Genomic DNA, 124,125 nt, shown 5'->3' with positions numbered 1-124,125 from the left:
AAACTTTATTGTTCTAGCAGGACACTTTGTCACTGACATCAACGCTCAATTTAAAGCCAAGCCAGTCTGGGAATGGCCAAAAGACAAAGCCATAAAATACAAGAAACACTCATTTGTGCCTCATGCGGTCTGCTCATTAACGGAGAGCAGTGAAAAATGGCTTGTTTTTGTCGGACCTGCAGTCCAAATTCCAAAGACAATCACTTAACTGTCACGTTAGTCAATAAACAACAACTCCTCACATTTAAGAAGCTAGAACCATTCAATTATATTTGCAGAATCATTTTCTGCTGATCTGATTCTTGCAGCTCTTGGGTGAACTGTCTTCATGTCTTAATATCTTCATATTCAGTAATGTTTGCAGAGGATGTTTGGTCCAAAGATCTGTGAAATCATTCTGTAAAGGTGAGGTTTTTCAATAAGATCACGAGACTGATGATGCAAAGAAAAAGCTTTCAGGCAGATAATCTGGAATGAATATGTGAGATATTGGATAGCAGCATTAAAATATGTAAATTATTATTTATATGTAATGAAGTACCAAACTCATTATCTCATTACCTGAGGCCATACCGCCTCCCGGTGGCTCTAGGTAATGTTTAATGTGTTTACAGGTAAAACAAACAATTGAAGCAAAATCACAACGGCACCTTGATTGTCTGATTCATGACCGATTCCTTTCATTGCTAGTTTTGAAGCAGGAAGAAATGGGCTTCTAATCCTGGGAAGACGGCTCATTTCCCCGCTTTGTTGAACACTAACGACTTGCAATTACTCGAAAGCAGTCGCTGTGAGTGAAATTGGATGACATGATTTCTTTTGTTTGTTATAGAAGCATTGGTGTGTATTATCCCTACGGAGCCGTGCCACATGAGCAATGTGAGCAAGCTATCACACCGGTTATATGAGAGATGTTGTCAAGCTTTACTGTAAACAGGCTATCGTTAACTCCCCGTTTTATTTGCTATTACATCCATTAATGTGATCCTGACTGTTTCATGTCTCCAGAGAGGCGGGAAGACCTGTCGTGCCTTTCATCCCCAAAGCTTTCTTAATTCTTGTATTTTATTTGTGGCATGACTGACATCAGGTTAAGCTACAGTTGCTGAATACTACTTATACAATTCCTACTACTACCACACCACTTCACATCTGTCCTAGGGGTTTTTTCTTCTTCTTTCCACCTACTGAACAAATCTAGTCTGACACTCCAATGTTCCCAATTCAAATGTGCCACTCAGAGTTCGGTCTACTACCTCCAACAACTAGCAGAGCGAAGACAAAACCAACAGCACCCTCCTCTGTGTTTAGTCAGTCATTGCATCAATTTATTAAAGACATTGTTTATTGAATGCAATTTAAGGAGTGGATACAAACCCTTGAATAATATTTGGGCATTTAAAAGTTGTATAGGTGCAGAAGATCAAAATTAAAATATATTTTCTACGATTACAGTATTTTGCTGTAGGCCTAGTAGGAACCGTAATACTGTGAAACGTGTACCGTACACAGTATGCTACTGGAAATATTTGACTGTAAATGCATTTGAAGTAATAATTATTTACTAATGCAAATGCAGTAAAATGACATGTCATTTTAGATAATATGACAGGCGATCAGTATCAACTGCTGCAATCAGTATTCTCAGAAGAGACTGAAGACATTGCAGATCAATAAATGATGAGGTCAAGAGAAGAGAGAGATCCTTCCAGCCCAGACGTCACAAATACAAGGACCAGAACCCGAAGAGAAGTACCAAAATAAAGACCTTTTTTAAATGTGTTTATCTCTTTGCTATAATTATAATTCTGTGAAAGTTCAGCATACACCCCAAGTGATGACTAGATAACTAAAAGTAGCTCCACTGATCAAAACATCTGGCCTCCTCAGAGAACGACGAGCTGCTCAGAGGCCTGACATTTTGTAAGCAGCCCGGTACTAACGTGTCATTTTCATGGGCAAAGGCTTCTTTTTTTCCTTCTTGTTGCGGGTAGAACCATCAAAGCGTGGCATTCAAGTGTCCTGAGGGATCAGCTCTGCTCCGCTGACTTCTCCATGCCAGGCTGCAGGGACACCGGTTGGTTCACTTCACTTGATGTGTTCCACCCGGCCCAGAGGCACTTACTCAGGCTTCACTTGTAAAGTACACAGGAGCCCTCTTTGACTACCAGTCAGGTCTGGAAGCTGCCCCAGAGGTTGAGGAATGGAGGGAGATCCATTCTGATTGGAACTGTGTGAAAGGTCTCAATGCTAGTGTGTTAGCACCAAGCATGCTCTATTTGAACCCTCAAACCTTTCCTTCTCTTTAAGGTCAGTTAATCCGCATATACTTGCATCAAATGCCCCCAAAATACAGTTTTCAGTCATTGTATTTCCTGCTAATGCAGGACAGGGAACATTATCAAAATCAACTGCTGGAATCAGCCCGAAAACACAAGATTGCATTGCTTGGACAGTCATTCTAACAACTAGCCATGCTAACAACCAGCCAAGCTAACAACCAGCCAAGCTAACAACTAGCCAAGCTAACAACCAGCCAAGCTAACAACCAGCCAAGCTAACAACCAGCCAAGCTAACAACTAGCCAAGCTAACAACTAGCCAAGATAACAACCAGCCAAGCTAACAACCAGCCAAGATAACAACTAGCCAAGCTAACAACCAGCCAAGATAACAACCAGCCAAGCTAACTGGATGCAGAAGTCAATACTCGTGTAAAAATGTATTGGCTGTCTGAATGATGCTGATAATAAAATGGTTTAGCACGACATGTTACTAATCACATCTGTGGAGACATTTATATAAATCTATTGGGCTTTTGTATGAAATTCATTCAATGCTATGTTTTGTATTTTATCTGGAACCTGACTGATAAGAAAACCAAGCAAACAAAGCAGTCTGAATAGAAGTTGACATACAGATATTGTGTTAACGTTGACTGATTAATAGTAATACTATAATTGATGTTATTTTAAAAGTTTATTGTGGCACACATTATAACATCTTATATGCTATAGATGTTGTTAATGATAACCAAATTATTTGCATTACATATATAAAGATTACAGAGATAGATGGACCAGATAATTGTTATATTTTGTCAAAGGATGATAATTGGTTTGTAAATCATGTATTACATCCAAACATTATTTGGAAGGCTAAATTGCAACTGATGATTATAATTCCTCAAATGGTTAATAAAGCATCTATATTTTTGTCCATACATCAATGTTTTACAAACGGTTTATTCATTAAAGAAAGATTTATTTTTATTTTTTAAGAAATACTTCATGTCGTATAACATTATGTGTTGAACAATACATTATTATTAATAGTTTCTTCATGTATTGTTATCGTCTCTTATTACCTGTGCTACAATATATAATGTATAAACAAATAATTTCCTAATAAACAAACTGATAATAAAATGACAAATAATAGCATTATTAATAATTAGTAATAACTATGAGTTATAATTAATGTTTTAGTTCATAGTCAAATAAGGATTTACTAAAGTTTAAGGAACTAGCAATTTATGATGTATTAATGATGGTTATCGTAAAGTCTTTCACTTCATAAGAACACCACCATTTATATATTATATAAACCACCAGACTCAAGCCCATTACAATGTTTAGAATTTTATGAGGTTTTTATAGTGAATAGAGGAATGGACACCAGGCCTAACTGAGCCTCAGTCCCATGATTCCTTGCAGCGACATCGCCTTGCCCGTCATCAATCCTCATTCGATCTCATCCCATCATGCTTGGGACCTGGGAATAGAACAAACATAATTTTTGTTGCTTGTTTGTTTGTTGTCACTGTGTCTCCACATCTCTGCTTCGGTGAGTACAATGTTACCATAACCGATAGCAATGATAGCCCAAAACTGGGAAAACAAGATGTTGTAAACCAGACTCCTCCTTAAAGCTAGAGGTCTGTACCAGATTTCATCTGTTTCTGAATTCTATAAAACTCTGAATATTTTTTTAATTGCACAGGGCGGACTAAAATTAACCAAAACATTTTTTTTTAAAAGGACTCTAACCCACCAGCACCAATAATTGATACCATATGGAGCCGCTTTCAGCAGCTTTTGCTTCTGATCTTTTCTATTCTGCTCACGCTCATCATTTCTCCACCGACAAACAAAAGCAACTTATAAACTACGTCTGAGGGAACTGACTGAAATACCACATCCTTGCAACCCGCGGCAGACTCCTTTGATCATTCAGAACCTTTCTTGCGCAGTGACACCACCGATCCACCAACAGAAAACAGACACACATTTTAATTTGTCTTTTAAAGAGATACAGGAAAGAACAGTCTCTCATCATAGGAAAATAAGAAAAAGAGAGAGAGTGTAATTGCTGTACACAGACGCACTTTCTTGAAGTCGCAAACAGATACCGAACAGAGTTGTTATCAGGAAACGATGATCATCTGTCCATCATCGTGACCTTGTAGCTTCGACTTATCAGTTACAATATTAACCTGTACAGAAAAGTGTTAGTGATTAAAAACAGCAAAGGTAGAGTGAACATTTAGAGGATATCTCATCAGAGGTGCGCAGAGTTGGGGTAAAACGAGGTGGGTGAACACAAAGGGATCGTCTTTTATCAGTTGGAGCTGACTGAATGTCTTTTCTGGTCATGCTCTCGAAATTAAGCCCTGATCACATCAGCCACTTGTCCTTCTCCTTGTTGAAGTTCTCGGCCCACTGGCGCGTGAGCTCCAAGTAGTGGTCCGCCAGGTTAGGTTGGTAGTCTAGGTACAAACGGGTCACGGTTTTCTTGGGCACGGCCTTCTCTATCTGCGTGCCTTCGTGCCATTGGTTAAAGGAAGTGATGGTGACGATTTCCGGCCTGACAGACAACGCCGCCTGCAGGGACGTGTCGTAGTAGCGTCCGTTAACCCGGTTCCTGGTGTTGTGGTTGTTCCACGGCCGGACCGCTGTGTCCACGTACCCCGGACCAACGCTGGGAATAAACAGCAGATTGCTGGCGTCGCAGAACTCCTTGATGGTCTTCCAGTTCTGGTGGGACGAGCCGAAGGAGAAGCCGTTGGAGGCAAAGTAGGTGTATATGCCGTCGAAGCCGCTGGCCAGGATGTCGTGCTTGTGGCGCTCTTCCACAATGAGGGCGACGAAGACGCCGTCGTAAGGCGTGCCCCTGACGCTGTGGGAGCCTTGGGTCGTCAGGAGCTCCGCCCAGGACTCTGGTGGCATCAGGTAGGAGTCATAGACGTAAAACAGAGGCAGGACTCGCCCCGTGCTGGATTTGAATCTGTAGAAGGCGCCGTGCTTTCCGTACCTGAGAAACAAGCGAGATGGAGAATTTCAAGCTGTGACAATAAGCATGGGAAAGCAATTTTGAAAAGGTGCTATCAGCATGTTTTTGTGATTATACGGTTGCACTATGCATTGCTGGGCACCAAAATTGGAAATGTTCAAATCCTGCTAATAATGGCAGATAGGCTGGCATATTTACTTTGAAATTAAAATTGATAATTGGTGGCTTGATTTGCTGTGTCATGTGCCTCTACGGAGTCTTTATATTTTTTACTAGGAGTCGCCAAAGTCAGAAAGACAATTAGGTAGGTAGGCAACGCAATTAGGGGAGGGAACCACAATAACTACTGAACTGAACATTTGTTCATTTATTTCGAAATCAGACTACTACTGAATGTATTATTGGATGAAACACTATCTGATTAGCTTTGCAGCCTTTCCTCATGTCTCCGCCTTAAAGCTAACATATTTCACACGTTGCTGGAGTTCTGGGAAAAGCTGAATATCATCAAAAGGTATGAGTCAGGTTCCCTTTTGACACACATTCCTGGTCGAAGTCGGAGCAAAAGCTACCTTCTGATCCATTACAGCAGGCTCACAGGGGAGACATCTATATTTAACAACCTGTTCTTCATCTTCCCGTCTCAGGCTTCAGGTTTCACCACATGACTAGACTTCCTACGTCAGATATGGAAATCAGAGCTCGTTCGGTCAGTGAAAGGAAACACAACCAACACAGTAGGAGAGTGGAAGCACAGACAATCAACTTGCCTGTCAATAATGTACTTGATGTTGTCATGCATGCTCTGGTCCGTCCGCCCTTTGTATGGCTGTATGTGAAAGGCCACCTGTGCAAACCACATTTGAACACAGATGTTAACAGAAAGATCATGAAAGCACAACATGAAAACACAAACACCTGCAAAATAAAGGGGTTATGCAGTGAATGTCAAACTGACCACTCAGTTGTTCTTTACTATTATTTGTTTTCATGGACAGACGATATGAATGCAACATTTTAATTAGTTTGACCTATTGGCCTGTAGTCCCCGTTACTGGTGGAACAATGTTCGGCCACTGAGAGGCGAAGTCTGTTCCCGATGGAGTCAACGCCGAGAGACAAATAACGTCTTAATCTCCATTGAACCGTGCCATGAATTATATATTATATGATGTTATAAGATCCTTTTTCAAGTGAAGTTTTTTATTTTACAGTTAATTTTTTGCCTTTTCACCACAGACAGAACACATATATACAGAAATGAAAAATAAATAATAATAACAAAAAAAGGGTCTGGTTGGCTCTGTCCTCTGAAAAGCATGATGAATCCTGAGAAACAGCAGAATTCTTAGCAGATACCTGTCTTCCCTTAACACAGTATCTGCTGTCATATTACCAAAGTAGAGAAACATACAGGACTTAGGTGTGTCACAGCCCAGAATTTTGACAACAACCATATGAACATTTCCCCAAAACTGTACAATTTCCGGACATAGTCAAAATGAAGTGAAGAAAGTTTGTCGTAGTACCGTTTAGTTTTATGTGACGTGGCTGAAAAAAAGTATTAAAAGAGGTGGAACGAGTCTGGCCATGTTGAGAGTGACTGCAGCGACACAAAAGTAGAGTCAGTCGGCTCCATAAGAGGGAGCAACTGTGACCTTCTTGACTTTTATTGAATTGTCTTTTTAATTGACAAACATCTCATGTGTAATTCATGGCAGAATCCAAACTGAATAAAATAAAATGTTGTGTCTCGCCTTTGACCATTTCTGAAGTAGGAAAGAGAGGGACTCCGCCTCTCGATACACAGATTACATGAATTGCCCGCTGCTCCGTACAGCAGCAGAGCAACAGGAGTCACTCGTCACATGACGACAGTAAAGAAGAGTCCACCAACATCCTGGTAGTTTGTTTAGAAGCCATTGCTTGTTCACAAATGTTCACGTTGTAAAAGCAATGTCACATTGCTCTCTCGTTCCTGATTCTTGGGGATGATCGACAACATTTTGACTAGAAACGATGCTGGAGAAGACACATGATTGACAACTGTTTGACTACAAAGTAATGAATTAATGGTTGAAATGTTGTCAATCATGTCATTTTAAGGAATACATGAAGAAGTGGGAACAAGATAGACGGCAGTGTTCTGGTGCTTTTGTATTCTTTTGTGCTGATAATTATTGCCCAGCACCTACAAAGACTTTACGGATGAGTGTGTGCTTCTGGATGATTGACAGAGGAAATGTCTGACACGCATATAATCGCCTTTAAACAGAGTTTACCTGCAGAATAAATAAAACAGTCTTTTCCTGCAGCTCAGTGTGTGTCAGTATTTTAGGACTGACTCATTTGACATCTTAATAGGAACTGCTGGTTCTTTAGATTAGTATTATTCAAGGATTAAGGCTTCGTTCCAGCCCTGAAATCCAGTTTAAAACAACAAAACAATAAATACAACATTCTTTCAAGTTGTTTCACTTTATTAATTGTTCAACTATCTGTTGCAATGTTCCAAAAATACGTCCCAAAAAAAGTCCATAGCAAAAACTATACTGAAATAATCTTCCACTGTCAAAACCTGTTGCCCATATGACCCACAATGCAAAGGTTGATTGCATAAATTAATGGGTTTGCCTCAAAATGACCTTTCCATAAAACTAAACTGAACCATCAGCAATGTTTTGAGGGTAACTTATTTTATCCCATGTTTACGGTTGCAATTTTAAACAGATTTAAACTTGTGGTTTACATTGTAAATAGCAAAAGATGCTACAAAATTACTTCGTTAGGTTTTTAAAAAAAAACAATGGTTTTGCTTTCAATGACTACAACATGTTAACAAACAAAACCAAAATTCATCAAAATTACTTTGACAAGCTCTTGGTTCACATAGGACACAAAACAGCTGACTTCTGGGTGAAATGCCTCTTTTTTTCAGGGGGGGTTTCAGTTTGCATGTTTCCCTCTCAACATAATTCACAATGCAGTCTTGTTGTATGGCGTCATTTTTGGGAGCCAGGGCTGCAGAAATATTCTCCCTTTGAGAAGGCACGTTGCTTTTAAGAGTCATCAGTCATTAAAGAGGAAACAGGCGGTCAAACAGTGTCCTTTTGCTCTTTTATAAAGATAGAAGGAGCCAGAGCTAAGTTTAGCCGGCAGGATGCTGAGGATCTCTTGAAAAGGGATCCGAGGAGAGGAGGGAACAAGAGGAGCAGATGCTCCTCATCCCCACAGGCGTGTCCCGGATTGTCGTCTCATCTGCTCTCACATTCAGGTGAAACAGGACGACATCTACTTCACTGACCCAAGAGTCTCAGAAATCCTTTTTTTAGCTACTTCTCAGTAATAATTCAAGCTTCAAGCAAGATTTTTTGATTCAAGTCATCCAGAGGGAATATTGATTAATTTACAGCTGAGATTTTTTTTAAACTGGATGCCTGACGTGATTTGACAGGCAACACAGTGCCGTGTTCTTCGAGCTGAAAGCCGGGTGACTGATGCCCGCTTGTCATCCAGGAACAACTATGGCGCGCCTGTTTGCCTCAGTCACAAAAGGGAAGAAAAGGCTCTGCCGCAGCTCGGCGAACACTAAAGCATTGACAAGAGCCACAAACGCCGAGCGCACGACGCCCACTCCATCTTTCAAAAGAGGCTGCAAGGTCCTCCTAAACAGTTTCCATGGAAACGCGACGGCGCGTTGGCGAACAGGCTCGGGTTTGTCAGCTGTCTCGACTGGTTGGAAATCATGAAAGGCCGGCGAGGTAAGACGCCGCTCAATCTGTTCCCGGCTCGGCTGAATAAACCACGGATGGATGCGGATGAAAAGCGCTTTGTTTTGCTCGGATCCCCTCGAGTTGTGCGACGCCGACAGGCTCGCATATTTACATTCCGGGCCTCAGGTGTGTGTGTCGGCGCCGCCGCCGCAACACACAACCCTCCCCGGAAAGTGTTCACCAATGTTTGGCTTTTCTTCAGATGAGGACAAACACTAACCCGAGGCGACGATGTTACATCACCATGTGCCACATTATGTCGGCTAGTTATGCAAACCGAGAGGATGGATTCAAAAGTGCGGACGCAAAATACTGTTTCGAGATACGACTTTTTCGTCTTGAGATCTGAAAATGAGTGGGCCCAGAGTGACCTGAAATCATCTGCAATGTCTACATAACACATCCATATTTACCTTCCATCTAATATGTGACGCCAAAAAAGCTCAATATGATTTTCTCTGGGCAATTTTAAGACAATATCATTTGCAATCTCTCTTTTGATGGGAACGTGTTCTCATTATAACTATATATATTTTTTCATTACAGCTAAACGCCAGGGGAGTGGAGCAAGATGGTAGTTGTGTGAGATTGTTATGAGGTGAATGGAGACAGGAACTGGTTATTACAGTATGTTTGATATTTGGTCAGACTTCCTCTTAATTATTGGGATGAATTTATATCTTCAACTCTTTTAGTTTAGTTTATTATCTGCATTGCTGACAACATTCATAGTATTATTGATATAAATACTCACACATAAAAGGTGGAAAAAACATTATTTTGTTGTTGAAAGCTGGCAGCTTTGGCAACAAGTTTTACATATCGGCTAATATGCGAACCAATAAGGAGCAATCGAGTCATGTTTCTGGCAAGTCCAACTCTTTTAGCTCCGTTTTGGTGTCCGATCTTGAGAAAAATATCAGCCTCTTTAGCTGCTAAATGCTCCATTATGTTCACCAGCAACCCGCTAACTTCATCTTTCTGCCATGTGACGCCAGCCAGGTAGCGTACAGTGAGTTCATGAGCTTTTGTTTGCTAAAAAAAACAGCTGCCCATTGCTGCTGGAAACGAACCAGACTGAACCCAAACAGTAAAGTTGTGGTCCATAAAAAACAAGAACAATGAGCCCACGGACGATAAAAAGCTCTGTAGAGCGGAGAGGAGCCGGGGCGATAATTCTCTTTTCACATTGCACATAATCATTTGGCCAAACATGTTGATTGGTGCAGCTTTAATGTTTTTACTACAAGACTTGATGGTGATGAAAATTGCATATATTCCTCAGCAAGAGCACATTGTGTGTTGACAATAAAAATAAAAGCTTGATTAGTTTCATCAAATCTCATCTACGTTCTGCCGAAACTGCAATTATCCTTCAAAAGTGAAGGATGCTCTGGTTTTAATCTCTATCTACTTGTTTGTTGCTAGCATCCTGACATTTCACTGGGTGAACAGGGTCAATCTATGCTTAATTAGTGAGGCTGGAGCGCTGGAGGGGATTATGGATCAGCCTGTGTCCTCCTGTCTGTCATATGTGTCGGTCTCTGCGGATATCTGTGACACCAGAGGTCTGGTTGGGATGGTATTAGGAGCAACGGTGCCTCATCACACCCCATTTTTCATTTGGATATTCACAGAGGAGCTCCTCCGGTGTCAGAGGAAGTGTCGAAAACGACATGCGAGGCGCACACATGTGACACGGGCAGAGAAAACACACACATGACTGCTCACCAACACCGGGACTTCAGTCTGTATTTTGTCAGCTCTGGTGCACTGAAACACTGGAGAATTAGCCCTCGGGTCAGCTGTGAGACACACACTGTTGTGTAAGTGCGACTGAGACACAGAGGGACCCAGTTCTCCGTCTAAGACTTCCATATAAGGAGCATGAAAGTAGACTGAGTGAAAGCTACTCTGTGCCATTAATGCTGAATCTACAGTCTGTGCTCAGCTTGTTTTGCCACTGCTGTCTCAAGCACCTTCAGCATCTTAAGGCGTTATGCTATCAGACCCACTAAGTGCTAAAGCAGATATGAATGTGTTGGATGCAGGGGTGCTTTGAAAAAGACAATCTCCCCTAAAGCCCTTTAAGTTTCTAATCAAATAGAAAGGCGTCTGAAAGCAGAAAATGTTCATCTCTTTCCAGCCTCACTGTAAATGTCAAAAGGTTTGGAGGTCAGAGCATCACAACCGGAGATGCCACTGGGCCCCACTAGGAACCCATTTCTTCACTGTCAGGAGCCTCAGCGGACCAGAATGCAATGCAGCTGCAAGACATGCTACATTTTGAATAAAGGGCATGACACACTTTTTCTTGAGTGGAAAAAAAAATCACTTTTTAGGACCCGCCACACCAACTTTGACGATGAACGCTAATATTTCAATCTGCATTATTGACTATTTGCACATGTCTGACCTGTGCTGACTTTTGAGGCAACAAAGACTCCAAAACAGGGTCATATACCAGCTGTGTTGCACCATGCACTTTAACACGACCTTACTCTGCTGAAGAATCAACTGCTTAAAACAAAAAAACAAAAAAACAGTAACAGACAGTAATGAAACAAGAGTAAATTGATGAAGCCCTGACAAGTTTGTGTTTGTGCATGCATGCACGTGTACTTGTCACACTAAAAAAACTAAAACTCAGCTTTAACGTTTAACTGTCACTGGCAAGTCATTCATTCAGTAAATCACCAGAAAGGGAAAACATACCGGTTGTCTCACCAGTTACCTTGATGCTGTGCCTGTGGGCGGCGTCCATGACAGCGGGAACCAGGTCCTCGGTCGGCTCCCCGTGGTCGTCGGCCACGCCGGGAGGATACCAGGACAACACCAGCACCCCTACAACACCACAGCACGCGGAGGAAAGTCTGCTCTGAGTACCAGGGAGGTAAAAGCAGACACCTGCTGGACATTCAGCCATGTTCCTCATTGAAATTAAATCACTATACTAGCAACGTACAGTATGTAATCATTGAAGAATTTCTGGTTCTGCTTTTGCTTGACAACTTTGGGGCATCTATGCAATAAACTAATCAACAATAAAAGCTATGGCAACTTTATTTAGACTGTTGATGTGTGAGTTAGGTGGACTGGTAACGGCCCTGGAGCCGTGCAGTGTTGCCATAATTACCTGCTGCAGCCGCCTCTATCTGGGCCATGTGTGACTCCAGCACCGTTGGGTCCCTGGAGCTGTAGGGCCCCAGCTCGGGGTAAAAACTTGAGGCAATATCGTCCGGAGGCGTGTGCCTTCCTTGGGCATGACTGGCTGCGATCTTGGGGTCCCAGTGTGGCACCAGCACGTGATCCCAGTGGATGTACTTGTTGTCCATGCTGGGAGAGCCGTACCACAGGTAGTAGAAGATGTGCACGTCGTAGAAAATGCTGTAATCTCGGTCCGACTTGGTGAACACCACCTTAGTGTCACTGCTGCCCATGTGGAACTGGCCCGGCGACACCACCAACGCAGCAGAGTCCTTCACGTCCAGCCGCCTACGGTCGGATCTCTCCCCGACGAAGTCCATGCCGGGGGCCAGGTCCGAGAAGCCGTCGGTGGGCTTCAGCGTCCTGAGCCCCATCATGGCCCCGAAAATGAAGAGCGTGAAGAGGAAAAGAGCCACGAGGGCTTTCCTGCGGAGCCGAGTCATCGCCGCTGTCCGTGGTGCTGAAGGCTTTGATGGAGCCAAGCGACGCGGGGGTTCCTTCCTCTCGACGCCCGGCTACAGCTCGCCGACGCGGTCCTCGTGTCTCAGCATGGCACTGGTATGGGAAAATAAAAATAAAAATGTAATGAAAAGCGTTCAGTCACTGCGGAGGCTGGCGCGTAATCGAGCCTGTTAAACGCGCGACAAGAAGAAGAAGAAGAAGAGGAGGAAGAAAAAGCAATCTCATTTCACTTCCATCATCACGACCTGGAGGCATCTCGCGCTATAATGCTCCAATAAATCGCGATGAGCGCATCGGGTTTTATTCGTTTCCATCAATTTCTCTTCGAGAGAAAAGTGGGGAATCGATTTAAAATAAACGCATAATGTTTTACCATCTAAAGAAAACAAACAGAAGCCAGTTAGACTCGAGGTGTCTGTAAAGCTCTAATAAAGAGAGTACCTTTGTGTTCCGTCCGTTGCGCGTCTGTTCCTCGTCTCTCCAAATCGTCCCGTCTTCATGACGAGGCTTTGTTGTTCTGTTGTGAGAAGCAACACAATGTTTTGTATGACTGAATGTTCATGTCAGATGAGAGAGTGAAACATTTGTTTCTGTGGTCTGAGCAAGGAGAGGGAGGGGTGGGATTAACCCCGACCGGAAATACGGGTACGAGGGGTGATTAATGCCACAGGGGAAGCAGGAGGCGGAGCTCGAGCCTATCTGTTGGGATTCATCTCTTACATGCATCCTCTGTGTGGGTCACAATTAGACACATGGCAGTTTTTAGTACAGCAACTGAAACAACTGAAGTGTAGCTATTTAATACATGTATTACAAGCAAATTCCTTTGTACTTATTGTTAGTACAAAGGAATTTGCTTGTAATACATGTATTAAATAGCTACTTCCTTTGTACTAACTATAAGTGAAACCCTTTGTTTAACTGGTCCGCGTGTTGAATTATTTCCGCCCCAAAAAATTGGCAGTGCAGCCTCCTCTTTAATTCACTGCACAGCAGGGCATGGCTTAAAAATGCAAAATATGCCCGCAGGGAAGTATACAAATCAGCATATGTCTTAGAATTTTAGGTCTCTTTCCCTTTAATTAGCACCCAAAATAACATAATTAATTCAGGACACTTCTGAAGAAAGTAAAAGGAGATAGCAGTGTGTTTTTATTTTCATATGATGATGAGACACTGAATTAGACGTGACACTACAATGAGTAAAACACCTGTGCCTTTGTGGTTAATGCAGTTTTTCTTTTAATCTCCACCACTGTGGCTCTAAGGACTTCTCTCACGTGCTCCTGTGACTTTGAGTCTATACAATTTCTTATAACCTCAAGGACTTCAAATCCATTTTCTTCTTTGAGGCCTATGTTTCATTATCTCACAGAAAGAAACACATCAAGCACTTTTCTGTCATATAACAAAGGAACGGTGTGCTATTAAGATAATGACACCCTATTGTACCAATAGTCACTATTAATAGTAACATGGAGCTCAATCTCTGTTGATGCTGCAAAACATATCTTTAATTATTAATGTGCGTGTGGTGATCTAACGGCAGTATTGACATTTGATATTGTCTTTACAATATGTATATGTCTGTTTTGGGATTATGTTTGAACCAGTATGTTATTTAATAAAATAGGTGGTCTCAGAGAATACATGCTTGAGGCGACATCTAGTGGCAAAGAGAAAGTAGTGCTTTTAACTATATTCATGATTGTTGGTGTATTGGTCCCTGTGCACTACGGAGGGTCATTATCTCCTAACAGTCTTTGAGAGTAGACTATGATCCACGTCCATATGCCACCCATTTATCAAGAATATAATATATTACACAGGAGAGACCCTGTGTCTCTCTGACATGCATGTTTTTTTGCATAAAGAAATATCACTGTGTGTGTGTGTGTGTGTGTGTGTGTGTGTGTGTGTGTGTGTGTGTGTGTGTGTGTGTGTGTGTGTGCTCTCTCCCTGGTTCATGGGTCCCTGCTCATCCTGCAGGGCTGCCATCAGTCTGCTCGTCAGCTCTTTGCTCGCTTGCCTGCAATCGACACATCACCTCTGACAGATGTGCCCCGGCAGATGTATCCGGGTCCACAGTGTTGCCTCAGCACCACTGTGGCATAGTCACCTGCTTCTGGCTTCTCTAGTCTCTCTGAGTAACTGTCTGTCCTTTCCCCTTGTGCCTCAGGATCACCTGTCTGCTCGTTCGCCTGCCGCCCTCGTTTAACCTCAGCCCACGTCACTCTCCCTCCTCCAGCTGGTCTGCACTCCATCACCGTCCCCGTTGATTAGCTAAATAAAACCAACCTGGAGTCTGTGGGTCGACCGGTTCCTCACCACTACGCTGTCTGTGCTGTGTGAGGGTTTCCATCGTGGGATAAACGTGTTCTTAGCTGCAGCCAAGCCGGGAAACAAAGTGTTTATTTACCGAGACAGATTAAGGAGCGAGTCCTCGTTCATCAGCACAATGCTTTGAAGACAAGTGTGTATCCCAATGACATCTGATAATATCATTTTATTTATTACTGCAATAATTGATGGTTATTACCAGGAAGTTAATACATTAGTTTAACATAATATCTCTATTTCAACAAAATAAAAGCCAAAAAATGTTTTCACTAAATTATAAAATGCTCTGGTTGAAATTATGATCTTTGTGTTGTTAGGGTCAGTTTTGACCAAGTTATAAAAATAAGATTTGACCTTTCAAATCTATATGTTGTGTTATGACTGGTTGTGCTTTTCTATTTGTGTTTGTATTCAAGTTCTATTGCTGAAACAAATATTTTAGCCTTTTTCTTGAAGTAAATATATATGGGTCGAAATTGACCTGTACCACCATAGATGTTACTGCAGTTAATAATATTAAAAATGAAAAAAATAAATAAAACAAACCTATTTAAGAGATGTGTTGTAATACCCCTCAGTAAAAGTCAGGTAACACAACAACCTTTTATATATTTACATGATTCTCTTGAGGTTCATTTTACCATTTTTCTAATTGAAACCGAGGGGTATACTGACAAAGAAAAGGCCCAGAGGCCCACACCAAAAATATTAAAACATACAACAATATTTTCATGGATAAGGAAGCCTAACAAGGTAACCAAGAGATGAGAAACAAATTGGATGATAGATAATTGTTTTTAGTGTATTTTACAGCTATAACAGAAAGCTAACACAAGAAATGCTAATAGAAAGCTAACACAAGAGGAAGGTTAAATAACATTTATACATGTCTCTCCATAACTACAGTATATGAAATTTATTTTTACATATCTTTCATCTTTTTATAGAAATAAGAGGATACAGTGATTCAGTGATTCACTCCAAGGTATCCTATAGATTTGGATGGCTAATTGGCGGTTATCAATAATCAGCTTCATGCCAAATCTTTCTAAGGAACTTCAACGGCTTCATTTATCAACAACGGTTCTTTCCTAAAATTTGAATAATGTAAAAGGAAGCGATTCTTTTGTTAGTAGAGCCTCCTCCCGGTGCTGAAACTGACCTGTGGCGTAGGTTATTCATGAGGACAGCGTAACAGTTACATGGACAGCGTCATCATATGTCACCATACGCTTTTATGAACAATATCTTTTGCATCAAACACCAAGAATGGATTATATTAGCTTGCTCCCCCCCCCTAAAATATTCACCCTCCTTGAAACTTCCTGCTGGAGATATTCTATACTTTTCTTACTGTCACAATAAAAACAAAACGACTTGTGTGTGTATCCCAATCCTGATGTAACTTATTCCTTAGTGCTCCATTATTGTCCCACAACTATAAAAACACATTGGTGAGCCACACTGTTGCACTGAACCTGTCCCTTCATCCCCATGAACACACACACTGTAGTTTATTTTGAGTCAATCCCGCACACACCGTCCTGCTGCACCAAATGTGTATTAATCCGCCGCTTAAAATAGTCCACAACAAATGCAGAATTTCCTCAAACTTGGCCATAGAAGTCAGACATTTTCTTTGAATTTGTTGCCAATAAGAAAGATTCAAAATAACAACAGCCTCATCCTTTAAATTTTGTATATATATATATATATATATATATATATATATATATATATATATATATATATATATATATATATATATATATGTATATTGATTAATAAACAAATGTCACATTGGTGCCACCTGGTGGTAGAGTCAGAAACGACACTTTGGGAGACAATGCTCGTTCCCTCAGACCTGAGATGAATGAGCTAAAAGCAACACAGACCGCACCAACTTCCATCAGAATTGTTTAATTTTATGCCATCGGCCATTGCAAACATCCTGTAAACAAATAAAAAAATCTCACATTGCAGCTTTAAAAATGTTCTCCACATTGACCTGATGAAAATTAATCGGTTTTCTGTTATACTTGTTCGTACAACCAAGGTAACAATCCCCCCGAAATAAATCTGTTCATACTCCTTTAACGGACAGGCTCCTTTGTTAAAGGAGGCTCCGGCCTGTCATTGTGGCCCCGAGGTGGCCCCCGGCAGCCTCTCCTATAGAGGCTTGTTGTGGGAGGGATATCTGTCACAACATGGCAGCGCGCTATAGATTTGTTATCGATCAGGTTTATTGATTGATTTCCCCCTGGAGGAGGGGTGAAAGGTGAGCTGACGTGCTTCCCGTGGGGCCCCTGCTTATTCCCCCCCCCCTGCAACACACGAGGGCCCACGCCGTCATCCACGTGTGTTTTTAAACCGCGCAGCGTTAAAGTCACAACATAAATACTGCAGAGCCTGAACGGTATACTGTCATATGAACATATTCTCACGTATACTCTCAACTTTTCAATCACGGTGACATAGCAGCCTGTTTGTGTGTGTGTGTGTGTGTGGATTCAGCGATGGCTGTTGAACAAGCGCGTGCCAAGGCTTTGTTCCCCCAAGCCCCTCAGGGTGACCCCGGTCACCTTAGGGTGGGCCTGTTGTGTTTTGCAGCAGCCGCTGGGCCTTTCCATTTCCATGGCGACTTTCAGAGCGCCTTCGGCTGGACTATTAGACCGGTGCATGATGGGAGGTGGTCATTTGTTTTTCATCAGGAAACACCTTGCACACACAGAGACACGTAGAGACATTGAGCTGCTTTTGTTAGTCAGAAAAACTGACGGCTTTAGCTTATTATCTCTGGTGTGTGTGTGTGTGTGTCATTACAGGAAGTTCCATGACTCAGCGGTGATGAGAGGAGGTTTGTGGTTCTATACAGCAGCTTGAGAGTGACCAATTATGTATTAATGAGTGTGGTTGAATGACTCCAACGGGCCACCGTATGTCTTTTTAAAAACCTTAACAGGTGGCTGTGAATCACCTCAGCAGAGACAATGCAAGAAGCTTCATTTCATGAGCAACAAATACTTCCTGACAGAATAAGGAAGGCGGAGGTACCATCTGGTGTCTATATTTCAACTGGTCTGTTTGATTATCAAGGACAACATGAATGAATCACCAATCCCAACTAAAGTAATGACCATCGAGAGAACATTCAGGTGTTTCCCACATGAGATGACAGCTCATGTGTCTGTTTATTTTAAAAAGACTTTAAAACTCCTATAATCAAACGATGACTCCTTAATTTAAACATGAATTTGAAACATAAATATTTCACTAATTGATTCATTATCAATTTAAAGTGTTATTGGGGCATATGAGGGGTTCTCATAAAGGCCCAAACGTAAAGCCTTAGAGCACATTAACTTAAAAAGTCCTTAAATACCAAATTTAGCTGACTTTAATGAATACAAAATGTCCTCCTCCATTTACTTAGTATTTAATAAGTCCACTCAGATCATATACCAAGAACAAAAATAGCATTAGAAAAACCTAAATATACCATTCCTGAAAAGAACAAAGGTTAATAGATTATCTCTATGGGTTAAGGGTGTTTCAACTGGTAAAAACACCTTAAAATTGATCATTTAGCACACAAGTTGCCTCTGAATTTTCACCGGGTGTAAATAAACGCATGGCTTTCATTTTATTCTCTCAGTTAAAAAAAAAACTTTTAAACTTAAAATATTACAATCAATGAATCAAGCCATTCGTCACAGTATATTATTATAAAAATGTATATAAGCAAGGTGGGTTGTGCAGGAATCAGAAGGGTAGTCCATCCTAAAATCTATTCTAACTTATTTTTCTGTCCTCATATTTCCTGTGCTTATATTGTCACGTTTTAAATATGTCTTCAAAGCATCCACATTTTGGATTAGATTCATGAAAATGGAAACATCACCTTTAATTTCAGCAGTAGCTGCAAACTGCTTCGCAGATGGGTTTTATTATGTGTGTGTGTGTGTGTGTGTGTGTGTGTGTGTGTGTGTGTGTGTGTGTGTGTGTGTGTGTGTGTGTAAGAGTGCAGTGGAGGGTGGCAGTGGGCGGGGTGATATCTTTTCAGGCCCTTGGGTGAAACACTAAGCTGAATCGTCCGAAGCCCTGATTGGTCATTTGGTCAATTGTTTTGCCTCCCTATCTTATTGGACATGTGTGATTTATCTGCGACTGGAAATCACGTGGACTTGGCCGAAAAGGTGTGTGTGTGTGTGTGTGTGTGTGTGTGTGTGTGTGTGTGGTGGGGGTTACTAGAGGTAGGAGGGTCAAGGGGCTTCTGCATATTGTGTAAGAAGGGAGCAGGGAGAAGGCATTGGTTCTCCTGGAGGATTACACACTTTCTCTCTCTCTCACACACACACACACACACACACACGAGCAACACGGAGAGAACGTGCACAGACTTCAAGCATGCATTTAACTCATTACATCTGATATTTTGTGGGCCGGAGCTGTTTTCTGCAGGAGGCCGAGGAAACCTCCCACCATGGCAGAAGGTATGGATGCTGTGAAAGAAGGAAGGAGGCTGAATGGGGAAAGAGATGAAAGGGGAGGCTTTTCTTCCTTGTGCATTGTCTTCTTCTTCCCTTTCTAAAGAGGTTGTCTATTCAGAAACATCTCTCCAGAAGTGCTGCCAAGCCTCGGAGACTAAGGGGGAGGTTTGCATGTTGTATTGTGGAGGTGGAATGGAGGTATAAGAAGTGGACAGCAGCTCAGTGCGCGTTAAAGCAGCGGAGAGCGGCGGGATGGGCTCTGCTTCCAATCAGAGCTTCACAGGTATAGAAACTAACTAACATTAATGGAGAAATCCAGATTGTATTGTTGTTAGGAAATCTCTCTTTGTTTGAGAAGCTTTGGATGAATAGAAACGGGGCTTTTATTGATCCGCTTCCATAAAGAATTGGCTTTTAATGCGTTTTAATGTTGTCAGAGAAGAAGGAAGATACATTTTATTTTGAAGGCCTGCTAATAAGTATAGATACTTGCACTTGCATGAAGGCCTATTTAGAAAAAGATTACAATATTCCATTTTTCTTCTTCTGTTATTGTAAAACGAGTGAGATTATGTATTATATGTAATATAATATAAATATTGTTTGAGATCATACAGCTATCAAAATGCTACACTGCTACAATCAGCATCGTTATTTGTTTGACTGAAACAATTACTTGATTAATGATTATTGGATGGACAGTTTTTTCTCTCTTATTTTTAAAGGCTACTTTGGTTAATTTGGTTCCTTAATTATGTCAGTGGGTTATTCACCCCCTCCGTTGTGTCTGTATAGTAGGAACAAGAAAAGTAAAATAAAGGCGAAATATATATTCTCTTTTATGCATAATGGGGAAAACGTTTTAAAACTATTTTATAATAGTACATTCAATGTTTTGGGACTTTTACTCGGTCAAAACCTGACATTTGAATATGGCATATGGGCTTTGAGAATCTGTATTGCGCCTTTCCATTTGTTTTTTTCTGAAGTTTTATGGACTTGCAATTGATAATCGGGTAAATAACAAGCAGATTAATTGATGTGAAAATGAAAATGAACCGTGTTACACTTCGCATCTTCCAGTGTGATCCTCTGAGAGCATCGCTGCTGTGTTGTCTTCTTCTCGGGCCATTGCGCAACACGTCAGACGCACGCGGCCCCTTCTGGGTTTGTACTGCGCTGCATGCCGGTAACCATGCCTTTCTGACTGTCTCTGCAGCAGCGGGCTGTCCGCAGCGCGAGGAGGAGGAAGCGGGTCTGTCCCGGGGCAGCGGCGCGTGCAAGTGGTTCAACCTGCGGATGGGCTTCGGCTTCCTGTCCATGAGCAACAGGGACGGGACTCCTCTGGAGGAACCGCTGGACGTGTTCGTCCACCAGGTGAGCCGCTGCTGCTGCTGCTCTCATCTCACCTGTCACACTGTTCAGGTTTCTTTCTTCATTATTGATTAACACACCTTCTATTCAGATTCTCCTGAGAATAACCAAACACAAAGTGCTGCCCAGTCCTTCACAATGACAATACACATTCACATAATAACGAGATATTTTCACATAATAACGAGAATCTTCACATAATAACATTATATTTTCACGTTATACCAAGATTTTCACGTAATATTCACTTTCTAACAAGATATTTTCACGTAATAACAATATATTGTCATGTAATAACAAGATTTTCATGTTATAACAAGATATTTCCGTGTTATAATAAGATACGTTCATGTTATAACAAGGTATTTTCACGGTAACAAGATATTGTAAAGTAAAAACAATATTTGAATGTTAAAACAAGAATATTTGAATGTTATAATAGGGTATTTTCATGGTATAACAAGATATTTTTCACATTATAACAGGATTTTGTTTGTTATTACGACATTCAAACGTATCAAGTTCAAACAAGAGACTTTTCTTGTTTTAACAATATTAACAATATAGCCTACTATTCATCTCATGTGATTAATTAGCCAATATTGTTATAACGTGAAACTCATGTTTGAACGAGGCAACAGATGAATGGAGGAAAATTGCTCATTTCAACAATTTGATAAAGTTCTAATAATGCTTGGGTTGAGATATGGAACAGTTCTGCTGTCATTAGGCACGGTGGATGATATTGTGTATGTGAGTATGCGTCCACTAAAGGATTTAAAAAAGCTGATCTCATCTATATCCAAGCTTAAAGTGTATATCAAAATATCCTCCATGCTCTGACAGTGTCACCAGTCCTTAACCCAAGCATTAGGTAGAACTATCAAGTTCCCTTTTATAACGTAAACATTTTAAGAACATTATATAACTTTGTTCTAGTAGCTCTATGTCCCGTTTTAAGCAAAAATGACAAACATTTTCTGGTGGCAGCTTCTTAAATTGCTTTTCTGTTTTTTTGGGAAACTGCACTTCAGTTTACAGATGATGAAGCAACATCTTTCTGGACTTAAATCCGTGATTATCACACAAAATCAGCTCGTAAAAAGAATGTAAGGCACGTGATGTGTTTTTGTGTAAAATTACCTGGAGATTAACACATCTTAAAGTCGCCCGTGCCCGAGTAAGTGCCGCCACTCCCCCGCTCCCTCCACCTCCCAGAGAGATATTTGCTGTGGAACCTGAAAGGTGTTGAGCTCAAACATTTCTATTTAAAAGGGGTTAGAGGCTAAAGCAGAGATAACAAGGCTCATTCTTCTCCCCATCCAGCCCTGCTTCCTGTTATAAAGTCATTAAAGCATCAGGGAGCCCACCCAACCCTGAGTTCCAGTCCCACCTCCCATGTGGAGCCTTTTGGTCGGGACCTCTTCTCGGGTTACCTGCCCCTGTGTTGCTGTAAATCATGTGATGAAAGAGAGCGGATAAGGGCCCTACACATGCTTGTTTTGGGCCTCAGAGAATCCTTGGTGTCCCGAGGTTTGAGCCAATGGGAGACTGTTGTCTGGTTTTCTTGTAATGAGAAATGAATCTGCAGTCAGCAGAGTGTTTCACAGCTGTGGTCGTCGTACTGGTCAGCAACTTTATATTATATATTTCCTTCAGCTCCTTCAGCAGCAGCTTTAATGTGTATTAAGCAACACATGACCATTAAGGCTCGTTGCTGGTTGGCTTGTGGTTGCATGCAGCCGGGCTGAACCCAGACAGACTACTTTCGTTGTTTGGCGGTGGATGGATAGTCCGCCAAAGCATGTTTTCTTCATTTAAGTGTGTTTTCTTCAGCTCTAATGTTTTGAGCCTTCTCTGCCACCACCACACTGCTTACAATGATCTCCATTGGATTTCTGGTAAAGTGCAGTGCATGAATACCACAGCAGTGAGTGCTTTGCACCAAGTTGGATCCAGAAGGGGAAATAATCTCATAACGAGCACGAAACTGTTCAGGAAAATTGAGTCTTCCAGTTGAAAATATCGCTGTGAGCTTGAAATTGATGGAGCAACACAGCAGCACATCATACTGCGGCAACAAAGGAAGTGCTGTTTACATTAAAACTGTATTTACTTCGAGTCTAGCATTGTTTTATGGATTTTAAATGTACATTAAATTCCAGAAAAGAAGGTGACATGACTGGTGTTTGGTACGTTCACCGTGTGGTAGTTCATCCTTCTTTATATTTACCGCTACAATTGGAAAGCTAGTCAGTAAAACATCAATAATGCGGCACACTATGCTCTGGTGATTTACTCTTCCTCTCAGGATACATGCATTCTCGCCTCCTCTCCTGGTAGCTAGGAATGCACTCCTCCCCTGTGTTTCCCAGCATCCTCCAGTGTAGTGGTCCTCTGGAGACTTGTCCAGATGGACTCATTTTGGAGAGTCTTTGACTGCATGTAGGTGGTGTGTGTGTGTGTGTGTGTGTGTGTGTGTGTGTGTGTGTGTGTGTGTGTGTGTGTGTGTGAGGAATGCTTTGGAGGTTGGGTTGGAGACGTGCGAGAGGAGGAGGGGCGTTTAAAAGCATTGATGTTTAAACAGAGCCGTCAACAGGATTGGATTTTTATGAGAGAGCTGAGGATTCCCTGACAGCGGCTACACTCGTTTCTATTAATGCAACATTTGTGTGTGTCGTCAGTTTCAGTAAGCTGCTTTTTTGTCTTGTAAGGACCAAAACTTTCATTTGAATGAAGGCCAAACAGAACCTTTATCAAACAGTTTTCCTGAGGAAAATGTCCAGCTCTTCCACTGTTAAATGCTCCACTGCGTCCCCCCGGCTACTGGCTAAATTTGTGCCGCTGAGCAGATTGTGTACAGGGAGCTTTTAGGGCTTTTTCACTGGAAACAGCTGCCAGCTGTGGCGGACAAAGACGCCATGAGAGCGGTGGTAGTAAACCAGAACAGTAAAGCTGCTTAACAATTATGTGAAACTTACTATAAAGCTGAGACGAGGGTAATAATCAGGTGATCACCATATAGGTTACAGCCACTTTTAATGTGTCAGAAAACTGCGAAATGGCTAGGAAAAAGCTGCAGTGAATGCACTTCAGTAAATAATGACAAAATAAAAGTACGAGCCTGCTTGTATCCTTGCAATGCCTGCTGTCATATACTGTAGAAGGGAGAGGCCCAGTTAATCATAAAAATGGATGGACAATGGTGCACACTTTGGGACAGTCCCTCCACAAAGGCTTGTTGCACTTGTTTTTACATGCAAAACATTAGGAGAAGTTAAACGATGCCTACGTTCTCATCTCCGCACATGTGTGCTCCCAATTCGGAGATCAGAAAGTTGTGTGTTGGTGTTTTTAGAGGCGGTTCAACCATCTGACATGCGTTCGCTGTGAAGGATACTGATGAAGTAAAGAAAAGCATTGACACTTTTGGGAAGGCCGGACAAGAAATAGTCCCGCACATAACCCTCAATAAAACCACAACTTCGATTCTAGTTTTTCATAGTTGTTCTTGAGGTTCAGGAGTTGACATCCTTATATATTCTTCCACCCTATAGGCTCAATAGGCCGTTTAATTCTGACCCTCTCTCTCGGTGACAGAGCAAACTGCACATGGAGGGCTTCCGCAGCCTCAGAGAAGGCGAGGCCGTTGAGTTCACCTTTAAGAAATCGTCTAAAGGGCTGGAGTCTGTACGGATCACCGGGCCCAACGGAGCACCGTGTCTGGGCAGCGAGAGGAGACCGAAGAGCGCCCAGAAGCGACGCTCCAAGGGTGACAGGTAAGTCCAGTCTAAGGACATCCGCATTTAAACACTGTGCACAGCTCACGAATGAACACGTTATATCTTGTTTGTTTAATCCGTACACACAACACATTACAATGCCGTATAGCTTTTAGAGCTTTACAAGTGTTCCAGTTTTCTCTTGTTTTTTTCCCCAGGCTAGCTGTTTTCTCCCTGCGTTCAATCTTTATGCTAAATAAGGTTAACCAGGTCTTGACTCGAGTGCCCAGATAGAGGCATCAATCTTCCATCACACACTCAGAAAGAGAGCAAATATTAAGAATGTCTCAAAAATGTTCACACTGCTTCTTTAAACCTTTTGAGCACCATGGCACCTATATAGGGTGAGGCGGACTTGAAACTTCTATTTTTGCTGTGTTTCAATCTTTATTTAACCAGTAACATATATACTAATATGTACACATCTGAACAAAAGCTCACATGGGTTTCCTTTATTATAACACCAAAATTATTCAAATAGCCCTTGTGGTTGGACCATTATTAGTTTGGGTATGTTATTTTGAGCAGAATCCTAAAAAATACCTCGTTTTTTAAAAGGCTAATGACACTGGATGTTCAGCAAAGACGTATATTGCTTGAAAATACTTCCACGTTTGTCACCTTGAGCTGAAAGTTCTGCTACATACAAAACAAAACGAAAGTATTTTGCTGGCTAATCGTCGGCTCTGTGAGCGGCAGCAGGCTGAGCTGGATCAATAGATCGTTTAACCTCCATCTTTTGGCCTCTGTGCCGGCCACAGTTCAAAGTTTATTCCTTTATTACAAAGCACAAATTCAAAGGCTATTAATAAACCTATCAATGAACTGTACTGCAGGAAACTGTCATTTATTTGCAATTGCTTCTGTTTGTCTTTGAAGGTTGTTTGGATAAGTAGGATCCAGCGAGGCTATTCATTTGATAGCATCTTTTAGATTAGAGCATATTAATTATGGCTGGCAGTGATAAAATGAATCCCATATCCTCCCATCTTTAAATACCTGCTGGATTTGATTGCATTCAGATGTTCCTACTTTCTTCTTTTCACTTGTTCCAAAACATGAATGTTGCAGGCTTTAAGATCCAAAAAGGTTATTAATGTGATAGCATCTTATATAGTTGAGCTTCATTATAGGCAGTGATAAAAAATAATCCCAACAACTTCCTGTCCTTAAATACCCGCTATAGGTTTGATTGCATTCACATGTTTCCTCTTTTCTCACAAACATAAATGTCGTATTCAGCAGAAGAAAGAATCCTATCCATTTAATTGATAACAGATGTAGGTGCCTGGGAGAGGTCAGAGGTCACCATTGCCATAGCAACAATGGGATGTGGTGTGCAAATGAGGTGGAGGGGACGGTGGGAGGAGGGGTGTTGAGCGAGCGGGGGGTCAGGGTTCAGAGGTCACGGTTGTATTGAAACAAAGGAGCTCCCTCTCCCACCCTCGTGGCCACGCTGATCAATACTGAGCTCTGATGGGGGGCTGGGAGGAGGGAGGAGGAGATGAGGGAGGAGAGGAGGGGAAGAGGAGAGGAAGGAAGTGGTGGTTAGCTGTGAGATGATGCAGGGCTCGGTCTGGGTTTGTTCACTCTGACTTTGTTGCATTAAAAGACATAAATTCCATTTTTTCCCCAATAATTTAAAATATGATATATCTTCTTCCTCCGTGCAATATAGCTTTTCCACAATTGGATGAGTGTAAATTCTGTTTGATGTTTGGTCCGAATGATGTCCAGATCTCTTCTGAGCAGCACTGCATGAGTGGAAATGGCTGCAGTTAGCTGATGAACATAGTGGAGCATTTAGCAGCGAAACAAAGACCCCAGTTATCTGTCATATTGGTGGAACAGCCAATAGTTTGCTACGCTTGTTGCAGAGTGGGCAAAAGAAAAGGAATGCATCGTTAAATATTCATGTATTGTTAGTCGTGGTCTAAATGGGCTTTGTTCAACAAAGAGAAGAAGAAGAAACAAGAGAAGCGGATATCAGAGTATTATAAGTACACTCGGAGGTGATATTTTTATTTGCTTGTATAGCACATCAGATATCAGATATCTGTATTAACAGTTTCCACAGTTTCAGAATGTACCCTTTTCTCAATAAACAGCTGACTAAAGCTTGTTGTGTTGGATTAAATGTGCTCAGTTTCCATGCATTTCTGCACACTATTAAAGCAATATGAAGAGACATCATTTGTCACAGTGCAGTGCCCTTTACTCTGTCTGCTTTTAATTACTTGTACAACTGCAGATGGAGTGCAAAAGGGGAAAAGCCAGGGCCTGTAGAAAAGCTGATTGTCCACAAAAGAAATCAATGGGTTTTGCTCCTTTATTTAAGTGGCCAGTGTCTCTTTGTGTCACACTACCCGGTGCTGGAGCCTCACTTGCCTTATTTATCCCGCCCTAATGAATTCACCAACAGGATTTCACTTAGCTACTGATCATTAGCTTTCTCAGCATTGATTTACTGATAACAATACACATCAAGATGGTACCAGGAGTAGATGTGTTTGTGTTTAATCATAGCAGCTGGTCGTGTGTGGAGATTCATACATGCTTTGACCTGCAGAATAATGGCTGGATGGTAATTTTACATTATTATCTACTGACTTTCAGTGGCATCCTATTGTGTAAATAGGTTCACATCTTGTTTTTGTTTGACAAATGTCTCTTTAAATGACAGATTCAGAGTAAACTGCAATTAGAACTGAGTGAGTGCCTTTTACACACCATGACAAGACTTGCCTCAGCAGAAAAAGCACGACGCAATTAATCACGTTAATGATGGCTCTGTTAGACGAGGAGCCTCAGTAAAGATGAGCAGACACTGTGCAGATTTTAGCCCCAAATTTGGCGCACCCGACTAATTTTAGAATTTTAGATTTTTTTTGTTGCCTGATCAGCATTTTTTGATGCAGATTGAGGGCTGCGGCGCCTGATTAAGTTGTTTGAGTTCCACGCTGCGGCCGAACAATTGGTCCGCACAGTGTGAGCACTACAGCTGCAGATTCTTGTTTACCTTCAAGTCATTAGCCTCGATGCAAAACATCTGTTTTGACATTAGATCGCACCCATTGGTGTTGTAGTCACATGGCACGCATGGATTACAAAGATGGAGGACAGGGGGTACAACATATAAAGCAAAGAGGCATGAAAACAGTATATCAGCATCGTTTAAAAGAGAGGCGGCATCTCAAATCAGAGCATATCACTCAAATTAAAGTCCTCATTTGAGCACATGAATATAATTGTCTTACATTTACATGATCAATACTTTGGTCCAGATCTCCTCCTTTCTGCTCTGATTTAGAGTTAGAGAGAGCTAAGCCTTTTAAGGACAATGAGAGGAATATCACTCGGCCCCAAAAAAGATCTTTGGTAGTTTTTGGGGAGACAAAGTCTATGGAATCATCTTCTTTTTCTTTTTTTTTTAAGCTCTATTCAGAAAGAAAGGGGAAGATTCTCCACAATTACATTTATTTTCCTGGTTCATGTTCATGATCATATATCTTTTCAAAAGTCATCCAAAATTAAATATCCTAGATTTATATAGTAGACAGACACTTGCAGAAAAGCCAGTGAATCTGTATTAATAATATCCCATAAGCCCTACTCATAGATTGCTACAAAAGACATAGCTTTGAACAGTAATTCATATTTGCTATGGATTCTTCTCAAAAGGTTCAGTTACATAGTTCAGATTCTTAACATTAAAAAATCCAGACTCTGTGAGTTCAGGTGTCAAAGCACAGATACACGTTTCCTCTTCAGCAGGTGGATGTGAAAACAGACTCTTCTCATACGTCATCCTGCTCAGTGGAGCTCAAACATCACAGTGAGGAACAAGAAGGAAACACACACTCTGCAACGCCAAGCTCCACCTTTTTTGGTTTAGAACAATAAAGTCTCTAATACAATCCCATGAGGCATGGAGATCAATTTGGCCAAATCCCTTCACAGCTGCCCACTGCTGGTACTGCAGCTGATGTGGAGGCATGGAGACAGATGAGAGGAGGGATTTAAAACCAATGTTGGGATGTGCTGCCCCCTCATGGTAGAATGTAATCACTTCACTGCAGATGGAAATGTATTCTTTTTGTTCAGATTTCAAATCTGCTACAAAGCTATTAAATGCATACTTTAAATAATACAAATAACTGATTATTAATTAAATAAAGTGTTATGTAATCTGGCTTTATTCTTGGAACTAATATTTGACATTTAACATCCAATAAAATCCTTTTTACAGTTTTTCTCAACCGCTTAAGCCTGTTTTCTGAAGCGCTGTTGCAGTTCTTAAAACACAAAACACATCACCTCATCCTGAGCACTTTGTCCTGTCACTTTTCGGTCCTCTATTCACAGTAAAACCTTACCGTCACTGAAATATCAAACAAAATAGACACAATAGAATCAAATGTCTATTTCCAATAAATGCGCGCAAATTAAGAATTATTTAGAAATACAAAATAATACAACATCTAAATCGCCCTCAACATGTTATGTGCTATCCAAACACTCCAGTCAAAGTACATATATATTTTTTGATATTTCCCTGATGGTGAAATACATCTAAAAAAATGTTTTTTGCGTGTTGTCTCTGTCCACCCACTCCTCAAAGCAAACCCACATACACAGTATGAGCCACCATGTCACTGTGCTAAACTTAGCTTCCGTGAATAATGACTGTAATTCATCAAAGTGACCCCTCTGAAGGTCATTTCCTGTCTCCTGTTCATTTTAGATGCTACAACTGTGGAGGACCCGGCCATCACGCCAAAGAGTGTCAGCTGCCCCCTCAGCCCAAAAAGTGCCACTTTTGTCAGAGTGTTTCCCACATGGTGGCCAGCTGTCCAGTCAGAGCGCAGCAGCAGCAGCGTTCGTCTCCGGGCCCTCGGGGAACCTCACAGAGGGACGAGGAAGAGGAGCGGAGCCAGGCCACCCTCTCCGACAACTCAGATTGAACGATCGAGGGGAAACTGCGAGGTTTTTCCACTGGAACACTGCTTATAGAAAGAGCTACCTCAGGTGTTATTTATTGAGCGGCAGAATAAGGAGTCATCACTGTGTTGCTGATGCTGGCAGGCAGGTCCAATTTGAAAACTTTTGTTTTTATTTCTACGTTGTTTTTTTTTATGCCTTGATTAAGTGTCTTAACTTTAGAATGAAACAATCAGACTTACTTACAAAAAATATAAAAACCTTGCTGGTTTACAAGTCTCTGATATATGGGTTTGGTTTGCAGGTATTTGACACAAGTGCATACCCATAAAACCTGAATGGTTGTTATTATAGACCGTTCTTTTTACAGCAGATGTTTTCACATGTCAGGACAGGAAAACCACAGGTGCAATTTACAACATGGAGCATTCAATTTAGGTGCTGGGTGCTCTGGCAATGGTATCATCCTTGCTCGCAGACATGTCTCACTGGGACACTTCAGTATTGTTTCTGCTTTGAATATTAAAAATATCTGCTGTGAAAAAGGCCTATATATGAGAATGAGCCACACATTCTCCCAGTGCTTATAGTTTAGGTCATATGCTGCCTTTAGATGGATCTTTTGTTTTGAGCATGGGAAGCACGTGCTGTGCATTGAAATGGCTTGACCTTGAGAAAATCATGGGGCAAGACAAAATAAATGTACAATATAGGATTTCCGTTGTCCTCTTTTAAAAAGAGCAAAGAAGAAAGATTAGAAAATACTATTTTTTACCTGTACAATCCACTGCAAAGGCCCTATGATAACATCAGACTTTTTGAAGTTCGTAATGTTCAGTGTTCTTGAAGATGTTGCTGAAAGTCAATTCTATTTCAATAATATGTTTATTTTGGAGTACGTAGTAAAATGTGGCGTTGTTGTCGGCAACAATTGTGCTTCCCATTTACCGACGTAAGGGGGGCAGAAACAAACACCTCTGAATATAATAAAGTACAGTACAACACCAACACTAGCTATCCTCTCAAAGCCAAACATATGATAGATCTAACACCTCTATGAGAGTATCAACAAAAACTGAACATTATCGGCATCATAATAGTCAACTGTATGGCATGGCAGTTGTACTGCATTGCTTTAGATTGCAGCTACAGGAGCAACTGATGAGTTAAAATCACAACTCACAAACTCAGGGTTGTAAGAAAATCACATTTACATAACCCTAAATCCCACAGTGGGTCATTCTTTGGGAGTCTATAGTTCCACTTTATCGTTAAAAAGCAGCAAGTGAAAAAGAAAAAACATCTAAGTAAGATATTGATGATTGTAATGAAACAAATGGCTCCAGCATTGGTCTAGAAATATGAGTATTGGCCTTCAGAAACCCAAACGCACCAAACCAAGGCGTTACGTCCTGTTTTTGAAGTGAGATCAAGTGACGCCTCAGAGCATTAGGGTCACCGACCACACACATCGTATCATTTTCAGAAGTCAGTTATAGTGTGAAATGTTGTAGTATACATCTCGTATTAATACTTAATATTTTTTTATATGCAATATGACAAACCTTACATTTCCATTACACATTTTTTATGTAATACTCGGATTTTACACTGATATTTTTCCCTCGTAAAATTACGACTAAGAAAAATAAGAAATATTTTTCAAAATAATATTTTTTTTCATTATATATAATAGTACAATATTATATATTTAAAAAAAACATCCCTAATACTCTGTTGTAAATCAATAATCAAACATAGCATTGTTTCAGTTTTTGTGATACTGGTAAACAATCCAACATGTGAATGTAATGAACACATATCCTGGGCTCCCAAATATTTTGCTCAAAGATATTTGTGTCAGCCTTTATTGGAAAACCTTTTCAGGTATTATAGTGCAAAGTGAATGTTACAACACAAGTGCCATAACCTCCACTCTCCAATGGGGTTGATGAGAGCTGTTTTTAACTGTCATATTCCACTAAAAACTTCCACACAATATTTAGACTTAATTTATGTCTTAACTACCAAGTTGCCGTTTCATCATTTGAACTTATATGCAAGACCAGTATTGATTGTATGGCAGACTTTGTTTGCAAAACAGTATAAATCTGAAGGAAATGTTCACACATATATATCAGGGATTTTTCACATCAACAATTTGCCTTCACTTATTTTAGTGAGGGGGCTGAATGTAAATTGATATTATCTTTTTTATATTACCTATTTATTCAGAGTTGTTCTCCCTGAAGGGCAGACAGAACATTTGACAGCTGTAATAGTTTCGTTTGAACTTGTGCTGTGATTCAGAAATATCTTCAAAAAAACCTTTGTACACGTGCTGTGTCGGAAGTCACGACATTTCTTTTTGGCAAATTCTGATGATTCTATTACCGTGTAATCGTTTGCAGACAGTGTACTTATAACAGTATCATTTTTAACAAAAAGAATGACTTAACTGGATTGTCACTGCACAGTAAACACATACAGCGTTCTACAGCGTTTAATGTAATGCTTTATCGGTCCCTTCAGTCTGCAATCAGTTCATTTAGCGTCTTCATTTTGAACTCAGGGAGAACTTTTCGGATCTCGTGTCTTTTTGGATTTGTCTAGATGTTTAATATTTACTGTGGTGCCAGAAGACCCGACGCATCAGCTGCTGAATGAGCCATGCACTATCTTTATGTCGTGTTCTGATACGCAACGCGGACCAGGAAGTACCGTGTTCGCTTTAAAGGAACCATGCACTCTAAACACCATGTGCATCTTTCAGCATGAAGTGCATTGCATTTCGTGGTCGGGGTTGTTCTTTGCTATTGTATTTGACATGGAAAAGTCATCAAATATGAACAATGTTACGATGTCTTTGTAAAACGGCAGACACTTTTTTCTGCTACATACCAGCTGTAGAGGAAAGTGGTAGCCTGTTTTTTATTTATTGCTGAAGTATATTTAAAAAGGTTTACGTGTCTGTTGTGAAGCTTAAACTTGTCGCCACCTGGCCGACTCCATGCCATCCACATGGCCTTACTGAGCTACATAGCTAACAGATAACTAGCCATCAGCATTGTTTAGCTTCCAGGCTTTGGAGTGTGTTTCTATTCAGGGAGTCTTTACACACACTCTCCATTTACAGCATTGAAGAAATTGTTTATTGATTTGCTTTCTTTATGAGAGTGAGATGAGAAGATTGATGTTGTTCTGATGCCTGTGCATCAAGTTCGCAGCTGGAGCCAAGATGTGTTTAGTCAATAGCTTAGCATCAAGCTAGGAAGCAAGGGCAAACGTCCTGTCTGCATCCATTCATCAAGTAGATCAAAAGTCCACAAAGCAGGTATAAGGAAAAGTTGACTCACCGAAGTAGTAAATTAAAACAGGTCATCACAAAATAAGCCCCGGAATGACACTACATTTTAAAATGTCTTTTTTAATTGTATATATATCTCGTGTTTTTTTCTCTCCACCCGTATTAATATAATGTTCGTGATGTGTCTGCATGATAATGCGTAGAATAATAGATGTAAAAGGGGACCGGCGACACTGAGCCCAGTGATTTCACAGCACAGAGGCCGTTTCAAAGCATCGGTATTGATCATGATTAACGATTATTACTCCTATATCATGTGCTTGAGTTCACCATAGCGCTCACCGTGCTGCAGTACAATGGGGTCTAATCTACCATGTACAGCACTCTAGTTCAGCCTCAGTCCCAGTGCTTTGTTGTTTTGTTGTTGTCTGTATTAATTCTTATGCGCGACCAAGACGAGTTCTCTCGTCTTGTCAAAAATCTATACAAGTCTACCTCAGGTGTGATTTTGGACAGCTTGAGAAAAGCACGTCCAAAAAACTGTTTTGTATGTATTGTAAATCTTTTGTGTATTAAGTGGTCCTTACAAGTATTTATTACTTTGTCTTTTTACGTCTTCTTTTCAATGTAATGTGTGCTACCTCATAGAACATATTCTACAATTTCTCTGGTATCTTTATGCCCCCTTTACGCCAATATGTATGAGAGATCCAAAGTGGTGCTTTTGAATGACGTCATAACCTTGTTTCCAGGAAATAGAGAGACACAAAAGTACTGATGAACATACAGATAACGTCGAACAAACACCCATATCTTTACTTACCAGAGCAGACACACCCACTACGTCTGTCTTTCTGGGAACTCTGCTCCAATACCAAAGTCCCTCACCATAAACATGCATTATAATGAATGTTTGGATTGAGCATGTTCCTGTTTCAGCTTTTCTCAGTACTCAAGGTTATCCTGAACACAAACTGTAGCCTTAACTTGATGTTTGAGTTTGTATTTAATGAGGATCATCTCGTCACCATGTTGGATTTTTCAGCCTGCAACTGAAATATATTGTGCTGCAATACAAGGGTTATTAAAGATCGAAGAGAACATTTGTGTTTCATCGCCCAGTTTCTTGTATCTAGACTTTATACTAATGCCTGTCAAAGTTTTGCGAGACATGCAGGTTCACATTTTAAATATTATTTATTATATATTTATATATTATTTTGAGCAGCAAGAACAAAGGGTAATATTCAGTATTAAATCAGTCAACATATTGATACATATTGGGTGGAATCTCATTCTTATTTTAGACCAAGTTCAAGTTTATTGTTGTATTGATCAGTTATTTTACTTAGAAAATTAAGTAGTATATATATATATATAAGTATATAACATGCAAAAATGTATTTTAGTCAAGGTGCTAGATCAGGTGCTTGAGTTGAGATAGCTTAGTTGATCTAATATGAAACCAAATTACACAAAAACTTAGCAAACTCCACAGATGAAGACCACAAGATGTGAGTGAAAGCTCTGAGAAAAATATGAATGGCCCATATTTTTGTTTAGTGCGAAATTAATGTTTTCAAGGTTGATAATTAACTTTCAAGCTCAAACATCTGCTAAATTGGGATTGCATTGAAATAGTGTGATTCGTATGTTATTGTGCTGGTATCCATCCGACAACAACATGTTGTGATGCATTTACCAAAGAAGAAAAATGTGAGGTAATCCTATTAAACTATCTAGCACTGTGTCAAATATACAAAATGACATGAACGCATTCATTTCAGAATAATAATTTGTGCAGGTGTTCATGGGCTGTTAGTGACAGGCAGAGGGCCTCCGCTGGTTGCCTACAATGTGGTGAACCTCATAAAAGTAGCCAGATTTAGGGCCGGAATATGCTGTTATTTCCCTTCAAAATAAAGTGTATGAAATTGTCGGCTTTGGGGAAAAAAATTACTGATCAATTAAAATTGATAAATTACAGATCTGTAACTGTAAAAGTAAGCACATGTGAAATAATAAGTATCGTTAATAAAAGGTGTCATTCAGTAACAAGGCCTGTCATCAACTTAGTATATAATGAATAGGATTATGTTTGGTTTAATATTACATTTAAATGTATTATATTAACTGAAACTATCATGTTTAGTACAATTATGATTAATTCCTTCTTTGTTCAAAACAAGACTTGCATTTTGGTCATCACTCAGAAATTATTTATAAAAAGAAATAAAACATGTGAAAGCTGTGATGGTGATTGGTCACTAGCCACTTAATGTGTTCTTAGTAAGTTTCGGATATTTACTTTATTTGAATCCAACATTTTGCATACAGTCCACATTTCCAGACACTGAATATGTGCATGTTATGAAAATATTTATGGGAATGTGTCTTCAAATTCTGCACCAGATCACACAGCGTTTTATTGTTCTTTTATTTTGAAACGCCTTGCCGGAAGTCGCCTCGCTCTGGTCCACCTCTGCACTGCACGCTCAGCACGCACTGCTCCAGCAGCTGCACGCTCTCACGTCGTCCAGTGTTTGACGGAGAAAAAGAAAAAACTCCTTGGTTTGACTGTGCGAGCAGAGCGTGTGCGGCGGTAATGGCTGCCAGCGAGAGTGAGGAAGACAACAAATGAACCCCAGAGAAAAATAATCAAAGGTGAGTCTGAAAAGATGACAACTCACAGCGCAACAACCGCCGCCGCTTCGACGTTTAGACCATTTGTCTCGCTCGCTGTGGACTACCTGTCTGCTTGGCTCGCAGGTTTGTTTTGAAGGGAATCCGGTTGAACCCACACACACACACACACACACACACACACACACACCCATGCGCGCGCACAAACACATCTACACGCGCACACACGCTGGACAATAAGCGGTCCGGTGCTTATCATGCGCGTCTCCTCCACGACCCAACAACCGTCAGGACAATTTCGAATCCGGGGACTTTTTAAGTGCGGTTTGTTTGAATTCATACGTATTCATCTCGCTCTAATGCGCTCGTGAGCCCTGGACTCTTTGTTAGCGGGTGTTAACGTGATTAGCTAACGTTAGCTAACCATCGGCAGCTGACGGTGAGTCCCGGACACACAGCCAGCCAGCCAGCCAATCAGAGTGGAGGTCTAACGCGCGAGCTCTGTCAGACGTCCCTTTAATTGCTTCTGATTTTTTTTTTTATTTGTTATTTTTCGGGGGATGTTTTCTCGTCCACCACGAAATTTGACGATGTCAAAGTATATTTACGTTCAAATTATACTAACAAAGTTTTGATACTCGGTCACGGACAGGCTGCTGCATGGCGTCGGAGCGAGTTTGTGAGTTTTTGTTGCGTCGCTGACTTGTGTGTTTTTGTTTATAGTTTCTTACTGAAAGCACGACTTTAACAGTTGTAAATAAGGCGACTGAAGAGGTTTTATTGATATAATTAAGACCCACTTGTCATTCATTTAGCCATCAGATAGACTGGCATATGAAGTATGTGTATTTTGTATGTATAATATGTGTATCTGTCTGTATAATATGTGTTTGTGTGTGTGTATGTGACTGTATAATATAGCTATGTATATTATGAGACATGTCATTGAATTGGCCAAACCAACAATTATGTTTGTTTTTTACAATGGTATTGCTATTCCTGTTTAAACAGTCAATTGTAAATGAACAATAATAATTACTATCAAATGCTATGTTGGTGTGTAGATGAAACCCATTCATTTCATCACAAGTAATGCTGAATCCCACCGAGTCCATTAATCAGATAGTCAACCAACAGGAAATAACAATTAAGGCGTTTATAAAACACAACATTCTCTTATTTCCTGCTTGTCGGACGTGAGTATGTGCTGCTATTCTCAGTATTATATAATTGAAACTTAAATGTCTTTGGGCTTTGTTCTTGCCACCTTGCACTAAATGATGCATTGATTAATCATTAAAATAATGTAATCTAATTGCCTATAAAAATAATAGCCCTGACGTAAAGATGCCTGGCCTTTTAATTTATTTCACATCTACTCTTCATGAAGTACTTAAGTATCTTCATCTGGTCGTACAGGCTGAATTTATTAGAATACCTGACTATAAAAGCACCAGTATTGGCAGCACCAGGGGTATTTTCTGCTCTGACTGATTATGTAACTCCACAATAAGGATGTGTCAGGCTGATGGCACTATGGACTGACCTTCCGGTGAGCCGAGCCTTTTCCCCACATTAAATGTTTGCTTCTTTGCGGCACAAGGCCTCAGTGGCATGCGCATGTACGGGGACATGCAGTCATAAACGACCTCTACCAGGTAACATAATAACCCCGTCACAGATGCCACTTTGTGAGACTTGCTGTCACTTTGACACAGACTTTTCGTGACTCTAAAACTGAGGTGTGGTTGGACACACAGTGCTGTAAATGTGCTGATAGTGTTTGTGCAGGAGCGTTATGTAGGTTCCCTCCTTTTGTTGTTTTAGTGCTTGAGAGATTCCTACTGCTGCTGTTCTTATATGATGTGCTCTGTTTTCAAATCGGATAACAATAAGAGACACAAGAAGGGATGCTGTTGTGTTTATTTGGGGGGGCTATTGTTTATGCTTCAGGGAGCAATAACACATGTCAATTATCTATCAGAATACCCACCCTTTTACCCCGACATGTCAATCAAAGGGACATTGTTGGCAGCTTGTTCTATTTGGTCAAGTAACACTTTTATGAAAATGTCAAAAGGAGTGTTTAGATGCACTGAGGAGTTTGATTACAAGGTCAGGAAACCTGTGTCAGGATTTTAAGAGAAATTCACTGATTCCGAAAAAAGGGGAATATATTTTGTGTTTGGGGAAAGATGTCGTGTTTACTGGTCCACAAGAGGGAGCAAAATGAAAATAATGTTGGCTTTCAAGGGTGTTTTGGGGATTTTATACCCTGGGGGGAATGCCAAATATGCTTTCCCCTAGAAAAGACATGCGGCTGCTTGTTAACAAGTGATGCCCAAATAACACAATTATGACTCCTATACTTATATTATATTATTCAACTGATGTTAGCAACAGTCAGAGCTTGGCTGAGGCCGATATGAGGCTTTGGCAGCGTGAGTTACTTGGATTAAGTGGTTATCTTTTTTTGAAGCTTTTACTTTTATTGTTTATTACCCTTTGTTTGGATTGGGCGTCAACCCTATACAAAGCTAATAGTACGGATCCATAAACCTGTCACGATAACTACTTTTGCTGCACGATATTTGTCCCGGAAATAATTGCGAGGCCATTTTATGCAACTGATATAATCGCACTAAAATGCAAGTACACCCTTTTTAAAACAGCAAGAATGTAATACAAAATATTCTAAATAAATAAAACCAAAACAATAAATTGGATGCTGGCGTGACTGTTAATGTAATATGTTGTAAATCGACTAGTTATGGCCTACAGTGTGAGATGAGTCAGTAGTAAACCAGCCCTATGTTCTTTGTCCACAGTGAGGAATAGGATGGTAAGCAGCCAGCCGAAGTACGAGCTGATCCAGGAGGTGGGGCGTGGCAGTTACGGCGTGGTCTATGAGGCGGTGGTGAAGTGCACCGGGGCCCGGGTGGCGGTGAAGAAAATCCGCTGCCACTCTCCAGAGAATGTGGAGCTGGCACTGCGGGAGTTCTGGGCCCTCAGCAGCATCCAAAGCCAGCACCCAAACGTCATCCACCTGGAGGAGTGTATCCTGCAGCGGGACCAGCTGGCCCAGAGGATGAACCATGGCTCCAGCTCCCCGCTCTACCTGGAGGTGAGGAGACAGAATTCACTTGAGCTGGGTCAGCGTTAATAATATTGTTAATGTCACCCAGCATTTAGGCTGTAAGTGGATATTGATTACTTCATTTATGTGGCCAGACAAGTACTGAATGTTCGATGTATTCAGTTCACTTTGAGCGGTATATCACTTTTTGCTCGGTTGTGTGCAAGAAATGTCACTCAGGGAATCTTAGCCTAGGTTAGACTTTTTTTTTTTTGTTGGCAGATAAGTGTTGCATAAATTAGATGAAGGGTGTGTTGCAGCCTCATAAAACATCATAGCTGCTGCAACCCTACCTCCCGTTCATTGCAAGTGATGGTGGGGAGCAGGGATGCTGTTGTTGCTTTTCATAATAAATAATTGACTAGGTTTGGTAAATGGCCACCGTTATCTATGAATGCATGCTAAATGGATTAGATTAACTTTTTTAAATGGGCACTAATTAGAAAGTATTTATTTTTCCTTCAGTTCCTTAAGAGTTGATTGATGAATTAATTAATATGAAATACATATTACTTTCCATATCGGGACAAGTTTCAAGCAAATCATAAGTAAAATGTCCTGGAAGTGCTGGATATCAGCTGATTGTTTTCCTTTTTACTGTGTGTGTCTTGTGGGTTTTCATTACCTTTTGATAGATGCAAAGCTGCACTTGTATGGACGCAGAGCAGAGCAGTTGCCGCTCTGTAATAAGGAGGAATAACCAGACTGTCAAGTACTGGAGAGTTACAGTCGGAAGACTTGCCAAGTCTAAATACCAGATACGTGTGTCAGACAAAACATCTCTCCTGCAGCTGTCCATGTTGCCAACATATGCTTGAGGAAAATACTCCTGAGACAACAATAACTGTGGCTCTGGACATCACAAGGAACCGTTTTTTGTCAACCAATGTACATAATAATAATAATATTTATTATTATGTACATAGTTTATCATGATTAGTGAAAATGAACATCAGTCTTTAGCTCGGCTCGGGGCCCAAACATAACCATAAACCTCAATTTTAAAGTGCCTGTAGCGGTTAATTGGCTGCATCGGATCAGTTAATGTTATCTTTATTATCTGCCTCGCACAGTTGCCCCTTACCTAAGACTGTTGTTCGCTTACCCGCCTGCCAAAAGCAGATCTTGTTAATATCTCTGTACTGAATATTTGTTGGCAAGACATGGGGCCAAACATTCGCGTCCAACCTATTAGCCTATTAGTCCATCGACTACCCTCCACTGTTGGCAAATAATACTTTTAGATGACAGATTTTTCCGTGACAAATGTAACTCAAAGTGGGTCATCAGCATCAAGCTGGCTGTTTGTTGTGTAAACGAATATTGCGGTTATTAGTTTGGGAGATTAAAAAGATGTAGACAGAAAGTATCAGCGGCACAAATATTAGCACTTGGAATAATGAATAAACAGTTGAAACCTGTGTGTGTGTGTGTGTGTGTGTGTGTGTGTGTGTGTGTGTGTGTGTGTGTGTGTGTGTGTGTGTGTGTGTGTGTGTGTGTGTGTTGGGCCTCCGTGTCCCCACAGTCACATGGACGTGTTGTCAGGTTAAGGAGGAGGGCTCCCCTCCCTAGTCAACCCGTCTGCAGCCCGTCATGTCGCAATGCCTCCCTCCTGTCTGACGGCGGGCACACAGGCACTCTGCCGGAGCCTGATTATAGTCTCTCAGCGGCACGCGGGGGCCATTGTCAGACCGCTCACTCTGTTTTCTGCAGCGCTGGCGTTGGACACTTTCCCAGAGTCCCTTTATTCCAGCTCTTTTTTTATTGCTCTGTAATGTTCCAGTGCGTGCTTACAGAAGAACAAATGATAATGGGGAGGAATTATCTGACCGCACCAACTGTGGGATAATTTGCATCCTTTCTTTTTTTGGGGGGTAGTGGATTCTTTGGCTCGTGGCATGTCAAACAATTTGCAGCCATTTGTGAGCATGTGTGTTGCCTGTGTGGCAGTTGGCAACACAAGCCTGGATGTGTGGGTCAGCCGGCCTCAACGGACTCTTCAACTAACAGTTCATCTACTTTAACTATTTACAGTGCAAACACTTCTTTCTTTGGTACTTGGTCGCCAACTGACGTTTCAGCTGCGCACATCTCGTACTTTACAACGTACGCTTCCACTGCTTTCAGAGGTTATGCATTGACTCCTTTTAGTTGCCTTCTTCTCTTACTCTTCAATTGACACATCAACTGCATTCATCTCTGAAGGCCTTTACACACAAGGAGTGTGACGTAGAAACACGTAAATGCAGAAGCAGCAGTGTAAATACATGCTGTACTGATTTTGGAAATGGCACAACAGGTGCCTTCCGGATATCTGTCACTGCCACTTCCATTGTTTTCAATGTAAACATGGAGGGATAGAGAGAGGGGGGACCTTAACTCTTCATCTGTGTTCAGTTTGAACTGCCACGTCAACTTCTAGCATTTTTTCCGACTGCAGTCCACATTTTTCTGTTACAAACCTGCAGCTTTTCAGTGTCTAATACAAAACGCCATCTATCAAATTCCAGAAACGCATCCCATTTAATCTTAATTTAACGTGAGATGGATGAAACCTCGCAGGGTTGTGGTCCGCTGTCAAAAAGGGAGATTAAATGAAGTCACTTCCTGCAGCAGGTATAAAAGATGAAAGGCCTCTCGCACTGCTTTGCTTTAAAAAATGGCAGATAGAGGACGGTGGGAAACGACATGTTGTGCATACAAAGCTGGAGCCACCTTGCTTGTTAAGTTATGAGTGCCATTTTCTCCTCCTCGCCCTGCAGAGCTGGTCCACACTGTATGAATAATCATGTCGGCTCGACCAGACCTAAGTGATACAATCAATTTGGTTGTGCTTGTGGCAGCTTTGTCTGTTAATGCCAATGTTTTGCTTTCATTTCCAGTTGATACAGATCTCACAAAGCTTGCTCGATAGCTTGCTTTTTAGCATTTCATGTCAATTCTTTTGCAGTGTTCAAAGAAGTTGCAGTTTGTGGTTCAGAGTTTATTAGGTTGGATCAATTCCAAGTCCAGCGTGGTGTGAAGTAAGTTGCCTATTGGAGATATGGAGAATTATTTATTAATCGGTTAACCACAGACGATGTCTTGGACCGGCTACGCATGTCGTTCTATAGGTTGATTTAACTTGGTGCCGAAGCTTCCTTTCGGCCAACCAACTGGCCCGTGCGGCAATAAGCTTCAGTAAAGTGAAAGTAAAAGGCAAGACAGGCAACACTGGCAACACTAAACATAAAAAAATCTGCACCTCTAAATGGATGGTGCTTTAAAGTACGTGTCAGACATCGCAGAAAAGGGAATATCTTGGGGGTTTGTGTAAAACCTGGATGCACCGTTAACAATCTGCTCCTTATGCTCGTAAAACTAAACGCACAGCTAGCTTCCTGAGCAAACAGAGCTGTGGATTCTCCTTTTTATTTCGACTTCAGTATTGTTTCTTTGCGTGTTGAGGTTTTTTTTCATTAGAGTCAATTGAGTGAAGAACTAAAAAGGAGAAAGGTCTCTTTTTTCTTCTTCAAGGTTAATGGGTGTTGAAAGCTAAATGAACTGACACTGTTTCCTTTAGGCTCATCAACTCAGTTGTATTTCAGCAAAGCTTGACAATGATAATGCTGCTTACCATAATATTTTTGACCATGATAATTAAAGCATTTGTTTCTGATGCCAGCATACCAACATGTAGAGGCTGACCGTCCCATCACCAGTGGGCTCACGTTGACTGTATTTTTCCTCTTCTGCAGCTGGTGGAGACATCTCTGAAGGGCGAGATCACATTCGACCCGTGCTGTGCCTACTACTTGTGGTTCGTCATGGACTTCTGCGACGGGGGAGACATGAACGCCTACCTGCTGTCCCGCAAGCCCAGCCGCAAGACCAACACCAGCTTCATGCTGCAGCTGGGCAGCGCCCTGGCCTTCCTGCACCGCAACCAGATCATCCACCGCGACCTCAAACCGGACAACATCCTCATCTCCCAGGCCTGCACGCCGGCCGGTTCCTCCGAGCCCACCCTCAAAGTGGCCGACTTCGGCCTGAGCAAGGTCTGCTCCGCCTCCGGGCTCAACCCGGAGGAGCCGGCCAGCGTCAACAAGTGCTTCCTGTCCACGGCGTGCGGAACGGACTTCTACATGGCCCCGGAGGTGTGGGAGGGCCACTACACGGCCAAAGCGGATATCTTCGCCCTGGGAGTGATCATCTGGGCCATGGTGGAGCGCATCACCTTTGTGGACGTGGAGACGCAGAAGGAGCTGCTGGGCAGCTACGTGCAGCAGGGCTCGGAGATCGTACCCCTGGGGGAGGCCCTGCTGGAGAACCCGAAGATGGAGCTGCTGATCCCCGCCAGGAAAAAGAGCATGAACAGCCACATGAAGCAGCTGATCAGGGAGATGCTGTCGGCCAACCCTCAGGAACGGCCCGACGCCTTTGAACTGGAGCTCAGACTGGTCCGCATCGCCTGCAGAGAGCTGGACTGGGACACGTGATGGACGAGCAAACGGCTCCAGAGACTCCGCCGATCGAGCACATGGACACATCTCATTACCCACTGTTAACCTAGATCACTTAACGGGGGATTATTGTTTTATTTTTTTTAATTTGGGAACAATCATTAGAGTCGTCATGGCTTAACGTCATTCGCTGTCCAAGCACATGCAGTCCTCTACTAGCTGTGTCTTTTATACTGGAGGGCCGCTGCTCCAAATTGCAGCTTAGTCTCAGGCTAATCACATCACAGCTTCCTCTTCCTCCTTACAGAATCACTCGAGCGTGCCCGGAAAGAGCAAAAATGACCCCAAAAGTTCTGCATTCAATGAGAAGAGAAAGTCAAAAGAGCAAACTGAGACGGTTTGTCTACAAATACCATCCTGGACCCGGTGCTAATTGTTACTAAACGCAATGCGAGACATTATCCTGTGATCATTACGGCGTACATTTATCCAAAGGGCCGACATTAAAACACAATCACGTCAGTGTGTTGGATGTTGGACTGCTTTGACAGAACCTGACTTGCAAACTGATTTCCGCCTATAATGCAGGTATGCCCTGAATGCTCAGGTAATAAAAACATACAGCGTGGTGGTATTTAGTTTAACTGCTTTGTTGGTTTATGGGCGTGGAACACTTTTTATCAGTTACCAACCAGCCAGCAGGTGCTTGTGGTCGGATTTGTCCTCTTTCTGCCCATTACAGACTTCAAGATAAGTGGACTGGTCCCAGACACACCCCTAATCCAGTGTAGCAGAATGTATAACGATCCAGACAGGTCACCTTTATTTATGTAGAGCCATAAACACACACACTTTTTAATTACAAAGCGCTTCACACAGTTAATGAGGAGGAGAGCTTTAATGATAATACTGCTTTATTACAACTTGGTTGTTGTTTTCATACTTCTAGCCATAGTTACTGTTATTAATAACCAACATCACCTTGGATAGTCTTTCCTCTATTCCAACAATCAACTATTTGGGAAAGAAAACCTTTAATTCACTGAGTAAGTTGTGAAAGCATGCTTCACCGCTCTCTCTTTCTGCCCGCTGTGCAGACAATCTCCAAAAAACAGCCCAGTCAGCTAATCGCCCCTACTTTGTACCGACAAACACCTTCTAATATTTAGTAGGTGACCGTGGATTTTGCTTGCTGATATGACGGCTGTCACCGGCACATTTCTTTCTTATCCGTAGCTCACTAATGCTATCTAATTAACGTCAACACTGTGAGTTGGTTGAATACTCTTATTACTTTTTATCGCTGCGGCGCTCCCTCTGTTTTTCTAATGAGGGATTATTACCAACATTTCTGGTGCACTTATTTTCAGTTTCTGCTCCAAATAAACCGGTTTAGGGAATCTGATGATGATGATGATGATGCATTTAATTTGTAACGCACTTTTCTTTCAAAAGAATCTGAGTGCCAAGCCGGATGGCTTGTGAACAACCTGATCGCACTTCTCGCCCCATTGTTGATAGAAATAATGTGAAAACAAAACCGAAGTTGTAATAAACCACAATTATCCCATTTATCAAGAAAATCCAAACGACCGAGCGCACGACAATAAAGCGAGCGGATTGTCCTCAGAGTGACTCCCCCACACGTGGCAAACACATCTCTATGTTGCATAAACATACATTTAATTATCTCAAAGTTGAGCTGCAGTGACATGAATATTCACAATCCACTTAGACCTGAAATGAGGAATTCAGTGGATCTCACTGAAAGCACTTTTATTTAGTTGTTTATATTTATTCCTCATAACTACCTGCTGCATTATATGCAGGAGCTCTGCGAGGCTGGATTCAGTGTGATAACTGCGTCGGCATTTGTTTACCAAGCGAACACAATGTCAGCCAACAGTCTACTTATGCATGCAGTGTCTCTCACCTTCAGGGAGGAAGCGAGAGAAGACACCAGCGCACACAATCCTCCATGAGCCAGAGGATCTCTGCTTTTTTTTTTTTGAGGATACATAATACTGTTGTGTTTAACTTGATCTCCTCTCACTGTGTCACTGCTCCTCGTTTCCTTTGGCTCTGGATCTTACAGTAATCCCTTTCTTCATGCTTCCGACAGGCTAATTCTAAGCCTATTAAGTTGTTGCAGCGCTTGGCAGCCGTTCATGCTCGGGACCCCTTTTGCCTTTCAGGTCATACATAATTTGTGCACTTATACTAATTTTACAGGAACATGTAAAAAAAAAAAAAAACTACCCTGGCGTCTTTACTGTGGAGGAAAATGAAATGCATTTTTCTTGCTCGTTGCCAATATTTACCTGCTAGATGGCCTTCCACTTCCTGTCGTAATGCGATTTTGAGATTTGCCTTATTTCTGAAATTAACCGCTTTCTTTGTGACACTACAGTGGCCTCATCGATGTTGCACTCCCACACAGAATTGGCAGAAGTTGTGCTCGAGGTTCCACTGACTCGGCGGGGCGCTTTTTATTTTGAATAGCAATACCACGAATCAGTATTAAAACCCGTCTTTGCTGCAGGGCATCGACGCTGCTTCGGACAATGTTGCGTTCCCTCAAGAATGTGGTATTTGTGGTGGGTTTTTTTTTCTGTTCACGAACAGCAATGTTTGGACCCAAAGTAGGTCAACCATAACCGCGGAGCTCTTAGCGGAGCAGAGCATCATGGGTAAAGTCATTTCCGGCCAGACCGCTTCCTTCTAGACGAGGGGGAGGAAGACGGTTGGTTTTCTGTGTGAGGTTTGAGACGTTTGCCAAACAAATACTAGGTCTGGGGTATTAAGAGATTTCACCCTTTTGATTTGTTGTATTCAATTCCTTTGCACATGTGTAAATACTGTACAGGATCAATGGGGGATGGACAATGTTGATGTGCGTTTGACTGGGTGTGCTCTGTTTTCAAGAGCCTGACTTGTTTGTAAATTGCTGTGATGGATTTTCTTTTTTTCTTCAGCTCTTAACTCTGCTTCGGTTCATTCATGGAAAAGATGTGATGTGTTTGCAGGTCACTACCGTCGGTGTGCTAGTGGAAACTGTATTATACGTTTTTAATTTGCCTATCGTTTGTGAATTTGTGTAAGCAAAGTGGGTCAACTCGAATCGTCTTTTCTGCCTGGTGCCGAGCCATTTTGAAATTTTTGGACATATCAATGCTCACCACTTTACCAGCCCTGCTCCAGGACCACCAAAACACCACCGCACCGCTTTGATATCCGCCTGAACGCTGACATTTCAGCGGAGAAGTTTTCCCTTAGTATAACATAGTAAAGTGTTGGTGTCCTCTAATGATTAGTACGGTACATACTGAACACAATTAGTGTGCAGAATGGAATCCAGAGGCAGCTTCCCCCTTTTTATTCAGTAATCTTGCTATTACAGTTTCTGACCACCGGTGGCAGCAGTGAGCACAATGCTGCTGAGTCGCAACTCGTCGTTTTTTTTCTTCTTCACTGTAATGGAAGAGCCCTTTCATTGTGTGGAGTAAACTATGCTTTTGTTATCACTAATTAACTAATTTCGTCGGTTACTAAGAAGATAGCCGACCAGTGAGGCCTACATGTTCAGCATTCCTCCTGAAGATCCTGGATCAGGGCTACTCTCACCATTTTAAAAATAAAAAAAACTCTTTTGTATGAACAATTTGTGCTCTTATGTCATTGTAACATATTTTGAAGAGATTAAATGAAGTTTATCAAAAGTGGTGTGAATACCTGTCGGTCAATGTGGAATTGCTTTGTAATAAAAATGGATTCAAATAATAATGGAATTGCTTGGAGAAATGGAGCATGCAAATGGCTTTAAAACTGTCCATTTCCTCCTCAGCTCATTTCCTTGCGGTCCTGCGCTGCATCACAGCTAATTGCTATAATTCAATTCACCTGATGGTCTGGACGTTAAAGACGCTGCTAGCTAAATTAGCTGTATTCTCCGAGCGCCTCCAGCCTGACTAGTTTATGTACTGAAGACATTTTGTCATGTGGAACCAAGGTAAGCTATATAGCAACAAAGAGACAACGATATCATTCTCTTTTTTTTGTCTTCCAATGGTTGGCATCTTTTCCTTTTACACAGCTTGCAGTCAGTCCCCTGATGGGCTGACCAGCCACAAAGCAGAGAAATTAAAGGTGTGCCTCCCTTCTGTTGATTACTGAAATAATATGCATGGAGGATCAGAAGGAAGTGTGTTCATGCAGAGTGTAATGCATTCCTTCACCCTGATCTCGCCACAGAGGACAACGCATCAGATTTTGCCCTGCACAGTGTCTCAGCTGCTGTCTGCTTCTCAAGGCGGCAATGGTGCCTTTGCAATCTGTGACTGGGAACTCAACCAGGTATGAGTATAGCAATAAAAAGACAGACTCTAAAGAGGATTACCCTCCAAACGCACGTCTGTGTGAATGTCCCTTTTCACCGCGGCCATTTTGACATTCCATTGCAAGGTTAATGAAACAGGTGCAATTGATCAAATTGAAAACTGTCGGCCTATTCCACATAGTGTGTCCCAGCCATTCTAGCGAGCAATATACCAAGGCCCCGACACACCTAAATGGAACAGGGCTATAATTAATTACACCTGTGTTTACCCTGCAGCGGCATGTCAAAAATGCTTGTGTGAAAAAGGCTGAGGTTTTTTACTTTAGCCGCATCACTTGGACTCAAGTCATGGATCGAGTCAAGACGTGAACTAACTTAACTTAACCAAGCTTTACAAATAAGTCACAGCCATGCTTCGATGAAAGGTCACGGGGTCATCAATGTCATTGTGATCCAGTACATCATGTATGTAAAAAGTGTTTTCGTCGAGGAGAGTCACGGGATCAGCAAAGTCACGACAGTTTATCTTTGAGGGGCCCTTTTTAATGTCTGTAAAATTGTGTTTTAAATGTGTGTTTAATCAACTCCTCGTCTCATTTTAAACCAATCTGACAGCAGACAATCATGTTGTGCAATGAGGAAGGAAATGTGTTTGTCAGTGCTCACCAAGCAGACATTACGCAACTGTTCTTTGGGTTGTCTTTTAATGTGCTTAGAAAAAAGAGAATTATTCTCTATTGTTGAATGACCAAATTGGTAAATCATGTGTTGATCAAAACGTTTTAGAGCGCTACTAAATTGGTCTTAAGGAGAGATTGTTTTCAAGATCAAGAATGGACTTGAAACACAGAGTTTAGGACTCGGACATGACTTGTTGATCTTGACCCAGAGAGACAGTAACCTTGTCTCTCTGATATCTGGACTTTCTCCAGACGTCTACAGAGAGAATGTGAAAATGTCTGAGGAAAACCGCTCGTGCTGAGTTTTATTCGCCTGTGCTTCCTCTCGCTGCAGGTGTCCATAGTTGGCATCATCAGAGGCTTGGCTCCCTTTGTGACAAACATCCAGTTCTCCGTGGATGACATGACCGGTCCACCTTTAAACGTGACGCAGTGGGTAAACACGGAGGCCAGTAGCACCGACGGGATCCGCCCGAAAACTACGTCTAGAAAACAATCTGCACCATTTTGCTAAACGATGCGTTTCAAACTGTTCACAGGACGGCGCTCCGATGACATCTGCCTCTCCTGGAACATACGTGAAGGTTATTGGAAGTCTGTGCAGTTTCAATGTAAGTAATGCAGACACCATTATGATGATGATAGGCTTTAAAAGGATGTGAGCATTGATTTTTGTTTTTTTTTGACAATATCTGTGATTTATTCCTTTCTTTTATGTTGCGTCAGGGTCAAAGGTCATTGCTGGCAATGAATTGCCGATGCATCAAGGACCTGAACGAGATCACGTCCCACATGTTGGACGTGGTGCTTGCCCATAAGCAGCATTTCGGAAAGGTACACACGCTTGTGGAAGCTTTCGACCAGTAAAAGCAATTCTAATCTTTAAAAGATTTATCATAAAGCTGCCGTTTTGACTCAAAACTAATTAATTGAGCAGAATTTAGACCGTGGGAGACAAAAATTCGACACTGATACCCAGATGTTACATTTTCATGTACTCCCATGCATTAGTTTAGGAGTTGGTAAAGATATGTTGTAAATGGCCTCAGCTGGCCTGATTTCGTTCTCTATCTCCTCAACACTTTAATACTGCAAAAACACTTATTTGGGAATTTTCTCCCTTTGTTATATAGTTTATTCAGGAGTTTGATGTGAATATGAATACCACTGCTGCCTCGCCGTCTGGAGGAGTCCTCAAGCAGAGTGGTGACGGCCATCTTAAAGTCCTCTTACCAAATGGGTTGTCCACCCTGCAGTGTCAGGTAAGTGGGTTTAATTAAAGAGTGCAACTTTAGCAATGGTGACATTTAAGACGATGTTTTAAAAAAACGGGAAATTCTAATTATTAAGCAAGATTCTTTTTTTGTAAAGATTGTTTTGTATGTAGCAATAACAAGAAAAGATGTCATGACATGAAACTATCTTGTTAATTGGTTGTTGGTGTCTTGTTTTGACGAGATCCTGTTGAGTATTCTTTTGTCACGGTGGCAGCAGTGAATTACAGCTGCTTATTACTGCTTCACAATCAGTTACTCGTGCAGTGAGGGGAATTGCTGTATATCAGCATGTTGCATTTTACATTGCATTCTTTACAAATTAATGCAATACTACAAAGCCTTTTTTCTTTTTGTTGCATTTTGAAGACATTCCAGAAAATGTCCTCACTGTGGACAGTTTTCACTGTTAGTCCAGGACGAAGCCGGTCCACAGTGAGGTCGTCCTAAAGTAACCACGACGCTGTCGCTGCAAAGTCGCATTGCTGTCGACAAAGATGAAAACATTTAACCCTTTCATGCACTAAGTGAAAAGCTATGACGGCGCACAGGCGTGGAGAGTAAATGTCTTGACTCCCATTCAAGGTGTTGACTGTACTCAGGAGGTTCTCTTCCTGCGACACGGGCATCGATCTCCACGAACTGCAGACGCAGCTGGACGACCTCAGTCCGAGAGACGTCAGGTAGCTCGACCTCGTGCCTCTTGTGCTGCATGACCACGCGCACATTTAGTGCACGTTGGGTGACGATGGATTGAAATGCTTAAATCTGCGTACCGCTGTCTTTCTTTCTGCCCAGAACTTCCTTGACCTTTCTGATCAATGAAGGTCACGCCTTCTGTACCATTGACGAGCATCATTTCAAGTCGAAGGAGCATTAGCGGTCTGCCTGGATTGCGGCCGATCAGAATGTATATACACGCTACCCACATTTCTATGGTGACATGAATCTTAAATGTTTTCGTTATACTTAGTTAGTTGCGACGTGATGCAGCAGATGGCTTTGTCTGTCTCGGTCTAAAGATGTTTAACTCTGGCAATTGGACAGATTAGAAAACTGTTACAGGTTTTATAGCGTTTCATTTATTGCCTGTATGTAGTGATGTATTGCTCAGGCTTCTTTGGTTTGACTGTATATATATTTTTAGTTTTTAAGTTCTTTGTGTTCGGAATTTGTGGGTAACCTGCATTTTGATGCTGTGTATATAAAGAATGAAGTTCAAGGTTAGTCTTGTGCCCTTTTTATTTAAGATGCTTTCCTTTCTTAAGAACTACAGTCCCCATATGTCTTTCTTCTTGTAGTTTTCAGTTTCCCAGAATTCAAGGCAGAAAACAAATGAGCGAACAACAACAACTCTCCAGCAGGACATGTTGTGTAAACGGTTGCAGCTCTTGTAAAATGAATTTAAGCACAGTAATTATTGTCGACGCATTCACAAGCTTATCGACAAGAGACTTATATCGATATCAGGCCACCTCGACGACGCCAAAACATTGCCTTTTTTTTTTTAATCTTCAGGGCCAAGCCACTTAAGGGAAGTGAATCCACCTCAGAAATCACAATTTCTATCCGTTTTACCATGAACAACTTTACTTATTTTACAAGTGACTCCCAACCAAATACAATGTGTTTAGTGGACCGTTCAGCGCCTCAATTATGCCAACTGGAAGTTTGAATTCTACTATTTGCATGAGTCACGTATTCAATGCTGCTCTTCTTCAAGTTAACGCCACAATTACATGTTTTGGTAAGTCCAGTGTGTAGTTTTCACCTCATTTCAATTCAGCTGCTGCTTAGTTTATGGGATCATTTTCAACAGAGAGCAAATTAAATCCCATAAAGAAAGAAGTTTGGGTGTCGTCTCACTAGGAGAGGTAATTCGTTCACAGACTCTCAATGGTTTTTAACAGTCTGGAACTCAGTTTGTTTGTCATTTTCCCAATAATGGCTTATTTTCTTATTAATACGAGTTGTTTATGCAACTCCCACGTTCCCCTAGAGACCTGGATTGAGAAATAATATAGGTCATGGAAATGAGCTGTAACAGAATTAGGGACATGGAGTCCTAAAAGTAACTTATTATATCAGTTATGGCAGTCGGGTTTACCACCGCTGGAAAAGATTCAACTTGAAACTTGTGGAGATGATTTATATGAAGACTAATGTGATCAATGGTGTCTGTAAATGTCTTAGAGGTCATTGTCAAACCGTCCTTAATTATGCTCCAAGTGATCACAGCGCTGCTAACTGTTACATTTCCACGACGGAGAAGTTACAGTCTGCGAAACATGTAACCGACTGATCAGACCGGTTTTGCAGCACTGCAGGCAGTAGGGCTGCCAGTTCACCACAGTGTCTGGGCTGCACCCATTCTCAAATATTTATATTTGAAAGAGAATTCTAATTAATTTGGCTAACTAGCAATGTATTGTAAAAATACCATTTTCCTTATTACTTTAAATGTGGGACGCAAAGCTGCTTCATGGTCCACATCAAGTGTGTGTGTGTGTGTGTGTGTGTGTGTGTGTACTGTTGTTACTGACAGTAATTATTTTTCTATGAAAGTGAAACTGACTATTACACCATCACAGCAAGGCCGGGCTTCCTGGGCTGAACAAGACCCGCCAGACGGCTGTGATTCTGTAGCTGACACTGACGCCTGTCCTCCCTGTGGAAAAGCCTTTTGTCATTTGTTTGCAGATGCAATTTATTTTCCAACACACCAGTAATGGTGTGCTTCTCTCTCATTTTTTTGTATTTATCCACTAGCATTAAAGGCATCAGTATGCAGTGTTGGTGTAGTGAGCGAATCTCCCAGTACTCTGCATTAAATACAACCAAATACTCTGCATTAGCAAGCTAAGCTACATCAACATGGCGAAAGTAGTAACCCAACATCCAAGCTATTTATTTTGTTACATTGAAACAACTATATGTATTTTTTTATTAATAGCAATTTCAAGTCATTGCTATTAATACAAAATATATACAATCCTATGGGTTGAATAGAATCTGAAAAACCTTTTCAGTGTTGGAACTGAGATACTGTGAAAACCAGTTTCTGTAACTTTCCAAATCCAATTATTAGACATCCACGGCCACTACAGGCAACGGACGGCCAAGTGTGCTGCAGAAAGAAAGTTTCTCATTCTCTTTTTATTATTATTCTTTAAACATCTACTTCTTTCACTTTTTGCATGTACAAATGAGTGAAACTCTATGAATGAATGCCTTCCAGGTTAAAAACATGTTTTTGATGTGTGTGTTGAATTAAAGATGCTGTATGTGAAGGGAACAATACGACTTCAATTGGCTTTTTGTTTTGTAATTCAACACCCAACTCTCATGTCTTGTCTGAGTGCCAGATGAATTTGTTAGCCATTTGTCAAACAATGTAGAAACAAATGAAAACCAGCGCAGGGGAAGCTCCTCCAGGACTTCACCTGGATGCGATGAAAGGAGCCGAGCTCGTGGAGGTGAGCTCAATTATCTCCTGTTCAAACACGAGCCGACCTCGGCCGTGAACCCAGCACCCTGAGCTCACGGAGGCAGGACGTGTGCGGAGGGCACTGCAGGGCCAAAGCAAATCCTCAGGAGTATCAGTCCACAGCACACTTAAATTACAGTTTCATTAAATAGCAAACTGAATAAAGACCTAGAAAAGCACTCAGAGTGCAGATCTCCACCATGTGGGTCTGCAACGACTACTGATGTCATCTTCGATTGAATGAGTAGAAACCCTCAGATGTATCAGATGTATTTATCACTTTTATTCTGCATATACGTGCAGCTACACTGCTTCGTGTTGATGTTTGACGTTTCCTCTGAACAGAAACTGTCCATCCAGCTGCACATTTCATAGCAACCGAGCCCAAAGAGTCCATAAGGCCATATAGAGCAGCGTTTTAAACATGTTACAAATGCTCATTTCGAACATTACAGAATATTATCGTTAAAATAAAGATGTCTAGCCACTCGTCCAGGTTGTGGCGTGGATGGCAGAAAAATGCACGCCGCTCCTAAAAATGTAATGTTTGCTTTTTGTAAATTCACTTCACTGTAAAAGTTCAACTATCCCATAGTTTGAAATGTAAGTTTCTGCAGAATATGTGCATTGTGGTCATTTTTGGAGGCACTAAAAGAAAGAAAGAAATGAAGTAGAAGCAATCAGTCAAAAAACCTGTCTTGTTTCAGATGCTCCCTTGTGTGTTTCCCGCCTGTGTGACGGTCGCCCCGCCCTGATTGTTTTCACCTGTCCCTCGTTAGCCAGGCTGACACCTGTCCCTCGTTATTGCCCTCCTCTCATTGTGTATTTAGTCTGTGTGCTCTCCTTTGTCTGAGCCGGTTTGTCTCCTCTGTTTCAGTGAGCGCTCCAGCCGTAAGCGGTGTGGTTTCCCCCCCCCCATTGTGTTATTTTAGATCATTCTTCAGTTTCTTGGACTATTACCTTTGTTTTTGGTCTATTGTTCCGATCCCTGTTTGTAGACTGCATTTTTACTTTAAACTCTCTTATATTGAGTCCCTCTTTCTGCTGGTATTCCTGATATAATCATGTTGGCATATTTTTTCCAGTCATCTCTCCTACTCTTCTCAAACACACTCTATTGTCCAGTCACAATAAAGACATGAATGAAAATGGTCTCATGCCCTGGTGTGTCTTTTTTTTTTTCCGTCTTCAGCACAAGGGGCTTTCCTGGGACGAATATGCCTGAAACCACACGAGCCCCAGCAGGTTAAACTCCACCATGTTGTTCAGGGCGTCTACATTCTCAGGGAAAAACCCCAGACCCAAAGCAGCGCCGCACCGGGGGAGCTGAAGGCAGGGATGCAGCGCTGAAAGGCCTGCTGGGATTGCCTGACGAGCCAGATAGACGTCTTTGTTTGCTGCTGCTGGTTCTCAGCAGGGTGTTTAAAAAAAAGAAGTCTGGATTGAAAGAAAGCCAAAACTCCTGAATGTGAGCAGCTTCAAACTCCAGACGCATTTGCAAAAGAAGAAAAAAAAAATGCATTTCTTGGGATCTGACAAAGCTGAAGATTGACAGCTGTAGATGTATTAATAATTCATAGCTTGTGCTGATTTTCATTTTAGACAGAGGGGGTAGATCCAGAAAGCAAAAATGCAAAGTCCAACAAATAAGAATGAACTGTTTGGTTTTACAAATCCAAATGTGAATCCAGGCTTGTAGGACAACCTGAATATTATTGTATTCCTCTAATACATGTGGAATAAGACGGTCTAACTCTTCTGTGCTAAGCCTGACCGAGTCAACCTGGACATCCAGAGGAGCTCCGGTGTCATCAATCCAGTTCCTTTTATTTATTTATTTATTTATATATATATATATATATATATATATATTTGGTGTTCAGTGTTCACCTTTTAGCTCTGTTTTGGTGGCCACTAACTCTGAGAGGCTGAATTGTTGCTGAAGCTTGAGATAAGGTTGATGAGAGCAGAGGTTGTGGGCTAAAAGAAGTGCAAACTTGGGTGATTATTCGCTTTATTATTTACTTTCAACAATACCAAATGTGGCCTTTTCTTTTATGGCTGATATTATATGAACTTTTATCTCTTTTTCATGCATTTTGTAGATGCATTGAGATTCAGCCCTCTCCTGGGCAGTGCAAGAACATTTTTCAAATACTGCTACTGTGCTGATTGAGCAAAGGAGAACCATAAATGACTCAGTTCTTATTACACCTGATATTCGATGCTGTAACTGATATCTCACTGCAGTTTCTTTCATGGGTTTACAGCAGTACACTCTGTACTAGTCGCTATAGATCAGGGTTGACTGCATGGAAATTATAACTTTTTGAAGGGAGAATATTTCTTCTGAATAATTTCTTCTTTGTGTGAATAATATTTGGTCAGCAGCTTATTTACTCGTGAAAACAGGAATGAAAATGTCACAAGCCAGGAAAGGAGCAGTAGACATACCTGTAATAGACTGTGACAAGGCTACGAACTGTGGGTGAGGATTGACTTCAAAGGAGCTCGATAAAGAAACCCGTATTTGTGACAGTAAAATCAATGTTCTTTTTTCTCTCCTCTATTTTTATACCAGAATGTGGCTTTTCTAAGCAAGTGCCATTGTCAGATATTTATGAAACACTTGGAGTGAGAGGGCTTTAATTGATATGACTGTTATTAGAATTCATCTATGCTTGATATTTGTATAATAAACTATAATCCATACCTCTCACTTGGCTGTGTGTGAAATGATGTGGAGGAGGATTAGCGGGTCCCTGGAGAAATCTCCCACTGCGCTTACTTCACTTTCATGTATTCACTTTTGTCTCCATGCCGCGAACGGTCCCATCTATGGTAAAATAAATAAATAATACAAAAAAAAACCCTTGAGAGTGCTAATTAAGTGATTTTTTTTTTGCAAAATGATTTTGATAGCATGTCTCTAGCACATGCTAAATGTGTCATTTTCTCACCGTGTTGATGAAAATGCTCTCTGAAGATTTTGAGCACCTATCTGTTCTCTCTTTTTGAATCGAGTCCTGATCGGTGACAGGTATTGCGTTTGAAATGGCTCAGCTTGTCTTTTCAAATGCAGTATGCCTTTATTTTTTATTTATTGCTTTATTTCTCACATTACTGCTGTGCTGTGCAATCTTAACAGCCATTAATAATTGTCCCCAGCACATAATGAAGAGTCTTTGTGCCTCACAATGCACTGCCTGCTGCTCAACAGGACTCCAGACACCCTTCAGCAGAAAGACACGCAAGCTTAAAATGTTGTTGTTTTTCCACCAGAGGGCAACATGCGTACTGAAATCCACAAACAGCCCTTATGTCTCATTCACGCCACACTCCTTTAGTTGTAAATCACATTACCACCATCAAATACCATACCATTGACAGCCACTTATGGATATATACATACCATTTATTTTAATGGAAAACACTCTGAACGATCAATTTTTTTTCAAATTACGTGTCTGTAGTTCGAGACAATGAAGGAAAATAGAAAACTAAAGCTTTGTTTCACTTCAGATATCCCCCACGAGTGATGCAATAAACTGTGCCACACATAGTTTCTTCCTCCAGAAGAAGCTGTAATGTGTATTTTGTGTGCATTAAATGTAACACGAGCATTGTTGCTGTGAATAAAGCGCACATTACATAGCTTCCACCTTTAGGTGTCTCTCAAGCTCTGTGCAGGCCGTGCCGTCTAGCCAGCACAGATAAATGGCACCTCGTTAATCAAATCTGCATGAGTGCGCTCAGGTTGCCATGGCAATAATTATCAGAGCTGCCTAATTAACTTTCTCAATTGCTTAATGATATACGACCCTCTGAACTCCCTCATTTTTTTCTCTCTAATCCAAGTTGTTGTGTTTTTTTTCTCCCCCCTCCATTTTCACTCCCCAGTGTTAGCCCGTGACGGCCAAGATAATAGAAATTATAGAGAAATTAAATTCAGCACCACATCACTTCCTCTCGGCCCACCCCGGCCTGTTCTCGAGCTGAAACAAATGGGCGGAGTGTGTGTGTGTGTGTGTGTGTTGCACTTCGCATGCAGCACAAGCACATGCTACTGAATGCCGACGCATGTAGCTGACGCGTGTCTGGCCTGTACAGTGTGTGACTCGCATACTTTGTCTCCTGCGGTGACCTCGTGTGACAGCTGACTGAAGGTTGGGAGCAGCGGTCCTGTCGTCCCTGATCAGCCAGGCGAAACTCCTGAGATGCAGCGAGACAGGGGGAATCGTACCTGGTGACACCCAACCTGCCATCCTCTGTCACAGCCGGCCTCCCGCGCTGTCTGCTGCCTCTCTTTACGGCCTCCTGTCAACCCGGCCCCATCGCTGGCTGCAATCCTCACCGATCACCAAGTTGTGCAAAGAAGTTTAGAAGTTGTGCGTGAAAAACAATTGAACACAGCACTGGACACTGTCCAACTGGAGCCTTTTTTTTGATGGCTTTTGCAACCTTGCCATGAATAATCAAGAAGACAGACCGAGGAAGAAAACAGTAAATTGTGTAGTTTCTTGACCTAAAAATGCTTCAGGTCATGAATATCTTTTCTTCTAAACCCAGAGACAGAAGGAAAAAAAGGCCACAGTTTGTTTCATTTACCAAAATGTCAGCGTTAGTTTTGTTTTGCACAATCCCTCATCCAACCTTCATGATTTATTCGTAGAGGCCTGAATTGAACCACACCTTAAAAGGTACTTTAAGAAGTGATTTCGTATTACACTTCCCTTAAAATTGGACAACTTGCAAGAGAAGTATTAAAAAAAGATTTCACCAAATGCAAGCAACGTAGATCTGGACTTTTTACTCTCGAGGATGTCATTCCCCCAAAAATCTGGATCCTACATTTCCCACAATGCAACTTCATTAACGTCCACTTCTCTTAAACTCCACACCCCAGTTTGTAGCAATGACTTTACTAATTGCGTGAAGATAAAGCAAACGTAACCTTGATGACATCCCTTTGAACAGGTGGGTCTAATAATACCGCAATTTCCCCCACGAGGCTGCTGTACGTGTTCTGTGTGAAGCCAGAAGTCAACGATGATTCATTTGTCACATAACTTTCGTACTTATAACGCTTACTTAAACTTATACTAATGATGCTACTTCACTTCCATAGTTATTTGAACCCAAATCATGCTTTTTTCCTAAAGCTAAAAGTAGATTTGTTGCCTCAATTCTGCTGGGGCTTGTGCAGCCGCAGTGATCCCTCGTGTTGCTGGACCTTTTTATAGGAAAACACCCAGAAGAACAACCTCACTTTTTGTCAAATATCATATAAATCGTTGTCTGAGGATATGTTGAGAATGTACTTTGAACCTCAGCTTTTAAACCCACGTGGACAAGAAGTCGTTAATGCGCTCCTAAAAAATCTAAATTTGGACAACCACAATTCCATAAAAAAAACTGGGCAAGCACCATTTGTTAACGAAGATCAGACCAGAACAGCTCCTAAATGGTGAGCTTGTTTTCTTGACTTCCATTTTCAAGGTCCTGATGTGTCGTTTGTGTTGGTCGGACATGTTGGTCGAGGCCCAGCTCTGTTCGCGTTGCTCCTCTCTTTGAACCCTTGGCTGTGACGGTCGTGCGGAGGCCATGTTGTGCTGAAAAAGATCCGTACAGACCCGTGCCTGAGTTCTGGGATCAGTGCTGGGTTAGCAGGACCGCAAGGCCTGGAAGAGTTCATGTGATTAACTTTCTGCAAACCACCATCAGGAAGCTTTAAAGGACTGGGTCAAATCAAGCTTTTGGCAAAAAAAAAAAAAAATCCTTCCAGCGTGGTTACCACCAATGTCTGCCATATGTCTGGCACCGCCCGTTCACACAGTGTGGTGCCATTCCCCATTTTTATTCCTAATTTCACCAAAATCCAACCTTCCTCCTTTTGCTCCAAAGAACCTACCCGTGCCTTAATTGTACCTGCTGGCTTTTGTTGCTTTAAAGCCAGTGGGGGGAAAGTGGCAGGGGAAAGATTATCTTTGTAACACCTCTGCACTGCATCACTGTGTATTTTTTTTCTCTTGCGAGTGGATTTCATGGTTGAGAGTGCAATTTGAAATAGGATTAACCGTTGGTGTCGGGTAGTGTTAGCTAAACCTCTTTATGTCAGGTACACCGGAGAGAAGTCTGTCACTGCGTCTGCTTGAACCCTTTCACCATTGAACATCGCTTGAGGGGGATTCTTTAAATATTACTAAAACTGTATTTGTATTCATCAAAGGGCTTTGATAGAATGTTGTGGTTTCTACCTATAAAAAAAAAAAGCAGAGGAAAGAATAAACGCGTGCAGTGTTAGACAACCTCAACTTGTACTGCCGGTATGGGAGCAAAAAGCGGCCTTTTGTTTTTTGGGAGAATAAAAAACAGTCTCTTTTTTGCTTAAGTGCCTCGGTGACATTGGGAGGCCACATGGTTGGCTGCGGCCCAGACCCACAGAGAGGATGCATTCCTGGGATGGCCATTGGCAGTGTAAGGGCTGAGATGCCCAACCCACTGCTCCCACAGTTTCCGCACACAGCAGTGAGTCCCGCTGGAAAACAACACTTTCTTCCGTCTTATGTAACTGGGGTTGGTTGTAAAGAAAAGGGAGGGCTGGAGGGAGGGATTATGGACCGATGGAGAGAGAGGGAGAGAGAAAAAAGAGGCGAGGTTGTTTAAGGCTGAACATTGAAACAAAGTTGAGTACTGTAATAGACTAGCCCAAAGCTAGTGTACAGCCTAACCCAAATATTCCCAACTAGGGGCCGCGGTGGGACAAACACAATGCAGCACAGTAGGGGATTTCAGTCATTAGTTCTTGTTCTTTGGGTGAACACATGCTAACGAAGGGCTCGAGCTGCTGTAGTCTTCAAAATGAAAACAGCAACATGTTTTAGCTGTATTAGCCTCTGTCGGGACTCATTAGAGCTGGCAGGAAAGACTTAAAGCTACACTGATCAGTATTTTATATGAACAGTTCATCAAATGAGTGTAATACGAAAGGGCTCATAAACCCACTGAAATGTACCGCCCAACTTTGCAGTCCCTCACAGCACCACGTAGCGTTAGCATCTTTTAGTTCATTGTTTTGGTTTTATGGCCCGTGACTTCTTAACTTTTGGTTCATACCTGTGATCTCATTAACTTTGTTTCCAGCAGCTGTTTTTCAGGAAAAAAATGCATAAACACACTATCCACCACATTCTGTAGTGTAGTGTAAACAGCAGGCAGACAAAGTTAGCGACTAGCTGTGAACATAGTTTAGCAGCTAATGAGCAAGGTGTTTTCCTCAGTAGTTTGTGGAGATCAACACAAACGGCTAAGAGAAGAGTTAGCTGGATTGTTGTCGAGTAACAACTGAAACTTGTTTTCAGTGACGGCCAAATACTGCTCTGAATATACATCTTTTGTCAAATCTTGTGTCCGATATTCTTAGTTTTGGTTTTGATCGAGTTTGATAACACTGCTGACCAAAGTCATTGCTGAGCTTTGGGAGCAGAGTAACATTGCTGAAAAGTCAGATGGGTTCAGAAACAGACAATACGATTGGGGACCAAAACTACAAAAGTAAGACCCAAGTTTTGACAAACCAAATTTTCTCTGAAAAGCTCGATCTGGTTCCAGCACCTTGAGGGAGCTGCAAGGTCTTGACAGATTTATTTCCTTTGTGTTGGGTTGGCATGAAGACATCCATGGGCCACGGTTGAAATTCAGCTTTATGATTAAATGAAGTGAAACAGGTGAGTCAAAAACTTCGGGTGTCACCATCTCTTCCCGTCTGTTTGGCCTCATTATGAGCAGAGAAGAGCACAACCCAACTTTCCTGATTGGAGGCGGTGGCAGCAGTCAGTGTTACTCAACAGTTGAAAGCCTCAGGGTTTCCCAAGGCAGGGAGTGGCATCCCCCTCCAACAGTAAACACATCAATAATCCTGCAGGTTGACTGACTCACTGGATAAGGCATGAAAATGAAGGAGGGAGACCCGTGGAGAAGAGGCAATTAGTGTTCACTCTCAGGTGTACGGGGCCGTGGAATAGTTAAGGATAAACCCAGAGCCCAGTTGGTGATCCGCCGAATGCAAACAACTGTCAAGACAAAAGGAAAATCAATTAGTTTCTCTTAAAAGAGTGAACTTTTCCCCATTATGAACCCTTTTTTATATTCAGCAACTTTCACAAATTGGACACTTACCATGCTGCTTCTGTGAATTTCCCAAAACCAGTTGATAACATACACTTCTTTTGTTGTCTTAAAGATCAATGTCCTCCATATGCGTCTGGTACCCGGCGTGGTCTGGGGTGTGTTTAGCCTAACATCAGCACAACAACCATAAGCAGGGGGGACGGACACTAACCCTGTCAAAATGTATTAAAAAATATGCCTTCCAAAGCTTCCCTTCTCATGCAATGTACAAACCAGACATTGTGGTTGATGCGTTTCACAACAAGTCTCAGTAAATGACAAAGTAGGTCGTGCCAGTGCCTGACAAAACAACCCACGTAAAGATTTACTGATCCACCACCTCTAAGGTTAAAGCTGCATTACAGTAATTGATTCTTTTGGCCATTCGGGGACAGTAGCAGGGTTGGAGTTTGCGTTGTCTATAAATACAACTATGACATAGTAAAGTTGTTGTTTATGAATATTGAAGAATCTCACGGACCTGGAACATCATCTATTTGGAGACATGTTTCTGGTCACCTGACGATAACTCTGTCTGCTTATTGTGTCGTGCTGGTCAGGTGGCGGACAGTTTTTTTCTTCCTTTTACATAAAACAGCTGCTTGCAGCTGGAAACAAGGTTACAAGAGAGGTGACACTGAGCCAAAACAATGAGCTTCAAAGTCAGGTGATCATTCTCTGTGGGTGTGACCCCTCTGACACCACACAAGTAAGAAGGCCGCTCGAACGGCATTTTTATTTGACTTTTTCCCGCGATATATGTGCTGTGCTAGGGTGACACGCCCTGGAGCTACAGTATGTCTGTAAATATGTTTAATGCCAAGCATATTTCCAAAAAATATTGGACTGCTCAGACAGATTTATGCCATCCAAAACAGATTTTTGTCGGGGTTATTTGCCTTTCACTACATCCCTTCAGTTGGGCACCAGTGGACTTGGAGATCAATGGGTAGAGGCATCTTGAGGGAGGCGGCAGTGACAGTCAATATGCATATCATCAATATTTGATACAGGGAAAACAGAGGGACAACGGATAAACATGAATCTCACGGAAAATCCAGTTGGCAGAATCAGTTAATCTCACAAATAGCTGGAAAATGAAACGCCGATGTAAAAATGTGTTTCTCGGGAAGAGCTTGAATGTTCAGGCTCGCTTCACATGTTGCACAAATGGCCACAGTGTCTTTTGATAAATCCACTCCCCACCCCCTTGTGTGAAAACATGTAATTCTCTGTCTGCCTCGTGTCGTGTCCGACCGTGTGACTCATGTTCCTCATGTTTACGCTGCGGCGGTACATCACCTAGCCGTGATGACGAGGACTTTGCTGTAAGCCACAGCTGAACACGCTATATCCACCCTGCTGGCACGGCCTCCGTGTTTTCATTCCATATGATAGGAGTCACACCGCATTCCTGTTACAACTTCTCTGCGGCACATAAAAATCTCCTCTCCAAACCGCAGAGCCATGTGTTTTTAATTTTTGGTCTGTTTGTTCCCCATTTACAGCATCTCTCTCTCTCTCTCCCCACTTATTCTCTCTCTCTCACACTCACACACTACACACATACACTGATCGCCAGCTCTCTTCATGTTGATAGGCCCATTTAGTCCTCATGAAAGCATTCCATTTAGGTGCATTTGAGGTTATGGTTGTCACTGACAACCGGCTGTCAAAGAGTGGCAGCCTCTATCAGCGTAGGGGGTTTCCAGAGGAGCTTACAACACAGAGCAGCCATTGATGGAGCCCACTTTATGGACTCGCACCCACCAAAGGAGAGGAAGGGTGACAAAGACAGCGAGGGGGGGTTGGTAGTTTGATTCTCTGACCCCCACAATTGGGAAGAATCCCATCTGATAATTAATCCCATTTGATTGTGTTATAATGCACAGTGTGTAGATGAGAAAAAGTTAAGCGGTTTCACCAGAAAAAGGTAGTATAAATCAGAAAAAAGAGAAAGAAAGAATATGTAAATGGGCATAGAAGTAGGATGTTAATAATGTTAAATATTTCGATAGTGGAAAATGTGAAGACAGTTTGTTGACTGGTGAGAAAGGCGGGGCTTGTGTACCAATTCTTTTGCAGGAACTTTCTCAGGCACCCAGGAACCGTTTCAGGAACTCAAGAACCTTTTTGTGTTGACTGGAGGAACAACGGTCTAAAGGAAGCTCCTCTGTCAGAGTTCCTGGTCCCAAACAAGTCTGTTCATCCCACGCAGGATGGAGTGTGTTCTGTCCCGTCACAGAGTTAGCAATTAACTTTTTTTTTAAACATGCCATTGGACGTAATCCCCCCCCCTCTCCCCCTCTTAAACAAAGCAAAACATAGTTATTCACTAAGTTTTCCTGCCAAATCGTCCAATATTGATTTTCTTGTTTCTAAATAAATTTGACTGTGTTAAAATGTTATAATTTTTAGGACATCAAACTCATAAACAAAATAAAGACTTCAGCCTTTGTATCCCGTTGAGTGTGGAGAAGGATTTGAAACAAATTATAAATAAATGAAACAGAATAAATCAAGTAAAAAAAGAAAAAAGTCCTGGTGATGAAGCGCACTGGGACCCATGACCTCAGTATCTCTAAAATCCAGGCTACAACCTCGACAGCACTGGGAGAAAGTATTAATTACTCAGTTATTTGGAACTGTACACAGTGTCTTACTTATGGATTACATTAGAAAATACATAAATATTGATCAAAGGTCATTATGAATTATAAATACAAATCAAGGTTTTATCCCATGAAGCTGTTGGCTGCCTAACTAATCTCAATATTAAAAAACACCATGTGCAACCTTCATAAAGACTTACACATAAAAAATGGATCTACGTTTTTTATTATATTTAACAATACTGATAATAATAATTGTTAACACAATTCACGGCAATTGTCAAAATAGGATAAAAAAAACATGATGGATGTGATTGAATTTGTCTGTATATAAATGACTGCCTTTGGAAATGTATTGAATATCATCCCCACCACGTACACACACACACACACACACACACACACACACACACACACACACACACACACACACACACACACACACACACACACACGCACGCACGCACGCACACACAGCCACAGCCTCCTCCTCCTCCTCCTCTGGAAACCTGTTCTGGAGGGAGTGACTTGATCGAGGCGGCGTCCAATTATATGGAAGCAGCACTTATTCCACTTTATTCCAGGCTACAGTTAAGTGGCTTGAAGCCTTCAGAGACACACGGGCTTGTAGTATAAAGGCACAGCAATCGGCAGAGCGACGGCAACCCATGTGACATGTGAACGGAAAGCCAAAGACAAAGGTAGAAATATCTGCCGTACCAAGTGAGGCGTCTGGCGGCGTGCAGAGGAGACACAGAGGATGCTCCTCATCAAATCCATGAGGGCTTTTTTTTCCTCCTCCTCTTCTCGTCTGGAAATCCACGGCTTCATATAAATGATTCATGAGCGACTGTTTCTATTTCTAAAGGGAGTAATTGCGCTCGCAGTGAGTTTCAGCTGAAGCCGGTCACCAAACAATCTGCAGAGGAGACGGCGTAGTAGAAGCTGGGATCACATCCCGGTGGACAATTATAAAGTCAGTTCATGTGGGGAGTTTGATACGCGTTGCTTTTTTCTTTTCTTCTTTTTTTTTAAACCCTGGACTGGACCTCATCTGTCAAAAGGATCAACTGTTGCTGCAGCCGGAGCGAGCACACAGACATTCTCCAAGTGTGTCTGGCTTTCGTGATGGATGTTTGACCGCCACTTGGTCCTTTCTGCACGCAGCCAACACAGCCGGTGTTGTGTTATTAACATGGAAGAGAGACTGATACTGTTGTTGATGCCTCGGATACACCTTCATCTGTCCTGATGTGATGCCACATTGTTGCACTGAGGAGAATGATAATACCCCACACCGCTGCCGGCTTTTTCATACTGGTTGATCATCTCTGTGTGTGAAACAAATACACGTTTCCTCTTCTTTCTTTGCGTGAGGGACCAGTTTGGGCATTTTTAACTCACTGGCGGACGCTAATTTGTTGTTATTGACAGGCTTTTTTGTTGTTGTTTTGTTATAGTGACCTTGCCCGATTTTGACATCTATTCAGCGGGAGATCATCATCATCATCATGCTGATGATGATGAAGAACAGTGGCATGGATGCGCATCAGGTTGATATCGATTCGGAATTTGAGCCTCACAGCCGCTCGCGGTCGTGCACCTGGCCGCTGCCGTGTCCGGAGGATTTCCCCGGGGTGGAAGAGGCGAGCCGAGGTCTGGCCCTGGCGTCGGTCAAAGTGGAGCAGCAGCAGTACAACGTGTCCGCGTGCCGGGCCGAGAGAAAAGGCGGCGCACCGGCGGAGCTCAAGCACCCAGCCGGCGCCCCGGCCCCGGTGGCGGTCGCTCCTGCCTGCATGTCCGGGGCTGCGCTCGACGCGGCCGGCCAGCTGCGCAAAGCCAAGTCCTCCCGGCGAAACGCGTGGGGGAACCTGTCCTACGCGGACCTCATTACCCGTGCCATCGAGAGCACCCCGGAGAAGAGGCTCACCCTGTCCCAGATTTACGACTGGATGGTTCGCTTTGTTCCTTATTTCAAGGATAAAGGCGACAGCAACAGTTCAGCCGGATGGAAGGTAGGCCACATGAAAGAATGTTCTGACACATGGTGAAGGTTTTTAGTGGAGAAGCCGCCACTATATTTAGCCGGAGTCTGTGTCTGCAGCGTAACTCCTATCCTGCATATTTGAAAGCCACATAATTGACCCTTGAGTTCCCGCAATTTATGTCAGTGGCGTGTCCCCGTGTCACTCCACGCTACAGTGTGTGGAAAGGGGCGGTGAGCATGCATGTGGGTTCACTGGGTTCATAGTATTTGGGGATCGCAGCCTTTGCATGTGTAGAGAAGCCACACGGAGCCAAACTCCCCCCTCACTTCACTTGTTCCCTTTGGAGAGGAGACTATTACGCGCTGTGACGCATTGGCAGAATGTCTGGGTTTAAGCCTTTTATTTCTCGGCGTTATCGGGTCACACCGGGGACAGAGTGTGCCGCAGGTCCGATTTGTCGCTCCTCAGTCACCCAAGCCGCCAGTTGGGTGCCCGGGTTAAACCGTTTGGAGCCCCCCCGCCCCCCCTCCCTGTGATCCAGTGCGCGCACGTTGAATTACGCACAGGCTGTGTGCGAAAGCATGGCACAAGGCGAGGGGTTTAAAAGGACAATAACAAGAGATGATGACATGGGGTGTCACAGCAAACAGATGTAACTACAGATCATCCCTTAAATTCAAATTAATATGAGGTTAATCTAATAGATTGGTTGCTGTAATCTACTTATGTTTACCACCCATCATGTTTGGGGATTAATGGTCTTTTGTTTCCAGGCCTTGTGGCTTCCCCTCTCACTATCCTTTATGTTTGACCACGTTTTGGTTCTCCAGCCATTTCAAAGCATACTGAAGGACGTCTAAAGCAGATCTGTTGTGTACAATAGCAGTTCAGTAAATTCTCAATGAATGTGCACCTACATCTGGTAACAGACATCAATCAAGACTGCAAATAGAAGTTAATATTCATGTCAAATGTAAACAGGTAAATTACATTTGAATCAGATCCTTTTCGGAAAGGAGACAAAACAAAGAAACACAATTTGAAACACACACCTAGAGTTTGTAACACATGCTTTGAGTTTAAACTTTTCAATCTCAAGTCCAAGCAGAGATAACATGATCAGGGTTATTTTTTTTCCAACTTTAAAAAGTTCCCTCCAGAGCCACGGAAGACATAATTGAATTGTTTTACCAGACCGAGGAGCTTGTGACGAGTAAACTGAGCGTTGTGTGTAAAACCAGTGGGGTGCTCCCTTAAGATCTTCTTAATGCTTTTGAAGTTGCGGTTTACTGTGTGTATCGCCTTTCTGACACAGCCTGCATGGCAATGGCAGCAATACAGAGGAGGGGAATCGCAAGTTGCAGTGGGATTAACAGGCATTTCACACCATCTGTGTGTTTGACATCCAGTTGATCCAAAATCCTCCATCGACTTCTCCTGTCATGTTATCATATCCCGCACAGCGTTTTATGATCAGTGACATTGTGTCCCTTCTATTTGTCCCTCCTTCAATGCTGCCCCCGGCCCTGTCATCCCATTTGGCAATGTACCCGCCTCCAAATTGAGCGGTATTAAGACGCAGATTAATCTCAATAAAATAACCATTTGATTCAAGTCTGAGCGCGGCGGCAACAACCCCTGTCCAATCTTTATGGTATGGGGGGGGTTTAAAAATTGGATTTAAAGCTGAGCTTAATTCTGCGGGCCTTGTTCCTGCTGCCCAGGGATTCCCAGCTTGATACCTGCTCCCGTTCCAGCTTTGCGTGGACGTTTTGATTGGCTGTTCTGGCAGGGAATCTGATTGGTGGAGAGAGGCTCCAAGTGAAAAAACAACTTGATTCAATCACAATAACGCTCCTCAACAAAAACAACACAAAAGAGAGAGAGAGAGAAGAGACCCTCATGCACTCACATGTTGGACTGTAACAGTTGGCAGATATTGTAATGAGATTTGAAGCACGGACGTACAGAATAACTCGCCAACACACACACCCACACACACACAAATCCCTACACATTGTTGTGTGTGATTCTGCTTAGATTGAACACTATTGATGAGAAGGATGGGTGTATATATATATATATATATATATATGATGGATGGTTGCACAGTTAGATGGGATGAGTGGGAGGGAAATAAGATCCAGTCGAAGTCTTGCTATTAAAAGCAGTCTTTAAGAGCGGTTGTGTAATCCTGTCTGAGAGCTGCTGCTCAATTCAGCCGCTGGGCTCTTTGTCTTCATCTGGGCCGGCAGCTTCTCCCGACTCTTAATACCACACACACACACGCACACACACTGTACATACACTGTTGAGGTGTCACACACTTGTTCGACAGGGTACAGAGGCAGATTGGATTCCTGGCACGCGCTCACTCACTTCTTGTGTCCGGTGACAGTGAATGGATTTCTTTTGATTGTGTGTGCGACTGCGTCAGAGGAATCCATACATAGTCATAGTACAGTAATTGTGGTCAAGTGTTTGGACCATGTTTGTTATTGTATCTGAGGTGGGAGGCGGTGTTTGGTCATATGAAGTGAGTTCAGTTCTGTAGGTGGTGGTGGTGATGCGGGGGTACGCGCTCACACACACACACACACACACACACACACACACACACACACACACACACACACACACACATTGTTTTGTTCATTTCACAAGTGGCTGTGCGTGGGAATGGATGTGCTGAGCTGTGGCCTGTCTGCAGGCTGTACTGTACACAGATTCAGCAGCAGACAGGCAGGTAGGAGCTCACTGCTTCTACCTGGAGGCGTCACGAGCAGCACGGTAAAGGAACATCGTGGGTTTGTAATTGTAATCATTTGCTTCCATTTTGCGGTATTTTTCACTGAGTTTTTTTTTTTTTTTTTTGGTCCGGCATCCATCACGGCTCCAAACATGTATGAGTATTACTTTCAGTATCTCAAATTGTCTCAGAGAAGTGCCTTTTTAAAATGTAATTGCTCATGAATGCACCATTCTGGGAAGTGTTTGGATCAATTTGAAGCTGCGCATTCCCCCAAAGACTTCTGTCCAAAATAATAAATGATCCCAGCACACCTGTAGCTCTGCCACCAAACGACAAAGTTTTGGTTCTTAGGCTGGGCTTGGGGTGTTTGGGTTTATTTCAAATATGATTTATTAAGCTTTCTCTTCGCGCGCTCTCTCTTGTCATGCAAGTAATGTAGAATCAAAATGACCGGCTGGAACAACAAAAAGAGACAGATAAAGTGTCCAAAATCCCTCCATCCTTCACTCTTCCACATCTCCCTATATAACAAACACTTGCTATATACTAGATAGTCTATCGTGAGAATTAAAATACGTTTTTTGACCCTTTAGTATCGTCCTCACTGAGGGACTTGACTGAATGCAGAAAGTCGCATACATGCCACGGACACCTCTTTTCTGTTTTTTTGAGGACACAATATCAGAAATACATTTCACATGTGGACATTAAAATAAAATGTTTGAGCCTGGTTGGAAAAAAGGTTGTGAATATTTAATGTTATCTTGAAAAATGTAAGATTTGAAAATAAGGCCCATCCAACATTAAAGTTTTGTCTATCGATGATGTACTGAAACTTAACTGATGCTAAGCAATTAAAGGGTCTAAATTGGACAATCATTTCTAAAAAAAAAGAAACTTAAAGACTTCATTTGGTGTGAAAATCTATTTCTTAAGGTAAATAGGATATATATGCAGGGAAAAACTGTTTAAATCTAATTTCTAAAAATATGTATTCCTTAAAAATGTACAGATTGACTTTTGGTTGGTTTTCCTTCTTCTATATCCCTGATTACTGAGACCAAACGTGGATCTTTACCTCTAATAACGCTTCTAATCTGCTTGTAATGCATCACAATGCACTCCACGTAAAGTATTACCGCCCACGCTGACGGCCATCCCCTTGTTCTGTCGAGATTCCACTCGCGGGAGATGGAGAAGGAGAATAGGGTGCACAGCGCAAAGAGAGAGAGAGAGAGGAGGAGGCAAGGAGACATTTTGAAGAACAAGGTATTATTTGTCCTGCCAATAAAACCTTTTTTGAATTGGACTCGGAAAGATGAGTGGGAGATGGAGAGAGGCGGAAAGAGAAAAGATAGAGCCAGAGTGGTGGCGGTGGCCCCTGCTGCTGAGCACATTGATAGCAGCCTTAATGCCTGTGATGCTCCAGCGCCAGCCGAGACAGAGGGGAATTGGTTGGAGATGGTGGAACAGGCTTAGAGGGTTCCCTGTGCCAGCCGGCCTGGCGCTGGCTCAACAGAGAGCCCTCTGCACTGCTACACAGTTATTGTTATTATCACAAAGGCGCAGCAGAAGGAGAGGCAGCTCTCGAGTTGGCGGGCTTGGCGCTGGGTTAACCGGGGGCGGGGAATGGGAAGAGGAATTTGGAAGACGAAGGGGGTTGGTTTGTTGAATCTGAGACTATGGTAGAACTCATCTGATCGGTCGTGTGAATGGAGAGAAAGCAGTTGGGAAGAGTCGTTGAGGGGCTTGAATGAAAAGGAGGCCACGCCGAGACGGACAGATTTTCATCCGAGAGGATCGGTTTGCCTTGTCGGTCGATGCTGAGCAACAAAAGGCATTTGAATAGATCGCGGGCGGATATCACTTCAATCTGGAGAAGGGCTGGGATGTAAACAAGGGATGCACCGGCAGTGGAGGCGGGGTGTTCGCTGCTTAAATGAGTCATAGCGGTTGGAATAGAACACAATATTCTCGCCCTCAGCCCTCACACTTCAATCAGCTGGAATAAAACGTTGAGAAACACTCTACAGACGGAAATTCCAGAGAGGAAACCGAGTCCAGACACTCGACAGCCAGTCGGGAAGGCGGATCTTGGGAATCGTGCCCGGTGGTTGCGTCGTAAAATGTCGGGCCCGGCCAGCACACATTCTCTCCCCGTGTTGGCTACCAGACCTCGGGGGCTTCAAGATGTTCTGGTGTCTGGCTCGGACGATGAGCAGAGCGGTAGTCCAAAAATAAAAAACGCTCAGTGCCGTGTCCTCACTGTCAAACTGTGACTCAGGAAAGAGGTCAGCACATCTGTTAACCGGGCCTTAAAGGGCCACGACAGGGGTTTGCTTCTTTCCACAAGTCGCATACACTTCACATCACAACTAACCAAATGGTGGCTGCTGCTCCAGCCAATGGTTTCAATTAATTTCTATACGATATGAAAACATATTAGTTGTTCATATTTCACTTTGCAAATTATTTTTGGCATCGTACGTTTGCCGACATTTTTCTTTGCGTTGGCGAAGTGATTGAAAGTCACGTGGTTTGATAGTGTGATCGTGTAAAAAGTCAGAAAGTAACATTGTTACGCTCGAGACGTGACATAAGAGAGTCTGCAAAGGGCGGTTGTTTTATTTAACTACATTATGTTTTTTCTAAACCTCCCTAAGGTGCGTAGAAGTGAGGTGTTGTTGCCGAAAGCTAAACAATCGTTTCTGCGAGTTTGAACGCCAACATCACACAAATTCAACATTTTGAGATGCATAAATCAAAGTTACTTTTCAAATACGGCCATCCCAACAATCCCAATCCATAAATTCACAGCAGCAACCAAACTGATCAGGATCCCACTGGAATCACAAAAATAATGTAATCAGGCGTCTGAAATCGCTCTCAATTTTAATGTGATTAATGACACAGTTGCTTCATAAAGTATTCAACCCCCTAACTTTCTGCATATTGTACTCATTAAAATATGCACCAATTTTAATAAATCATCATGCACTCACATTGTGTTCATAATGGGCTTTTGATGCCTTATAATGCCTTATGAGCACCACTTCAAGGAAAGTGTTGGCCTTATTTATTTATTTTTTACTGCAAATGGGATTAGTTTTTGAGTTCCTGCACATGCTGAAATGGGTTTGATAGAGGTTTGTATGGATCTGAAGATTCTGATTGTGTGTGTGTGTGCATCTGGTCTTGTTGTTGTATAGCTAGGCCTGATGGGAGTCCAGGTCCGGGGGGTACAGCTCTAGTTAATAATTCAGATGAGGCTCATTATCAAGGCAGCGCAGATCTCTCTCTGATTCCACCTTAATTGCAGGCAGGATGTGCCTCTCAGACACTCTCAAAGTCACTCCCCCTCCTGTCTGCAGCTGCAAATGACTACCACACACACACACACACACACACACTCACAGATCTCCACTCGTTCTCTTCCAGACCTCACCTCTTCGCAGCGGGTCCCCTCACTGAGGTCAGGCCGGTGTCTTTGCATGCAGGTGAATGGGCATTTGGAGATGAGCAGATAAACCCCACTCGGAGCGTCTGACGATCACAGAGCCCAGGCATGTGCTCCTATTATGAGTCACTTACATTTTTAATCAGATCTTCACGAGGGGCTTTCTCCTTTTGGAGGGCTCACCAAACTAAGATTGATGGGAGGTAATCAGTCGGCGGACGGCGGCTCTGTGATTAATGCTGCCGGAGAGTGACGCTCTCAGCGCCGCGCTGGACGACCTGGATCACGGCTTTTCAGCCCCAGAATCTTTCCGTAGAGTCGAAGTGAGCAGGGCACGTAATAACCAGAGGGCCGCTGCTGCTTGACAAGTAGTATCGCCGTTATGTGGCGTTTGAATAATGGCCTGGTGTTTCATTGTGAAGTTTATATTCAGAGATCTCTTACCACCCGTGTCTCTTACAAAAGTGCGTTATCAATTATGTTTGAGGGGAAACATATTTTTCTCCCAGATGACAGTCACAGTTGTTAAAACATGTGGTTAAAATTGTACATTTAAACAAAACAACTGACAGCCCGGTTGCAGTAAACAAAGGGGCAACGTCGTGAAGTCAAACTAAAACAATTGCTGCGGTTTTGTGGGTTTTGCAAAAAAAAAACTAAGTAAACTAAGACGTAAACAACATAAAATTAGTACACAAACGCAACACAAAAACACATTTTCTTGCTTGAAAGTCCTGTGTTTGTTTGTTTGAGCTTAAAAAAAAGAACACACAAAGCGGATGAGTTTACGTTGCAGTTACAAAAATGGTGCCTTGTGCGTCGGTATCCAGACGGCGAGGACCGTGACAAAGTGCCTAAATGGTACGAACAGGGTAAAAGTCCTCTTCCCTACGCTGACTGCAGAGGATTTGTATTAGAAACATCTTTGTGATACGTCAAAGTCAATTCCATACACACTGTCTCACAGAACAAATATACAAGGCCTCACCAATGTCTCAAGAATTGTTGGTAAAGCTGAGAATTGATTTATGGGAGCAACACATGTTTCATGTTTACATCCTGCTGCTCAACATGTATTGTTTTTAGAAGCGTTAGCAACAGTTTCAGCGTGCAATCTTCACGTCAGATTTCTGTCTGGAAATGGTGTTTCTGAATCGATCCAGCCATGATAGGTGGACATCTCTTTTCCTCTGGGGAGTTTCAGAAAACAATGTGGGAATCCTTAGTGTTTGGGAATCTCACAATGCATGTACACGATGCAGTCGTTGAGCCTGGATGATGAGCAGACTTTAAACGTGGTGGTGGTGGGACATGTCGTCTTTTTATTCTTTTTAATTCATGAAATTTGCCCACAAATGGAGCATTTACAAAGGTTGCCTTTCTCCCTTTTCACGAAACCATGTTTCCCAAAATCTTTTTTTTGTGTGTGCTTTATTATTAATTTCAGTCAAATCTTTCAGTTTATTTGATACATTATCAATTTAAGGTGTACAACTGACACAGTTTGTCTGTTTCATGGGCTCAAATGATTCTCTGTTGTTCTGGATGTTGCGGTACATCAGCAATCAAGGAGACGGTTTACAGGCTTGTCTAATTACGTCCTTGTAGCAGGGATGTGCTGGGCACTGTTACAGTTTGGAGGATAGGTGAGTTTGTTCTGCCGTAAATTACATTATGTCACATAAGGTGTGCTCATTGGTATGTACTGAGCGACAATAGAGTAACTGATGTCGGCAGTAACTTTTAAACCTAGTATTGATGGTAATTTTATTATTTTTATGAGATTTGGATGCCTGCTCTGTTTCGTTCACCCCGCGCTTACCTGGGCAGGTGGTACGTTCCAGTGAGTTGAGGCAGAAATGGTGAAATGCCATTAATTTGAGAAGAAGGGAAATACGAATTGGTAGCTTGCTGTGAAGCTGCGGCTTTCTTTTCTGTTTCTTTAGATTAATTTAGACTTATTAAAATTCCCAGCTTTCATTTGTGTCCTTCGTTTCAGTAAAGGTTTTGTTAATAAATGTCTCTTATAATGCACTACTGCTGTATATTAACCTCGTTCCTCAATGTCCCTTTTTTTAAAGTTTTCTGTTGCCAAAACCCCTCATCTGCTCGTTTTGAATGGGTAAGAATACAGAGGCCTTCTTGCATGAGTCCCAATGATTGAGTCACCTCATAATAGCTGAAAGTGCCTTCACGTATTGTGAGATTTTAAATGGAGGGACCTGTATTATTAAAAATGAGTTGTACAGTGAAAGATGCTGAAAAAAGGTTAAATGTTTTGAGGGAAATTAATGATTGCAGTTGGTAAAGAACAGGGTGCATTAGTGAAAAAAAGACACTTCATCATTTTACAGTACTATCAATCACCCTTAATGCGTATTGTTCCCAGTGTAGTTCAGCCGTGTTCGGGTGATGTTCAGCATCAATCAAGTCACATTCATTTGCTGGCAATTTAATTCATTTTCATTAAAGATGACTGTAATTGCACTTTGATCATAAGTTGATAAAAGCTAGTTGAAAATTGAAGCCATCTGTGCCTTAGGAGCCGGATCATTGGCTGTGTTTTAACCAGAGTTATTTGCTCATTGTCTTTTTGTTTAAAAAAAAAAAGTCTGTTAAAGCAGTTGCTACACTAGGGAAGGTGTCTGCTAACGATGTCAAGTCGGGCCCAGACACAGAAAAAAGAACACGTCTATTGTCAGCACAAAGAAGGGTCAGGGAAGAGTATCTCACTTCATGAATATTCATCAGTCCAACGGCATATTTGGACAAATTACAATAAAAGCCTTTCAAGCTGGAACCGACTGGAAATAATTTACAATCTACTAATTTTGAAGATTGTTAATTGAACACCATTAAACTGCTTTAACTCACGGCTAAGCAAACGTACATAATGGTGCAGATCATACAATTTGTGTGTGTGTGTGTTTTTGTCTCTGTATGTGTGTGTGTGTCATGGCTTGCTGAGAGCGGTCCAGGAGGCAGACAGAGGTTAGGAGCGTAAGACGGCCTCTCAGTGAATTTCTGTGTCAGTTTGACGAAAATAGGTCAGGATTCAGAGCTTTGTGTTTAGCATTCTGCCCATGTGATGGCTGACGCTGAGCCTGACGACAGCTAGCCTCGAATAAACTCCAGACTCTCTCTGTCCCCCCCTCCCTGTATTCCTCCCTCCCCATTCCTCTGTAATCTAAACTTTGTCCTGTCATCCTCTGTCTCTCTGCTGTGGCTTCCATCGCTCGGAGCTCACGTAAAAAAAAAAAGAAATTCAAATATGTGGCCATAGATTAAGCCCGCTCCGCCACAAAAATTGCACTTAAATCCACAATAGTCTGCGTCTGGTAGAATTTATTTGATTTAGATGTACTTTTGAGTATTGTAGTCCTGCTTTCGAGAGAGAAAATAGATGTGCTGCGAAGTTTTATGAGGATAATATTTCAACCGCGGCCAACGGTGACCTAGCTTAGCATAAGGTCCACAGTATGTTTGGTCACCGCGAGAAGGGCTTGATTTATTATTCTCCCGCAGTGCAGACCCTCATCTCTCATGACTGCCAAGCTTTAAAAAAAAAAAGACTATCTAAAAGGTGAATTCACTCACAGATGAGCCAGCGCACTGTTGAGCTACATCTGAGGCGGTGCAATTGAGTCATAGCCGTCACCTCTGGCATGTGGAGAATTGGCTGCACACAAACAATGGCTAAATATAAAGTTAACAGCAAGAGGAGATACGTTAAAAGACTGCTGCGAGGTCAATTCTGATGAGTGAACTTTCTGACAAGGTTGATCTGTGTCCAATTCCATTTCAGGAAAAAAGTAAAAAGTTTCATAGCTTTCAAACCACTGTGTTGTTGCTGGGGAAAGGTTTACCGTCTCACCTGGCTGTCAGCCAGCAGCTAATTTAGAAAAACAACCAGCGTTATTGTGAACGTGTGACTTGTAGCTATTTTCTTTTCTCTGCCAGCACAGATGGAGAATTTTGAGAGTTTATCAGACTGTTCACCCAACAATACAGCGAGATATGAATGCGTGCTAATTGCTTTAAGATGATATGGCTTTCACTAGTCTTGCTTAAGCCTTCCTGTGTGCAGCAGTGTGTTGTGTCTACTCTGTAGAAGCCAGTTTAAGCATTATCAACAGCCTGACAATTATTACATTAACATTGCAGACATTTGTGATGTAATTTCTTTCTTGATTTAATTTTGGTTATTGACAATCTGCCAGTATTTGTGTCCCTTAACTCTGACAGTAAAGAACTATCGCCAATGAACCACTGTTGAATGTTTCTATTTTTTTAATAAATGGAGAAAGATAATGTATTCACACATGCCGAACCGTGAAATTTGTTGTTTCCCGTGATGCACAAAAAGAGGAAGTAGGTTAAAAAACTAAGTTTGGCCCCAGGACCCCCGAACAGGTTGATAACACCGTGCTAATAACAACCAGCAAATAACCAATGAAAGCCGCTGTTACTGTATATAAAGTTAAATTCATGCACAGCCCGCTGTGTTAATTTTCTGGAAAGCCCAGCGCGTCGAGTATCTGTTCCCTCTTGTCAGCCTCTACCTTGTGAAGAGTTAGATTGCGCCTCCATAACTGATTTATAGGCACTGTGAAAGTCTGACTTCATCAAATCCTTGATACCGCTAGTCATATATACTGTCTTTGATGAGTGCCACCGAAGTCGATGTGTGGATTTAATAGCAGCATTAATCTGCCTGTTTAATGGTGTTGTTGAGTGGAAGGTGGTCACCACAAGATGCGGCACTAAAAGATGAGTTACGGGCCCAGCCGGCGAACGATGAAAGGGCAAAATGCAAAACAGCGGAGGTGAGTGGCGGAATTGAACAAGGTGTCGCCGTACGGCGAGGAGGTGTAGGGACGAGAGCTGGTTGCTGAGCGTGGTGCATGATGGGAAATAGAAACATTTCAGATAGGGCTGTCAAAAGTTTGTGGTGGTTCTTCGACGCCGTCGTTAAAGGTGTTGCTAAACACATGTCTGAGGTGATTTTTTTAATTTGTTAGCACGCTTTTGCGTTTTTTTTTGCGAATTTATTGAGAAGACGTGATAATTGATTCTCACGTGTGCTTCATCTCTCATCTTTCGTCTTAGCCCGGTTTAGATAATGAGTCTGCTGAAGTTTATCCAGACCAAACAATCTTTTTTTTTTTAGGTGTTTTTCTAAACAGTCAACATTGTGGCAGGTTTTTTTTTTTCGTCGTTGTAATGAGGCTCAGTGAGGACTTTGTGCCAAGTTTAATTGGCTGTGGTTATGAATAGGGTTGTATATAGTATATATAGTACTGGGATCATAGTAGACTGTTATCATGTCCCCCTCTGATAGGATGAAGATCAGTGGTGGAAACATTATGTACGATGCACATTTACCACAAATACCCTAGTACACTTTTAACCAGTCTATGTAACTAATTACATTTACTCAAGTTCTGTACTTAAGTACCATTCTGAGGTACTTTATTCTTCTATTCCACTATATTTCAGATGCATTTGCTAGTTTACACCAAATTTTCCGATCAAAACATATGAATTTAACATTACATTACAGTTCTAGAAACAAGACACTCAATATTATATAAAGCAGATTAGCTTCACGTGAACAAGAAAGATTACAATGCTGTTTACACCTTAATGTATCAGTAATAATGATTGAATATTATAATGTCAGACTCTGACAAGATGAGCGCTTTTTGCCTTTGATACTTTAAATGCAATTTGCTGCTGATTCTTTTTTTTTTGCTACTTCTAGTTTTGAATGCAGGACTTTTACGTTACAAATTGCTGCTTTTAACTTAAAGTTACTGTGTGGAACTTTTAACCGGTTATGATACCGTCTCAATTTAATCCCGATGACTGCATATGAACTACTACGTACACAAGAACATCAGCGAGAAGATTGTCTATTTCTATATAGTTATTCTTTATGATGATCATCAGTGACAGCCGGTCGGATTACACACAAAAGAGGACAAACTCTGACTAAACCGTGCCAACACTACCGCTTTTGTCCACAGGGACGGCCTGAAGTACTCCATTTAAGTAACATTATGTCATGTTATGTTATGTGTTTCAATTACTTAATGGTAATGTGGTGTTGCAGAGAGTCTTTCACCACCGATTAATGTGATGCAGTTTTTTAATTGATTGAACATGTGATCAACACTGATGGTTGCTGGTAAGACTTCAACCCAGTATGAATCTAACGCATCATTGTGACCTTATAAAATATATATGTGTGTGTATGTATGTATGTATGTATGTATGTATGTATATATATATATATATATATATATATATATATATATATATATATTATGATGCATTATTGACTATCATCACAAAATCTAGTGAATCTGCTGCCATACTGACAGACATGATGGCCGTAGAAGCCGACAGTAATGAAGCTGATGGGAGGACAGGGGAGGACAGGACGGTGGTAGCGGTGTGGTTTGCGTGACTGAGCAGTGCACAAGCCTGTCTGTGTAATTCTTGCAAGACGGATATTAAAGACGCAGCGCCAAGGCCTTCCCTCCGCTCTGTCCCTGCACTCCCTCTCTCTCTTCCTCGCCTTCCCCATTCTCCCTTTCCCTCTCTTTCCCTCTCCGTCTCTGCTAATGATCTGCTCCGCCTGTCGCTGACTGGCTGACTGATGCCCACTGACAGCCCCACTCATGCGGAAAGGCTGCACCCCTCCTCCCCTTCACTCTCACACACACACACACACACACACACACACACACACACACACACACACACACACACACACACACACGTAGAGTAATGAACTCCTGCACATCCCAGCGCTACACATTTGCTATGCATGTGTGACACACATGCAACCGCGCACGCCAACTTGCGTAAGCACTCACGGCGAGATAGATGGAGCCACGCAAACAAATCACGCCCATTTGTTCAGTCACATGTCAACAGACATATATGTAGAGCAGATGACAGACACACAAATGGAGCTCACGGTATACGTTATCCACAGAGATTTCTCATCCTGTATACGCTGTATCATCCGGCCGACTTGCCATCCCTGCATTTTTATGCAAATGACAACGTATTGAATCCGATAGGCTGAATGGAAAGTAGCACACTTCAGTGACATCTTCCGCAGTGTCGGAAAATAGTTTTTTTGCTTGCTCGAGGCAGAATTTTTTCATTTTTATTTTTGTTGATAAAGAAATAATGTAATAAATAGAGATGGGAATGTGTTACTCACATGAATAATGATGCGGGTTTGACATGATGAGCTTTGTAAATGCCTCGGTCACAACAGTTAGTGTTGAGGACATGATGTACTGTCTCGCATTAAATAACTATAAGTGTATGGAGCGATGAAGCAGTGCATTGATTCATTGATTAAAAGAAAATGAATCTGTTTTGAGGATTGAGTTGAAACATGTCAAAACAACCACTGTTTCCAGCTTCCCAAATGTGAAGATTTTACACTTTTTTCCACTTAAATATATTGTATATTTAACACATTTGTTTCTCAGATTTTTGGTTGAACATACCAAGACGTTGAATTGGGCTTTAGGAACTTGTATTGAGCATTTTTCCCTATTTTGATAGTATAATAATATTTGAAATATACATTCATAACATTTTATTAATCAACAGTTATAACGTATCAGTTATGACTCATTTGAAGACATATGTATAGTTCATACAGCAGCCTCCACTTTGGGGGGGGGAGGATCCACAGAAAGAGACAAATATTAAAAATGCATATTTCTGGTTACAACTACATTATAGTGTGTAAAAAAAAAAAGTAATACATGTCGATATGCGGCGTGCAAATGCTAAATAGGGGGCCTTAAAGTGAAGTGTTGCAATTCACAGACAAAACATTTGATTGATTAATCACAAAAAGCAGCTTGTCTATTGCAGATACATGGGAATTATCCTCCAGGGATCAATAACGTCTAATCATATCTTATCTTACCTGATCTCCTCACTTTGCTCTTGTTGCAAACATCATCTGACACCACATATTTCTGCATTCAGAAAAAAACTCTCTATTCCCTCAAAATTGTCTCATAGAAACAAAACTAATTCACATTTCATTGTTGCACCTTTTTCAAATGTTGCATTGGATTCACTTGACTCCGGGATTCTGGTTAGATTATTATTGGGTGTGATTGCCAACACTAATCCAAAGATTTTAAAAACCTGCCAGTGGATGAGATTCTCTCCCAATATTTCATGTATTTATGCACACATTAGCCAATCTGAGGTGAGGCAGAAAACACTCCAGTGGTGCTCAGAAATAAATTGTCACCACTTCACATACTTTGCAACACCTCCAAATTACAGTTTGTGGATAGCCTACTTCCACAATAAAACAATAACGGAAAATCTCTTTTCTTTCATTAGCGTGTGCTCAAAACATTATCTCTGTATTTTCCTGCTGCTCTTGCTCCTAATTACTAATTGGCCCTTACTAATAATAAACAGTCATGCATATGGAAATCTGATCAAAAGAGCGCACTTGAACCAATTCGGGGTAATTTATTCCCATGGACATCCATTGTGGTATTGATCAACTCTACAATTAATCCGTTATATATCATTGGAATAGACTGATTTGCTCATATTGGATTTTTCATAGAATAACAATTTATCGAAGCGTGCCGGGCTCGATCCCGCCGTAGATTCTCCACATTAGCGCTCTGCCAGGGGAGTTTCAGGGAGGTAGGAAATTAGGTCAGGAAGCAACACTGTGATGCAGGGCGACACCTCTGGGCTCCCCTCGGTCCCAGCCTGCACACGGCCCACAATCCCCCAGCTGATGGCTCAGCGCTGCCATTACACTCAACCGAGGTTACGCAAGACTCTGCGAGGCCTGCCGGCTCTGGCACAGATTAGAGCGGGAGACTCGGCCAGGTACTCCGCCGCTGTACGAAATATCTGGGCTCAGACCAACGGGAGAGGATTACAGAGGACCACAGAGCACGCTGTAGAGGACTAGGGTTTAGTATTTTCTGTCAATACATATAGTTTAAGTAGAATACTGTCTCTTTAAAGGGTTTATAAACTGTAACTAATGGCTTCATTAAATCGTTTACTACTTTATAGCAGGGTTCTATAAAGTGAAGCTTTATGTCAATATAACAGCAACTGATGTGAAAAGTCTCTCTTGCCGGTGAGTAATTAACAGCCAAGTCATTAAGAAAACGCTCATGAGTTTCTCACTTTTTAATAAGTCATCGAGTCTGCATCATAGATTATAATAAACTATAAATTCTGCGGGGACATGGATTAATAAAATAAAATATCAAATGGTCGTGAGTTTATCACTTTCTAATAGGCCATCAGCCAAAGATTTGTAATTCAGGTTTCAATGACTTATGAATTAACGCTGCAGCTTAAAAGACAAAGCTAGTATGTTAGCATTGCCGTGGTGAGCGTGATATTAGCATTTAGCTCAAGTACAATCCAATACTTTTTATACTTTGCTTTTATTTCTTGTGAAATACTGAATCATTTTGCCATTTCAGACTAAAGTGTTACTTTATCAATTTAAGGTTTGAGTTGGGCGATCCAGTTTTGCTTATCCTGCTAACTACTCACATTGAATCTTACGTATACGTTGCGTGAGCAGTCACAAAACAAAAGTGGTAAAACACTTCTGTATTACACATGAGAAAGTTTTACTAAACACATGCATGGATATACTTTATTCAGCATGAAGGGAGTAAAGAGAAGAATCAAATTCTAAAGATTTACATCTTCTCCCACCTTCTGCCTATCAAACGAGCGTCAAAGTCGAACCCCGAACAAAAGACTGACACCCACAAAAAAACACCCGCAGAAAAACACCAAATCGATTTCCATTTTGTTTCAATTAACGCAACGATTTTTAAACTTTATTAGAAGCTGTCCGACCGTCGAGAACAGTGAAGCTACTTCTCCGTTCAAGAAAAAGCGACAGCGCTTAGATGTGCAGGAGGAAGAACTTCAAGCCTCTAATGAAGTTTCTCGTCTGCTCTTTGAAAGACTGAAAGCTCTGTTATACTCCACCCCTCAGCTACCATCTTGACCCCCCCTTCTCACACACACACACACACACACATACACACATGCAGACACTCAAACGCACACAGAAAACACACACATTCCAGCATCCCCATTAGCAATTCATGAGCAGCGTCTCATTAGACTTTAAGTTTTACCATAGGCCTCTGAAGTATATGGCTGGAGCAGTTATTAATATTTCATAGTCTCCCATTGAGGAGCTAAAAACGAAGTCGACCCGCTTCCGCTACAAAGTGACTTGCGCTCCTCTTTTTTTTCTCTACTTCTCTTTCCTCCCCTCTTTTCCCTGTACGTTAGGCTGTCTCTCTCTTCCCCTTTCCTCGCCGTTTTCTCCTCCGCCGCCGCCGCCGCTTTCTCTCTTCAGTTTCCTCGCTTCCGATCCTGCTCTGCCACACAGACCTTAACTCAAACTGACTTAATTGGGCTGTCTTTGTTCTGGGAAATGTGGGCATACCTTCCCCTTCTCCCCAGCAAAGAGAAGTAGAAAGTGAAGAGGGGAGGGAAACGATGGAGGAGAAACCTGAGTGAACCCCGATTGCTCTACGAGTACTCCCTGTGCCATGCTCGGGTTAGGGGAGGGGGGAGGGAGATCAGGGGGAGGGGTGTGTGTGAGAGTGTGTGTGTGTGTGTGGAGAGAAAGATGGGGAGGGGGTCTCGAGGGTTCACAGGGTGTCTGTCAGACTGGCAGACAGGAGCTCTGCCCCCGAAACAAACCCATGCATGAATAAGTCAATAAAGCCATGTCTGTGCAGTGTGTGTGTGTGTGCAGTGTGTGTATGTCTGGGCAGTGTGTGTATGTATGTGTGAAGGCAGGGAAGTGGAGAGAATCAGATGAGGATGATGGTGATGAGGCTTTTTGTTTCCCAGCGTCTGTGACAATGAGACAGACGCCACATTCCCCTCGCAATGAGAAACAGACAGAGAGAGAGAGAGAGAGAGAGAGAGAGAGAGAAAGAGAGGACGAGTGATCAAAACCAGAGTGAGACAGAGAGAGAGGGGGAGAAGGGGAGAGAGGAGCGCTTTGAATTGGTTGGGACAGTTACAGCATGCTTGCACATTGCACGGAATCGCTTGGAAGCAAAAGTATGCCGGAGTGCGCTCTGTGCTTGTGTGCGAGGCCTCAAACTGAGCCCCGAACCCGGATGAACCCGGATGAACCCGGATGAACCCGGATGAACCAGACCGGTTCTGCCGAATGTGGGACCCAACCCTGACACCAGGCTATGTTTTAGTCTGTCCTAGATATTTACTTTTTGTTCAGGTTGACAAAGGTTTTTGAACTTCAGGATGTGGACGTCCAAACATCACACCCGTGTGTGATTGTTGAACTTATTTCAAAACCATGGCTGCAGGGATTTGCTCCAACCGAGCCAGTGCTTAACGTTAAGGCTCATAGTCGGTGGTGTAGGTCATCTCAGAGGTGTTTGGGTTTGGGTCAGAGCTCTGTGCATGCCAGTCAAGTTTGTCCACAATTAAAAACAGCCCCCATATAAATGCCAGACAATCCTTTCCAGCACAACTTGATTGTTCAGACAATCAATTATAATCCAAAACAGAACAAAGTTGAGCTGTACAGTTTAGCACCCGTTTTCTTGCTATCGTATGTCTGGTACTGCAGTTACACGGTACGTTGCCAGTTCTGTACAGAGCTAAAACGGGGACTCAAAACCAGCTCGTAACCACGTCTTTAAGAACCCATTCAACTGAACCCATCTGGTACTGCCTAAATGTTTATTCCCAAACCCAACGTAGGGCCTGCAGCTACATCCCACTGTCAGCGAAAACGAAAGAGAAGTTTAGGATATTATATTTGAACGACGGATTCGGCGAACAGCCCAGATCCTGACACAAAAATGAAGATCCTGTGGGAATGGACGGGTTTGGTTCATGTAGCAGAACACTATATGGTCGTTATGCTTTTAGCAGTTGTGACAGCAACGCCATGCTGTTTCCACATAATAAAGGGGCCGTCACCAAATCCTTACTGGTGTCATCCATTACTGACTGTTAGCTAGTATTGTCTCCACTCTGTAGACATGTTTTCATTTTCCCACTGAGCATTGATATCTATATTGGTACCTTTTATGTTTTATTCATATTAGACTATTGTGATGGACTCAATTTACATCCACTGTAGTAGTTGGAAGCCGAACCTTAAACATATACCCTGACCACCTGCCATATCTTTCCCTTACATTAAACATATACAATGTAGGTATTGGATTTTGACCTAAAACTTTAACATAAAATGCAGAATCAACCAATAGCACCCTTCTGTTCAATATTGATGATTAAGCAAAAACCAGGAAGAGAAAGAGACATTTCTTGATGATTAACATTTAAAGTGCAAGCACACAACAAAATGGGAATTCTGGAATCCGAGTCGAACCTGATCCCAAACCTCATAGTCCGGGTTCAGTCCGGGTTGCAGAACTTGTGGTGAGAGGTAAGCGCTCCGGGTGTTAATATGTTTAAACTCTGCAATTATAGCTCCCCTGACACACGTGTACTTCTCAATGTGACGAGCAAATCCTAGGCAATGAGAAAAAAAAAAATGTAATAAGAGGCAATAAAGTCAGGGAGAGAGAAACAGAAGAGACGTGGAGGAGAAGAGGAGAGGGAGGGAGGGAGGGGGTGAATGACACAGAAGGAAATCGAGGATGGAAACAATTCAATGTCCTTGGAAACCAATATGGCTAATTTGAATTTGAGACTGAGGACTTCTCTCTTCTTTCGCCTCGTGTGACCTCCTCCTCGCCCTTCTTCTGCGCTCCCCAATCAGTTTAATCTCTCTCTGCTCATCCCTCCCAGATGCTCTACCTCCCTCTCCCTCTCTCTCTCTCTCCCTCCCATCCGTCGTTCAATACCGCTCACTCTCACCAAAGCAGATTTCTTTCCATGACGGATGGGCTCTGTGAACACTCGCCCAAAAGCTCTGTCAGATCTTCTGCTCGCGTAGTAAAAGCTGAGAGGCGGGCGGTTCACTCGGGGACATGCCTGGCATTATGGGGTGGCGAGTGAGGGAGTCAAGAAGGGGTTTTGGGTCGGGGTGCACGGCGTCATTTTGGCGTCTTCATAAACGCCTGGATGTAGTTGTGGTTGGCCAGGCAGCAGCAGCGTGTTAGCCATGGGAAAACATGCTGCAGGCACATTGGTGCTTTCAGAAAAAGAGGGGGTTGGGGGGGCTTTGTTATTTCAAGGTCTCCCTCTTTTCCTGCTCTCACCCCATCAATTTTCCCCGCACATTATTCCTACAGTCTCTGCGGTTCTCCGACGAGCCCTCTGCCTCGTAGGCATCTTTACAAGTCCTCCTCTTTCAACATCTTAACCATAAACCCCTCCAGCCTTTCTCTCCTCACTTCGTTCTGCCCTCACTTTTCCTCCCCGTCTCTCTCTCTCTCTCTCTCTCTCCGTCTACGATGGTCACGTCTCGTGGGGGAAGACAGTTGGCAGGATGCAGGCTTGCTGCCATGGCAACAGGAACCCTCCCTCTCCCTAAGGTCTCCTTAGCAACTAGTAGCTTGGCATTGTAGTAATGAGCCGGCCCAGCATGCCATACTAGTGAAGCACGAGATGTATGTGTGTGTGTGTGTGTGTGTGTGTGTGTGTGTGTTAGGGAGTGAGTCTTTGTGTGGTTTGGTCTTTTTCAAGGGTGATATGCACGCTGTCAAAGTGGGGTTTGACTTCTGTCCTGTGATGTCAATTAATAATACAGAATTAGAAGTTCTGTTGAAGTTCTGATTCATGAATATGCGTATTCTTTTTTTTTTTTCCTCCCCTCGCGTCTCGTCAATTTCTTGTCAAATTTTCCGGATTGCGTTCACTAAATTTGAAACGTATGGCCTCGGCGTGGAAGAATGACAGTCGACGCGCATCGCTCGAGAAGAGCGTCTGACTTTTTCTTTCCCTTTTTTTTTTGAAAATTGGCATACTTCAAAAGAGCACATCTGATGAGAGATGTGTTTCTCTTAAAAGGAATTTGAGTTTTCAAAAAGTGTGACAGTGTGAATTGGCAAAATGATTTAGCGTGAAAAAAGTCCTCACAGACGTGAATGTTTGAAAAGTGTATTCAAAGCCGGCTGAAAAAAAAAAAAAAAGGCAGTAATTGAATGAAAACAATACCGTGAAGTATTTGTCGGAGGCAATGATTTGCTATCATTACTATTCCTGGTATTTGAGTTTGGGCCCCAAAAGTAGACATCAGGTTACAGAGAAGCAGTGACGGATTAAGCTAATGCTGATCCATTGTGATCAGAGACACACCACCAAGGTTGCAGTGAAATATGATCCAAACAGAGCCGTGTATGTATTTTATTCTGATAAATGTTGCAGTCAGAGGTCATTGTGAGGATTCCGGGTGATTTACTAGTTTGTGATGTTTTCGAGCCCGGTTCCAGACCTCTGAATCGCACATCTCCCCATTTGGTTAGAGATTAAAATAGGTTCGGCGTTGTGCTTGTCGAGGGCTGTTTCACGCATGCGATTCAGAGCTTTTCAGGCGGGATTAGAAAGGGGATGTCATTTTCCTGAAAGAATTTTTGCTATATCCGTGAGAAAAAGAAAAAAAAACGGTGACACCATTGCGACAAAAATGGCGTGGATTAGATTGATGCAGCTTCTCGGGCTGAATTGAGCGCAGAAACAACTCTCGTCATGTTCGGATCTATCTTAATACAACGCGCCAAATGTATGTCGACAGAGAATCGGTTGCTGTAATCCTCCTCCTCAATGTGACAGTGAGGCGATTCCCTCGTAAAGCGACTCCAACGGGAGGAATCCAGTCCCCGTTATTTTGTACGAATGGAGCGAAACTTTGTAAAATGACGCTGAGTGACCTTTGACTCTACTGTAAACGACGGGCGACAACATCCAGTGCAAAGATGAATGCTAAAGTTGAAGCAAACACGAGGCTTTGGTTTCAGTCGCACAATTTGAGAAAGTGTCGTGCTGGCAGTCGGGCGCGGGTTAATTTTCAGTGCCAGGATGTATTCCCCGAAGCAATTTAGTGAGGTCAGAAAAAAAACGGTTTCATAATGAACGCTGTAACTTTGGGAAATACCCACTTAAATTGGCATATTGCCATACTTCAAATTGGCTTCGGATGAATCTAAAAACTGAACCATTGACTTTGTCCCTGTTTTCCTAAAGTGTACTCACACAATAAATGTATCGCTTGACGACCAGTGTCGACAGAACAACCCTAAAGCTTGTGCAAATTACGGATACGTGACTATTGTATGAGGAATAACATCATAAAATGCCACCTCCTCCCAAACAGAAATCAGTTTACGTGAAAACAATGTCATGAATGAATGGATAACCACGATGGCCTGGCTTACATTCTGGGGATGTTCCCTGCTGAAGTAGCACATTCAAGTTGATATTTGATACTATACTCAAGCAGCAGTTTCAGAGAAAAGGTCTGAATATTCAACAATACCTCCCCTTTTCAAACTATATGAATATTCATTACGAAGTGTTGAATAGTTGTGTTCATGATTAAGTGGCTTTTCAGCATCACTTTGGATTAAATCCAACCATGTGAGCGAGGGAACACACACACACACACACACACACACACACACACACACACACACACACACACACACACGTTAAGAAAAGTTGATCACCTCCTCGAGTGTTATTCAGCTTTTCTGTTTGGAAACTCGTTCCACGTCAAGGATGAAAGGCCAAAGGTTGAGCTGATTATTTGAGCATAAGCAATCGCTGTTCGTCAGAGTTCGATGTTTGTGAGTATGTTCCCAACTCTCCAATTCTTCAAGTGAGTCGAGCCTTTGTTGCCTTTTTATTAATGTGCCATTCAGAATGTCTCACGTCGCGTTGCCGCCAGTATATCAGCTTCTGCCTGTGGATCAGTGCATTTGTCGGAGGTGCCGTGCAGCCTCGGTGTGTGTGTGGATGGATGTGACAGCTGAGTGTTGAGGTGGGTGGTTCTCTCCTGAGACCTGATGGCAGGTGTGATCAGGCCTGTTTCTCAGCTTCTCCTTTGGCTCCCATAGGTGTCACGATGCTCCACCTGGCGTGTGAAAGCTCCCAGGGGAGGGATAGAAATCACAGCTGTGGAGGTGACTCCTCTTTTATGAGCGCTAGTCAAAGGTGGAGGTGACAAACTACTTTTACTTTTTTGTTACTGTAATTGAAAGGCACAATTGTGTCAAGAATATGCTTAGTTATAATGTGAAAAAGTCCCAGCATAGTTATGATAAGAGACAAAGTCATCCATTCAGAAAAAGAATATGTGGAGTTTGCCTTTAGGTTATTTTATCTAGTTCACATACAAAGAGCTACGGCTAACAACTAGCTGGTTTTGCTCATTTACTAACTTTTTGCCACCTTTTTAGTGAAATTCAAAAGAACTAATGTCAACAATGAGGGTGAACATTTTCATTTTCTAAAAGCTGAAATAGAAGTATTATTAATTATTAACTTCCAACAGAGTTGATAACATTATGTAACATGACTTTATTACATTGCATGCGAACAATGGACAAACTGTGGCTTAACCCTTTGGTTTATACGCAGCTATGTTAAGTAAGTTTTACCAAAGAAGGGCAAAGCAAATGCTAAGCAAAGCATCTACAATCCTTTAGACATGAAAGATAAGGGGAAATATCCCTTTTTATTGTTATTAAAAGAGCCAATTTTACTGTATTTCTACTCCAGCAAGTTGACTACTGTACTTCACTAGAGTTTCCTGGAGCAGGACCTAACGGTGCTCCTTCCCGGCCGTTGTTCGTGATGTAAGGCTACTCTGGGTCCGTCACTCTTTACAGCGCTGGCTGTGGCCTGAGGACTGGGCATCTCTGGCACACAGGGAGGATTTTCCGATCCCCTGCCCCGCTTTCAGATGCTCGTTAATCTGCTGGCTCTATTTTTATCTGCCCTCTCCTCCCGCCCCCGGGCTCTCCGCCTTCACTCGGCTCCTTATGTCCATTTGCAGAGAAAGAGGCTGCCTCGGCAGGCCGGCAGCTCCAATTAGAGGCCTCTCCGCTGGGGATTGGGCTTGCTGTCCGCCTCTAGCCCCTCTGGCTCCCTCCCCGTCTACCTTTCTCAGGTTAGCCCCAGACGACGACTCGCCCCCTGCCTCTCTGCACCCGTCTTTTCCCTCCCTGTCTGCCTTGTTTCTCTGTCTTCCCCCGTAGAGCTCCGCAGGGAGTCGGGGGGAGTGAAAGGCCTTCTGTCGCCCGAGGGCCGGCTCTAGTCCCTCGGCTGTACTTTGACGAGAAGTTAACTGGTGCACCTTTCAGGAAGCATCCTCAGTAGAACTGCTGGAGACGCTAACTGTGATTGTATTGTCACAGCTCCTGCAGGTATACAACTGACTACAAACGATGGTATTTATCCTCCATGCAGAAAAGAGAAGGTTTTTGTTGTTCTGCAAAACCATCACGACTCAAAGAACCCGCCAATTACAGAGACCCTTACAAATGTAATTCCAGCTTCAAAGGGTTTGTTGTAACCTGCTGAATAAGAGCATTCAGTCTTTTAGCAACATTTTTTATATTCAATAACAAAGAATCTCTAAACTCTTTAACTGCTGTTAAATGAGGCACTATGTGGTGCATGTCTAAAGAGACATTGTTGGTGTTACAGTATTAAAAGATGTTGAGACTGAAGTAATATTCCAGTATTTGCAGCTTTGTGTTGGTCCGGATGTTTCAGCGGTAGCAGCAGCACTGTTGTAAAAGTGTGGCTGCACATCTTTATTGTATCCAATTGGTCTGCGCTGTTGCTAGCCTTGTACACAACTCATTGTGTGTCTTTAATGGTCCTAGCTACACTGCATTCATCTAGATCCTCTCATCTGGATCTATTTTCCTGCAATCCACCAAAAGAATAGCATCTTTCCCCCCAGCTTATACAGCCCCCACCAAAACTCTGCATGCTCACACCTTCTCCAACCCCATTAATCCCTCAGCCTCCCACTTCTTTATTTCCCTTCAAAGAGACATGCGCTGCCCGTGACATCAGTCACAGGAAGTGAATCTTTAGCGTTGACTAATTTCCATCGATTGCCTCCAGACAGGCTTAGCAGACGAGACCCATTCCCACACAGAGCTGGCTGCTCTCATTTAAGTCTCCCCGCCTGCAGAAAACGCTTCACAATGAACGCAGTCAGCGCTTTTATCTTCTCCCCCACTCCTGCTTATTATCAAATAAATGCGCGGCATGGAGAGATACCCATTGACAGAACCGTGCATAATGACTCCTGGCTGTGTGAAATGGATTAATAAATAATGGTTGAGCATGGGGAGAAAACAGATTTGCCAAGTCCCGCTACTTCTCAACAAGGCGGAGTACAACAATCCCCACAACACTCGGCTGGATTGTGCCGGACCACTTCCACAGGAGCGCTGCGTAGAATTTGAAACGCAACCCTGCGCTGGAAAGCGCCGTGGAATGCGCCATAAATTCAAGGTGGCCTCCTTTTTTCAAATGTGAAGCAGAAAGCGCATTAAAATCCGCTACATGATGTTCGACTGAATCCTCTAAAGACTCCCCTCCAAGAGACTTCTCTCCTGTGAGGATGTGGGGACGTAAAAGCAGCCTATAAAAACGTCCAGGAGCAGAACTCCTTTGCAACCTGTTCCCCGTCTCGCTGCTCGACAGAGCTACAGCAGAAGGAAAATCAGTTTCCTTTTTGCTTCTGCTTTCACGCTCTCATGAGTATACCACAATTCAAACACACATATCCTGCAGTTTCCATGTGCAAAGTCAATCGAACAGGCACACAGTCGAGCGCGCAATCACCAGAGGCCTTCTTGTTTTTAACAAAGCATCCTCATCCGTCCCATGTCAGTGACATATTGCTTCATTAACGCTCCCGGCTTTGTGTATATTGACAGCTTTTTCAAAATGGCAGAGAGTAAAAGTGCCGCTTGCTATGCACCAAAGGGGCTTAAACAGACTATAAAACCGAAACTGAGTCTGTGCCAGTGAAGTGTGCTCTGACTGCCACTGTACCCATGTGCTAAAGTAATAAGTCCGTCTGAGACACGGGGTGAAAAGGTCTCAATCTCCTTAACGCTAGATTAAGGAGCAGCTTGATCAAGGCGTCTTAAGTGCTTCATTTTGGAATCAGGATCGATAGCCACTAAGAAGAATTGAGCTAGGAGCTTTCGGTAGGTAGAGCTGATTGAATAGAGGCTAATGACTTCTCCGAAGCCCCTTACACTGGAGGAATGGCTCGTACTGTACCGGCTTGTGTTTTTATTTTAGCAATTCATTTCCCTGTCCTTTAAATTTAGAAAAGGTTATTCTATCCCCTAGCTGCTGCTGTCACAGCAAGCAGGCAAATTAACGGGGCCTGCCGTGTATTAGCGGTTACTTGCTAACGCGCGGGACTCTGGGTGAAAAACATGTTTTCTACCGGCAGCGACGACAACAGTGAGGCCGGCGTGACGTAGCGGGGGTCAATCCGGACGTATTTTCAAGAGTGGTGAAAACCTGTGCTTGTTTTTCTTGGCGACCAATAACTGCCCGACCAATTACGTCCATCAACGCCGCGCCCCGGTCGCCATGATCCGACCAATCCCCGCCCTGTCTCTGTGGTTTGAGGGTGAAGCCCAGCTGAGGAGTGCCCAGAATTAACCAGGATTAGCCTAGGATTGTCAGGGATTACTCAGGCTGGAGAGGGATTAAGTATGATTGCCAGTTTGGGGTGGGGGTGTGCGATGGGCAGATGTGCGTGTGCCCGTGTGCGCGTGCACATCGAGGCAAACATGTGTCAAGTTGTGAAACATATATGGTGGCGTTTGTTTACGCGTGTAGTGTTTGTGTACAAGGCTGCCTGGACTGAAAAGTCTAAAACACACTAGATATGATTTCATTTCCACATCTTGTACAGTCTGCAAAGAGGTGTGGAAACTTATTTTCCCTCTATGGTGTGGCAAGGTCCAGTACACAGATACATTTTGATATTAGTTGTTGTGTAGAATTAATATACAAGGCTTTTCTCTGCTCAGACACAAAGCTCCGTGGAGAGAATTGCTGGTAACAGAAAAACAGCCAGAGGAAAAAGGGTGCAAAGGGTTACATCATTCTCGTAGCTATGCAACACAAACTGGATAATTTGCAATAGATGTAATTAACGGTAGCCAGCTAACCTAGACTAAAAAAGGGACAAGGGTGTTGAAAATAATAATAATCGAGGAAATTAACCACTGCTCGGTTATTGCTCTTCTGAAATGGAGGATGTGGGCTCGCCGCATCCTGCCCGAAGAGAACACGCCGTTTCTGATCATTTTAAAGGCTGTTTGGAGACGAGGGTCCCAATAAAATGTATGAACAGTAGAGAGACCAAACATGGAATTTACAGTGTAAAATACTCTACAACCATAGAGGGGAATTAACCGTCTGACACAGTTTTAACACAGTCTGAAAAAAATGACGTTTTCCTTGAGCATCTACTGGATAGAATGAGACTGTTCAGATGTTCCTGTTATTCTATCCAGCCGCTGTTTGTTCAGTTTGGAGTATATCAAGAGACACTTGGTGGTTAAATGAAACCCCGAGTAAAATCAGTAGAGTGAAACTCAGCCTGTGAAAACTGTTGAATACTGTCTTCTAGGTCTCTTTATTGGAAATGTAGTATTTTAGTGTCAGAGTTATGGACTAAAAGCTACGATATTCCAGCCTCTGCTGCTTCGATTTGAATCTTATTTAAAATTGTATTTATCTTTTTCTTCTGTATCTTGTGAGAGCGGCAACTTTATGGAAGTGCAATACAGAATGTACATATATTAAAGATAGATTTCCACATCAAGATCCACTTTTTTTTTTCAACAATCTTTTCAACCATTGAACAGGATTAACATTTTAGGATTACATTTTAATATTCAAGTAAGGGCGAGCATTAGAGTTAACTACATATTATAACCGTTAATTTGGAATATCCAATATTGAGCTTGTGCATCAAAGGATCCAATCTCTCTGACAACTGAGCAAACTCTACCTGCTGATGAAGACCTTGTGATGCGGTTGAAAGCTCTGGAAAAAGTCAGTTAGTTTGGATTGCACGGTCAGAGTATTTCCAAAGTCAAGAATTCACTTTGTTCAACAGGGTTACATCTCTTTGTTCAGTTGTATTTATAGATGCAGATCGATCATGCAGTCGATCATGATGTATAGTTTATCATCATACTGAGTGCAAACCCGTTCATATATTGTTGCTTAGTCTGGTATTTTGAAAAAGGGGAAAGTGTAAGAATTCTGTGTTTAGACGGATCTGTGTGTCCACGGGCCATTAGCTAACCACTGGCCTGACTATCCCCTGACTCAGTGAAAGCAGCAGTGTGTCAGGGTCGAACTCAGTCACTATTAGTGTATAATATACAGTACAGCTGCATACAGTGCAGCATGTTCCCTGTAGAGGAGGAGGGTGGAAGTGAGGACGGACTCAGTCACCGTTCTCTCTGCAACAGTCCATCTCCTGCTGCATTAGCAGAAAGCCAAAGGCAGATAGAGCACGCATCTCCTCTTCAGAATCACTCCTTCTGACAACTTAATATATACACTGAGGCAGGGATGACCAGCCTGAGAGTCGGCAAGTTTCATTGCAATCAAAGACTTCGCTGGAGGTTTTCACTGATCAGCTCCTCCTCTGTGGCTGACAGTGCTAATCAGTGACATCTCCCGCTACATAGTTTTTGATTGCAATGATAGCCCGGAGGCTCTCAAACTTCCCTTTGCATTTGACACTCCAATCCTTCACCAGAGTCACGTTGATATATTGAAAAGTGCTAAAGAAATTAAGCTTCTTGTTTTTTCTTGTGGTGTGGTCCTTTTATTGCACTTACCCAGCAGACAGTATCGAGCTTAACATTTATTTGTGGAGAAAAAGCTTGTTCCGAAAGTAGTGACGTACTTTTTCACTCCGTAATGTGTGCCTTTCTAAACTGTTACAAATCACAGTTGCAAGAATAAAAGCTTTTCCAATCTGCTTTTCTAATCTGACATCATAAGGTCACGATTTGTTTAGGTTTTGGCACAACAAATATTTGGTTGAAGTTCGGGAAAGATTGTGGTTTGGGTTACAATTACTACTTAGTTACAGTTGGAGCCTCATTGGCTGTCATAGTAAACAATAACCACTTGGTTAGGGGAAGACAGTGGTCTTTTCACAGAAAATAGAGCCAAAGGGTTTGAGTCATTATCTGTATTGCCCTTAAACAAAATCTATTCTGAACTTATTTTCAGGAGTTCATGGCGTCAACAAAACAGACAGAAATGCAAATACTCATGAAGCCAATAGAGATATTCAAGATGCACATAATACCTTGAATAAACCAATGAAGGCATTTTTGCTAAGTAAATGATTGTCTTTAAATCAGATGTGGGTTATGGCAAGGAACATTATTTGTCCAATCTTTCATTTATATATACCATAAGTGCTTTGTCACTCGACAACTGGCTTTATGTAAAACCTTACTGCTACAAGTGCTCTACTTGTTTATTAAAAGTCCATAACCTTCATTGATGTTGATCCAAGTCCACGCATATACATATTAATGAGTTTTGTAACGAGACTACAGTATATATATTTTAAGGCCTCTTTTAGCTTCAAGTGTCTTTTTTTTCTTTTTCTAATTTGTTAATGGTTCATTTTATTCTAATTGCTCTACAGTGCTCAATGGGGCTGACAATCAGGTATCTCCATATTTAGGTATATAAACTGAACCATTAGCTGCTGACAGTGTTGAGCATCACCACCACATTTTCACCATTAATACATTTTAGTACAAAAATGTTTGTTTTAGCCGAAAGAGAATGACAGTTTAATCATAATTTATACACGAGGCAATGCAGAGAGACAAAGCACATTATAGTATACAATGTTCCAGCAGGTGAAGGAACAACAGCCAGTGTATAATTGTTGCGCTGGTTGTTGTACAGAATCTTTACGCACGCACGCACGCACGCACACACACACACACACACACACACACACACACACGGCTGCTAATCACAGCTTGGTACAGGTAGTGAGACATTGGGACTGCTGGTGATTGAGCCTCCCTGGTGGATTGGAAGCAGGAATCTGACAGACTCAGATAAAAAGGCTGTTTGGAGTTGCCTGCAGCATCAAACAGCATCAGCCCCCCCTCCTCCCCTCCCGCTCCCTCCCTCTTCTCCTCCCCGCCATCACCTCCCCTCTCTTCATTTTTCCCTCTTTTGGTTTACTCTGTTGCCATGGCTACGCCCAGCCAGAGCCGTCACGTTGCGGAGGAACCTGTCAGGGCGCCGCGCTCAGATCACCTGACGCGGGGTCGTCTCCGCCGGCGGCCTCTTTCACACGGCGTCATCGTTCAATTTGGCTTTGATAAAGTCTGCGTTCGGTGGCGCGCCGCCGCTGAGAAGCGCAGTCGGCCCATTTTGTAGAGAACGTTGAGCTCGTCGGCAATTTTACCGACCCGGTGTTTTGGAGAAGACCCCCCCCCCTCCCCGAACAGCAGAGAGAAAAAACAACACGTAAATGCATCTCTCCTATCCAATTTCCACATCTGTGAAGAGAGTCTGTAGTCGAAGCAGCGTGATTTGAGTGGACGATGGGACAAAATTACCTGTTGGGAGTCACGCTGAGGGGACGGGAGTGTGTGGAGGGGGCTTTTCTCCATAATTGGGAATAGCAGCAGGTCTGATACAAGACTGATTTAAAAACCCACTTAAAGCTGAATTCCCCCAGTAAACATTTTGCGAGAAAACATATTAGCTACTGTTGCGGATGCTGTGCTTTTCATAATACGCTGCAACAACAAAAAGTCGTCACCTTTTTCAGCTAGGCGGTCCAGTTCGCTGCCATGTGGCTCTGTATGCTGCCAGAGTATTGTGGAGATGGAGGGGAACGTACATACGCTGAATGTATGGATTGCGCTGAAGGGTGAAATGTAAGCTGACATTGGAAACAAACAGCTGACAGATTTGCATCTCCTGCTGTTTGTTTCCGCCTTTCAGTATGAATGAATGAATTAGAGAGAGGAGAGGGGGGGGAGGATGCAAGTTTGCTGAAGGTGATGAGAGGATGGATGGATGTGGAGAGAAGGGGAGAATGAGCAATGTCGTGATCAAGAGACGCGGGGACACAGAGAGGGAGATGAATGGGGGCTGAGAGCAGGAAAATTGGACAGGAGGCGGGGAGTGAATGAAGATAGAGAATGGCTCGAGATATCAGGAGACAGAGATTGTGAGCTATGTGCAGGTAATAAACAAGGCAGAAATAGATAGATATCTCCAGAGAGGAAAAAGAGAAAGTGTGTGATTGCGCGCATGGGGAAGAGGGGTTGGGGTTGAGGGATCAGAAAAGAGCAAAAAGAGCGGGAAAGAAAGAGAAGACGGGAAAGCAAAGGAAAGAAAGCTGGAGAGAGTGTGAATAATGACACAAGCAGGAACGATTTGGATGAACATGCTGTACTTAGACTAACTTGGCCAGCTGAGATGATGTGTATCCCTGCTAAGCTCTCCTTTAGGCAGGCTTAGATCTCATCAACTCACTCCAGGTTGGCACCGGCTTCAAATGCTGCTGCGGAGCCCTGGATTAACTATACAGCCGTCACTCAGACACTTAAACAGGGGTCTGGAGAGGCTTATCCTACACCGCACTCCACACCCACCCACAACCGGCACATGCGTCCGTCTTCAAAGCTATTCACGAGAAGACTTCATCTTAACGATATCTCCCGTCGTTGCCTACGGTCATGTTAATTGTGCCATGATTTTAAAAGGGGTTAAATGAGCATATCCCTCTCCTCCTCCCTCCCTTTTCCTTCCCCTCTATCTTATTCCAGGCCTACGAACGAGTGTTTCTTTTTTCATTCTGGTACTCTTCCAGATCGGCTTCTGCCAAATCGCGCCTCCACTCAACCCCCCTCCCACCCTCTCCTTCCTTGCTTCTCTCCCTCCCTGTCTCTGGCTGGATCTCAGGCTCTCATATTTGGAGGCCCTTCAATCGATATGGGCTGTCTGTGATTGGGTTGCCTCGCGTGATTCATTTCTGTAACCTTGGTGATGGTTTGATGTGGAGGCTGCACCCATGTCCATATTATGACTCAGTGAGCGCGTGTGGAGAGAAGAGGCTGGTCAGGAGAGGTATCGATTGGTCCTTCACTCTCCTTTCCCTCTTTGCTCTCCCCTCTTTCTTTATCCATCTTTTTCTCGCTTACCGTATAGCCTTGATAGTTTGGCCATAATTTGAAATGACTTTGTGTTCTCAAGAAATGATTATTTAACCCTAAATGTTCCCTTGGGTGTTAATGTTTATCTGTTTTTTTTTTCTCCCTCCCTTCTCTGCCTCTTCCTCTCTGTCTTTTTCTCTCCATCATCTACTTCCCATCTTTCTCTCTCTCCTTCCAGAATTCAATCAGACACAATCTGTCCCTGCACAGCCGCTTCATCCGGGTGCAAAATGAAGGGACGGGGAAGAGTTCGTGGTGGATGCTGAACCCAGAAGGAGGGAAGATGGGGAAAGGACCCAGACGGCGGGCGGCCTCTATAGACAACGGCAACCGCTACCTGAAGACCAAGGGTCGCATCAGCCGAAAGAGAGCAGGAGCCATGGGCCTCGGACGGGGACCAGGTCAGAGGGCTGGACCCACGATGCAAGACTCCCCGGAGCACGGCAGTCCAGCAGGGAAAGGAGGTGTGGGCATGGGGGGTGAGGAGTATGACACCTGGACGGATCTCCATTCCCGCACCTCCTCCTCTGCCTCCACACTGAGTGGCTGCCTGTCCCCGATCCTTGCTGAGGCTGAGGCTGACGAACCGGAGGAAGGTGGACTGTCCTGTTCGGCCTCCCCTCGACTGTACCCCAGCCCCTCCAGCACACGCTCCCCAGCCCTGGGCACTGGAGGCCACTGCCCGACTGTGGAGCTGCCCCAGCTGACTGACTTGACAGGGGCCATCAGTCTAGATGAAAGTGGCTACCCCCAGCCACAGCAAATCAAATGCAACGGTTATCCCTACGTGCCTGCGCCCAAGGCAGAGGGCTCCTACTGTGGGCCCATGTACGGACAGCCATCCATGAGCATGCTCCGGCATCATACTCTCATGGAGACCATCCAGGAGAACAAGCCAGTCAGCTTCCAGCGCCCGATGAGGGGCTACTCAGAGAACAACGCCCTGCAGAGTCTTCTTACTGGAGGCCCTCCGTACTGCAACAAAGAGACAGTGTTGGGCCAGGGTCGAGAAACACACACACTTATGACACCGGGGACCAATGGCATTCACAGCCAGCACAGCCACAATCAGAACCGCAACCACAATCACAGCCAGGAGCATGCTCACAATCCCAGCCTACACAATGGCCATGGCTCAGTCCATGACCAGAACACGACACACCATCAGAACCACAATCAGGGTCACAAACACCAAGCCAGCCTCGACTACAGCCACAGCCACAAGCCCCTACCTGCCCACGACTACAGTTCGAGTCACGAGCACAGTCACAGTAACAAAGTAAACGCCAGCCATGATCACAACCCTCGCTCCAGCCAGAGTCACATGCACAACCACAACCCCCATAACCCTATGCACAGTGGGCCTCACCCCCATGCCCTCTCCCCAAGGGTTAGCACTGACATCCTGCAGCCCTACAGCCTCAAGACCTCGAACCACTACGGGCCCCGACCACACCTCCCAACCTCGCCGTCCCTGCCGCCCAACCCCGCCGGCGTCATGGACGTTCCCCAGGACCCCTGCCGCTTGGCGTCCGCGCCTCAACCCCGTCACCAGCCTTACCCCGGAGCCCACCATCAGGGTATGACTGACTCCTGGCACGGCTACTACCACAACAACCACCAGCCGGGGAACGCTGGTTACCAGGGGCCACAGCACAACTCCCACAGTAGAATGGCTGCCAACCTGGAGATGGAGAACGTTCCCAATAGTCTGGACTGTGACGTAGACTCCATCCTGCTCAATGACTTTATGGACACAGAGAGCATGGACTTCAACTTTGACGGCTCTCTGTCCCAAGGCATGGGGATGGGGATGGGCATGAGCTTGGGGGCGTTTGCTTGCCCTCCACCAGCACACAGCCACCAGAGCTGGGTACCAGGGTGAACCCAGGCCCAAGGGGTTTGGATAGACACATGACCGGAAAGCTCACCCACTGGGCCAGGCTGCTGGTGGGCTGTACCCTTGGACTGACTGACTGTGATTCTGTTTCTCTGAGACTGTAGAACAAAATATGTACTGTCATTTTGTTTCCTGAGGACTCCATACACCCCTACACCCTGTTTATAAAGCCTCCTGTCTCCATATTGAACCTGCCCCCAATGAGCCCAGTCCTAATGCTTGTTCATGCCCTTCATCTTTTTTTCTTCTTTTTTTTATGGTCTCCACCCAATCTCGTACTGCCTGTCCTAAGCTCTCAAGCACTTTACATCCATCCTATCCATACAGATGCAGTAACACAAAGACCAGGTGAAGTCGCGTTGTGTGTTGGCTTAAGTTTAATGTATGCAATCCACTTTACAGTATTATCTCCTTCTACAAAGGAGGTGTTGTTTTTGACTTGAGAACATGATCAAACAGCTGCATAAATATCTTTCAATGTAGAGGTGCGCTCAGATTGGGGTTTAAAAGCAGGAAGGCTTTGGAGAAAAACAGGAGTTTTTTAGAAGAAGAGGGAGTCACAAATAAAGGCATGGAGGGATAGAAAGGAAGGGAGCGCCATGGTCAGTAAGACTTCTCTCCCTGGTGGACAGTGGTGTTTCCTGTTTGGTTCAGTACAAGAGGACAGTCATACATCAGGCAACCATCAGTCCCACTCCAACATGCAACATCCCGTCTTTAATCTCCAAAGTAATGCCAGAGTGATGCATCGCTATTGCAAATCTAATGCGCCACTCTTTTTTCAAGCCCCCCACCTCTCTATCCTCAACTCCGGACACACCGGCTTAATGTGTTTTGGCGAAAGTGATGATTAAAGTCACTCTGTACTAAATGGGGGAGGGATTGAAAAGGGTGGCGTTGAGGAGGGGGTGGGGGGGCATTGATGGGCGATGATAGGAAAGGAGAAATGCAAATATTCCCTTCGTGCCGCTTCCTCTCCATTTTCTGGATTTATGTAGCTTTCCCCGTAATGAAATAAGCAACGATCAGAGACTGCTGTAGATCCCGAGGAGCTCTCTGATTGGCCTGCACCGGGCTGCCTCAGCGTGGCTCCTTCACCGGCTGACCCCAGAACAGCTTACCGAGCAGCTGTGGTCAGGCCTGGATGTTGATGGAGCTGCCGTTCTCAGACCCCAGTCAACCTTGTCTAATTCACTAACACCCAGGTTCAAGCCCACTATGTGCTTTTACTCCTGCGAATTGCGAACTGATGAACAGCGTCAGCAGATTACTATTTGGAGCTATCTCCTCTTCCCAGGCTCCCTCCTATCACGGCGCCCCATCCCGAGGTTACTCGGAGGGTAAACAAGAGTAATTAACCGCCAAACAAGATGGATGATTTATGCAAGTGCGTGTATTCGCTCATCGGCACAAAGTCATAATTCTCTCTCTCCCGCCAAGAACAAGGAGGGCGATTTTTGAGAGACGATGCCGAGCGACAAGGTAAAGCGTCTGGCAAGCGGTGTGCTTACTTATAGCGTCCTTCAAGTCCTTCAAGCGTTCCCTTTACAAGCGCTCCCTGCCCCATCCTGACCATAGCTTTACTTTGCTGTCGTCTTTTCTTGTGCTCGTTCTGTGATTGTGCAGTTGTCTGTCCTGTTTCAATACAGCATGGATAAAAGCTTTTGTGTACATTTTATTTTGTTCATTCCCAGAGGGGAAACAGGCAAAAAGGGGGCATTTGCCAAACCCTTGTCCTGGCACCTGTCCCACTCAAGATAGAGAAAATAGGAGCAAGAGAGAGAAGAAAGGTAGATACTGAACGGGAGGGAGGGAGCGACATGAGTAGGCAGGGTCTGTGAGACTGAGAGAGATTTTCCAGCTCGGTAGCTTTCTGTAGAATTGGCTGTTTGAATCAGGCCAAATGTCAAGTGCTACTCAGCCAGCTCCAGCGAGCTTTGACCAAAAAGCCACTTCTCCCTCCTGATCAAGGACAATGATGGGTATTTCCATACACTTTTCTTTAGCGTTCTTCTTTTCTTTTCACGAGTTAAGATGGCCCATTGTTGTAACCCAACTGTAATTTGTTCTCTGGACTGTGTGCACTTGTGTGTCAAGCTTCTCGTGGGTGTGCGAGTGTGTGCGCGTGTGTGTAGCACAGTGATGTACAAGAAATGATTTAGGGAATATTGTTGAGAACTAACATGCCCTGGTATTGTCCATGCCTGGATGAGTGCCGCATACATAATATATACAGTTTATATTTATTGGTTAGGGAGATGGGTCTATGGAGGACCGCTCAGACCCCTCTCTGCTTCGTCTTCTTGATGACGAAGAGGCAGAATGCTATTTCAGTTTGACTTCATTTTCATTCTGTACATAATCTATATTGAGAAAATTGTATTATAATTTTTTTGCAAATATCAATTTCTTTTCTAAAATGATGTATCTGCTCATCTGGTGACCGTAAAATAAATAATTAAAAACAAAAACGAATTTAGGTGTTTTTTTTCTGTGTCTGTTATTTGTATACACAATCACATGTGTAGTGTTGTCAGGTGGAAACCTTGGATCTCCTGCATAGGAAGTCTTAAAGAATTTTGTTAGACCCACATAAACGAGTCAATTTTCGGCCCAACATCCAAAATCCCAAAGTTCCCAACAATCTGTCATTTGACCCAACATTTGAAAAAGGAAAAACCTTCAAGGTAGTAACCCCCGTAAGTGCATCAGAGGGATCCTGCTTCCTGGATGGCTGGACATATGACAGGTGTCATATATTGTGTGTATAGAGAGATATAGCAATAATACAACAATATGGAGAATCAGAATTACAGTATTAGGTCAATTAAGTGTAAACATATATGAAGAATGGGTAACACACTCCTTAGCATTAGTAAAGCATGAATAAACACTTAATTCATCATTTATAAAGCATTGTTCCACCATGAATACTCATTAATAACTCATAAGTATGCAATTCATAAACAGTTATAGATGTTTTATTCTTGATTAATAAGCTTGACTTATGGGTTTCATGATTAGGTTTTCATACTTTATAAATGATGGATCCCCATTTGTAAATGAATTAATACATATATTGCAAACCAATTATTAAGGACTTATAGATGATGCACTAATGGTTAACATGTGCTTTATAAACATGTTTTAATACTGCAATTCATGATTAATTCAGGTAGTTACTAGTTGCTAGTTAAGTATTAATTCAAGTATTTTGCGTGACCTCATCTAAAGTGAGGACTACATGCTTTACAAACCCTTTAAGAAGTCTGCAAACTGTGATTGATGTTGACGGCAGAAAGTTTGGGTGGTGATTTGACTGTTTAATAAATACTCTGACGAATCTCAAGGTTTGTTCACACCCTGATCGTCGGATTGCTTTTGTTTCGTGCCCCGTCTGACTTTCTGATGAGTGATGAGCCCTCGTTCCTGGTTCTTAGCAATCAACGTAATGAGCAGAGTTTTACTATTACCAATAGAAATTATGTCCCGGACTACAAAATAAGAACATGAAAATCACCAGTGGCGAGGTTTTCACATTCACATAGGAGCTCATAAGTCATACAGTTAACATCAGTATGGAAACATATCAAGATGTATCATTAGCTGCACGTGTGGGGGTGTATGCGTATGTTTGTGTGTGTACATGAGGCCTGTGTGGTTATATATATGTATATATATGTGTGTGTGTGTGTGTGTGTGTGTGTGTGTATATATATATATGTATATATATATATATATATATATATATATATATATATATATATATATATATATATATATATATGTGTGTGTATATATATATATATATATATATATATATATATATATATGGGAGCTCATGCTGAGAGTATATCATCTGTATTTGAGCCTACGTGTATGCATGTTGCTGCATGTTCTTGTTTGTGTGAGTATAGGACATATCTGTGTGTGTGTGTGTGTGTGTGTAATGTTTTTCAGGGTATTCATATGCCTTTTTGTTTTATGTGTGCACATGTGTGCTTATCAGAATGTGTTTGATGAAGTGTTTAACACACCACTGTATTACCCTATATCTCTCTGTTTTGTGACTGCCTAAGTGTGTGTGTGTGTGTTTTGGTGTGTGTGCCTAGTCTAGCGCCTGTGTGATAAGGCTCGTTAGCAACTCGATGCCATGCCACAGCTGTGTCTGTCCCAGCGGAGGCTTCCTCACTGAGGGACTGACTTGCATCTGCACCGCCACACTGCTGCCCCCCCCCCCCCCCCCCCCCCCGCCCACACACACACACACGGCTGTGTCCTCGTCGCCCCCTCACCTCCATTGCTGTGTGTGTGTGTGGCTTGAGCCTGCATGGAGAGAGTTAAAGTAATACATGGTTAGTTAGCAACAGCTCACCTGACAAGATGGCTGATCCTTGTACACCTGGGAAGATGGCGGCAGACACACACACACACACACACACACACACACACACACACACACACACACACACACACACAGTCAGAAACCAATAACAGCTCTCCATCATCCCCAGCTCCTGCCGTTGTATAAAACATGCCTCTCGGATGCTAGTTAGTTCATCTGGTAGAGAGAGCAAGGTTAGTGCGAGACAGAATGCATAATAAGGACGGGCTCCTGCTGCACTCCATGCAAATGTGAAGCCTGACGTGTCAGAGCTGTGATGGATCTGTTCTGACAGACACGGTGACAGCCCGGTGACAGCAACTTAAAAACCTACACCCCCTTCTCTTTCTCCCTCTCTCCCTCCTCATATATATTTACAACAGAAGCACCTTAATGCACTCGTTCTCCCGAACGCCCCGTGTTCCTCTGCATCTAGTTCACAGACGTCCCCGTATTTCAAAGGGTAAGGGATTGTGTGATCTGACAAAGGTTGTAGGCTGATATGCGAGCTCTGGTGTACGGTGCGGTATAATGTGTAGGCTCTGTCACTAAATATAAGTAAAACCACTCAAATCCACTGAATCCCAGGAAACCGCTCTGACTAGTAATCAATCAATCCAATGATAAATAATTAAAAAAAACATTTGATTAACAGTTTTTTTAACTTTCCGTAATAATTGTATCGAATGTATAGAATCTGTATTATTAATGCACGAACAATAAATCTATTCCATTTCGTTGTAACAATGATACTTAATGACTTGATGTTGTATTAGCATCTTATTGTCTGCCTCCCTCTGTTATCCCTGTGAAATAAGCCGATGACCTAACAATCACGGAGATCCTGATGGGGTCTCTCGCAGGCCTGATTCAGAAGGCCTTAGATTCTGTGGTTAAGGATAGAGCAAACTAGTGGTTTGGTAATTAGTGACAGGAGAGAAGACAGCACCCCCTCTCCTCCCTTTCCAACAGTGTCTGGATGAAACATCAGTTGAGTCTTCCAGAGTTCAGATATCAAGGATCCAAGGATCCATCACCTTAATGTTCTCCATCTACAACAAGAACTGGGTGAATGAAGGCCAGGTACATTTTGAGTGTGCTGACAAAAGGCCTCTGAGGAGCTGTGAGGGTACAAAAATGTCTTCTTCTCCTCCATCCCTGAAGGAAAGGCATGATGAGGCCACCCTGCTCACTCTCACCAACATACTCAAGGACAGTTTATAAACTCTTCCATGTATGACCTATTTAGTTTGTGCTCTTGATTTCATGCTTTTTACTTTTAATGTTGATTTCCGTTTTTGTTCGGCGCATTCAGGATTCACCGTTTTGCATATATTAATGCAAATTTTCCTGCAAGATTATGGTAATGGAGTAACAATGTTAGTTTGTCGAAATTGAGGTGATATACTGGAACCAACACTTCTTACTGACCGCCCACACAGATGTTTCACCAAATCTCATTTCAGGACCAACATCCTCAATCAGTACCAAAATATCATGCCGCGTTCAGGAAAAGTAACTAAAGGACAAGTTGGAGGCGAAGAACACCGTCTCGTCTTTCTCATCAGGACACGTCATGCAATGGCCTCCCCAAACAAGGTAGGCCGGCATCAAATAACGAACCATTTTCAATGTGCATTTGTAGTTTGTTAAACTAAAAAGGTATTGTTCCTTTGGTTATTTTTACACTTTAATATACCTTGTGCATTATTCTATAATGGTGGTCAAACTGTGCTCCAGTCTTTGTATATAATGTGTGCTGCAATCTTAATGGACACCTGCCAACTAATCCAAAATGTCTTTCATTGTCACGGCATGAAAGATTCAATGAGCAGAAAGACAACACTATTTGTCTCAACCTATAAAGCAGACTAATTCAATAAAAAAAATACAATACAATTTATGCATGTTTCCACAGTGACACTTTTCTTTCCGTACTTAATGTTTAACTTGTCATCCACAAAGGATGTTAAGTGTAACACTGGCGGTCAGCGGACACAGTTGCGTGTCGAGATCCATTACCAGTGGCCTCCTGACCCCATGCAGCTCCCAGAGAGACACGGGGACGGTCTGATGGGACTTCCTGTTGGAGAGTGCGTTGCAGTGCGCTCACGGCTGCGGTTTATTACAGCAGAGCCTCCCCAGGGATGCAGCTGATGGCGAACATCAAAGCTGCGCCTGGTGTATTAGAACAGCGAGAATGTGGGTGGAGGTCATCTCCAATGAATTCAGCCTCATATATGGGACAAACGCCTTCAGCACGTTGCATGAATGCTCATTATCAATTCATGGAGCACTGAACACTCCCGGTTTCTCTTCAAATTCTCTTCCCCCCCCCCCTTGTCTTTAAAGGGAGCTAAGCTTTTTTTTTTCTTTCTTTTTTGAGCATGAATTTCAACAATTCAAACTTCCGCTCAATGACAAGCTACGAGTCCCACGCTGGAAAAAGGTCCCATGTGTTTGAAGCATCTAGGCCGCTCCATCTTTTTGATCAGCAGCTCGGCTGTGAATTCTGCAGATCAGAAAGTGGATCAGAGGCTCCCCGGGGACCGCCATTTACGCCTGCCACCAGCGGAGGATAGAGAACGTAATTAAGAGTTTGTTAAGATGCCCAAATTCCTTCTCATTTCCACCCGCCTCCCTCCATCAGCCTCCCATCCCTCCTCCTCCTGCTCCCAGTAGCTCTGATCTCGCCACAGATTAAACCTCTCATTCCCCGAGAAGACAGAGCCATGGAGGGGAGCTGCATCTCCAGCCACACAGGCTGATTATCTTAAAGAGTAATTAGTGAGTGTGACAATCTCAGAGACGGAGCGCTGTGTCGACATGATGGAGACGGATTATTCTGACTGGGGTGTACACAGGCCCCTCTGAAAGGCACAAGAAAGAGGAGTGCATGCGTTGCATGTGTGTTAATTATCAGTGTCACTCACTCTTTATGTGTCTTTATGTGCTTGTTAGTAATTACTGTTCATGTATGTGTATGTATCAGTGGCAACCAGTCAGTCAGCGAGCAACTTCAAACCTTCGCAAGGCAACAATTATCCCCCTCAATGAGATGCAGCTCAGGCTTAATGCGTACTGTGTGAGATTTGACACTGAATGCTAATGGATCTGGAAGTTGATTGTTACTTTTGTGGGGGAGGGAGAAGACTTAAACTGATTGTTCCTGCGTAGAAATATGTCTGGGTCAGTCAGTTTGAGATTTCATATTTTATTAACATTATTGGTCTTATCCACAGGTAGACAAAGACAAAGGAAATTAGCATAGCACACATGTAGGCAAAGAAGGCTTAAAATACCTTGTTTCAGCGTAGGAACGTCTTTTTTTATTGCATTGTTCCTCATCCTTCCTTCCGACTTGCTCTCAATATTAAAAATAATAGTTAAATAAAGGAATTTAGAATCAGTAACAGGCTAATTGAAAGAAGAGCTATTAAAAATGAATTAACTTTAATGTGCACATGAGTTGGAGAGATATGTGAGGAGTCTTTGGTAATAAGACCCCATTGTGACATATAGATATTTTACGGGGGTAGTCGTGCCATGATCTGTACATTAATATACCCTTGATGGAGTCCAGACATTGGTGGTGAAAGAGTGAAGGGCAAAAATAGCTAAACATTTGGATGTATGTGATCAGGAGCTGGTTGTGTCGAAAAAACTTGCTGGTATGCTACAGTGAATACCTGTTTAGTACTTACTAAGAACTCGGGTAAAACATTCATGAATAGCTGGTCCAAATACACCCGGGAGGGAACTTCCTGATGAGCTTACTGGAGGGATCCATTGGGCATCTGGTCATGATGGAGGTGAAGACCCAAAATGACAGAAAAAAATAAAACATTAGTCGTGGACAAATCCGGTTGGTTGAACTGCAAACAGTGAAGCCCTCAGTCAGCTGGTTGTGTTGGAAGCGAAAAAGGAAAATCTATATTGAGCGTGAACATGAGAGGGGTCTTTCCGATTTAACTTTTGTTTTGCTTCATAAGCAGCTAATTTATTATACAGTTACTTACATACTTTATTACTTTGTTAAAAAAGCTCTCCCTGAGATCAATGCTCGTACTTTTTATATTGAAGAAACGAAGGGTGTGCTCATGTTCTAGTTTTTAGCTAATGACATTTAAAGGCTCGTCTTTAATGAGATGTTATTGACAGTAGTCTGCTAAAAGAAAAAGAAAATCTATTTGTCCAGTTATTACTGCCTGGTCCGCCTGCTGTGTGCACCTTCTCATTGGTATTCAGCCTTTGCTGCCTTACATGTGACAATTGCCATAATCCTCACACAACACCTTTACTTCACTCACAGAGATTATCTCTCTATTTACAAAGTAAAGTATTAAGATTTAGATTGGGAGGATTTAGAATATCTAGAAGCGACGTGAGGGGATTCAGAAAGAACATGCATATTGGACATTTTCATAGTACTCAGGTACATTTCAGGAGGAAACATTACTGTAATAATCCTCTGCTCCTTGTTTCATATATCCATGTTTAGTGCTTCCTGTTATTTTCTCACCTCTCCTCTTGTTTCAGATCATCTCACTTCCTTGTCTGTGTGTTTTCCCACCTGCTTTGATTGCCTGCCCCGCCCTGATTAGTTTCACCTGTCCCTCGTTTGTCCTGCAGCCGCCTCCCCTCCTGCTCACCTGATCCCACTTCCCTTGATCACTACAAGCCCAGGTTCTTTGTTTCTAGCTAGTTCATCTCTTCACATAGTGTTGTGTTCTCTTCCCCTCCATTAACTGCACTTTTTTTTTAAATAATAGTCAAAAAATGTGTACATTATTTAGGAATCACTGCAAAATCCCATAATAATCTGAGCTGCTTCAATTGAAAGCAAACTTCAATACTCTGAATTGAATATTCGGCCAACAGAATAATACTTGCTCATATTAGATATATTTAGGGAATAGCATTCTGAGAAACAACATGGGCATATTTTATTATTTTACTTTATTTCCTCCTCTCTTCATATAAACTTCTCTCCCTCTTTCAGCTAAACTCATTTAGGCCTAAAATAAATCCTTATATGCATCAAAGCTCTTGGATGAAGGCTGGGACACGGTCTTATGAGGTAAGACACATGCACAGTACATCTGGAGCTGCGATGTTGGACGGTTTCAGCAGACAGCGCCAGAAATAAAGGATTGGTTGCGTTCGACCTGACAGAACTTTTGGGATTCGCTCGAATGGATGTAGCATCAGATACACAATAAAATATTTACAAATAGAAAGCATTTTGTTTACAATCTCTTATTAAAGATCTTTTCAATAGTTTCAACCTGGAAACATCGGATGGAAGAATCATAGTTTTTTTTGCCGATGCTGGTTTTCAACGCCATTTGCTCAAAGGGCTTTTATGAAACTAAGAGATTAGAATTACACTTTCCTCAGGTTTACTTTTGTTTGTATTTCCCTGTTAACCTACATGACGGACCTTCAGTTTCATTTGGACTTTTAATATATTTCAACAGTAAATCATTGATGGTCTGCTATCTCATCTGCGTTTGAGTCCGACCCTGCAACACCTATGACTGTAACAATTCAATGTTCTGCTCTCTTACATTTAATTTAATCTGGTAAGTATATCATCATCACCATTTAAAAAAAACAAAACAAACATAATGCTGCTTAAAGCATAATCAGCAATACAAAAAATACCTACACCTCATTGCAATAATTATGATCCAATAATATAATCTATTATAACATAAACCTCTGAAAAAGACATTCGGCTTAGTGGGTACTTTTATACTTTGAACTGTGGTATTGCTACTTTTACTTATGTAAATAATTAGCATACTCCTGCCACCACTCCCCTAAGGGTACTGCATTTAAAAAGCATGCCATTATATCTTTAATTGAACAATCCAAGTGTGTATAAAACTGAAGAAAAAAAAACACACTACTGTATATAGAACCATCAAGAAAGCAGCTCTCCACCATCATGCTGCTGGTTGTCTTTTTTCCCATTTCACTGTCATGCCGCGGTGTGTAACTGCATGTTGTTTAATTGCGTGTGTATAATTTCTTGGTCTGTAACGCACACTGAACTGTGCGATCCCACTTCTGCCCCTGGGACGTTTTCTTGTTGACTCCATGTTGAGATGCCAAAACAAGCAGGAGGGAAAACAGATCAATGAAACACCATATCAGATGATGGAAAAGCTGCGAGAGAGGAGTGTTAGCGGAGAGGAGTGAAGATCAAACTGGGCAAACAAGAGTGACATCATCACCTCTCGCAACAACCATCGCAGCACAGATTCTGATGGTGGTTCGCTCATCATCCAGCTTTAAAGTGATAATAAATCTCAGATCTTTGAGATCCAAGTATATACGGGTGTAAATCCATTTGATCTCTCATATCTTCTTAAAGCTATACTCTCTTTTTACTAACTGATTAGATGGAGCTGTAATTCAACCTGTAGCCATGTGGAAGCTGGACTGTATTTGGTGACACCTGTGTTTACTGGTAACGGAAATGTTAAAAAAAAAGTCTTATTAAAAAACAACGTGTATCAGAATCTACACATCCTGAGCTGCTATAGAAAATTAGTTACTGCATCATAATAATGATGGAGGCTAAACAAGACATATGACTCTGACCCCCAGGATAATTTCCTACTGGTCACTACCCTGCACATCCTTTCATACTTCATATTTAAATGCACGTCACTTTCACATTACACTTGTTTAAAGCTTAAAGTACTGTCATCTGTTTGTCTGTGCACTTTATTTTAATTGTATATGTAATTGTAAATGTAATATGCTCCAATTGTATTGATTGTTTAATGTTATGCTCCTCCCGCCATGACAAATTCCTTGTATGTGAAAACATACGTGGCAATAAATGGTTCTGATTCTGATATACATATTGTACGGTCAGGTGCGCAGATGTATTTTATACAAGGAGAAATTGAATACAAAGTCCATAAAGAGACGTGCAAAATGAGGACTTGAAAATATTCAACTTGAGGGAAAAAATTGCACATAACCTTCAGCTTCATGGATCTACTTTATAAACATTCAGAGGAGTTTCTGATTTAAGTCGACCACAAACACAGTCGGTGCTTTAATTGCTCTCGCTCCATACGGTTGATACTGTTTGCAGGAAAAAAAATACGGACTGTGCGGTTTAGTGGTCAAGTTTGAGAGAATAATGTGGGGCCAAAAATCATCTTCTCTGAACACACCTCTAAACTGAACTGTGTGCTTCCTCTGAATCCCTTGTGTGTGGAGCGGTAGTCTCTACCAGTAACATAAAGAATACTCCATACAGAGGCAATTAGAGAATGTAAATATATGCTCTGCCTCAACATATACAAATTCCAACCTTGAACAGTATTAATCCTCCAAAACAAAACAAAAAGCAATTGCAAAAGAACTGAAATGCAAGCGCAACACTCATCTTAGCTCTGATATAGTCTGAGAAAAAGAGATGCTATAGTCTCTCACTGTTGACTGTTTGGTGCTCAGTGAACAGTATATCTATCAGCACATCGGTGTGCTTTACTTTTTCCCATTTCTTTAGAATAAGTAGAAGTGACACCAAAAGGAGCTCCTTCAACACTTCATCCCGAGCACAGCTCATATTGTGTGACTGATCTCTGGGAAAACGCCTCAACAAGCACTTAGCACCAAAGATGAGGACCAGAACTAACAAAGAATGAGAGTCACACTTTTTCTTATCAGACTCATAATTCACAGTGTGTGCGACACACTGTATGTGTGTTTAGCAAACTGAGGTTTGCAACTCGAACATACAAAACAATGAATGCTGATGAATGAGTTGTTCTCCATCCCAACATGAATAACACTGGATGTGTGTGAGGAAACCAGCACTATCAGACTGAGCCCGAGAAGCCGACGGAGAGCAGAAGGAGTGTTGGATTGGATGGCAGGTACATTACATCTATCAGAGGAATCATCTCCCCCAAAACACTGTCCGCCTCCAGACTCGGCGTTCTCATTTTTTTTGAAAGAGGGGGCAATTCTCTGCAATTCCCAAGGTGTCAGCCGCCGCTATCATATCACAGCCCCGCCATCCAGCTCTGGCTAGCTTGAAACGGAGGGAGTGATGTTGAGCCAGGCGATAGACATCTCATTACACTTTCATATGCTGCTAACCGCCGCAGGTTGGCTGGCCGGTCAAAGCGGAGCCGAACACAGCTTCATTGATTCAGACGGCCGCTCTGCTCTTCACGCCCAGAGGCAGGTGCTTCACTCCTTTTCCACCCACGTTAATTAATTTCCCGACGTGTCACTCCTCGTCATTCCCCCGCAGTACCGTCCTGTGGCTGTACTTTTATCAAATGGCGAGATGTTTGACACTAAGACGGCCCCGCCCCCGAGCGTCTCCTCATGCGTGGCCGGGGTTTGACCCGGCGTGGCGTCAGCCAGAGTGCACATGACATGACAGTGTCTCTCTGTCTCGAACCCCAACACTGGAGTCTTTCTTTCCCTGGCGCACTGGTCCCCACAGCAGGCCGGGCATATGGCTGACATGCATCGCCCGGGGGTTACGCCTGGGGGCTGGCGTCCCTTCTTCTGTCGGGCCTCGGCTCCCCGGAGAAGCAGGTGGTGCCAGATAACAGCTGCCGTCTGCAGCAGGATTGGTCTTTCCTCACATGTACCCTTAAATTCCCACTGTTGCCCAGTGCGACCAGTACACCGAGCGCGCCAGTGGTTTCCAGCCGTGTGCCAAGGAGGCCCAAGGGTTCTCTCTCAATATGCCTTCTTGTTCATTTGCGTCTTCAGTCACATGTTTAATGTCCGTACTGGTGCCATCAAATGAGCTCATGGTCACAGTTTAATATGAATGTCCCTCTGTTCACAAATTGGTTAGTGGAAATGTTCTGATAGTTGTGTTTTTTTACTGACTGAACCCATAGTTGTGTTTTTCATCTACTCTTGTTCCTTCACGTGGCATTAAAGCGCAGAAAACGTCTCTATTAGATGGATTTCTAATTTTGTACACATTCATTTCCCACAGATGATGATTGGCACTGACTTTGGAGACCTCCTGACGTTTCCTCTCTCATTTTCTGTGAGGTTGACACGATGGTTTTTAATGAAATGTCCTGTCAACTATTCAATCTGAGGACGTGACATTGGGTATCGATGTTCATGGTCCCCTCAGGATGAACCTACTGACTTTTATGACCTCCGACCCTTCATCCAGTCTCAAAAAGAGCTGCGAGCATTGCTGTAGACTCTAAATATTATAAGGAGTAACATGACATACACTATGTCACTGTTCTCATGAGTAACTACTAAGTATGCTTCACTTTCCATGTGCTCAACCAAAACGCACAAGTTCCATTTTTAAGGCAGAATATCTCTCATCTTATATATATGATTAAGTTTAATAGTTTTCATTTGTTAACGGGTGTATACAATTTAAATTAAAAGGTAGTAGAGTCCCTCAGTAAGATAAATTAAACAACAGATAAACTAAAACAGGTTTGCCTTGAAGTCAGGCTTTTACACCGATTCTTGTATCACTGTTTTGTAATTGTTAAAAACAGAGATTTGCTGATTTTTAATCTGAAAATTAAAAAGTTCTAAATATACCTCAAAGCAAAAGAAAGTCCATCTCAGACTGCAGCGATGTTCTCTTGGTTTGGTCTCTTTAGAGGAACCGTCTCCTCAGGAATACATGTTTCAACTTCTCACCGCCTTGAGGTCACCTCCGGAGTTGTGAAACAACATGAGTTTATTTTAAGTGATGACTTTCTCCTCTGTGGATTTCTCTGATTGTGAGTGCTGTCACTGTCGTGAGCGGTAACAGTGAGGCCCTGCTGACGCCTGGATCTCAGTGGGACCCGGCGGAGGACTCAGACCCAGCCGGCGCTGCCACAGACGGGTCATCGGAGGTAGCATCCGCACTGCCTCACTACCTCTGATCCGCTCTGACAACAAGCCTGCCATTTGGCTGACAGGCCTCCTCTGTATTTAGTTGGTGCAGACCAGTTGTTTCCGACTCCAGTGTGGTTCAACTGGCCATAAGCACACAGTAATCACACGCAGGCTTTTGGCGAGATGGAGGTTTTAGTGTGCTTGGTGTGACTGATCTGACAGACTGCAGAGAGCACTGTATAATGTCTCACACGTTTGTTTTAACTCATTGTGTACTTGCTTCTAAAGCTGTTCCAACCACTATTTTCATATTGATGGAGCAAACGAATTGAATTCAAATGTTGCTCTGTGTCGGCTTTTTGCTCCATGCAACTGCATGCCAATACAGACTGGAAGGGAGATCATGTCGATGTTGATTTTAAAGCAGGGAAGCAGCGATAGCTAGGCTATACTAAGCCCGGCTGCTGGTCACCTAGACATAGAAACAGTCGTTAACATTCAGAAAAAAACACAAACAGTGACATTATTGTGGATGGAAATACACAAATTAGATAATACATGTTCGTAGTTAGCTCAAGTTAAAGGTGTTGGTAGTTAAACTAGGCCAGGCTGATGCTGTGCTCCCACTATGAGCAACACAGCAGCAGACAACTGAGGTCATTCTCTTTAGAAGCACAATCTCCTCTTGGCTGCAGCTTTATATAATATATACGTGATTCTTTTTCTCATCAGGGTATTTCCCAGAAGTTTAACTTTGTAAATAGAATTGTAAAATTTGCAAATGTACCAAAACGAAAGTTGATTTCCAGATCTGTTAGGAACTTCTACCTGCATCGGGCAAAACTTGAGGCATGAAGTATTTCTACGATCAGCTCAAAACAGTTTTATACCACGTCTCAATATCAAATTCAGAGAAGCGTGTTTGTTTGTACTTTGAACTTGACCTCCTCTCGCACCAGGCTGGAGGAAAAAAAGTTATAGATTGAGACACCATCCCCCCCAAGTAAAGAGGATCTTCTCCCAATTTCTCCAACCGGTGATCGGAAAGACTTCTTCCATGTGGCGTCTCTTGATAAATTACAGCGTGCTTGGAGTTTTTGTGTAAGACCCTGTGAAATATGTAGATGTGACAAACCAAGAGTGCATGCCCTGCTTCAGGCCAAAGCAAACAGACTTTATGTTTGCAAACACCTTTTAAAGAGAGAGAGAGGCCATTACCAGGCCACAGTGACCTGGAGCAAACCTCTCTCTCTTTATCTCTCTCGGTCGCTCCGCAGACACACTGGTACTAATTGAAAGTGCTGTGAAATATAGATGAACACAGGAAGCAAGCAGGCTGCTCCTTCCCTTTCCTCTCTTGCATCCTCCATCTCGTCTCTCATCCCTCTTTATCCTTTTATCTCTTTATCTGCCTCTCCTCGTGAGGTCAGATTGGTCTCTCTCACTGTGTATCTCTCTCCTCCGCTCTCTTTATCGCTCTCTAACTCGGTTCATCGTGCATCTAGACGGGTCAGGGATCAAAACTGGGGACACAATGAAGTCAAAGTTCTTCAAACAAGCAATACATTATGGCAATGCTACTCTAAAAGTCAGCCTAAAGAATGTGGAAATCCAAAGAAAATATTACCCCTGTGTGTGTGTGTGTGTGTGTGTGTGTGTCATTGAAATAGAATGATGGTCAAACGGAAGTTGAACCGTTTTCCATGGTCATTCAGGGATATGTATTTGCTGTTACGGTTAAAACACACGTCAGTGTCACACACACACTTTTGCTCCGCCGCTAAGACGGCTGCTGGAGGAAGTCACAGACACACACACACACACACACACACACACACACACACACACGCCCAGCTTTTCTTACAACATCACTTTCCTTTACTACAGTACTTTGTGTGATGCTCCAATCGACTGTCTCTTAGGAAAGTGTTTCCCGAACATTTACAGCGTTTGATCCTTTCCTTTTCTGACCCCATATCGCGTGTCCATAAGTTCTAATCGGTTCAGTCCGAGAGGGATTTTGTCTCCTCACACAGATGGATATGAAAACTACTTTTAACCTTGAAGCAACACACTTCTATAGAACTCAGAAGAAGGAAGCAAAGGTTTGAGGAAGAGCTCCTCTCCTCTGGATGTTGGCTGACAGTAAGTCGACATGTTTCAGGAGATTTCTGTGGATAAAGGAAACAGAAGACAAAAGTAGGATCCGGAAACAAATATGGGAATTACTTAGTGAAAGGTTACAACCTGTGGGTTTAGGGGAAGCTGCGACTGGTAGCACGGCACACGCACACACACACACACACACACACACACACACACACACACACACACACACGGAACCCAAGGTTACCAGGCCTGCAGGGGCTCACTCAGTTCCAAGAAAATGTCTCTTAGCGTCAGCGCTTTAGCTTCATGGCTGCCTCATGCAGACACACACGCACAAACACACTCCCTGACTCACACACACACACACACACACACACACACACACACAGAAACACACACACACACACACACACACACACACACAGCCTGTTTGTTGCTGCTGCTGCATGATCATTTGATATCTGTATAAGCTAATGTTCTGTGTCTGTGATGGGAAAAAAAAGAAGCTTGTTTGTGTGTTTGTGCGCGAGTGTTTTCAGTTGATCCCACTGAAAGTCACCTCTGATAGCCATTATACACCCACGCGCTAAAATATCCCTCAATTTCTCTTACCCCCTACCAGCTCACTCCCCCACAACGCACACTAAGCAGACATGGTTTGTTGCTGTGTTTCTCTGATTTGCACGGGATTTACAACGGTGCCACGGCCATGTTAATGGGGTGGCGTCTGCTGGTGGATCTTAAGCACAGCAGTGCGCCATAGTCGAGGTTCGAGTTTAGTTTGGGAATCAAAAAGTGACTCTGACCATCAATCAGTGTTTTCCCAACACATATCGTGAGATCTCTTTGGCATTGAAGTCACGGTGTGGCTTTGTGTGATGGTGAATTTATGCACGCGCATTTTCCCTTGCTTTTGAGCGCTGGCGTCCGCGGCCGTGATTTGAGCGCGCAATTACGGAGTGAGTCTGTGTCCACCTTTTTTTATTTGTATGTGTGTGAGTTGCATGAGGCTTTAAATCACCTCTGTGCCTTTGCTGCCTCTCAGTCTGTGTTCTGTGATAGATCCTGACAAGCTGCTGTCTGAATTATTGATTCTCTGATCTGAAATTTTGATGCTTAGCCTGAGGGCTGGATTAACCTGCCGACAGCACCACCGTCTCCCCACAGAGGTAACCACAGCACAGACGCACACATACACATGCATATTCATGTACACGTATGTGAACACACACACACACACACACAAGACACCAGTTGAGGTGGTGGACTCTCCTCTTGGCAGAGCTGCAGATTACGTGCAGCCTCCCACCCACAGATATAAGCAGGCTGATTTTCACTCGGTCCTCTGTTCATTTGTCCTCCTGATCCCCATGAATGCTCCGGGTGGGCGGGTCCCATGGGTGGGGGATATTCAGAGCATCATTGGATTCAATTCTTCCTGAGATTGCAACTCCCTGAGGCAGTGTTAGCTGGATCACCTATTCATGGGAAACAAATGGATAATTTATTTCATATAAAGCATTATGGAGAGAAAGTCAAATAAAGACATTCAGCAAAAAAAAAACATTTGGTTACAGGGTTATAGAGTTTTATTTATGAATCCGTGGTGGGGAAAGAACCTCCACCAAAACAAAATATCATATGACGCTGTGCAAAGTGAGACGTGTCGCTAGTGATAACCCCTTCAGAGAAATATGGCCGCACTCTGCACCCATCAGCTCAATGGGACATTTTTGAATTTCTCAGCTAATCATTTGGGTTTCGTGGCCCGGAACTTTACAGTTTTAAAGCGCTCTCGTCAACCTCGTTTAAGGCAGGCAGCGGTTTCAGGGAAAAGCTACAAACCCACTGTCAACTTTACTTGCCATGCACCAACCAGCAGAAATACATATTTAGCAACTAAAAAGTTGATGGATGCAAAAACAGAGTAATGCAATTGTTTCTTTTCAGCCTAATATAACTGCCCCAAAACAATAGTTACAACCATGACCGCACGAAAGTATCTGGACTGCGCCCCAAAAAAATTGTCACTGCTTTAAAGAATTTGTTTTGGGAAACATGCTTTAATACTTTCCGTCAGAAGCTTAATAAGGAAAGATTGATATCTCACGTCTGTGTGTTGTTTAGCCCAACTTAAATCCGGACAAAGCTAATTAGCTCTTTCAGTGTTTCGTATGCCAAGGAAGGATAATCACCTCCCAGCTCCACACTTAACATGCGTACGAGTGCAGTGTCGATCATCCTACCCTTGAAAATAATCTAAAAAACTATACTTTTAACAAATCTATGCACACACATTTATATGACATTTGTTACATAACTAACAGAGATTTGATAGCTTTTCATGTCTGTTATTTATTCTTCATAGTTTAAATATTGGGAACCAAAACTGAATTTATCTTTGTGAGTTTTTAGATGCAAAGCCGCCCCATGAACCTGGCGACTCACTCGCTTACTCACACACACGCACATTGACCCCCTCGTCACCTGCTGGTGAGTGGGTGAGTCCAACAGCCCACTGCACTGCATGTGTCGACAAAGACAAACATTTGTTAAATGACAATTATACAGAAGGAGCGAGGCAAAATATATATATATATATATGTGTTTCTGCACCCCCAACATTGCTCTTTTTCCCCCAATTATTTCCCTTTTTGTATTAATGCACTTAATATTGTTCAAGCTCTTCCTAATAGGAGCTGATGCAGTGCAGTACAGCATATCGGTGATGCCAGGCAAAGTTTCTGCTCAATTTGGCTGAATTGGATTGCCTAAAGTGGACAAAAAGATTGTATTGAGGTGTTTTAAGATGGGCTTAAGTTAATTTCTTAATAAGAACTAATGAACAACAGTGTTTCTTTTTCTTGATGATTGGTGTTTCACGTCTAAGACACTGTGTCCCTGTTTAGACTCTTTCAAGAAAAGACTTCAGACCAACCTTAACGCCATGCAGGCACAAATATGTATATTAGAAGAAAAAACCTGGATTACATCCATCAACAATCTATTTAAAAAATATATATAAATAATATATAAAATCTATTACATGGTTTAGGTAAAGAACTGTGTTTTTAGCGGATTAATATTAAGGTCTTGTTACCCTTGGACCATAAAGCACTTGGTTAAGAATAGAAAGATTAATGGTGAAGGTTAATTGCAGGTCTGTGATAGGACATCTGCAACAGCATGAAAGTCAGACATGCTCTAGTCCCATCCTTTTAGCTGTGGCTTAGGAGGTAGAGCGGGTTGTTCGCCAATTGGAAAATCGGCAGTTCAATCCCCGGCTTCAGCCCACACGTCGTAATGTCCTCGGGCAAGATACAAAACCCCAATTGTTTCTGAAGACTGTGCCATCGGTGTGTGAAGGAGCACTTAGATCATGTTCTGATGAACTTTGTTAACCGTTTACTAATATCTACACAGGACCCCATGACACGTCTGACAGAACTTCTGAACTTCTATTTTGATTATTCCAGCTGTCAACACAGGTATTCACACTATAGTTATTGTGTATTGGGCATGACTTGGGAGGTGAAGTGGATGGGTCGAACACACACAGGACTGTGTCACTTCACTATTCAGCTTGTAAATATTTCAAAAAATAAAGTCTTGGATTATGTGCTCCGCAGTCTCAACAACCCCAGTATCCTGTCTAGCCACGCCCTAAACCAACACATCGTCTGTCTTCCATCTTGATTTGAATTGTTGACAGGTTTGAATGAATTTTTTGGCCCCTTCAGAACATTTTGGATGCACCACACCCCTGCTGCGATATTCCGTGTTCTGTCACAAACTACACGGCGAAAATTGACAAATTGTCAATTTCAGTGGATGTTACGGTTGAGTGATTTGTTACAAATGAGGGCTTTGGTTGTGAACACGTCTCCTGTGTGAAACCGCCATAAAATAACATTGTCGAGTGATCCGATGACGGATGAAGGTGCGTTGTGGATTTAGCAGTAAAGTAATTACAGCCTTGTTAAGAAGTGCCATAGACTAATGGCCTACATCAAGCAGCGTTGCAGTCTGTATTGTTAAAATGCAAGTGTCTTTATTTATCGCCCTTTCCTCCATCAGTCCTGAACCTCTTCCCCTCTCTCCCTCACTCTGCCTCCTCCTGTGTGCTGTTTCTCTTTGCTTATCTGTCACATTGCTGAGGTGAGTCCTCTGTCTCCTGATTTATTCATGATACGACTTTTAATATCATTCACTATGACACTGGAGTCTGCATCTCAAATTAAAATCCTTCAGGCAAAGTGTGTGCCGTGCATTGTGCACAAGGGGTGTGTGTGTGTGTGTGTGTGTTTGAGATAGAAAAAGAGAGAAAATCTACTGTATCTCCATCGGTTTATACCGCATGGTGAGAGTGCTTAAATAATCCATTATCTGATTATGAGATAATGCATACTTACTACAACTGCAATACTAGGTTTTCTCAGAAATTATTTATATATATATATATATATATATATATATATATATATATATATATATATATATGACAGAGACAAGTCACACATACACACTATATATATATATATAGTGTGTGACTTGTCTCTGTCAGTCTCTGTGGTAATCTAGCACCTCAACAATTAGTCAGGTGTAATTGAGGAGGGTGCATGATTGTCACCGGCAATTGTAGTGACGGGAAGGCCCGTCATTCAAGAGTGTGTGTGGGTGTTAACCACGAGCGTGGTTCCATGTTTGTCTCCGAGTTTTAATGGGCGCTATAAGCTTTGATGGAACATTACCAGTTTGTTCATGAGCGTATGTCAACATATGTGGGAGGATAGGTGCGCTTCTGAAGAGCTTTTTTCGGTTTAAAGGCGTGGGCGGGATTTTGTATGTGTTTATCAGTATATTGGAGAATTTGTCAGGAGCATTTGAAAGTGACAAAGAAGGGTAAAAGCCAAGCGAAGACTTAAAGGAACCGATGTGTTTTTACACCCTCGGTGTGTTGTCTATTCACGTGGCCTCCTATACATTCGTCTCCTCAAAGACAACCTGATCACACTTTGTTCCTGCTGATTGCAATCTGGTGTTGTCGCCTCACACCTGATCCTATAGCTTCCCAGCGCTGGAAACTGAGTTTTTTCTTCTTCTTCTCCTGTTCAGAGAAACTTTGTTGCTCTGAGTTGCAGATCGGTTACAAACGACAGCACCCGACAGCACCCACACTAATGATATGGGGGTGGGACCCAGCGTTTCACAAGAGGTACATCTGCAGTCTTTAGAGGGTAGTTGGAAGGGTAAACAAAAAAAAAAATTGTACTAAGCTATTGAGCAAACTGTAGCACCTGAACGGTAAGCATTACGATTGAGAATGCATGGAGACTAAATGTTAGCTCAAACTAATGGATGACTGCTTGAAATAGATGAGTAAAGGTCAATAGAATAAGCTTTATTGGCCATGTATGTGTAGGCCTGCATAAATTAGAGACTTGACTCTGTACTTTCCGTTGCCCTCAGTAAACTTGCACTGCAGTTCAAGAACGGATATAAAAAGATATAGAGGTAAAAAGAAGGACAACAAAGCGGACATATGACACATAACAAGCATAAACAGTTATGTATGTGCGTACATGTCGAACTATTGATGTAACCCAGAACAATACAACTGTGCAAAATAAATAGAATAGCTGGAATAAATAATAGATGGGCTCCTATATGTAAATGCAGTGGGTGGATATGTACAGCATATGCATATATGTACACTCGCAGTGTATACAGCATGCTTAAACAATCTGTTCAAATGAACACACGGTACGAGGCGTCCACTAAAGGCTTACCTGATTTCATCTACGTCAGACCAAAAGGGTTGGGAATCACTGCCTTACACTCTTCATCACTGACAATAGAGGTTTTCATACACACATAGATGTATGCATGCATGATATAAGAGGTAATCTAGTGGGAAGAATTCAATTTGTATGGCCCAAAATCACAAATTGTGCTTTACAATCTGTACACATAAGACATCGTCAGTCCCAGGACTCTCACATCGGATTCAATCCCAAGATTGACAGAAGTGCGATAGATGTCATGTGTACAGAGGGAACAACATACCAGAGTTGCAACACATTCAATGCATATGACATTAATTATTCATATAATGAGAGTAGTAAGCAGAATAATGATGGAAGAATTACGACTAATAATAACAGCAGCAGTGGATATAGTAGAATAATATGGACAATAAAAGCAGTAATGGTATCGGTAATAGTAATGTGACTAATAATAATACAAATGATGGTGGCAGTGGGGGTCAGCAGGGTCATGTCAAGAGGCGCAACCACGGTCCGGATATAACCATGATTGATAACCCTGATATGCTTGCTCTTTGGGAAGTCACTATGTTCCACCTGGCCCTCCTCTTACCCATGATGCTGTATTCCTCTACGATAACAAATACCCCAAGGACAATGGCAAGTGATGGAAAGAAAAGGATGAAGACAAAGAGGAGGGTGGGTGCATGTTGTGCCTCAGAGCGAGGGCAAGGCTCAGCAGGCTCGACAGTGTCCCCTCGATGCTGGCTGGTTTTTTGATGTCGAGGACTCAGAGTGGGCTTGGTTTTTAATGTTATGCAACTTTGAAGATGGAGTGTTTGAAGTTATGCATGAGTTGGACTCATTTCCAGCTTCTTCCTGATTTGTTTTTTGTTTTTTTTTGCCATCTCTTTCTTGTCTTGGAGCTTTTTTTTTCTTTCTACGAGAGGCACAAGTTATGTGTTTGAAGTGGAGGAATGTTTCAAGGGTATATATCTGCTGAGAGGTCCATTGTGGTAGTGGTCTTTTTTGTACTCATGCCTTAATTGTGTCTCTTAAGTAATTGTTGCTGCTGTGTTTCCTCATTTTCTCTCTCCTATATAATGCATACTCTCTCTTCTAATTGTCGTTGTCTTTCTTTGGACTCTCTTTGCAGATTTTTAAACAAATACATATGAAAGAGTTTGTGGGAGCTCATGTTCTTTTGAATTACGGTCAATGGGCGGTTACAGGGTAAAATAATACTGTAAAAGAGGGGCATTTAAAGCCCACCGTGTAGCATTCAGCATAAATGGAATGCTAGATTCATATGTTATAATCACCTAAAAGAAAGAATCATTGTGTTTTTGCCTAGAATGAGCCCTTCATATCTACACAGGTAGAAGGGGCATCTTCATGGAGTCCTGCTTGTTGCGCAACCATGTTTCTACAGTAGCCCCAAACACACAAACCAAACATTTTCATGTTAGCTGAAGGCCACCATATTCTTGTGCAACCGCAGTACCGTGAGCCGCAGAGTACAGAACTCTGGTTCCGCCGCCTGACTTCCGTTGCTCCTATAACGGTATTATTATGGTCTGGGCTTCCTCTGAACAAGGCGAACGACTAACCACAGGTTTGCACTCTGCCGGCTGATGTTACCGCAGTAGTGGAGAGGGAGGTAGTGAGCGGAGTGAGGGGTATCCAGTTAGTGGCAATGCCAACCAGAACCTGCACACTGGCCTTTTCAAGGACTGCCTTTCAAATGATATCATCAAATAAACCCGTAGCCAATCCAATACATTCAAGAGTGTGTTGCCTGCTTCCTCTGGTATGATCAGTAGTTCAAATTGGCAAATGTTTGCAACCATTAGATAGAAACTGCTGTACAACTGACATGACTGAGTCAGTTTGACTGACTTTATAATGCTTCTCTTCTCTGCACACACTGCGTTATAGAATTCATCATCGACTCAGAGGGCACTTTACCACAAACATTACATTACCTTGTTTTAAAGGTGCAATTATTACTTTTTTGGTCACTAGTGGGCAGCAGAATAAGCTGTTAACACAACCTTGATGTATTATCACATTATAAAGCTGTAAATCAGGTAGCTGTTTACAAATACAGCAGATACAGACTACATACCCTCATCAACTCTTGAGGTAAGTATCTGGCTATTTAGCTGCTAAATGCTCCACGTCGTTGCTAACTCTGTTTGTTGAATGTGTGGTGGAAGCGAGGTTAATAAAAGCAGCGAGGCCGAACCAACACGGTTAAGTGCGGCCGCGAAACCAAACCAAAAGGATGCAAAGAAAACAGGATTACGTAGTTTTTTTTAAAGGTAAAGGAGTATTAAGATGGACAGATGTGTATCTTTTGATAGATGTGAGGATTTACTGCGTGACATTTAATCAGATCTCAACCATGCCAGTCTCCTGATAAACAATGCCAACATGTATTTGATCTCGCCCCGTCAGACGGGGCTTATTTAAACATTTTAAGGACTGCAATGAAAACAATATTTCAGCTTGATCCAGGATCTATTCTCATTCAGCTCCAGATTTCTCCATTTACCTCTCCCAATAAACAACACCGAGCTGTTCAGCGCCATCTATTCCTTCACTTGCTCCTCTCTGCCCCTTGTCAAAAAAGACAAATGATGTGAATCCTTCCTTTTAAGAACGCTGCTGTCCATTTTGGATCGTTCTGCGGGAGCAATAGCACTGTTCAATATTTAGGATTAGGCTTTGACAGCGTCGAGGAGGAACCATTATCCCATTGTCGTGTGAAGCTGGAGAGAGCGCCTCGCATCTCTGTGATGTGCACTTTTAATGAGGCCCATTAAATGAAGTGGCAGTTCCTCACAAGGAAAAGTTGGTTGGTGTTTAATAGTTTCACCGCAAGCTTACATAAGCCCCTTTAATTCA

General features: G+C 42.6%; 5 protein-coding genes across 5 annotated transcripts; 4 read left to right on the top strand and 1 right to left on the bottom strand.

The window, feature by feature from the left end:
* Positions 1–4,600: 4,600 nt before the first annotated feature.
* Positions 4,601–12,714, bottom strand: maneal (mannosidase endo-alpha like; the record flags this gene model as incomplete). Its single annotated transcript, XM_079232474.1, has 4 exons — positions 4,601–5,312; positions 6,062–6,138; positions 11,799–11,908; positions 12,201–12,714. 4 exons carry the CDS (start codon positions 12,712–12,714, stop codon positions 4,676–4,678), a joined length of 1,338 nt encoding a protein of 445 aa, XP_079088600.1. The 3' UTR covers positions 4,601–4,675.
* A 7,101-nt stretch (positions 12,715–19,815) lies between these two features.
* On the top strand, positions 19,816–29,683 carry LOC306748537 (protein lin-28 homolog A-like; the record flags this gene model as incomplete). Its single annotated transcript, XM_079231714.1, has 4 exons — positions 19,816–19,846; positions 20,783–20,940; positions 24,538–24,716; positions 29,464–29,683. The coding sequence occupies 4 exons, from the start codon at positions 19,816–19,818 to the stop codon at positions 29,681–29,683; spliced, it is 588 nt and encodes a 195-aa protein (XP_079087840.1).
* An 8,766-nt stretch (positions 29,684–38,449) lies between these two features.
* On the top strand, positions 38,450–43,224 carry pdik1l (PDLIM1 interacting kinase 1 like; the record flags this gene model as incomplete). Its single annotated transcript, XM_079232196.1, has 2 exons — positions 38,450–38,734; positions 42,484–43,224. The coding sequence occupies 2 exons, from the start codon at positions 38,450–38,452 to the stop codon at positions 43,222–43,224; spliced, it is 1,026 nt and encodes a 341-aa protein (XP_079088322.1).
* A 4,185-nt stretch (positions 43,225–47,409) lies between these two features.
* Positions 47,410–50,358, top strand: LOC306748531 (replication protein A 32 kDa subunit-like; the record flags this gene model as incomplete). Its single annotated transcript, XM_079231708.1, has 7 exons — positions 47,410–47,541; positions 48,539–48,652; positions 48,744–48,815; positions 48,931–49,038; positions 49,347–49,466; positions 50,064–50,161; positions 50,277–50,358. The coding sequence occupies 7 exons, from the start codon at positions 47,410–47,412 to the stop codon at positions 50,356–50,358; spliced, it is 726 nt and encodes a 241-aa protein (XP_079087834.1).
* Positions 50,359–65,257: 14,899 nt separating this feature from the next.
* On the top strand, positions 65,258–99,078 carry foxo6b (forkhead box O6 b; the record flags this gene model as incomplete). The annotated part of the gene is made up of 2 exons (XM_079232098.1): positions 65,258–65,761; positions 97,372–99,078. 2 exons carry the CDS (start codon positions 65,258–65,260, stop codon positions 99,076–99,078), a joined length of 2,211 nt encoding a protein of 736 aa, XP_079088224.1.
* Positions 99,079–124,125: the final 25,047 nt, after the last annotated feature.

The sequence above is a fragment of the Taurulus bubalis genome, assembly GCF_910589615.1.
Source record: "Taurulus bubalis genome assembly, chromosome: 16".
Taxonomy (NCBI): domain Eukaryota; kingdom Metazoa; phylum Chordata; class Actinopteri; order Perciformes; family Cottidae; genus Taurulus; species Taurulus bubalis.
This window is presented reverse-complemented; position numbering and strand designations above follow the sequence as displayed.